A 140,175-nucleotide genomic window follows, 5' to 3' on the forward strand; every position below is an offset into this window, starting at 1 on the left:
AAGTGGGAAGACATCCTTGAGTATTTCAAATTGAGTCCACAGCAGAAGACAGTGCAAGTCTATATCTAATCATTTGTTGTATATACATACGCAGATATGTCTATGCTTTCAAGATGGTTTTAATGACACAGTGTAGACTATGGATTGAGTTGGATCAAATCATGAAACAGGTTTGAAATCAAGAGTTTCAGACTGAAGATTTAAAGTTTGGCTTAATGTTTCCTTCATTTGTTCACTACTCAGTGAAGAATTGAGCCATGAAAAGAATGAACACAAAAAAAGAGATGTTTCCTTGCTACCTGACTAATTCCTACAAAGAAGTTCCCTAAAACCCAATGGTTTCAGCAGCAAGCCATGCAGAATTCCCCAAAACAGAAGAGCCCAACAGCATGGGTCACTGGCTTTCACAGCAATTCCCCGGGAATATAAGAAACATCTTCTATATCTGAGAAACAGCTGCTGTACTTCTGCCTCCTGTTTCTCACTATACCAATGGCTATCTTCACGACCACCGACCTGGCTATAGCCCATCATAGGGAATGTAGCTTAGTATCCCCATCAAATAAGTGAATGAATGACTGGACTATTTGAGTGCAGGTTTACCGTTCAATGAAAGTAGAATGCCAAAGGATACAGGAGAAAGATGTGTCCAAACAAACGAAGTGGCTTTGTTTAAAGCTGAGGAGAATGGAAACTTAATGTGCAAGAGAAGGAACCTACAAAAGCAAGCCAGGCTCAAAAGGAAACTGTGGACATGGGTTTTCACAGACAGCCTAGAGCCATCTGGTGGAGAGTGCTGAAAGCAGCCAAGAATAATGAGAATCTGTGAAAATCTGCTCTGCAAATCACATTGCAAAAGTGGTGACTGGGAGATACTGTTTATCTTTACTTATGAAGAAATTGAAATTCAACAAAATCAAATGACTTCCTTTAGAAGAAAGAGTGAAGTGTAGTCAATATTAAATTGGTCGCCTCCAGGGCTGGAGAGATGGCTCAGCCGTTAAAGGCTAGGCTCACAACCAAAAATATAAATTGGTCACCTCCAGGTATGATTTAAATCCAATATGAACCAGAATGTGGAGAATTGATTTTGAAGAGCCTTAGCTATAAGATATTACTCCTAAACTTTTACCTTTTGCCTTTTCTTGAACCCAGGAATATTAAGATCCAGGTACATGTTTCGTTTTGTGATATGATCTCATGAAACCCAGTCTGACCTCAAAAATCACTATGCAGCTAAGAACCTTGAACTTCTTCTAATCCTCCTACATCAGCCTCCAAATTTCTAAGACTAAGTGCATGTACCACTATGCTAGTCTATGCAATGCTGGAGATAAAAAAAAAAAACAAGGCCTAATGCATGCTACAAACATAGTCCATGATCCCTGGGGCTTGGTTGGTGCTTCCAGAAACAAAGATGGAATTCCTACTATCTGTCACAGCCATGTTGCCCAGCCTACAGGCCATTTAATGGAAATGCTGTAGCCACACTCTTTCTTGAGCTACTGCTGCATTGCTAACACCACCCCTTTATCATTAATAGTAAGAATAAAATTTCAAATAAGCTGCTCTTTAGTCAAAGCATCAACAAGAGTGTTCTACGTCAACTGTATAAAAATTACACATATTTGCCTTATTCTAGTCTAATTTAGCAAGAGATGTGGATGTCACTAGGCTTGAAACTTGTAGAAAGGATTTGTTGAAGGCATGCTTTTATGCCAGTGTAAGTCTAAGCTAGCTCTTGACATAAGCAGAGCATTAAGGCTACTATACAGACAGAAGTATCTATTCCAGCAAAGGTACTCCTCTCCAAGTCCAATATCAAAGGTTAGACATGCATGACCAAAGGGCAGACAGACAGAGAGAAGTGAAAACACACAGGATTATCAGAAGAAACTGATGGCAGCCTGGTCTAGGCTGAAAAGGATCCTGCTTGAAAATGTTAAACAGCTTACAGAGCCACCAATCCCTGCAGCTGTGGGGGCAGGAATGGCCCTCAACGGCCCTGTAGATTTCTAGAGAACTATCTCTGCCAGCGCTCAGCCCACAGGCTCCTTGAGACTAACCATTACAGTGTTTTCTCAAGGAGCCAGCCTTCTATTTTGTCAAGCTATAAAGCCAATTCCAACACATACTACTAGTAACTTCTGTATGGTTACCAGAACCCATGAGCAAACACCTATCCAGACTCCCTTGCAGCTAGTGAAATGTGTCTGATCCAGTTAGCACAAAACATGAGAAGTACTTTCCTTTCTGAGAGGGGAAGGCCCATTACAGATATCCTACAAGTGTTCCTTTCTTAATTCTTTCACTGTCTCTGGGGATCTAGAACACGAAAGAGCCACAGATTTCAATTTTAAAAACCCTGAGCCCCTGGGTGAGCACATGAGACATCGACCCACCAGGACATCTCACATCAGACTCTGACATGAGTGGCATGTATGTGTTAAGAAAGCAAGAATGATTTGCTACAGCTGCTGTCACTCACTCTAAGGATACCACCACCCATGTAGCTCATTTACAAATTAAATGTTATAAAGCTACACAGAGAAACCCGGTCTCAAAAAACAAAAAGCAAAACAAAACAAAACAAAACAAATTAAATGTTATATAGACAGAGTCTGATTGGAAGAAGCTAGATTATATGGTACACCCTAGCTGCAAGGAAGCTGTTATGCTCACTGCCTCCCCAAACAGGCTGTTTTACAACTAACTATATTACAAAATATGTAAATTATAAATTTGGTAGTGATATAGACAAATGATGTTGGCATACCACTTTGGTGAAACAAAAAAAATCACTACAGCCATTTTGGAGAATAAAGTCGGACAACAAATAATTGTTTGGTTTTTTTTTTTTGTTTGTTTTGTTTTGTTTTTCGAGACAGGGTTTCTCTGTATTGTTTTGGAGACTGTCCTGAACTAGCTCTGTAGACCAGGCTGGCCTCGAACTCACAGAGATCCGCCTGCCTCTGCCTCCCAAGTGCTGGGATTAAAGGCGTGCGCCACCAACGCCCGGCTCCGGACAACAAATAATTAAAGATGCGCACTGAGACTAGACCCAGCAAGCCTGTGTCTAAACTTCTTGGCAATGGGGTATTTCACCCTAGTGTCTAAATGTCCAGAAGTGGCTCAAATCCATTTCACACACAGCCCATTGATCAGGACTGGTCAAGCCAGCTGCCTGACTGCAGGACAATAATATTCCCTCAAACCAGATCAAGACGTTTCTAGTATACTTTTTCAAAGAATTTCAATGTTGAGGACTTTTTCATATGACAGTCTCATTAAAAGACCTCCTCATAATGCAGAAACTTGTCATCAAAGGGTTGTAACACTTTTTAGTAAGACAGAAGCCAGAGCTAAATTAGGAAAGGTATCGAGTAAATTGTAGAAAGATCAAAGTGATTCATCCCTTTCACAGCATTCAGACTCGGATGTCAGTGGTGACATCCATCCACCTCTTATACCTAATATAAAATCATTTCTCAACAACTCTTGATCAACAGTAATGTGGCTTGTTGTTTGTTTACTATGATCCATCCCAGACAGATATCTTTATATCTGCATGTTGGAAAGCGGCCAACAAGGTAAATAGTCATACAGATGTAATCACCCAGACTGCCCAGATTCAGGCAAGCCTGCACTTTGAATCCACACAATCTCCTGCACAACCAAAGCTACTGCTGGGAGGGATAGATAGCTCAGTGGTTAAGAACAGTTGCTCTTCTAGAGGACCTGGGTTCAGTTCCCAGCACCCATTTCACATGGCTCCCAACAACCTAAAACTCAAGTTCCATGGGACCTGATGCCCTCTTCTGGCCTCTGCAGGCACCTACACAAATGTGGTACGTATAAACTCATGCAGGCACACACATATACATAAAAAAAAAAGAAATTTCTTTAAAGGGGCTAGTGCTTACACCTCAACTACAATGCAAATTAAGACCATCCTTCACATTATGTATCATCCTGGAGCATCTAGCTTAGTACTTGGTACCCATACAAGTGTTAAAAGTTTGTTAAAGGAACATGTCAGTGACTCCATGTAGACAACTATATGCACACTGTTGCTATCTGGCCTGCAAATGAAATTCCAGGATAAACGTGGAGCCATCAAGTCACTCCCAGAGATAGATAGTTGTATATGTACAAGGAATTCTTGTCAAAATGCCAAGGGGAGGTGGAGGAGGAGGATGGAAAGTGTCCCAGCTGGCACGGCTCTATACATCCTACTGCCAAAGGAAGTGAGGAGGCAGAAACACATCCCCGAGCCAACTCGGTGAATTCAGAAGCTGGGATGTTTCACTCCATCTCTCTCTGCATAAATAACTGAGGCACAGCATCCATTCTATTCACGTTCCTGTTCCGACACCTTTAATAAACCGGACAGAGGAGACCAGGAGTTCTGATGAGCTCCTCTGGCATAGAGAAAGGAAGAAACTGTTCTACCAAATAGTTCCTCTCCTGTCTTAGAAATTGAGGAATAAACCCGTGCAATGATGGGATCAGAAACCTTCTCGAATGAAGCACAATCTACATCTCTGGTATGAAGTAAAACCATCTTGATCTTTGGAGGAAGCCAGCCTTGAAAAACCTTTTCACCAAATGCTGAGAAAGGGTTACAGCTCAGCGAATGGTGTGCTAGATGGTGTCTAACCTGGGGGAATGACGTCTAGAAAACAGTGTTGCCAGAACAAAACAGGCAGAAAGGACTGGGGTCAAATGAGTTCAATTCAGACGACCCTTCCTCAGAGTTTGAGGCTACTTTTCTTCTGCCTTCTTCTCACGCCCACGCCATCCAGTTTGCTACTTTTAGGTCATCCTTCTGGATTTTATAGACTGAATACCTATTCATTCTCCTTCAAATAAAAGTCAACTGAAAGCAATTCATTATTATTATAGTTACCGCCTGTTGGGGTCTGGATCTGAACTGTCCCCCAGTGGCAGCAAGTAGGGGCTTTGCAGGAATGCCTGCATCATAAAGACTCTGACTTCAGGGCTGGAGAGATAGCTCAGAGGTTAAGAACACTGGCTGCTCTTCCAAAGGTCCTGAGTTCAAATACCAGCAACCACATAGTGGCTTATAACCATCTATAATGAGATCTGGTACCCTCTTCTGACCTGCAGGGATAGATACAGGTAAGATACTGTATACATAATAAATCTTCAAAAAAAAGACTCTGACTTCATCCACGGATTAATCTATTGATGAGGTCATCAGCATATGGTATGTTGGCATATTCTCGGAATTTAGGAAAGGGGCCTTGCTGAAGGGAGGATGAGGCCACCTCTTGTCTCCAGCCCTTCCTCTCTGCTTCCGGACACCATAAGGCAAGCAACTACTTCACCCCCACAATCTGACCACGATGATTTTATGATTCACCCCAGGTCCCATACCACAGAGCCAGTATCACCTGAAACCATGGGCCAGGATGACCTTTCCTCCTTCAATGAAGCCAAGCCAGTAAAATACATACACAGGTGAAACACACCCACCCACCGCCAAACAGCAGGCCATAGCCCTGGCTGCCATCCCTTCCTTCATTCCCCTCACTACCTGTGGAACATTGCTAGCTCTTTTTAACCCATCAACTAGGGCTCCAAGATGTTAAATAAAGTAGGAGAATTCATAAAGCCAAGGAGGCAAGAAGCTAAATACACTCGATTGTGTGACAACTAAAACATTTTAGGTGTACAGATAAATAAAAAGGAAAAAGAGCTAAGCTGTTTTCACTATGCCAGGTACCCAGTTCAATCTCGTTAAGGGCCTGAGAAATTGCCTACTGCTGTTCACATGCATATCTGGTTTCCTAAAACGAGTCTGTGTCTTTTGTGACATCCACTAAAAAGATGGGATAGTGGTGCCCGAATTTATTTTTTCCTTAATAACCTTGAGGGTGGTAGCAGAAGACACAGCACCAGCCAAAGCATACAACGGCTGAGGTCAGGAGCTTAGGGCTAGGGTTCTTACTTACTCCCAGAGGATCCATGTTCAGTTCCCAGCACCCACATTAGGCAGCTCACATCTGCCTGTACCTCCCATTCTGGAAGATCTGATGCCCCTGGCCTCCACAGGCACCTGCATGACACATGGTGCACATAAACTCTAATAGGTACACACACACAAATAAAATAAATAAATATTTTTAAAGAAATTAGGGGATTGCAAAATAGACCTCCTTACCTATGGCTTTTATTTTCCATAGTTTCTATTGCCTGTGGTTAACCATGGTCTAAAAATGTTAAGTGGAATTTTCTAGAAATAAACAGTTTATAAATTTTTAGGTAACTTTTATGACTGAAGCATATTGCTTTGTGGCATTATTTTAGCTAATAGATCCCAATGCCTAATTGGTAAACATCTATCACGTGTATAGTGCATATAACTATCAATGCCAGAAGCAATTTTAGTGAAGTATTGGGGCATATCCCCTTCAGCTGAGAGAAGACTATTGTAGTCTCTTTGCTTTTAAAAAATAATACAAGTTCTCTAAAGTAAACTGTTTAGGGCTCTAGTTTGTATAGTTTAGTAGTTCATTTGTTATTTGGGTATCGTGAGACAGTCTTGCTATATGAAGTGAAACTCATTATTTAGATCCTATGTGGCCTGGAACTCACTATATGGTTTATGGCAAGCCTCCCTCCTCTCTAGTGTTGGTTTTAATAGACCTGTGTGCCACACCAGTTCATTAAAATGTTTAAAGAAGAGAGACATTGAGAGAGGCTGAGTACTTTCCTAAGTTTCACTGAAGGAACCCCAGTAACAACAATGGTGCATGCACACACACGCCCGCACGCGCGCACACACGCACACACACCTGCTCTGAACACTTCTTTAAGTGTGTAGATCACCTAAGATGAACCTATCTCCCCATCACTGCCATAAATCCTAATGTCTCAAGATTCAAAGTTTAACAGCATTCAGCCAACGTTTGCCCTTCTTTGTCAGGAAAAGATCCCAGTTGACCCCTTTGAGTGAGCTTGTTAATCTCAGAAATAACCCTGTAACTGACTTTTGCAAAATGTCCACCTGGCTCTGACATGCTATCTACATACCAGAGCAAGTAAGGAATTTACTATGTGTGGCAAGTCTTGTCCTGCCTCTTTGGGTAACTAAAACATGTGACTGATTTCTGGAGCTTTAAGCTGAGCTGAGGACTCGTGTAGAATGATCCCCAGGAGTCACTTGTCCTCTCTAGCCTGAGCATGAGCTGTGACTGACATTGCACTCTCAGACCCTCCATCTCCCAGGAGTATTCATCTAACGTGGCATGGCTCTGGGACAGAATTAGCTGTTGGAACTTTCCAGTCTAGGAACTGCATTGGGCTGCGAGCCTTCTCTTGAATTTGATTAGCTTCTCAGACATCAATTTGCTCAAGGGCAGCAACTGGAAACAACAAGCAAGGTGTAATAAAAATTAACACGTGTAATAAAAATTAACTTTTCCACAGTGCAAGAAGCTGGCAGTCCAAGATCAGGAGGTCTCAGGGTTGATATTTCCTAAGAGTCCTCCCCTTGACCTGCAGATGGCTGGGTCACCTTCTCTTCATGTTCTCACCTGGAAGTTTCTGTGTGAGTGCTGAACTTCTGGAGTCACTTTCTCTTCTATGGGACACCAGCAATTCCTTTAGCACCCTGCCTGCATTTGACTTGAATAGTCTTGATACAGATAACAGGTGTGTGTGCACCTGCAGTCCCAGACACTCAGGCAATGTCCCTGGAGTTCTAGAGTTCAAGGCCATACTGAGTAATGTAGCAATGACCCAATTTTAAACGGGGGAAGGGGGAGTAGCTGTAGGGAAAGGAGAGTAGCACCATTTCAAAGAAACACACCCTGAGCAGAGCCAAAGAAACACACTTTGGCCCCGCAACCAGAACTAAAGAAATGCACCCTGACCCTGAAACCAGTGCCAAAAGAACACACTTTGTCCCTGGAATCAGAGGCAGTGAAAGAAATGCACCCTGGCCCTAAAATTGGAGCCAAAAGGCTAAAAAGGACCAGAGAAAGAAACACACTTGGGCTCTGGAACCAGAGCCAAATCTGACCCTAATCCTGTGCAGAAAACTAACCAATCCTCAAGCAGAGCTCTAGCCAATCTGAGCTCAGCACTAAAATCTGACCAATCCCCACCCTGGAAGCCCTATATAAACCCTGTGTCTGTTCAGCTTCCGGCTGTTCTCTGCCACTCTGGCAAAGGGCAGCCACTCTCCTGGAGTCTTCCTTCCAATAAACCCCTTCAATGAGCTTTGGGTGAAGATCTTTTGCAGTGGTGGCGACGGAGCAGAGGCGACCCTGGGCAGAGCAGATCGAGCAGGGCTGTAACACTTTGGCCTGGGAAACCTTTTCTGCTCTCCGGGAGCAGAGCTGAACTGTAGCAACCTCACCCGGGAAACCTCCTGCCCAGCAAAACTGCTACACTGGGTGAACATGCCCAGCTGGAAGACCCTGTCCTGCCGGAGCAGAGCAGATACACTGGGGAAGCCTTTCCCTGAGGCAGGGCTGTAAGCTGCTAAGCTTACTGCAACCTGTGGTAGTCCTTGACTCCCGAGCTCCAGGATACCTTTCCACCTGAGCTGTGTAACACTCAGTATTCTGTGGTTCCCGAGCTCCAGGATACCTGCCCCATCCCGATCCACCCAAAATGCCCACAGTAGCCAGTCAGTCAGTCAGTGGTACCACACACCTTTAATCCCAGCACTTAGGAGGCAGAGGCAGAAACAGATGGGTCTCTATAAGTTAGTTCTAGGCCAGCCTGTTCTACAGAGAGAGTTCCAGGATCACCAGGGATACACAGAGAAACCCTGTCTCAACAACAAAGTGTCTCTCCCAAGGCTGGAGGGATGGCTCAGCAGTTAAGAGCACTAGCTATTCTTCCAGAGGATGCAGATTCAATTCCCAGCACCCACATGGCAGCTCATGACTGTAACTCCAGTTCCTGGGCTTCCGACACCCTCATACAGACATACATGCAGGCAAAACACAAATGATCACAAAATTAAAAAAGAAAAAGGAGAGTAGCACCATTTCCAATATTATCACTTGCAAATTAGGTCTCTAATATATCAATTTGGGTAAGACTTGAATTATAAAAGTCCCGAGGATAGGACTTCATAGTAGAGCGCCCCTGCCCCGAGCATGTGAGAAACCCTGAGCTCAACCTCCAGCCCTGAAAAACAAGATTATTCTCCTTCTAGAGCAGCCTCCTCATTCATGCAGTCCACAGCCTTCTACCTGGCGAGTTCCCACTCCTGCTTCAGACTTCAGCTCCCAGGACGCCTCTCCTGGAGAGCCTTCACTCGTTCCAATGCCTTCCCTCTGTCCGACTCTCTCTCCATGCTGGGCGCTCAAAGGAAGTTGGAAAAATGCCAGGTCTGTGTGGCACTGCCAAGTTACAGGTGGGGTAGTAGAAGCTAGAAAAGCCTGTCCTTCCTTCCCAACACGGCATAGTGACTGCCTGTTGTTGGAAGTGACCCTACTCGGACCCCTTAGGGGACCGGGTGGGAAGACACAGCACCAATGACTCAGGCACCAGGAGTCAGTGAGTAGCAGAGCTTGCTACAAACTCGTTTATAAAGGAAGTCAGGCCGGCCTTTATACTCCCTTCTAAGGTCCTATTGGCTCAGACGGCTGACTCGGCTGCATGTCCTTTCCTTACTGGTGTCTCAGTGTCAGGTGTCTCCCGGGCTTTGAGGCAGATTTGGCTGCTTGGCTCAGGGAGGAAGTGCCTGCTGCGCATGCGCATGCTCATCCTGGCCGGCCTGAGCACCAGAAGCGGGGCAATTGTGGCTTGGGCAGGCTCACCCTAGTTTCTCCTACAGCCTGTCATCATGGAGCCCAAACACATCCTAAACCCAAATCCTCAGATTATTTTTCTAGGAACTTGTCATGAGTTTTCATGTGGCATGATGAGGAACAATGTATGATGGGGACTTAAGGACACTCACTCTGTGTCCTGTGTCTCATTTTAATGTTCCCCTGTGAACCTGTGCTAGGGTCCTGCCGTGCCAGGTAGCTGTTCCCACTAGTTTAACAGACCGTTTCAACTCCCTTCTCCCTCACCAACTCTACTGCATGGGTTAGAAAGACTACCCATTCCTTTCCTTGGTTGTCAAAGTTCCAGCCAATCCGCCTTGTAGAATCCTCAACATTCTTGTGGTTGCTCTTCTGGGACCTTCAAATTCACTCACTGTAGCTGCTTTAGGGAAACAAGTCTCAAGTTTCTACTGTAAGTGTGTGTGTGTGGTGTGGGTGGTGTGCTATGTACGTGTGTGTATGTGCTGTGGTGTGTATGTGTGTGTGTGCCTGCGTGTGTGGGTGTGTGTGTGTGGGTGTGGGTGTGGGTGTGTGGTGTGGGTGGTGTGCTATGTACATGTGTGTGTGTATGTGCTGTGGTGTGTATGTGTGTGTGCCTGTGTGTGCCTGTGTGTGCCTGCGTGTGTGTGTGTGTGTGTGTGTGTGTGTGTGTGTGGTGTGGGTGGTGTGCTATGTATGTGTGTGTGGTGTGTGTGTGGTGTGTGTATGTGCTGTGGTGTGTGTGTGTGTGTGTGGTGTATGTGGTGTGTGTGGTATGTATATGGTATGTATATGGTGTGTATATGGGTGTACATGGTGTGTGGTTGCCGTAGTCATGGTGTCTCTTCACAGTGATAGAACACAGGTGAAGGCAACACACTCTAAGAAAGTAAATATATATGTTGAATTTCTACATACTAACTATGAACAATCTGAAAGGAAATTAAGAAAACAATTCAATTTACAATAGTATCCAAAACAGTAAAGCACCTAAGAATAAACGTTTGCAAAGAATGCCAAAGCTGTAAACATCAAAACTGATGAAGCATGCTGAAAATTCTAAAGAAATCCTAATGAATGGGAAAAAAATATCATGTTATCACAAACTGGTACCTTAATGGTACTCCCCAAATCTACCTAAAGGTTCAATACAAGCCCTATCAAAATCCAAGTGCCTTTTGTAACAGATAAACTGAGTGAAAGATTCCTATGGTGAATCTTCACAGGATCCAGAACAACCTAAATTTATTGAAAATGAGGAAAGCAGTAGAATAACCCACACTTTCCAATCTCAACACTTAGTACGAAGCCACAGTAATCAAGAGTGTAACATGGCATAAAGACAAATGCTGATCAGGCTGAAGAGATGCCTCCATTTTTAAGAATGTCTGCTGTAGCCAGGCGGTGGTGGCGCACGCCTTTAATCCCAGCACTCGGGAGGCAGAGGCAGGCGGATATCTGTGAGTTCGAGGCCAGGCTGGACCGACAGCCTCCAAAACAATACAGAGAAACCCTGTCTCGAAAAACCAAAAAAAGAATGTCTGCTGTACAATCACAAGGACCTGAGTTCTCGTCCCAGCACCCACATACCAAGCCAGGCATATTCTCACTGTACCTATGCTTCACTGCTAGAGAGGTGGGGACGGATATAGGGAGGGCTGGTCCCTGGGACTTGCTGGCTGCCAGTTTAGCCAAAAAACACAACCTGAAGATTCAGAGAGAACCAGCCTCAAAGAAATAAAGCATAGTATTAGGTCAGTGGTCCTCAACCTTCCTAATGCTGGGATACTTTAACACATTAACACAATTCCCCATGTGGTGGTGACCCCCAACCATAAAATTATTTTCATTGCTACTTCATAACTGTAATCTTGCTACCGTTATGAATTGCAATGCATACATCTGATCTGCAACCCCTGTGAAAAGGGTCATTAGACCCCAAATGGGTCATGACCCTTGAGAACCATTGTGCTCACTCATACATATTAATATACACATACAACACACACACACACACACACACACACACACACACACACGAAGCAGACCTACAGATCAGTGAAACATAATTGACTTAAGACCTTAGACCCAAGATCAATCGGCCTTGCCCGTTACACAGTTACCCCTAAGCCCATATGTTGATCTGGATCTCACCATCTCGTTCCTTTATTTCCAGCGTTACTTTTGCTTGTTGACCTCACTGAGGAAGAATCTGGAAGAGAGACATGCTGATTGCCATCCAAAAGCTCTGACAAGTTGGGAGGCATCTCCCTCTCCTTGTCCTCTGAGTCAACGGTTAGGCACTCTGTCAATGACAGAGCATTAACAGAAATGAAATTCTGCCCCGCCAAGAAGCTGGAGGAGATGAGGTTCAAAGCTCGTATGAAGTGCTACACAATGGAATCATGCCTTGACAGGTCCAAGCCCAAGCGTCCCCCCTAGCCAGCTTAAGTGCCACTGATTTTCTAATTCACCTGCATCATAAACCTAAGCAGGAGAGATGATCTCCAAAGGAGAGAGGATTCAAAGAGTCCATTGGGATCTGAGGCTTATGTGTGGGAGGGCTCACCTCCAGAGAACCACTGCTGTCATCAGTGAATCATACCGTCACACTCCAGGAGAAAGGGAAAGGAATTGGACTACATTCCAGCTGCGATGTCACAAGGTAATGCATCAACCTTCCCCCCCACCACCACCCCAAGGCAGCAGCTGTGTTTGGCAGGGGGAAGCTTCCTCTAATTAGGACTTGCTCCCTGTGGGCTGTCCTGCAGGACCTTTCTTTTTCTCCATAGTTATTAATCAGCTATCCGGTATTAACAAGATCAGATCTGGAAGTATGCAAATCCTGTCTCTTCCCTTCCTCCTAATCATTCAGCAGGCCAAGCTAGCTCACTAATGAGGGTCTCAGTGACTGGCTAACAAGTTCTCCCCGTTCCTGTCCTTAATGATCACTTGAGAAACGGGATTCTTCCATTACAGAGGCACTGGCCATTGGAAATGCTGAAACCATAGCTTTTCTGCGGCTTTCTGGCAAAATCTTATCTAAGTTAGGCAATGTTAAAAATGAGTAATTGATCATCTGTCATACTGAAGAAATGCCCAGCTAGTGTGGACTTCACATGAGAACAAATTCAACATCTGGAGATTTCCTTCTCTGAAGACTAAGTTCCTATCAGTGTTTCTAGTATGAACAATTCTGCCTTCTGGGGAGTCTAGCAGGAAGGAGTCTAGCAGGAAGGAGGAAGGGGCAGGGAGGAAAAAGATAATAGGGTGCTAAAATATGTGATATATTTTTTCCTTTTTTTTTTACTGAAAATACGTTTCTTCATACAATATATTCTGGTCATAGTTTCTTCTCCCTCATCTCCTCCAAAATCCTCCTCACCTCCCACCCATCCAACTCCATGACTTCTTTCTCTCTTTTTAGAAAACAAACAGGCAAATAAAAATTCAAATAAAACAAAACAAACAAAAAATATATACAGAGAAGCATGCACAAGTCCACACACACAAACCCCATAAAAACACAAAATCCGACACCATAATATGTAAGCATAAGACCAGCAAGACATAAAATGCCCAAACAAAGCATTATGAGGTATCTTCAAAATATCTCCAAAGATGCCATTGAGTTCACTTCCTGTTGTCCATCTACTGCTGGGCAAGGGTCTGTCCTTAAGTGAGACTCTGTTGGAGAAAACTAATTTTTCCAATGCAAGAGTTTGTCAATTAGAGGTAACTACTGAACTAGGAATGGGGGCTCCCATCCAGGTTCTCTCTGTGTGCTGGAACCCCGGCTGGCTTAGACCTGTGCATGCCACCTCGGTCTCTGTGAATTCATACGTGCATCAGTTCTGTTGTATCTGGAAGACACTGTTTCCCTGGTATCACCCATCCCCACTGGCTCTTACAATCTTTCCACCTCCTCTTCTGCAGAGCTCCCTGAGCACTGAGGGAAGGGTTTGATGGAGACATCCCATTTAAGATTGAGTGTTCCAAGGTCTCTCACTCTCCACACATTGTCGAGTTATGGATCTCTGTATTAACACCTATCTCCTGTAGGAGGAAGTTCTTCTGGTGATGGCTGAATGAGACTCATCTATGGGTACAGGACAATGTCATGAGAAGCCTTTTTCTTGGTACCTTCTTTTAGTCAAGCAGTAGTACTTGGTTTTCCCCTAGGTCCATGACCTATCTGGTCTCAGTTTCTGGACCTGTTAAAGCGACTTACCCTTTTCTCCCTAGACCTCAATACGTTTATAAAACATATTTAATATCTCTTGTGTATGTATGACATTAGTCTCAGCATCATAAACCAGTTCTGGTGATCCAAAATTTAGGGTCTGCTGCCTCTGCAGGGGACATAACATCACACATTTAAAACAAGCGATTTATTATTGTGGTTATAACCCTAACTGTAAAGACAACACAATAAGCAATATTACCAATCTGTTTATTGTGATGCTTTGGGAGTGCCTGGGTTTGAATGAAGTGTCCCTCATACTCAGTGAGGATACACTACTTATACTTTATTAAATGCTGTGGTTTTGAAAAACCATAGAAGTTGTTTCTCCCAATCATGTCATCATCCTGTCTACCTAAACAGAGTATGTAGTCAACTATTGTATAAAAGGAAAGTGATATATGATCAGTTGGCCATTCATTCGTTCATTCAAGATATATTTGCCAAATGCCTACCATCAGACAAGAACCATTTGAGTAATATAACTATAGAACAATACAGACAAAAATAAACAATTAAACACTCTGCCCTTATGCATCTTATATGCCAGTACAATGAAGCAGGAATAACAATAACAGAGTGAACTATATAATGTTCATAGGTAATGTTATGAGAAAAATGCAATAGGGTGAGAGCTGGAATTTTTAATAGAATGTTTTATTCATTCCTTGGCAATTTTATACATGTAAACAATGCATCTTTATCATATGCCTTCCCTAACTCCCCCCACCCACCCCTCCTGGGAATCTATACCTCCTTCTTACCCTCCTCAGATACTACCATATCACCCCCACTTCCTCTAGGAACCCTGAACTCTCCCTCCCACACACCCCAGGCACTCCCAAGACGTCCTCTGCCCTGCTTCATAGCCTACTGACTGGTCATGTTGACTCGATCTTGTGCTGGTAACCATAGCTGCAGTGAGTACAATGGTCTTGCCATGTCCCAAAAGCAGCGTTTCACACCTCTCCTCCCCATCCTCCTCTCATACATCCTTTCTGCCCCTCTTCCCTGATGCCCCCTGAGCTTTGGAGGGCTGATGCCCCATTTAGCACGGAACGCTTGGTGAGCTACCTGTGGACCGAGCTGGGGAAAGATGGGGAAGGTTTATGCTGCAGCACAGTATGGCCTGCCCTAATTCATGCAAGTTGTCAGAGGATACCTCAATGAAGTGGCCAATGATGGCTTAAATGTAAGCAGAGGATACCTCAATGAAGTGGCCAATGATGGCTTAAAGGTAAGCAGAGGATACCTCAATGAAGTGGCCAATGATGGCTTAAAGGTAAGCAGAGGATACCTCAATGAAGTGGCCAATGATGGCTTAAAGGTAAGCAGAGGATACCTCAATGAAGTGGCCAATGATGGCTTAAAGGTAAGCAGAGGATACCTCAATGAAGTGGCCAATGATGGCTTAAATGTAAGCAGAGGATACCTCAATGAAGTGGCCAATGATGGCTTAAATGTAAGCAGAGGATACCTCAATGAAGTGGCCAATGATGGCTTAAAGGTAAGCAGAGGATACCTCAATGAAGTGGCCAATGATGGCTTAAATGTAAGCAGAGGATACCTCAATGAAGTGGCCAATGATGGCTTAAAGGTAAGCAGAGGATACCTCAATGAAGTGGCCAATGATGGCTTAAATGTAAGCAGCAGCAGCAGAAGAGTGGAGAAGGCCCCCAAATCCAGGTGATATTTGGGATAATTGGGTCCCATAAGGCTGAAAATGTCACCAGGGCGTAGGGAGACGGCTCAGTCCATACAGCACTTATTTCACAGCATGAAGACCTGAGTCCAGATCCTCAGAACCCTGTAAAAGTCAAACACAACTATGCCCACCTTTAATCCCAGCGCTGGGGAAGTAGAGACAGGAGGAGCCCTGGACTTGACTGCCAGCTCATCTAGCCAAATAGATAAGCCCCAGATGCAGAGAGACCCGGCCTCAAAATCTAAAGGGGAAAGCAATTGAGGATAACACTCAACGCCAGCCTCTGGCCTCCAGAAGCAGGTACATATCACAAACACACATGAACATGCACACACACATACAATGTTGAACCCATTAACATATCAAAGGACTTTTATATAAAAGTAACTCTAGAAGAAATAACTTATTTTTCATAACAGCCTGGGGAAAAAATAATCTACCTAGTAGATCTACAACTGCATAACCTGATCTATATTCAAGTTTAAGAGGTAAATAAATAAATGTAGTTAAAGTGATTGCTTTGTCCTGCTGCAGGGTGGGCTCCTGCAGCAGTAATGGATCACTGCTGCCCTCTAGTGACACAGCAAACATGAATTTAGAAACCAGAAGGACAGTCTGAGTGGTCATCTCTGGTGGGCTCCCTGTAACAAGACAATCCGAGAAGATGCAAACGATGGGACTCACACTGGGTTTGGAAGATCTAGCACCTGAGGAAGCAAAGTTCCCACTAAGGAACACTGTCACTGTGAACTGCAAACCATCTGTTGTCCTGGAGCCAGTTTGAGTTTTCCATGCTACTAAACACACAGATGAAGAAAGGATCTGTGGCATTGGCCAGGGTAATTCATCCTAATTGCTCTGGGGGAATTAGAGCTGCGTGTTCTCAGTCATAACAAAGACAATAACATCTCCCTGGAGAGTCCTTCGGGTCTATGTATAACCAACCTAGTATCTGCTCTCTTTTATTACAAGGGCCCTGCCGGTTTCTCTGCACCTGCCCATACCTTTTTAGCAAATAGTTCCTTAATTAAATCCTCAAAATTATTCTGCTTTTAGCTGGGTGTGGTGGTAATGCCTTTAATCCCAGGACTCAACAGTAGAGAAAAGCAGATCAATCAGCTTGAGGACAGCCTGGTCTACAGAGCACCAGGACTACACAGAGAAACCCTGTCTTGGAAAACAAAATTATTCTGTTTGACTGTGTCATCTATTTCTTGCTGCAACCCTATTTGATATTTCAGATACTAGAGGTACACACAGCCTTGTACTAAATAGAAAAAAGAAATCCTCCTCTCATGTAACAATTGAATGAGAAGCACTAAAATTAAACAAGGAAAACTAGGAAGAGAACTATCTGGGAAGGTGACCTGACAACGGTAGGAGACCTTACTAAATGTGACACTCTGGCTGACACTACAGCCTGCAACTGTTACAGAGCCTTCTCTAACTGGGGGCCCATGTGGGGTCAATTAGTACACGAGGGTAGCAGTCAGTAAGGAATAGGTTGCCTTCAAAGTGCTACCAAGCACTGTGCCTTTTCTTTTTAGGGTGGTATGCAAAAGAGCTGTGTGCCTGTCTCGGGAAGCAACAGCCAGTGCTGTAACACAGCACAGCATAGCATCACATGTCTCCCCTCGCAGCTGTCTGCACTCTGTCTGCAGACTTGCTCCTGTCCTAGTGTTACAACTTCAGTCTCTAGAAGTGGAGGGAGGTTGGGACGGTCCTAGAGAACGGGATTGTTCACAATGTATCCTCTGCGATGGATCCATAGTTCCACACACTCCATACCACTGGACTCCTAGAAATTCTGCTTGGTCGAAGGCCCCCGAATTTTTGTTGGATTTATTTCTCACCCTCTCACATACAAAGGACCTACCAATAAACCTGAAACATTCTGTGCAATAATCTTTTTGTCTTTGCCAAGGCACCTTCTGATTGGATTAGTAAAAATGGCCAATAGCTAGGCAGGAAGAGGTTAGGCGGGACTTCTGGGCCAAGAGAGAGGAGAGGAAATAAATCAAGGTGCAGAGAGACAACAGGACACGGAGAGGAAACAGGAAGTACAAGATGGGAGAGGTTAAAACATAGATATAAATGTGTTAAGTTATAAGAACTAAGCCGGGCATTGGTGGCGCACGCCTTTAATCCCAGCACTAGGGAGGCAGAGGCAGGCGGATCTCTGAGTTTGAGACCACCCTGGTCTACAAGAGATAGTTCCAGGACAGCCTCCAAAGCCACAAAGAAACAATACCTTGAAAAACTAAAAAAAAAAAAAAAAAAAAAAGTTATAACTAGTGGGACAAGCCTAAGCAATAGGCCAAGCTTTCAGATTTAATAATACTACGTCTCCGTGTCATTTTTTTTAGCATGTGAAGTACTGTTCACCTGGTGCAATCAGCTTGATGTCATCAGCGTTGGGAACTGGCTTGAAGTCTGGAGGAGAGGTGTTCACAAAGTGTGACTAGCAGCACCATGACAGGGGCTGAGGTAAGAAAGTGAAGGTGTGCTGCTCACCTTGCCAGCTGCCAGCTGCCTCTGGAGGTTTGTGCAAACGGTTTGAGGGACAGCCTTTGCCAGTGACATAGTTCCGCGTCAGGCACTTGAAGTGTTAATTTACTGAAGCAATGAAACCACACCTGCAATTGGAGTCACCACCTGAGTAAGCTTATGACTGATACTATCAAAGATCTGCTTTCTACACAAGCCAAATGGTGAATTAAGTGAGGATGTGGGCTGAATGCCAACTTTCTATTTTACCGTCTTCAAGCCTTTGGTGGTGTCACTCATCTCTGCAATCCCTCCAGAAATGGGGTGTTGCTTTCATCTTAATATATGGTCTTACATTTGTGGTGGCCCTAAGTAAGTCTGAGATAGACACGAGCAGGGTCACGCTCCTTCTGATGGTGCTGGGAAAGGATCCGCCCCAGCCCTATCTCTAAGCTCCTGGTAGCTTGCTGATACCTTAGTTTGTGACAGCCTAATCCCAATCTTTGTATGATTTTCTCTCTGCGTGTGCATTTGTGTCTATTTCTCTTTCTTTTCTTTTCTTTTGGTTTTTTGAGGCAGGGTTTCTCTGTATTATTTTAGAGGCTGTCCTGGAACTCGCTCAGTAGAGTGGGCTGGTCTCGAACTCACAGAGACCCGCCTGCCTCTGCCTCCCGAGTGCTGAGATTAAAGGCGTGCGCCACCACCGCCCAGCCTCAGCAATCCTCTAAACATCTAGCTGTTTCTTTCCTCAGGGTTCACGTCACCTTAGTCAACAGCTATCGATCCTTCTGGAGACAAACTGGAAAAATGCTTAGCAGAATAGCAGGCTCCTTCCTCAAGCAGATCATTGTGGTTTTCATATGCAGTATTAAAGGACTGTCCCAGTCCAGCAGTGTTCAGAGGTGGGTGATTGGCTTATAAGGGTTCTGACCTCATCAGTAAATTAACCCCTGATGATCCGTGGTAAGAAAACACTGCTGAGAGGGGACAGGAAACAAGAAGTTGGGCCGCTGTAAAAGAGAGACTGAAATGTTCTCTTTAGTCCCTAGCTTCAGCCAAACTGTAAACACCATTTGCTTTGCCAGTTCCTGTCTCCATTTTCTGGTCAAGCAGCAACAGACTGGAGATTTTTGCAAAACCACTGTATCAAGGAAGCACAACTTCTGCATGGAGTCACTCCTCTAAGTAGAAGGGAGAAAAAAATAAAGGCGCATATGTACTTGTGCCGCTTGAGTACAAAGAGCAAGAACACCTCCTGGTTTTTAAATTTATTGTCTTATTGATGCAAGGCTGAAACAGACTGTTACAAGGACATCCGATGGCGTAAGACTCCACAGAGAACGGCATGCTTTTGCTACTGAAGACTGCTGTGAAGCATCCGGATGGTTCCCCCTGAAAACTCAAACTAGTGCTGTCAAGCCTTTCTGTGAGCACAGTCACTTCCTACCCTCTCGTGCAAAAGGACAGAGCCACTACCAGATGCTCACCACCGCAGGAGGGGCCTGAGATCTGTTGGTCAAGTGTCTGGAACACAAATCAGTGTGATTAGTGGTCCAGTGCTGAGCTTAAGTGTTTGAAGAACAGCAAACACCAAATGTTTTAATACCAAATAGAGGATTACTGTTTCTATGAGGGAATGACTCAGCAACTGAAGCTGCCTCAGCTCAAGCTGGCTGTGCTCAGTCTGGGGGTGGGGGGCACCTACATTCTTAATGCTCCTTCTGGCATCACAGGCTTTAGAAACATGCAGAGCAATTTCAGCACCCCACAGTAGCCATAACTTTGAACTGCACGTTACACTAACATACAAAATGTAAATATTTAGTCACATATCAACTCTTGAGCACAAACAACACGACATGAAAAGCTATACAAGGACAAAACACACAACTTTCGGATATCCCCATTATCCAGATGTTAAAGAGATGGTGATGACAAATCAGAAGCTTTGCATCCAACATTTGCCTCCAACTTTCTATTTTACCGTCTTCGGGTGCCACCGTATCCTAGGATGAGAAAAATACAGTCTATATTAGTTTTTCAAATTATGTGAAAATTGCTTATAACATTGCACAAGCTGTACATGTGTCTTGTTAGGAAACAAGACAGCAAGCTATGAGGGAAGGCTACAATGCACCAGGAGGTGGAGCAGGGTATTATGGGACAGGGCAGATCTCCCTAGTCATCAAGTCTCAGAACCTCACACATACGTGCTATCAGGAAACCACAGAAGAGCTCCAATGTAAGCTAACATGCAAGCAATATGCCAACATGCAAATAATAACCATAAATATGCAATATCTAAGCTTAAAAATACAGAGAGGGCAATGCACCATAGCCATGTCCTGCTGACCTCTCACAACTCAAACTCAGGGATAAAAGAAGAAATGGAGGAGGCATGAATTTTTAATGTTTTTAATGTGTGGCTTGAATACCACCTACCCATCACCCCATAACAAACAAGCTATCTACAGCTTACAACATCGCTGAGCTTATCTGTTAAGTGTATGGAGTAAATGTACCTCTGTTGCTGAAGTACAGCTGCCCCTCCATATCTGTGGTTTCCACATCCATGGACTCAACCAACTAAAGTTTGAATATATATATTTTTAAAGATGCACCTGTAGTACACACATACATACCATTTTCCTTGTCATGCCCTAAACATCACAGTGTAACAACCACATACATGATGTGTACACTGCCTGAGGACCATAGGTGATTCAGAGATGATGTAGAACACCTAGGAGGGTGTGTTGCACTAATGATATGCAAATACTATGCCATCATTGTGTAGGGAACTAAGCATCCACAGGTTTTGTTATGCCTGGGGATCCTGGAAGCAATACGACCACCATCTCCATATGCAGGAATGGCTGCATCTGAGAGTACACTTGTTGGGCCCTAGGGATGTCTAGGTTCAAGTTTAGTAGGTGAAGTAACTATGGCATTTACATCCAAACCAGCACTAAGAATTCTACTCTTAAATTCTAAACAATTCATATATGCTTCTACCAACTGCATGAATTACTCTTTGCTCTGTGTCTTCCTTCTGAAGAAAGTCAAGCAATCCCGGGAGATCTGCAAATGCCTGTTTCCCACCACCTCCAGCAGACAGCGGGGTCTCTTGTTTTTTTACATTGCATCTTTGCTCTCTAAGAAACGTCCTCTGCACTCTTTAAAACAAATATTATAATCACATTGTTGACATTTTTAAAAGTCTAACTCAATGTTTTTGAAATTCTCTTGAATTTGAAAGGCCAGAATTCTTCAAGCATTGAAGGCTCTGCTGTAGAGATTAAAGGGTTCTGGAGTTAAAGATGTATAGACACTAACATCCAGGAAGCCTTAATTTTCAAGCCACTTCTAGGAAATATTTAAAGTGGGAAGAATGAATTTGAATTTGGTTTCAGTCTTAGATAACTGTGTTACTAACATGTTTGGTGGGCACACTAAATGAAGTCATGACTGCTCACACAGGTGAGCACAAGGAATGAAGACATGACACACACACACACACACACACAGGTGAGCACACTCAATAGTCATGACACACAGGTGAGCACACTCAATAGTCATGACACACAGGTGAGCTCACTCAATAGTCATGACACACACACACAGGTGAGCACACTCAATAGTCATGACACACACACACACAGGTGAGCACACTCAATAGTCATGACACACACACACAGGTGAGCTCACTCAATAGTCATGACACTCACACACAGGTGAGCTCACTCAATAGTCATGACACACACAGGTGAGCTCACTCAATAGTCACGCTGCTCACACACTGCTGAGCTCCTTCTGCACTCCCCTGTACTCATCAGCACGTCTGTATTACCTGATGCTGTTCTGGTTCTTGAGTCTGCATTCGAGCTTGAGGATGCAGAATAGCTCCCTGTGCCCCCACCCAGTGGTGAGTAGGCACGACTATTCCAGGTGCCAGAGTGGGAAGGCGGGTAAGACGGGTAGTACCATGAATCTGAGAAGGGGGTCGCCGCCCTTAAAGACACAAAAGAGAGTTAGGCTTCTGTTTTCTAACCACAGTTACTTCCCTGTTCCTGAGATATCAGAAAAATGTCATCTTTATCCAGTCTTTTTTGCCATGCACCAATTTTGCGTCTACTTCTGGCGGTTACAGCAACTGCTGTGGGGAAAGAAAGTGGCAGGAAGTAAACAGGCCTTCTTCCTGAATTCCCAACCAAGGTCCGAGCTCAGAGAACCCTGAAACTCAAGACATCCCAAGGCCAGACCAAGCTCTGGTCCAAGCCCCCTCTATCACTTTCCAGACTGCCAATGGTCCCTCCCACTGCTGGGCCTCCTCTGCCTCCTTCGCATATGCTCAGATGTCAGGCAGATAGGCTCTCTCTCTCCTGTCTCTTAGGATAGCATAGGAAGGAAGACAATAAAGGGAAATAATACGAATAATATTGACCAAAGCAAACCACAAGCCCTATGCCTTCTCCTCTATGCAAAAACCGTATTTAACAGGGCAAGAGCACCATCATTTCTCCCTTACGAAACCAAATTCAAAGCATGTAATGCCTTGTAAGCAAAGCAAAGGCACCCTGGAGGAACTACGGGCAACGTGCTGAGTGCAAAGCTTACCTATTGCTGCCGAACAAATATCCTAACAGTCCTCCAGCACCCAGGCCAGTCCAGAACCCCGGGCCCGAACTGTCACAGCCTTGTCCTGCGAAAGCACTCCCAAAGCCAGTGTTCTGTGGTCCTTAAAATAAAGTACACATAATTAGACTAAGTGCCTTCATAGACACACGATGTTTCATTATTCAATCTGTACAGTACTACTTACTAGCAATGTTCGGCCCTCAACCTGTGAACAAGCTGAATTCAAAGGGGGTATTTATAAAAGACTGGCTTATAAGTCAGGAACACATTCCCACAGGCAGAGAGACTGAGAAGGAGAGCTTTAGGATTTGCAAGGATGGTCTTCCTGCAGGATTATCTATCTGCTCACATTCATCTTCCAGACGATAACCCCCCTTTCACATTCTTCCTTTCTATGCTGTGAAGCTCTGTAAGAACTCAGGTAAGTGCTCTTAACTACTGAGCCACCTCTCCAGCCCTCCATATCCTTTTATTATAAAATGACTCTTTGAGTCCTCTGCTCAATTGTAGATTATTACACTCATTTATTTGAGGGAGTACACAGCACCACAGCATGCAGGTACAGAGGTCAAACGACAACCAGCAAGTGACAATTCTCTCCTTCCAGAACCTGGTCCTGAAGATCAAACTCACGTCACCAGGCTCAGAAGCAAGCACCTTACTCATGGAGCATCTAACCAAATCCCTCTGCCCAGTCTTAGTAGTTTGTCTTTTCTTGGATTTATGGATGTCTTTGTAGTCTAGACACAAGTCTTTTGTCAGCAGTATGTTTTATAAATTCTTGTCTTTTTGGTTGTGAGCCTCGCTATTAACAGGTCATCTCTCCAGCCCATGCTTTACAAATTCCTTACCCAAATCTGCGGCCTGCCCTTTTCATTTATTAGCAATGTTTTCTGATAAACATATATTCTCAACCTAAGTAAAGTCTAGTGTACCTATCTTTCCTTTTATATTAGAAGCTTTTATGCTATCAGTCTTTATCTAGCCATGTAATGGTGCATACCTTTAATCGCAGCACTTGGGGGGCAGAGGCAGGCGGATTGCTATGAGTTCAAGGCCAGCCAGTAACCATAATACACCATTAGAAGCGGAGCAGCAGTCAGTGGCCTGGCTCAGCTGGAAAAGGTGTTGTGCAACTGTGACAATTTGAGTTCAACCCCCACATAAAACCCAGTAAAGGTGGAAGGGAATGATCGTCTATGGTTACCCTCTGACCTCCACATCCACACCAGAGTACAGTCACCCCTCCACACACACACACACACACACACACACACACACACACACACACACACACACACACAAAATGCACATGCACAATAATATGCATTTTTTCATTTTTCTTTAGAAAAAAGAAAGGCTGGAAAGGTAGCTCAATTACTAACACCCCCTGCTGCTCTTCCAGAGGACCCAATTAGCCTTTCCTTCAGAAACATGCACAAGACTCATCTGCTCACATGCCACCCAAGTACTGCCCTTGAGCAGGGAAACATACCTGTGAACTCAGACTTAAAGCCAGGCGGGGGCACTCCTCCAGCATTGCTAAACCTCTGATAGCGCTGGGAATATGGAGGATACTCGGAATACGGTGGAGGAGAAGCCTGGCCGTCACTGAGGAACAATTTATAAACCACAAAGGCAAGAGCAAGCAGTACCCCGATGGTAACCAGCCCACCAACGCCACAGGAATCCGAGGAGTACAACTTGTGATAATAATCAGAGAAGCTCTGGTGTTTTGCAGACTCCTTCAGTTTCTTCAGTCCCAGGTCTGTGTAATCCAAGTGATACTCCAAGCCGCAGGAACCCCTGAGGACATACTGGTCTTCTGAGGACTCGTAGCCTTCACAGCTCACCACCGTTTTTCCAAATTTGTATGCAATATCCAAATCGGTCTTACATTCCCACTGTGAAAGAAAGAGAAGCAGGCTCTAAGAACCAAAAGATTATTTCCCTTCAATATGTATCACAGCTGTCACACAACATTTGCAAAATGGAGCAAAAGAATGATCCACTAAATCCAAGACAGTATGTATGGAAGAAACACGCTTCTAAGACAGTGGTTCTACTAGCAGCCTACTTAAGCTGGATAGGGGTATAGGAGCATTCACTTTGTGATTTTTCCTTATTCCCAGATATACATTACATATTCTTCTGTACAAGTTAGGTATTCCATATTTTAGAAGCCTGAGGCAAATTTTCAAATGGTCACCTGCTTGCCACCGTTGTCAAAGGTACGTCCTCTACGTACGTTACATTCTCTAGATAGTAAAATCAAAGAATCAGCATTGGGGAAGACGCCCTAATTGGTTATCCAATACCAAGTGGTCAGCTCTAAAGATATACATGCTTGCAAAACTGAGTAGACTCAGCACATTGTGTTTACATATTAACTATGTACATTATATATTATCATATATATGAATTAAAAAGAGGCCATGAATTTAAGGGGTGTGTGAGAGGAGTTAGAGAAAGGGAAGGGGGAAATAATGCAAATCCAGAAATATAAATTTTTAAATCAGCATCCAACATATAAGCTCTAACAGCTGCATACAGCAGATCACCTTTTGCGAAACAAAACTTTCCATACACATTTTGTAAAAATCATGGACTGACTTTACAGGGTCTAATCCTACATAATCTTCTTTAGCTTTTTAAAGATGTACTTAGAAAACTACAAAAAGAATCCATATTAGCTTAAATTTTACCCGGGAGAGAGCAGACAGACAGAGAGGAAGCAGGTATTCTCAGCCAGACACGATGGCCAAGATACATGTCAGCGATGTGGAGTCATGAGATAGGAGGCTCAATTGCAAGGCCAGCCTAGGCTGCACACCAAGTTCCAGACCGGCCAGGGAACACAGTAAGATCTCACCTCAAAAGCAACAGAGACTGGAGTGTAGCTCCAACATCCAGGGTTTGAGCTCCAACACCAAACTAAGCAAACAAGCAAGTTAAGTTTGAAGTCTTTAATTTTTGCTGAATAGACAAACTGCTTCCCTCGAAATGTTAGAGATACAAACTAGGACAGATCCTACCACCTTTCTGTAAGGTTTTGTTCAAATCATGTTTCTCTTTCAACTTCAGCTACACTATTTTACTGTATATAAAACAGCCTTGCTGAGGGGTGATTCACAGAAGACTCTCACACCAGTATGTTTAGTAAGTTCATGCACTTGTACAACCTTTACTATACTAACAGCTTTAAAATCTAATGATCACCCCCAAGGAAACCTCACCCATGCAGCAGCAGTCCTACTTCTCCTTTCCAGAGTCACACCCCAACTGAGCTGGTTTCCTCCCCCTGTTGGAGCATCTCCTGTAAGGAGAATCAGACATGTAGTCTCTGTAACTGTCTTTGCTTCAGTGTAACACTCTGGTCCTCTTAATGGCTGAAAAACACTTCACCTTATGAATAGACTACACTGTATAATTTATTAGTTTTAGCTTTGGGGCTTTTCTGTTTCAGCTATCTGAATATTCCTGCAAATATTTGTATAGTTTTTGGGAAGAAATATGCCTTCATTTCTCTAAAGATATATTCCCAGGAGTGAATGATTGGGACATATTTCTTTTTTCTATTTATTATTATTACTACTATCTCTTCTGCCTTGTTTTGTTTTAGGGGGAGGGTTGAGGCAGTTCTGGCTGTCCTGGAGCTTACTATGTAGACCAGGCTGGCCATGACTCAGAGCTGCACCTTTGCCTCCTGAGCACTGGGACTAAAGGTGTGCACCACCACACCCAGCTCTGGGGCATCTTTCTTGATGAATTCTTTAAAGCCCAGATATTGTTTATTTATATAACATACAATTTCTCTCTTTGTTGTTGTTATTACTATACTATGTATTAATCTTATCTAGGAAAAGATGTCTGGATTTGCTGGCTTAAGTAAACAGAACAAGCTGCATCTACAACAGTATATACCAGAGCAGTTTCTGAGTATGGAATTTCAATTTAAATCACTGCTAATAAACATGAGCCAACACGAGGCTCCACTTCACGCCTTCCCTTCTAATACAGCACCTGTACCTCCTCCACTTCGTTGGTATGTGCACAATCCAAGTATTTATTTTCTCTCTCCAACTAGATGAGTGTCTTGCTTTCCTAGTCATGTGGCATATGACACATTTAATATATGCTTAAAGGACTCTACACAACATTAGCACCCACATCCCCACCATGTAATAGTAATTTAGAATAGATGTGAGAAGGCTACATTAGCCAGGAGATTCTAATTAAGTAATAATGGGGAGAGGGAGACTGGGAAACCAGTATCACCAGCAAACAGGAGCTTGGGTCAAACATGCTGGCACACGCCTTTAATCCCAGCACTTGGGAGGGAGAAGCAGGGAGATCACTGTGAGTTTGAGGCCAGCCTGGTCTACAGAGCCAGTTCCAGGCCACCAGGCCCATACAGTGAGACCCTCTCTCAAAAAGAAAATAACAGAACTCCAAACTACATAGGCCATACATAAAGGCTTTATCAAGCAAGAATACTAGTTTTTCCAAAATACTGATGTCTCAGTAAACAGTTTATTGGATTAAAGTTTGCTGTAAATCAATCTCCACCGAGATAAAACCTTGGAGGGAGGGTCATTAAGACATGGACTATTGTTCTAACTAGAGGTGTCACTCCATCCTGCAGGGATGCTCATTAAATTCTGAATGGAAACAGCTAGGCCTCTTCTTGTGAAGTGTATATAAGCAGTGACGACTGCTAAGAGATACTCTCCCACCAGCCCGGCTGCCTGTAGGTTGTGTGTTGAACTCCAGGCTGCCCGCCTTCATGAGCTGTGGCCCATGCTGGGGTGGCTTCAGATGATGCAGCTGTCTTTGAGTCATTTCTGCTCCTGCTAAGGAACCCATCACCCAAACCCCTGTAGGAAAAGTGTCACACAACAGAACTCCATGGAATTCAAGCTGCAGTATAAGCTGTCACCTGTACATCGTAGCCGTCCCAGCCTTTGTTCTGGCACTGAATCACTTTGGGGGTGTAGGCATCGCAACCGGCTGTGCCTCCAACACACTTCAACTGTGGAATAGGGTCCAGTCTCCTGGAGGCGGTGTAGCGGTCATAGTGAAGGGTTAGAGCTTTCACATCCCGAAGTAGTATTCTGTCTGAAATAAGAACGCACATCAGAGTGAGGACCTCAGGCTAACACTGAAGAGCAGTGTCCAAGGCGTGGCTTGTGAGGTAAGAAAGGGCTCAAAGTCATCCTGACAGCATCCAGGCCTTTCACACAAAACTCAGATGACCACACATTTAAACCTCTGTCATTTTAAGCCAGATGTTGCTTCATCATGAGTGCTACACAATTTCTGCTAACCAGAAAAGTAGAATATAAAACTACTGTATAATATTCATAATTAAAAATGGCAAAAATACACAAAAAGGTTTCTAAAATACAGTCAATGATTAAATGTCTACCCACTGGTAAAGGTGCAATCTCTTCATTCTTTAGTTTTATTTTTTACGTTCATTCATTGTGTGGGCAGTTGTGCACGTGTACAGGGCAACAAATGTGCACATGCCTTGGTATGTGTGAGGGTCAGGACACAACTCTAGGGTCACGCTCTCCTTCCACTACATAGGTTCTGATATGTAACTCAAACCCAGCACACTCAGCAGCACTGAGTCTTTATGCACTGAGCCATCTTGCCAGCATTATTATTATTATTAATTAGTATTATTACATAGGGTTACATGAACCCATTTCCAAGCGCTTAAATAATGTACTTTGAGCATGTTCCCCCACATCCAACCCCCTTCCTGCCTCTCCCCCATCCCTTCAGTGCCCTTTATTCCCCAGACAGTTACAAATCCACTTTCAATGACCAGTACACATGTTTCTTTACTGTCTAGGACCCTCACATGAATGAAAATCCATGCAGTAAGTCTGGATTATCTCCAGTTATATCCACTGTCCTGCAAAAGACAGAGCTTTATGGCTCCAAAAACTTGCACTGTGCATATAAACCTTTTTCCTTACCCATTCATCTGTTGCTAGACACCCAGGTCAGCTCCATGACTTAGTTATTGTAAACTGATGCACAGGCCTCTTATGTGCTGGGTTGGTTTGGAGTACTGGGGGTAAATACCAAGAAGTAGTAGAACCGGACAGGTGGTGCACTCAGGAGGCAGAGGCAGGAGGATCTCTGTGAGTTTGAGAACAGCCTGGTCTACAGATCAAGCTCCAGGACAGCCAAGGCTACCTAGAGAAACCTGTCTCGAAAAATATCAAAAAAGAAGCAGTAGAGTTGGATTTGTTTTAACTGTTGTTGGGTTTTTGTTTTGTTTTGAAGCAGTTCCATACTTCTGTTCTGACAGTGTACCCTGTACTATGTAGCATGCGCAAAAGAAGGCCTTGTGTATCAAACTTAACAAATGGCAAAAACATTTTGCTCAAAATGGAAACTGCAGTGTTCAGCTTTACACAAACCTTGAGAAAAGATAAGTTCCTACATACTAATGTTTACACACATTCTTGCTAACATATGCACTTTCTAGTGAGAAAACATATCAGGAATAATCAATCAAATTCAGAATTCAGATGAGTATCTGAGGAGGAAGGAAAACACTGGCTTTGGATGTTCCACTATCAGTATGTAGCGTGTGGAGCTCAGACAGTCTCAGAGCAACAGGGGCCCTAGGCCCCTCTCCCATAGATGGTGACTGGCATCTGCTTTACCTCAGAACTCAGAGAGTTGGGAAGTTGCAGGCACTTGATCAGAAGAGGGCACAATCTCAAGCCCCATAATATTGATCAGAAAACAAGACGAGATGTTTTGGAAGGAGGCTGGACCAGAAGACCACAAACCTGCCTGTCTAAAGTACCAGTCCATAGGAAAATGACAGCAAGAAGTTCTCACCATTGGAGACTTTAAACCACTGTCTTGGCCAAATCAGCACACCAGTCATTCTGACATTTCTCTGTGCAGGTATCCTTTTACGCAAAAATATATAGTTTTAAAATGCTTTTCTTAAAAAATGCTTTTCATTCACTAATTTCTTTAGTCTACTACAGAGTAAGGGTTATGCTTGCCCATAGTTGCATCCTAATGTACCTTTTCCTTCCCCAGCCCCATTCTCTCTGTGTAGCCCTGGCTGTCTGGAACTAGCTCTGTAGACCAGGCTGGCCTCAAACTCAAAGATCCACCTGCCTCTGCCTCCCAAGTGCTGGGATTAAAGGAGTGCACCACCACCACCCGACTCACCTTTTCTTTTTAAAAGCCAATCCTACTTTCTCCAACTCCCCTTTTCTGTGATAACCACGATTACCAGACTGAAAAATACCCTCTTTATATAAATCACAAAACTCTCAAAAGATAAAAAATAAAGGCAGTGCAATCAACTTCTGAAATACTATTATTTAGTATTTAGTATAGTATTTATAATATAAATTATACTGTATTTTAAAAACAAATAGTGGGTCAAATCTTGAAAACTACAGAAATGAGAAATCGTGATACCCAGTGAGTATCAAAAATTTGCTCATTGCTAAAGTGGTAACCAATGATTTCCCTACTTTAAGAAGTTATTAAAGGTTAAAATTTAACATGCAGCCTGATTTCCCAACAGGAATAATAGTCATACACAGCCCCAGCTGTTAAGGGAAAGCTGCACTTCATGCTTTATAATGCTAGCTAATAATTAAGACTGACAGAATTAGAAAATTTTTCACTTTCGTTTTCTAGCCCTTAGGAGACAGATTCAGACAAGGAGTAATTAGTGGTAAAACTCTGGTACAGTGCCAAAATCGTTACATGAATTGCTCTCCTATCCGAGAGAGGAAAGAGTAACTTCACAAGAAAGATAAGGCCCCTTTAACGCGGAGATTAGCCAGAATGTAGAAAGCAGAATAAACTAATGACTCTCTCTGATACAACCCCCAAGACGATTTACTATCACTCCAATGCTTATCCTTGGCTAAAAAGGAGTTTGAGGCCAGCCTAATCTACATAAGGCTTTGTCTCAAAAAATTAAAAGGAAAAAAAAAAGAAAGAAAAACCTATAGAGACCTCATCTCAAGTAAATAAATGAGTTCATTCCAATTCCAAAGGTGCAACTCAGGGATGGTTTTGATCAAACAGCTTCAGCAAATTTCTGGAGTTAACATTTCAAAAATCCTTATTGACGAATGTTTGACTTAAACCTAATCAAAAGCTTTCACGTCATTCTTCATGCATTTTCATTACATCGAGTTAATAAGCCCAGCTGCAAACACAACGCTTGAGCTAACAACAAAAATAAGGAAAAACAATGGTCTTTAATAATGGAAGTAACATAACTATGGTGCAGCTAGAAGAAAATCCACCTACAGCCACATAAACTTAATTCAATGTGGGATAAAGATCTAAAATCCAAACACTTCAGAAGTCCAGGCAGGAGCTAGCCTGAACTACATACGAAAGTGTCTCCCAAAAAAGAAAAAAAATCTAAAATTTACAAGAACTATATTAAAGTTTGCTATTCTAAATCCAAATTACTACCTCATACATTAAAAATTAAAACAATGAAAATGTTCCATGATTTTAAAGGTTACACTATACATAAGCTAAGAAGAATAACATGAATTTATCACAGGAGGATTGAATGATGCAAAGAACACTGAACTAAATTGATATCACCAACTTAATATGACTTTGGCCAAGGCAATAAATTTGTCTGTTGGTAAGTTTTATCACCTGTCTTTAAATTTATTACAAATCTTAGATATAACTTATTAAAATTGCCCGGCAGAATATTTGATGCACAGGAGGTGACTGAATATGAGAAACAGTAGCAAGACTATTTTAAGAAATATACACACAGGAGTGTAATGACCATAGTCCCCAGAGCAGCATTCTCTAGAGAGCCTTGAGGTCTATCAAGAAAATGCTCGCTTATACCCACCCACTTGTTACACCAGGCAAATCCCCTGAGCTCCAGACTCATAATCTTTTCTCGGGTGTCAGGCTTAAGAAAAATGAAACCAAGGCCCCTGAACTCAGTTCTCCCCACACTTCCCAGCATCTCAGAAAACTGACTGACTTTTGCACCATCCTTATCTTCTTTTCCTCTTTTTTTTTAAGGCAAGGTTTCTGTGTATAGCCCTGGCTATCCTAAAACTTGCTCTGTAGACTAGGCTGGCCTCAAACTTAGAAATCCACCGGCCTCTGTCTCCCTGTGCTGGGATTAAAGGTGTTTGCCACCACCCCCCCAAAGGTGTGTGCCACCACCCCCAGCACCCCCATCCTTCTCTCCCCCACTGATAGATACCCCATCAGAATATCCAACTTCAAAACAGCTGAGATAACCTTTGGAACCTACCAGACACCTGGCACTTCCATCCCACCCATGTTTCAGTCTGTTTTCCAAAGGATAACCCACATGAACTTCTGAACATTTAAATCATGGGTTGAGAGAAAGAGCACTGACTGCTCTTCTAAAGGTCCTGAGTTCAATTCCCAGCAACCACATGTTGGTTCACAACCACGTATGATGAGATCTGGTGCCCTCTTCTGGCCTGCAGGCATACATGGAGGCAGAAGGCCTTCTCTTTTAAAAGAAAATATAAATCATATCATTTAAATCCTCCCTCCCTTTGGGTTCCTCAAAAATGTCACTTTAACGGTGACTTCTTCCCTGATCGACATACTTTCTTTCTTTTTTTTTTTTACATACATTCTTTTAAGTGGCCACTTCTACCTGCAAACCCCACCCACATTGTTTTACCACTGTCCATAACTCATTTCAACACAGGGCAAGCTATTTAAATGTTTACAGTCTACTCCTCCTCAACACATGTAAACTCCTTGGAAAAAGACACCGACCTTCAGCTATACTCTCAGCATTCAAAGGCACAGGTAGCTTGGAGGAAATAGCAAGGAAAAAAATTGAAAAATTTTAAGTAATCTTAGAATGGTGTTTCCCCCCTCCCTCCCCAGACATATTACTGAGTGCTCCATATTACCTAAAAACAAAGTAAACAATAAATAAATTGGGGAGTTGCTTAACCGAGTCTTAATAATTGATATTCCAACTAGATAGCTTCATTTATTTTCCTAAACATCTCAAAATGAAGTTGACACCAATCGAGTTAACACTGCAAAATATTGTTGTGCTTCCTGTTCCAGAACAATAAGTTTTACAGCAAAATTAGACTAAGAACAACCAGGAAGTGGTTCACCATTAATTTAAATGTGGTTGGTTTTTTCGTGTTTTTTTTTTCTTCTAATTCCCCTGAGTCTACATCTATAAACTTCCCCAGGTTTTAAATGAATTTTACAGGTCCTCTTATTTTCACACAACCTTCTAGGATTATTTAAGCAAAGTGTACAGGTATTTTATAACCACCGTGACTTAACTCTTGACAACAAAGCATCCTTCTCAAATTAGAGGTTACTCAGTGTGAAACTGCACTGTCTGAATTCAGCACGCTCGAGGAAAGTATGTCACAAAACTAAACCTGTTGCTTACATTCAAAACCCAAGCATGCTCTGCCATTGCTTTGTTTTCCACGGCTGACAGCTTTCCTCTCCAACCCAAAAATGTCATTTTATGTGATGGATAGTTTATTTCTATACTTATATAGATATAGCATCCCCTCCCTAGTAATCAATTCTCATATATCATCACCTAAAAGTTAAGAAAATGCACTAACTAGAAAAGACAGCGGGAATCCTGTTTACAAAACCCATACAATCCAGAATTCCCAAGTTTGTGGTCCTGGCCCCTAAGCATGACTCAGAGACAGCAGGTGGCATGGTAACAACGAGCCATAGCAACAGGCAGCCATGACAACAGTGGGCGATGATGACATCGAACAGCCATGATAACAAGATGCGCAGGCGAGGATTAAACTTGTCACCAGGACTCAGGGATGCGGCCTAGAGTCCGAGTAACAAATAATCTTGGAGTCCAGGGACCTGGAGATGGGAACTTTAAAAAAACAGGATCGTGCGCCCCGCCCACTCCTAAGGGTCCTCACCGGGAGGAAAACAAAAAAATCAAAGGAGCCAAAAAGGGTACAGAAAAGCAAAGGAGCCAGGGGAGGGCAGACGAGAGGAAACTGATCAGAAGGCGGCGATGAAGGGGATGGGCACCCATCCGCAGGGCGGCACTCACCAGGGTCGTTCCAGCACAGCGCAGGGCCAGCCACCAGCAGGAACGACAGCAGGCGCAACAGCGGGCAGCGCGCGGCTCCCGGGCGGCCGACAGCGGCCACGGCCATGGCGCTGGGTGAAGACGGCGCTCGGCGGCCCGAGACCCGCTGCGGAACTGCTCCCGCCGCTGCGCAGCGACCCCGGGAACCCGCTACCGAGAGCAAAGCGACTGACTGCGGCTCAGCGCGACGGCTCTACGACCTGCGCCACTCTGACGTCACTACCGCTGCGGCACGCAGGCATCCGTGATTGGCCGCGTCCTGCCCCGCCCCTAGGGCTCCGCCTCATTGGGGGCGGGACCGGACAGGGAGCTGTCGCGTGGGCGTGGCCTAGGCTCAGACCGCTTCAAAGAGTGTTGTGTCTGGCTGGAGAGAATGTTCCGGAAGGTTCCTAGTGCGAAGCTGCGCAGTTAGTTTAAGAGGCTTAAAAACTTTCTAGACGGGAAATCAAGGAAGTTGTTTGTTCATACGTATATCCAAAATCTCAGTAACCGTTCCAAAGGGCGTTATTTCGCCGGCTGAGGAACCTAACACCGTCCTGCTTAGGACTGGTGTTCTAGTACTCTGTCCTAAATAGGAATCAGGTGAAAGGTACCAAGGGAACCTTTGAACTAAAACGTGAAAGCCTTTAGAATGAGCAAGAAGCCAAGAGGAGGCAATGCTGAATGGATAGATAACCACCGATGCAAAACGTTTCTCTGCTATTTGAATCCTGCAGGTCTGAGTTTTTTGGATGCGTTCGTTCATTCAATAAATATAAGTTGAATGCCTAATATAATAAAATATAACATGAAATAAAACAGCCACTGTTTTAGCCATGGGAAATAACAAGGACCTTGTATTCAAGAAATTTAGTACAGGACAAGCTGAAAATTATAGGTAATGGTAAATTTGTTACCAAAATGTTACAAGATAATAAGCACCAGGAGGCAAATTCTGGAAGGGTAGACCTCGGAAATGACTTTGAAGCTTGAGATGTGAACGATAAGAACTCACCTAAAAGAAGAAGAAGAAAAAAAAAAGCAGGGGTCTGACCTAGCCTGGGGCACGGTGGATTACTCCCCATCCACCCCCACCCGACTCTGGCTATGTTTGTGGGAGCAGTCAATCATCCCCTCGGCCTTTTTAGGTTGAGCGTTTAACACTTCTCAGTACCGACCAGGAGGGTACTGCACTGTAGATAGATACCACGGAGAATTTGTAGGTTGTAAATAGGAGGCATGAGATAGGCAAGCAAGGCCAGTGAGGCAAAGTAAGTTTCTGGGATTAGAACAACATGGGACGCTTTGAATGGAACCCAGCAGCCTTAAAGCAGAGCAAAGAGAATAGAGAATTCGGTCCTTGATTGGTCGGAATATTATAATCACAGCCATACAGAAGAAAAGCAGGGCAGCGTATAAAAGTGAAAGGAGAGAACTCATAAAGTTGTCCTCTGACCTCTGCACGGTATGCCTCTCCCTACCTACAGAGAGAGAGAGAGAGAGAGAGAGAGAGAGAGAGAGAGAGAGAGAGAGAGAGAGAGAGAGAGAGAGAGAGAGAGAGAGAGAGAGAGAGAGAGAGAGAGAGAGAGAGAGAGAGAGAGAGAGAGAGAGAGAGAGAGAGAGAGAGAGAGAGAGAGAGAGAGAGAGAGAGAGAGAGAGAGAGAGAGAGAGAGAGAGAGAGAGAGAGAGAGAGAGAGAGGAGAGAATAAAAAGTATAAAGGAAGAAAGCAAAAAGAGAAGCAGCAGCAATATGGTAGGTGGGTGAGAAAATGGTCAATAACAGTCACTGTTGCTGGAAAATGGAAGCAAGAGTAAAAGTGGCTTTGGGGTTTTGCAATGTAGAATCACCTAATTACTTTTACAAGAAAACTTCTGCTATCTGAGGCCCCATTATGTGCCATTTCCAGTTCTAGACTGTGATTTTAAAACATGAAAATGTGCCCTAATTTATACTCTAGTGGGAAACGAGCCAAATAAATAATGGGTGCCCTGAAGAAGAAAGTAGCTGATGTGATGGGCATTGCCGTAATAAAGAGAATTGTTAGATCAGATCCTCTCAGAAGCCAAGTGGAGCTGGGATCTAAAAATGAGGCTACTTGGGGGGGGGCTTTCCTCCTCTCTATTGGCACAGTGGAGAACCTTCTGTGGCCTAATGTGTTCTGGAAGAATTTGTCTATACAGCCAAGAGTTATCAATTGAACACCACTCTGCTGTCCTAAACATCATTTCAATTCTGATACATCTGCTGGGAGGTGGGGTCAGATCTCATCGGTTCAGGGCTAAGTATATACAGCTACCCCATAAGTCAGGTGCCAGTCTCAAATCCCACGCAGTGACAGGCAATTCTCACCCACCAGCTGTAATTAACCATTTCTCTGACACACACATACTCAAAGAAGTTTATCTGGACCGTGCATCGGAATAAAATGAAGGAAAACTATATGGGGGGTCATGGGTAGGAAGAATAAATAAACCAGCATTAATCAACTGACCAAAAGGACCTTGTGGTACATAGGAGTTCACTATACTACTGTTGGTACTTTTCATATACAGCATTTGAATTTTTCTACAATAAAAGTTGTTTAAACAAGGACTAAAAAGCTTTGTCTGGGTTGGTCTGTAAGAATTAGAATGCCCAGCTAATAGTGATGAAAAAAGGTAATAGATATCTTTTAAAGAATTGTTTATGAATACATGTGAATGCTTTCTTACATGTATGTTTCACACATATATGTGCCTGGTGTCCTCAGAGGCCAAAAGATGGATCTCCTGCAACTGGAGTTACAAATGGTTGGAAGCCACTGTGTGGGTGTCGGGGACCAGATCCTTTGCAAGAGCAGCAAGAGCTCTTAACCATTGAGGCATCTTGTCCAGTCCCAGTCAAACATATCCTAAAGTATTAGATGCACAACAGTTGCCCAATAAAGAAGTATTTCCTCTTACCCATCCCTGAGGATTAATTTCAGAGGTTAAGTCATGAAAGAATTCACTACTATGTGTTATGTTTAAAGAACACTTAAATACGTAACATTAGCAAACATAAAGGATTTGCCTGGAAAACTGCAAATAACTCCCTTTGGGAACAATGATTTTCAAGTCATAGTTTGCATGGCAATTGTTCAAGATGCATATTAACATTTTAGGTTTCTGGGCTTAGTCTACAAAAGTTTCTAATTCAGATCACATAAAGTAGGACCCACAAGTTTAAAAAGCATCCTGAAGAATTTTGTTATAGGTGATCTTTGAATACAACATTGAAAACACCATTTTTAAGGTCTCAAGTTTCCAGTCCCTAAGCAATATCATGAAACCAAATGAGTCATTTGAGTGATGAATGGTGACTTGTTGGTTTGTTTTTTGTTTTTGTTTTTTGTTTAGTCCACTGGTTTTTGTTCCTTAGACATTATCAGGATACCCAAATAGGCCTTTAAGTGATTATTGCAGTGTGTTTTGTTTCGTTTGCATTTTTGCAAACCGAATTCCCTGGGAAAGTTAAAGGGGGGCAATGCCCTTTAATTCAGTGACTATGGGAGCAAAAGTATATAGAAGCCTCTGACCAGATAAGCAATCTGACTTTCCCTTTGATGTCATTAAAGATATCTAATGCTCAGTACATTTGTATTCCAAATAAATTAGGGAATACAATTAAAGTGCAGGAGCTTCTGGAGGATACCTCATGAAGTACTTTCTAAATGCATTTCCTCAGGGCCAAGCTACAAGCCTTCAAGGTGAATCTATTACTTTCCAACCACAGTCATCACCACTGACCAGCAACATACACACAACCATTCCTGCTTTTGAAGATGGAATGCCACAGAACAAAAGGAGAGCAGGTGTAGTGGTGACATTTGAAATGGAATCATTGACTTCTCCACAATTTTGTGTCTGGAGTTCACAATGCCAGAAATATAGATGAGCACCTTTGGGTCTTGTGTGGAAATGTCAGAATTTTATCGAATAATATAAATTCACCAAGTTTAGCAATTTCTTTTTAAAAATGATTAATTTAGTGTTTTTACTGCAGGTGTGTCTGTGTGAGGGTGTCAGATCTTATGGAATTGGAGTTACAGACAGTTTGAACCACCATATAGGTTCTGGGAATTGAACATAGTTCCTCAGGAAGAGTAGCCAGTGCTCTTAACCACTCAGCCATCTCTCCACCCCAAGTTTACTGATTGTAGTGGTAGAAATTTGCCATAAAATCTGCCTACCTTGTTGTCTTGGGCTAGGTGAATTCAAGTTCCTTATTCCAGTCTTAAGTACTAAGGTTAACTCAAATACACTGCATCATACAGCCATACACTTACATGTCTCTTTACATTCACATGGGTTACAGCATGAACACTTGTTAAAGAGACTGAAGCAGCGCTCACGGGGTTTCAGGAGTGAACCAAGTTTGAATTGCTAAGACATAGCACCAGACCAGTGCTGGTGGCAGTCGGGTTCCAGCAAGAAGCTGCAGAAAATCAGCCTCGGTGTGAACAAGACCACTGGATCCAGAGCAGGAAATGGAGTATCAGGTCCCAACCAATTACTAGACAGCCAGTGGAGTAGGCTGGGTCAACAGCGGGGGACAGTCAGGAAGTCCTTGGTCCTTGACATGCACACCAGGCCTATGATAGTTGTCTAGAGCATCGCAGTGTTAAGTATCCAACATTTTATGGGGTTCAGGCAAGAGTATACTCTTTTCACAATCTTTTCTGTCCCATAAACTCCTAGACCTGGTTTCCCTGATATGACTTTAATATGCCCTGCCTCCTAGTTTCAATTCTCCCCGATAAATTTATAGGATGACCCCCTTTCTGTCTGTGCAGATACAAGTTCCAGAAGTTCCTAGATAGGGACTACACAAATCTGACCAACCCATTGGCTCCTCTCTCCAACTTTCCAAGCTCCCTACTCCATTTGTAGACAAGGTACACCCCCCACACACACACACACTCCACACCAAGACACACACAAACCAACCAACCTCATGTGTCCATTAATAGAACGCAGTCAGACCAAAGCAAATGACTACCCTTTTCTTTTCATAGGTATTCCTAGGATAAAGTTTTCCTCTGCCTTCTTAATTAGCTTCAGTGACTGAGGCTGGCATGGTAAGCAGCCCTCAGGTGGGTTTAAAGGGGAAAGAGTATTTCACTGGCCTAGCAGGGCTCCAAAGAAGGGAAAACCCAATCGCTAGATCTGGGAGCCAAAGGGCATTTTAACGAAAGGCAACACTAAATGAAAGAAGTGTGGGCTTTCAGAGGGAAACTAACAAAGGCTATTTTTGTAACATTTCTGCAGACTCCAATCGGTGCTGCCTATAGAGACAGCTGTCTCTTCCTCCGAAATGAAAATATTTACAAGTGGGAAAATTTGTGTTGCAAATATCTTTTTATGTCACACGGGGAAGTTCCTGTTACCTTTGCAAGGAGGATCTTATGCTCTTATTTTGTATAGAAAAGACAGCAGACAATTCCTTCCTGTGTCCTTTTATATTGATTTCAGCTAAAGAAACCTTTATGCCACAGGGGTATATTTTGGAGTGGAGATTCTTCTACTAGCGATTATCTTCGTTGCACTTTTACTCTTTTTTTTTTTTTTTTTGAGTACTCTCCCTTTTTAGTCTGCAAACAACCCGATGGCAGAAACTACATCTGGTTTTGCTCATCCCAAAGCCTACTCCGGTTCCCCATGATATGTGCGGGAAGCTTACAAACATATATTGGATCTCTGCAGGGCGCTCCCGCCCCCATCCCTTTTGTCACAGAGAAGAGAGCGATCCTCACAGACTCCCAAGAGGATAATGCATCTTTACTATCCCCGTCCATAGCTTGGCCCGCTGGGGAGTGGGGAGAGTTCTCATCTGTGTAGGAACCCAGGGAGAGCAGCCGAGACCACCCACTGCCCGAGTCACAGACTGGCTGGTGGAGGGAGAGATGGGCTCGCCGTGCAGAACCTGAAGTGATCCCGCAAAGACACCGCCTGCGTGCGTCTTCACGAGCTCCCCACGCGCCCTTCCCGAGACCGCGGGGGCTTCGGGGTGGGGGCGCCATCCCTCCCGGTCGGATGGGAACCGCAGGCCGGGCCCCCCGCACGCCGCAGCCGGCCCCGCAGCGCCGGAGGAAGGCGGGCCCCGAACCGGCCCCGCGCGCCCCCCACGCCCCCGCGCGAGCGCGAGCCTCAGGCGGAAGTGCTGCGTCGTGCACTTCCGGGTGTTGTCTGGCCGCCGTCGCGCGTCTCGGGTCTCCCGGCCACCGCCCGGGTCGTGGAGGCAGGAGCGACGTCACCGCCATGGCGGGCATCAAAGGTGGGCCTGGGGCGCGGGGCCGGGGGCTGCGGGGGGGGAAGGGGGAAGGAGGACGGCGTGGGGGCGACCCCGCCTCGGCTCCTCGAGCCGTCGCGCTCCGCCCCTGGACCAGAGCCGGGCAGCCCGGCCACCGAAGCGTTGTGAGCGAGTTTGCACCCAGAGACATTAGAGGGCTGCCATCGGGAGGGATGCCCGGCCCCGCACTTCAGTCGGGGTAGTTTCCCACCCGAGGCACGAGCGCGGTCCTCTCCGAAGCCTGGCTCCTGCATCCGCTCCCGGGTCCCGGTGCACCATCTTTCCCTTGCCTCTAAATCGGATGCATCTCGGTATTCGGTGTTTTACGTACGGTGCAGCAGAGCCCGGATGCTAACCAGAAGTGCTCCTGGCTTCCTTACCACCCACAGTTGCACGTTGACACTTTTTTAAGTTGTGATTTTTGTTTTGTTTTAAAGATAAGGTAGCTAACACCTTGATAAAAGATTACTTGTGTGTTGCATTCTCGGGAGAGACGCAATGTTGCTCGGTAGTCTTGCCCCTGGGGTTAGAAGGAAAGTTTTCGGTTTACTTATCGGCGGATCACTTTGATTTCTTGACCTGCTTTGTAGAAGAGACAGCCAAGCAGGAAATAAACAGTTGGATAGTTATGCCTCCCACCTCGCTGGAAAGGGCGACTTCGGTTGAGCTTTTTCCCAGGGTCACATTTTTTTTCCTGGCGTCTTGTTTATTCACGGTGCCTGAAAAACGTTTCGTTTCCCATATAAGAACCCTGTCATCTGAGCAACTGGGATACTTTCAGATCTCTTTTTGAACTATAATAGGCCCTTTCAAATCCTAATGTGAACGGAAGTTACTGTAAAATGCTGCAGTTTTTAGGATGTTGCCCGTGTCCCTTTCCTATTTCTTCGGTATCATTAATGGGAGAGTCTTAACAAGAAAATGGCTTTATGATTCTCCAAATGTGGGTAATGTTAACCTAGTGACAATGACTCTAACGGAATTTTACTTACTTTTTAAGGACTTCAGAGGGTTTTAAAAGTTATGATTGTTCGTCAAGATTTTCTTCCTGTTGGCTTTTATATTGCCTTTATATCGAGAAGTGTAGCCGTAGAGATCATTATGTATTTTTTAATCGGGTTGCCTGTTACTTTGTGATAAATTATATTCTCTGCTAATTCCCAGACTGGGGAACTTGACCCCACACCTATGTCTGTGTAGTCACAGAGCCGGCATCATCTTGTCTCTAGAGAATTTTTGCTAGGTAATTGGGCTGTTCCATCCCTGGCCTGGAGGCTTTGGGAGTAGAAACCACACTCCTGTTTCATCTTTCAAATGTTGCATCACTCAATTACTGTGTGAATTCTTACCGTACTGGTGTGTCACTTAAGACACACATAAAGTAAGCCACCTAGTTGCCAGTGTCGTAAGTCTGAAGAAACGTGCCTGGTTTGGGGGGCGCTCTGGACAGCTTTCATCTGCAATGACTTAAGAGATGAGGTGTCACACGCAGTTGCTTCTGAGCACCTTCTACATATTGAATCTGTTGAATGCATAGAAATATGGCCCTAGGGTATCGCGATTCCCCAGACAGTTCCACAGGGCTTGATTTTTCACATGTGAGTGTTCAAAAGGAATTGGATCTTGTATAGATAAATGCATCGGTAATTTTATGGGCTGGAGAGATGGCTCAGTAGTTAAGAGTGCTTACTGCTCTAACAGAAAAGTCAAATTCAGATCCTAGCACCCCCACACACACCCAATAGCTCACAAAAAGCCTGTAACTCCAACTTAGTAGGCACCTCACTGACACAATACAAACACATACACACACACTAAAATATTTTAATTTTTTAATTTAATTTAAAATATTTTCAAATAATTTTTTACAGTATCTGTAGTAGAAGCTTATATTTTAAATGCTTTTTCAGTGCCAAAACCTTATCTTTTGGTCTTTTGGTTCCTTGATTTTTTTTTAAGTCCTAAACATTAACTTTTGTATATTTGGGTTTTTTTTTTTTTGAGACATTATGTAGTCCAGGCTAACCTGGAACCCACAGTCAACACTGCAGGTTACTAGGGTCATGGGCTTGTGCCACCACACTTAGCTTCTCGTTGACTCTTTTGTTTTCATTAAACTGAGCTTTATTTTAGTTGGGTGTGTGTGTATGATATGTTTGTTTGTTTGTTTCAATATAGAGCTTCTCTGTGAAGCCCTGGCTGTTTTGGAACTCTCGGTAGACCAGGCTAGCCTCAGACTCAGGGATCTACCTGCCTCTGCCTCTGGAGTTCTGGGATTTAAAGTGTCTGCCACCATGCCCAGCCCTGTTTTTATTTTTATTTTTATTTATTTATTTTTTTAATTTTAGATTTTTCGAGACAGGGTTTCTCTGCGGCTTTGGAGGCTGTCCTGGAACCAGCTCTTATAGACCAGGCTGGTCTCTGCCTCCCGAGTGCTGGGATTAAAGGCGTGCGCCACCAACGCCCGGCTTTATTTTTATTTTTTAAGGGATAAAATTTGCACATTTGGCATCTCTTGGTGGTAAGCACCTCTCCTGCTGGGTTTGGAAGACACACACACACACACACAACCAGCATCACCATCGCCACCAAAAAAAAAAAAAAAAACCACACACAACAAAAAAACAAATAAAATCTTAAGCCAGGTATGGCAGTCCATGTTTAGCACTCAGTAGGGTGAGGCAGGAGGAGGAGGTGTTCAGGGGAGCCTGTGCTACATGGCCAGTCCTGGGCCAGTGTGGCCTACACCTCAAGATGCTGTAAGGAAAGGAAAAGGTATAGTTCCTGTGCTCAGAACCAAAGTTAGAGCCCAGAAATGCACCCCCAGAAACCACTGTTACTTGTGTCTTACAATGTGAAACTTTGGTAAGTCTGATATTTTGTTTCCCACGTTGAAATAAATTAGAAGTGGATGAAAGTCTTGCCTGCAGTCAACAACTGCCCCCCATAGGAGACTGGGGAACCACTATAAGGAATTCAGTGTCTCCTGTACAGATGCACAGTGTGAACTTAGCTGTTTGTTGGCTGCATTTCAGAGCGCAGAGGTGTTTTTCTTCGGAATGTCTTTTGTAGTATCTTCGGTGTTTAGGGACTCGCTTGCCTTTTCCATACAGTCCTTCTCGTCTGTAGAAAGAAGAGCTGAGTTAGATTAGTTATGGAGGTAACATGTCAATGGTTAAGTAGAGGTCAGAACACAGTGCTGTTGGGATCCTCCCCCTCACATGTCCTGGGTTCTGGGGCTGCATTCACTCCATAGTCGTTATTGGGTGTTAAAGTTGGAGCATGAGCATCAGAAACGGAAGAGGAACAATTGGGAAGGCGAATGGGAATCCATTTGGGTTGCAGCTGTGATGACTAAGCCAGGACTCACATGTGCCTCTTACTCCTTGACTCTGTCCAGTTGTTGCCTCCTCAATGACGCCTTGTGAGGTCATCTGCATCCCCCACCCCCACCCCTTAGCCTACCTGCTTGTATTCACCACTGGCCTTTTTTTTTCATCTTCAGCTTCTTCCAGAATTCATACTCACTGAACAAACAGAGTGTTCAGTGTCCCTTTTCTCATTAATTCCATTGTTGTTTATCGAGCGCCCACTGTACACCAGCTACTACCCAAAATCCTGAGGATACAGAGATAAATAAAATGGGAATTCATCCTTAAAGGGTTCCCATTTTTGCAAGAGACTATAAGTAATGCCCATGGACACGTAATCCTGTTCAGGGGACAACTCAATTAAGAAAGTGAAAATACAGAGGTGAGTAGGCTCAGCAGCCATAAAATTGATGCATACTCATTGCTTGCTTGTTTGTTGATTTATTGATTTTTGAGGTAGGGTTTCAAGTAGCCCAGGCGGGGCCTAAACTCTAACTCAGCATATAATCAAAGCTGGCCATAAACTCCTGGTCCTCCCTGCTTCCACTTCCCAAGTGCTGGGATTACCGGCGAGCACCACCACACTCGTTCATTATCTTACGGGCTAGCCAGATGCCTCCTCGGCATCTGCACACACAGATAGCATAGCAAATGAAATGGGATGATTTTAAAAGCCTGCCTGATTCTCCCACTAGACTGTGTATGCCACGAAAGTACAAGCTTTGTTTTCCCTCTCATTGTTGTGCCTTCAGTGGCAGGGACCATGTGGCCCAAATTGAATGCTCAGTGTGTTTGTCGTATGCATAAATGTTATGTATTCACGCAGCAGTCCTTGGGGGTTGAATCCAGAACCTCGTGTACGCCGGGCAAGCACTGTACCACTGAGCCAGACCCTAGCCCCTCCGTGAGTCAGTAAGTCATAAACACAGTAGCAGAGTTGGCATAGCTCCGAGGAAGAGATGCTTGAGAGGAGAGCTGAAGGGAAAGCAGAAGAGAGAGAGTGGGGTGGGAACACAGGCTCTAGGGGCTGAAGGGAGCTGTATGCGTGACGTCATTCACTTCCTGAATGAATGAAAACTCTTGAGGTGGGATGCCAAGCACGCACAGAGGCATTGCAGGTGAAGGAGCCGCTGGCCTCCAAAATAGGAAGGAGCGGTACAAGAAACCAGGAGGACATTACTACCTGTGTGGTGTGTCAGGGACTGTAGACGGGGTCACAAGGGACAGAAGGGAAGACAGTGTTCTCCTGTAGCTACTGCATTCCCTGTAAACCCGGGATGCTCTGTTTGCTGTTTAAAACACTAACGTTTCCTTGACTTTCCCCCACTGTCGCTGGGAATATAAAGTATAGTGATGTTAAACTAAGTACACTGTGTTCATGGTGACCTGAATCACGTTGTAGTCAGCATTCCAGCTGACACCCAGTTGGCCAAGACAGTGTTAACGGCCATCTTGTCAGTAGTATTACGGGGTGTCTGACCCCTCACCACTAATTTTTGTATGTATGCTGTAGTTTTCTACTTGGCAAATCTTAGATTTCCACTTACCTTTTGGATTTTAAATTTTTCTGTGAAGGTTAGAGAGTACCAGTTTTTAAAAAGTTACTTTCTGGGCCTGTGAAATGATTTAACATGTAACCCCCAAAAGCCCCAGAATGGTGGAAGGAGAGAACAGCTCCTTTAAGTCACCCTCTGACCTCCACTAGGACACACAATAAATAAATCTAAAAAAAGAAATTAATAAATCTTACCAAGTCATTTTCTTAGCTGTTGGAGATGTAGAAATGTAGGCTATGAGCCGGGTGTTGGTGGCACACACCTTTAATCCCAACACTCAGTTGGCAAAGGCAGGTGGATCTCTGTGAGTTCGAGGCCAGCCTGGTCTACAGAGCACGTTCCAGGACAGCATCCAAAGCAATACAGAGAAACACTGTCTCGAAAAACAAAAACAAAAAATTTAAAAAAAAAATTGCAGGCTATGTAGAAATAAATAGATCACTTTTCTCTTGGTTGAAATCTCGGTTGTTGGTTATATATACCAAAGCTGTTTCACGTTAATGAATAGCAGCCATGTGTGGGAGCTTCAGAGGTACGTCTGACTCTAGAGCACGTCCTCTCCCTGTGGTAAGGCTGTGGGGCCATGTCCACATCAGGCTGTACTGTTACCCTACAGATTTCCTGGGATTTGGGAACTCCGGACCAAAATAACTATGCTTCTGTAACCTGTTTAAAGACTAACAAAATTGGGCCTGGAGAGATGGTTCTGCAGTTAGGAGCACTGATTACTCTTCCAGAGGACCTGGGTTCAATTCCTAGCACCCACATGGAGTTACATGTCTGTAACTCCAGTTCCAGGGAATCCAACACCCTTACAAATGAACATGCAAACAACACACATTTAAAAATGCACATAAAATGAAAATTATTTTAAAAACTTAAAGTTAGAGGAGTTTCTTTGTTTTTTGTTTTTGTTTTTTTTTTTTCAGATAGGGTTTCTCTGTATTGTTTTGGAGGCTGTCCTGGAACTCACTCTGTAGACCAGGCTGGCCTCAAACTCACAGAGATCCACCTGCTTCTGCCTTCCGAGTGCTGGGATTAAAGGTATGCGACACCAACACCCAGCCAAGTTAGGTATTTTTTAAAGACTAACAAAATTGACCGATTACACTAATTAACTATAGGCAGGTTGTTACAATGAAGTCTATGTAGTAAATCTCTGGCATTTCCTTAAAAAAAATAACAAGGTAGGCATGGTGGCATATACCTTTAATCCCAACACTTGAGAGGCAGAGGCAGATGGATCTCTGTGAGTTCGAGGCCAGCCTGATCAACATAACAAAGTCTGTGAGGACTACACAGTGAGACCCTATCTAAAAATAATTAAAATGAAAAATGCACGTCATCATAAATTACACACACCCTTGGACAGCCTTTCTGTCGGTTTCATGCTTTTGCATATCTATTTTAGTGAGGCTTTCCCTCCCTCTCCCTCCTGCCTTCCCTTTGTGTGTACTCTTGTGGTTCTCTTTTGGGGAGGCTTCTCCCCCCCGGCCCGCCCCCCCCCGGCCCCCGACCCCCGTCCCCATCCCTTGCTCCCCTCCCTTCCCTTTGTATCTTTGGGATTCTGTTTTGATGAGGCTTTTATGCCCCTTCTCCCTTCCCTCCTTCCTCCCTTCCCTGTTGTTTGTGATGCCTGTGGAGGTCAGAGGACACCTTTATAGACTTGGTTTTCCCCTTTCACTTCTATGTGGAGTCCGGGAATTGACCTAGGGTTATCAGTCTCCTGTAGCAAGTGTGTCGCTCACATGTGGATTAAGTAGAATGTTTGTGCTGGGGGTGGGATGGGTGGAAGGACATTAACTCTGTGTGCCTTAATAGTCCTGAGCTATGGAACTGTTAGTTGGGGTGTATGCTATGTGTTAGCACTAGGTCTTAGCACTAGGTCTAAACTGATGTACAGGTTAGAGTTTTTGGAAGCAAATATATTTCAGCTTGTGGATTTCCTCCAATTTGGGAATATTCAAATGGGGGACAAGGTGCTTGTTAGAGACAGGTTTTCACTATGTACTCCTGATTGTCCAGGAACTCACTATGTAGACCAGAGTTTCACCTGCCCCTACCTCCCTAGAGCCAGGATTAAAGGCCTGTGTCAGCTGGCCTGCCTGGCATTCCAGAGTCAGAGCCTTTCTAAGGGTTGGGGAGGAATCTCAACCTGCAACACTTTTGTTTTGAGGATGCTGTAGAGGCTTGTTCTGAGACTATAATTGGCTGTTTGAAGACGGTTCACATTTTGTTTTGGTTTTTGAGATCGGTTCTTACTCTGTAACTCAAGTGGACCTTCTTAGCTTGTAGTAATCCTTCTGCCTCAGTCCCTTGAGTGCTGAGATGACCAAGTATGAGCCACTCCTGCACTATGGGATGGTTCACTGTTAACAGCTGGGATTTCGAGGGGAGCTGGAGTGTGTTTCACTTCTGCGAGTCATATAGCGCCCCGACTGGCATGGGCATGAAGGAAGGTAGCACTCGTGTGGCTTAACTGACTGAGCTCTCTGGGGCTTCTGTTTGTTTTGCAGCTCTAATTAGCTTGTCATTTGGAGGAGCAATTGGCCTGATGTTTTTGATGCTTGGATGCGCCCTTCCAATATACAAGTATGTGATTGTCTTTTTCCCTCTTTGAATATTTAAAGTTTTTAACATCTTTGTTTTCTACAAGTAATGCAGGAAAATGTTCATTTACCAAAAAACCCTTTTCTAAAAATCGTCGCTTAAAGTTTATTTGTAAAGATACTAGAATGCCAAGGCAGAGAGATTTTGGCTCTGACCTGTTTCTGTAATGGTCTGGTGACAGCAACTCAGTCCTACTGGCCATCAATAATACTCCAACAAAATCTAACACATCTTATTACAGAAAGTATGATAGGCAACTTGTGAACACAACTAACTAAAGACACAATGTAGGTGATTTCTTTCCCCAGAACAGAAAGAACTTTCTATTGAGACATTGTCTCATTACGTAGCCCGGACTGGCCTCACTCACAATCTGTCTGCCTCAGCCTCCCAAGTTCACCATGCCCAGTTCAGAAAACTTTTAAAGTTTTAAAGATACAAAGGAGTAGAAGTGAACCCCATACACAAGGAGAGGATTGTGTCGCTGGTAAGCACATGAAAACATACTAAATCCCACTCAACACTCCCTGAAATCTACCGGGGAAGATCAAGGAAGTGGGCAGACAGGCACTGCTAAGTGCCAGGGGGACTGAGTCGGGCAGGGGTTTAGGAAGTGAGTAGCTGCCGTTTCTTGGAACTAGTTTGCCTGTATCTTGTAGTTCATGGAACTGGCCCTCTCCTTCTTAGAAACCCTCATACAAATCCACTAGCAAATGCTTGCAGAGATACCTGTAGTTAGGTTAGAATGTTGCTCTTCACATTCTGTAATAGCAGAAATGGAAAACTGGTGACATCCCAAATGTCCATCCAAAGCTAAATTATGGTGAGAGAAATAGTGTAGTGGACAAAGCACTTGCAGCAGAAAAGTGAGGCCTGAGTTCAACTCCCCAGGACCCAGGTAATAGCTGAGTGTGGTAGCACATGTCTGTATAGCACTGTAGTCCCAGTGTTCCTCTGATGAGATGGACAGTGAGGACAGGAGAATCTGAAAGGTTTGCAGGCCAGGATAACCTGATATACACACCAGCAAACAGCCTGTCTCAAACAGTGCAGTAGGTAAGAATTGACACCCAAGACTGTTCTCTGACATCCATCCACACACTGTGGCGCGTGCGCACATGTACACACACACACACACACACACACACAGAGCTAAAATATAAAGGCTGAAGACACAGTTCAGTTAGTAAAATGCCTGTGTGTAAGCATGAGGACTGCTTGCCAAACCCCAAACCCAGGTGCAACAGGTGAGTATGGTGTTCCGTATTTGTAAGCCCAGTGATAGGAGGTGGAGACAGCCTCGCCTATTTGGCAAACCCCAGCCAGTGAGAGACCCTGTGTCAGATAAAAGTGGACAGTGCCTGAGGAGGAACAATGCCCAAGGTTGTTTCTTGACCGTCTTACCAGTACCCATGCACACACATACACATACTTAGCGCACCATACAAACATACACATACCAAAGACCAGATTGAATTATTGTGGGTTCTTGAATGACAATATTAATTAGCCTTAAGGAGTGAGGAAGGATTGTAATGCTGTTGTATAGAGTTCTGCCTTGGTTAGATTTGTGTGGATTGTGGAAGGTCCACAAAAGGCTTCTTAGAAAGTTAAAAAAAAAAGGGGGGGGGTTAGAAAGCTTCTGGTTTTAACTATTTTTGTATTTCTATATTGTTTGAATTTTTTCTTAAACATATATTCCATTTAAAAAGGTTTTGCTCTCTTGCGGCGCTTAGGAAAAGACTAAGAAAAACAAAACGGGCTGGAGAGATGGCTCCGTGCTTAAGAGCCCTGGCTGCTCTTCCAGAGGTCCCAGGTTCAGTTCCCAGCACCCTCATGGTGCCTCACAACCGTCTGTAACTCCAGCTCCAGGGCTGTAACAGCTTCTCCTGGCCTCTTTGAATAATTCATGCACGTGAAGCACATACATTCATGCAAAACATTCCCACAGAAATAAATCCTTTTCACGACAGGAAAATATAACAGGTAGCTCCAGCAAATGTCCACTATGTATGTGTTTAAACTTTTCAATTTTAAAGACCGTTTGTTTCTTGTAATTTTCTAATATACTGTTAAAATGTGACAAAGAGGTGGAGAGAGCTGTCTCCTTCACAAAGCTTCCCCTAGTGCGGTTGCCAAAGCCAGAAATGAGATCAGTGCAGCATGGCTAACAACGAACTAAAAACTGTGTTTTCCAGCACTATTTTCAGTTAGTGTCCTATATTTTGGTTTCTATTAAGGGAAGCATGGTATTTTAACATTATGATAAAGCAGGATGTCAAAGGCATGGATCTTTAATTTTTAAAGTTTTGTGTAAATATTCTTATTTTCAACATGCCTCCTTATTAAGTTAAAGTAATTTTTTAAACTTTGGTCATTATTTCATAAATCATTTTGTCAGTAGACCTTGTAAATATTATATTTACATAATTCAATACAGGGATAAATTGACTCTAAAATTCTCCTATGAGCTTGTGGCTTTGTTTTCAGCTGTATCTTGTTTGACACCTCGCAATTTTCCTTTGGTCTTTAAGCAGACACGGATTTAATATGTGGGAAAATGACCTAGCTGACCAAAACTGCATTAACTTCTTTTTTTCTTTTCTAGCCAATACTGGCCCTTGTTTGTTCTGTTTTTTTATGTCCTTTCGCCCATCCCATACTGCATAGCAAGAAGACTAGTGGATGACACGGATGCCATGAGCAATGCTTGTAAGGAGCTCGCCATATTCCTCACGACCGGCATTGTTGTCTCAGCGTTTGGACTCCCTGTTGTGTTTGCCAGAGCACATCTGGTAAGTTGCCATGTTGTGTGAATTTTTTTTATCAGACTGTTCATTTTTTTCTGAAAAGTTTTGTCACATAAAAGAGAGACCTGAGACATTGGGATGTAGTGGACAGATGGAAACCTCAGCTTTGTTTGTTCTTTGTTGGGGTGAAACTGTTGGAGGGTAAGGCTTGGGTCTGCAACAGAAAGGGCACCCATGGCCTGCCCTGTGAGACCTGAGCAGTGGTCGTCAACCTTCCTAACATGTCCTCATGTTGTGGTGACCCCCAACCCTAAAATTGTTTCGTTGCTACTGCATAACTGTAATTTTTCTACTGTTATGAATCATAAATATCTGGCATGCAGGATATTTGATATTCAACCTATTTGAAAGGGTTGTTAGACAACTTCCAAGGAGTCGCTACCCCCAGGTTGAGAACCACTGGCCTGAAGGCTACACATGAGAAGGTTGTTCTCTGCGGCTGGGAAAGGAAGAAAGAGCAGTCACACCGCAGCTCTGAAAGGGTGGAGACTAGCCACACTTCAAGTGATTGAGGCAGTTATGCCCTCAGCCCGTTTCAGAGGAAGCAGAGTACGTGCTTAGGGTTCCGTCTTCACCTTAACAAGATTTTTAGGCTCACTGAGAAAGAGTAACTTTCTTTGTAAGCATTAACCGAAGAATTCCATGTGGCCCTAGGGATCCACCTCAGGGGCAAGGTGCGTCCTAGGCTCACAGGGCGCTGGGGTGGACCCTCAGAAATGCAGGCAGCGCCAAACAAAACTCTGATGCTCATTATTGAAGTTAAGGTTGTTCCGGAATAATTACCAGCCCCTCACTCTCTACTTTTCAGTCAGTCGATGACAAATAAAAACACTATGGGAATGTTGTACTGTGAAGTCATTACAAGCCACATTGCTTACGATCAGCATCGGCCAGTGCAAGAGCGTTGGTTTGCTCCTCGTGGCCGTCACTTGGCACACCTGCTGACTGTTGCTTTCTTCCTGCCGCAGATTGAGTGGGGAGCGTGCGCACTGGTTCTCACAGGAAACACAGTCATCTTTGCAACTATCCTGGGCTTCTTCTTGGTCTTTGGGAGCAACGATGACTTCAGCTGGCAGCAGTGGTGAAAGCAGCTGCTGAGCTGTCGCCACATGGACTTCTGTCGTCTGCTGGCCGCCCATGCGCAGCAGACGGGGACCGTGATGCTGAGTTGTGTAGCGAGCTCCTTCGGGTGTCCCAACCACTCCCTTCTCACTATTGTACGCCTACTGTTTCCACGGGGACTTGATGAGGATTAAAAGGATTTTTCTCTTCTGGAAAAGCTTGACTGGTTTCCCACGTCTCTAGACTGCTTTCTGTGGTGTCCTGCTGAATCTAAAATACTCACCTGTTTTCCCTGGTCAGTTGTTTTTAAATCAGTATGCAATGTTAAACATTTAAAAAATGTAATGACCATTTGCATTGGTTTAGAAATTCAGAACTTCTGGCTGTATTATGGGCTAAAGTACATATTTTCTCTAAAAATCATTTAACCTCCATTATAATATATATATATGTATGTAAGTTTTTTCAGTCAGGATGATATCATTCCCAGGTGAATGCAAACATTCAGATTGTTGACATACCTTATACACTATTTACTCAGTGCAAAATAGCCGCATTTATACCTCAGGGGGGGGCCAAGTCATACTGCCCATGCCCTCTATAAGGGTTACTGGTTTTACTAGTGGACAGGTGTTCTGTGAACTGAAAATTATTTTATGGAATTGCTACAGAAGAGTGCTCTTCTCTTCGATTGTTAGAATTTATGTTAAACTTTAAGGTACAAGTGAAAAAACACATCTGGGGATACAGTTTATATTTGTGTTTGTTGCCATCAAAGCAAGTGAGAAGAAGCGAGGCTGAAATCCCCGGTTTGAGTGCCGCTTCCATTTCTAAGTGATGAGTCTGAGCTTCGTTGGCCTCCTGTGGTTCAGAGGGTGCCGCAGACAAGCATGGGACAGTTATGTGTTTGCATTGTAGATAATCAAAACTTTTCCCCTGCTTCCTCATTTTAACTTATTTTGTACATTGTATATATTAAGTCAGAGAACTTTTCAAATATAGTTTAATAGCATTTAGAAATGTTTGACTACTAGGAAAAACTGATTGCTATGCCATACATTCAGAGTGCCCCTCCCCCTCGAGGCCTTGACTCGATTCACAAGTGACTTGTTAGTCTTGCAGGTAATCCAGGGACAGAGATTTGTAGGACTTGGACTATGATAGGAGCGGTCTCCTGGGATTAGAGCGTGTGTATTTCAAAACCACTTGAGACAGGCTTCCTGGTGCCTCCTGATTGAGGTGTGGTTTCATCATGACAGATCTGCTGTTGTAAAGGTAGTTGTTGTATGAATTAATTCAGAGCTGTATCACAGCTTCAAACTCAAACTCGACCACAAACTTTCCCAAGTGGCCAGGCTTGACCAAACCGTAGCAGTTATTCGAATCTCCAATTCTCAGTCCTTAATTCAAGAGCTGGTTATGAAAAATGTTCACATTGATCCAACAGTATTTTGTGAAGACATTTGTATGTTTCTTCAGTCTGCTTATATAAAAAGAAGTGTTCTGCCTTTAGCTGAAAATGAGTAACCATGACAACTGTCTTTTGTTGTTTTCTAGAGTTCTATTTCTCAACAACAACAGCAACAAAATGGGAACATAGATGACATTTGTTCAGCTTTTTACTAAAGATGCCTAAAGCTGCAGTGTTTCTTTTGTTTTGTGTGACCTGACCAATGTTTGATTTCCTGTGGCTGTGAGGTGGGAAGCCATGTGAAACATACCGTGCTGTCTGTGGGTTAGACCAGACGGGGCTCACTGAGGGATGCTGGTGGAGGGGGTGGTGTGTACACGTGTCAGAACTCTGCCTTCGTCAGGATGGAGCGGAGGCTCCCTCTCAGGTCCTTCCCCATTTTCCGTCCCTTCACACGTGCAGTGTGTGCGCTCGGCCATAGACTCCTTTCTAAAGCTGCATATGCTTTCTGGGTCTGACGAGGACACTGGCTTGACAGTCCCCACCGATGGTTTCTAGGCTACTTGCTTAAAAGTTTTCGTGAAGATGCACCAAGACATGGCCATTCTGCTGTGGAGAGAGAAAGGAAACTTTTGATGATGAAACAATAAAGATTTTAAATATCCATTGTAGCTTGTGGATGTTTTCATAGTTAAAGCTCAGTCTCGTGAGTTTAATAATATGACACGTGCCCATGGCCTCCACACTTGAGAAGCTGAGGATGAACAGTCCAAGGCTACATGGGGCTAGGTGGGACCTTGTCTAAGAAAAAAATCAAAAATAGTAGTGCGCTAGGAAGCAAGCGCGCTGGCCGATCAAATGGAAAGTGAAACCGTAGTAACAATGGTGCCACAAGGCCCTGTGACCTTGAGTGGTGATAAATGAGCTGCCACTGTGCCGTATTTACATTGAGTACTTGAAGACATGAGTGCAGGTTAGCTCTGGTCTGTGCATTATACCCCAGGGCACTGTGCAATGGCTATAATCGGCTAGAAGATCAAATTCCTGTCTCTTCCATACAAGCTCCTGTTGTCCTCCGGTGAAGATAGGCACTCCTGTTAGAAGAACTGTGGGCTGAGGGTGTGGCTCTCCACTTACCCAACCAGGATAAACTAAATCCTATACCTTTTCAATATACTTGGGCTTTCTTGTAGTATTTTGCTTTTTCATTGGTTAATAGGGACTATAGGGGAGGCTCAGTGAGTCAAGCCACTAACAACCTGAGTTTAGTCCCAGGGACGCACATGAAGCAAGGAGTGAACCAACTCCTCCAAGTGGCCCTCTGACCTCCACACACTCGCCATGACACACATTGACCCACACGTGTTTGCACACGCATTCATTTCTTTAAGTTACAAACCAGCAAGATAACTCAGTAAAGCCTGACAACCTGAGTTCAATAACAAAACCAAGGTGGAAGGAGCGAGCTGGGCCCTGGGGAGATGGCTCCAAGGTTAAGAGTGTTTGTTGCTCTTGCAGAGGACTGAGTCTGGTTCCCAACACCCACTTGACGGCTCCTAACCGCTAACCGTTCATACCATCCATAACAGTTCCAGGGATCTGAATCCCTCGTCTCACCTCTGTAGGAACAGCATGCAAACATCGTGCATACATAAATGTAGACAGAGCACTCATACATATAAATCTTTTGGGGGGGGCGGTTGAGACAGGGTTTCTCTGTGGCTTTGGAGGCTGTCCTGGAACTTGCTTTGTAGACCAGGCTGGCCTTGAGATCTGCCTGTCTCTGCCTCCCAAGTGCTGAGATTAAAATGTGCGCCACCTCACACACACACACACACATACACACACATACACACCCGGCTACATATAAATCTTTTTAAAATATTTTAAAGGTAGAGAACTGACTCCCTCAAGTTGACCTCTCATCTCCAGATGTTTGCTGTTAAAAATATAACCCCACATCCACTAATAATAAAATTTTAAATTTTTTTTCTGTTTTTAAATGACTATAACCTGAATTTGGGGGAGAGATTGTGTTTCTGCTCCCTTACAATTGACACTAGCACTCCTTAATTTAGTTGGTTTCTGATTTGCTCATGTGTACTAGGTTAGGAAGAGTGGAACACTGTTGGGGAAAATGGGATTATCAAATGCTCTGAATGGATTGGGTAACACTTGTGAACATCACGATGCAACACCATGGCCTGGGCATCTCTCACCTCCTGTACAAGTTAATTGCTTTATGAACAGTGTCCTTGCTGCGGACATAGTTCTTAACTGTCCAGATAATCTCTGATGGTGAGTGATAAGAGCTAGTTGCAGAACACCAGCAGAAACCTGCAATTAAGCTCCCTACACTTTAAGGTAGGGGCTGTTCTATGCTTGATTCTCAAGACCTGATTTCTCAGGAAGTATCTCCTCGCCATTTAGTTCATCATTACAAAGTGTGTAGGGCTGAAGGTTTGGGTTTTTTTTCAATTACGTTTAGTGTGTGTGTGTGTGTGTGAGAGAGAGAGAGAGAGAGAGAGAGAGAGAGAGAGAGAGAGAGAGAGAGAGAGAGAGAGAGAGAGCTTGTATGTACCATGACATCTAGAGAACAACTTGGCAAGGGTTGGTTCTTTCCCTTCACCAGGAGGGGGCCTGGACATTGAACTTGGATCATCAGGCTTGGTATCAGGCACTCTCACCAGCTTGCTGGCCATGGAGTTTATAATTACTTTAATTTGTCTCAAGATTATTTTAATTTCGTTTACTTGTGTGTCCCAGGGGTGAGGGGAAGTGTGTGTGCATGTGTGTGGGCACCTACTGAGGCCAGGAGAAGGTGTGGGATTCTCTGGAGCTGGGGTCCCCAGGGGATAGTGAGTCACCTAATGTGGGACCTGGGAATTGAACTGGGTCCTCTTCAAGAACAGGCTTCATCTTAGCCACTGATCCATCTGCCCAGACCTCTAAAGTAATTTTTTACTTTGGTTTGTTTTTTGTTTGTTGTCCTGGGACTCAGACCCGTAAGCCTTGAGCTTGCTAAACAAGCACTCTGCCATTGAGGTAAGTCCCAAGCCCACTGAGATTTATCTTTACAAGAAAATAACTACCCTGTTTTGCTTCCAGTTTCCTGAAGATAATTTGGTAACTATCCTTGGGTTTAGAACCACATGTTATAGTTTAAAAAAAAAAATGAGACGAGGGGGGAGAGAGGGGAGGGAAAGAAGGAGGGGGAGAGAGAGAGAGAGAGAGAGAGAGAGAGAGAGAGAGAGAGAGTCAGATATTGCTAAACTTTAAATTTCTGTAAAATAAAATTTTAAAAAATGGTTTCCGAGCCGGGCGGTGGTGGCGCACATCTTTAATCCCAGTACTCGGGAGGCAGAGGCAGGCGGATCTCTGTGACTTCGAAGCCAGGCTGGACCGATAGCCTCCAAAAAACAATACAGAGAAACCCTGTCTCGTAAAAGCCAAAAAATAAAAAAAATAAAATGATTTCCATGAGACATGAGAGGTTGGGACCATAAAATATTCTTTCTTTTTGAGTTAAAACTGTTTTCTTGTTTGTGTTCATTTGCAGTACTGACAAGTGAGAGGTTAATTTTCAACCTCAGGCCCATAGTTACCAGGGTTTGTTTAGTTCAGAGTCAAATGGGATAACATAGGAAAGAATAAGCCCGCGTGCTCCCATGTACTTGTTGTTCTAAGATTTATTCATTTTTACTTTATGTGTATGACTGTCTTGCTTGCGTGTATCTGAGTATACCACATGTATGCAGTGCCAGTGGGGGCCAAAAGAGAGGGTTGGATTACCTGAAACCAGAGTTACAGATGGTTGTGAACTCCCTATGTGGGTGTTGGGAACCTGGGTCCTCTTCAAGAGCAATGAGTATCCTTTTTTGTTTGCTCATTTGTTACCTTTTGAGACAGGGTCTCTGTGTAGCCCTGGCCATCCTGGAAATCTCCATGTAGAATCTGCCTCACGAGTACTGGACTTAGCAGCATACGCCACCAAGCCAGGCCTGCAGGAAGTACTCTCAACTGGACAGCCATCTCTCCAGCCCTCCATGCAATTGTTAATAGCATTGTTATTTAATAATGGAGCTGCAATGTACTTGGCATTTAATACAGAAGCATGTTTCTCTTGGCAGATGGCCATTGCATAATGTCATGTAAATGTAGCTGTGGCATAAAAATAAGCGTAGATTTATGAACTGCCCCCCTCCTTCCAAGTGGAACAGATGTTTTCCTGAGAGCTAGGTTTACTTCAAAGATTTGAGGCCATTTTTTAAACCGTCCACAGTTAAAATAGCTTCCTGGGATTAACTGAAGACAGGCAGACTGACGCAGCTCTGAGAGGCTCGGTCAGTGGAGTGCTTACTGTGTGTTCATGGACCAGGGTGGACACCCAAGCCCCACATAGAAAGCCAGGTGAGCCAATGAGTGCCTGTAATCCCAAAAGGCCAATCCCTGGCACACACCGGCCAGCCAGCCTAGTCAAAACTGAGTTCCAGGCTCATTGAGAGATTCTTATCTCAAAAACTAGAGGGATAGGACAATTGAGGAAGAACCTGACATACCTGTGACCTCTATGTGGCCTAACACCCACACACCAACATGCACTCACAAAAGTGTACACATAGCAGGCATTCATGCAGCACATCCTTGAGGTCTAGTTAACCAGTAGAGCTGTGAAAGCTAAGGACACTGGTCTCCCATCAGGAGAGGGATATGATATTGAACCAAGCATCCTATTAGAAGTGACATTTGTCATCAACATGAAAGGAAGGGTAGTTCTTTTCAATTATGTTGCTCAGAATAGTAATTTCAAAGTAGTCTTATTAAAACTTGAAGTGTGGCATTGTAAATGTCTGTAGTTCCAGGGCTGGGAAAACTCTTGAAGGTAGATTGCAAGTTTGAGGACAGCCTGAGCTCCAGAGACCCTCAAGAAAACTAAGCAAATAAATACATAAATTGAAGCACATAGTCCCCCATTTACCTAATATCTATTTTGGGGTGAGATAAGACACCCCAAAATAGGTTAAAGGATGCTAGCGCCTGCCTGTGTACAGAGAGAAATATGGAGACTCCCAGAAGAGAGGATTTGAGAAGCCGTGATGATGGTAGGGTGGTGTTTAATTCCAGGCTCTGCCAGCAGGCATGCAGGACTGTGTGTGTTTCTTTTAGTGTGTACTAGGATGAATTATCACTAGCAACCCGGACATGGAGGTGACACTTGTAATCCCAGGGCTCAGAAAATGGAAGCAGGAGGATGAAGATTTGAGTCTAGACTGGGTTGCATAGTGAGATGCTTTCTCATAACAGTCAAAAGGTGTAAAGAAAAAGTGAGTTGACTTAAAACCAATTTAAAGAAAAGTTAGGCTGGAGAGATGACTCAAGAACTTGCAGTGTGAGCATCGGGACCTGAGTTCAATCACCTGCCCCCACATAAAAGCAGGGAACAGCAGCTCTGGGAGGCAGAGAGGGGCAAGTGGGTTCCTGGGCTTGCTGGCCAGCCAATCTAGTTGGATCCCTGAGCTCAAGGTTCAGTGAGGGACCATCCCCAAAAATAAGACGGAGAACAACTTAGGATGGTTCCCAATGCTCACACATGTAGCTGTGAACACACACACACTAATACATGGTTTTTTTCTTTTTTAAAGAAAAAGAGTAATTATGTGTGGTCCAGGTGTCCTCAGAGGTAGCATTGCTTCCTGGCTAAGTTGGAGGTTCTGATGCTGAGTGTGGATATGTGTTTACACATCAGGAATGGTTTGTTAGGGTGAGCCAGGGGAAGGAAGGACGAGTGCCTTATAGCTCTCCAGAGACTGTGTTTGCCTCCTGCAGTCTGTCTCTTCCTACATAAGCAGTTACCGTGTGAGTGTTAGGTGGTATCCTGGTTTGATTTCTGTTGCTGTGATAAAAACAAACACTTCCCAAAAACAGCCTGGGGAGGAAAGTGGTTACTTCACCTTACCTGAGAGAGGCTGTGGTTAGAATTCAAAGAAGGAACATGGAGGCAGGAACTGGAGCTGAGACCATGGAGAGTGCTACATCCGGGCTTGGTTTCCATGACTTCTTCAGCCTGCTTTCTTCTACAGCTCAGGACCACAGACACGTCCACTCCATCAATCTGGAGGCGAGAACTCCTCGGCTGAGGGTCGCCTTCCCAGATGACTCTGCTCTGAGTCAAAATGACAGAGCTAGTCAACACTAGGCTGGTGAGAAGAATGCTCGTTACACCCAGGTATCAAGTATTATAGATTATCAATCAATAAATGGATGCTTTCAGCCTTTATGGTAGATTTTAGGAGATTTCTTTCAACTTCTGTATTTGATGTTGTGGTGATTTGAATAAAAATGTTCCCCATAGGTCTGCAGGGAGTGACATTCTTAGAAGGTGTGGCCTTGTTGGAGTAGGTGTGGCTTTATTGGAGGAAGTGTGTCACTAGGGGTGGACTTTGGCATTTCAGAAGCTCAAGGCAGGCCCAGTGTCACTCTCTCTTCCTGCTGCCTGAAGATCCAGATGTAGAACTCTCCAGCACCATGTCTGCCTGCATGCCACCATGTTCTCCCCATGACAATAATAAACTAAACCTCTGAACCTGTAAGCCAGCCCCAATTAAATGTTTCCTTTATAGGAGTTGCCATGGTCATGGTGTCCCCTCACAGCATAGAACCCCTAACTAAGACAGCAGCTTCCAGCAAATGATACATTTTCTGGGTCAAGGACATGGAAGAGTATATAATTTAAGATTACAATCACTCATTATCTTAGGTTGTAAAAGTTGGTTACCCTGGGAAGTCCAAGGCAAATAAGGTCAGTTGTTACATTGTTTTCTTAAAGGCTGGCTTAACCAACAGTCTGAGTACACAGTAGGAGAGTCGACTTAAGTCTCCATGACCTCAAGATGTATTATTAACTCAGTTGTGAGGGTCAGTCTCTCAGAATGTTAAGAGATATTTTCAGAATCTGGATGGTCATATAAGCTAAAATTTTCAAACTTATGGCTAGAAATGAATTCGTGGGACAGAATAATATGGTGACATGCTTGAGTTTTGTCATTTTTGTTTTCTGTCTGATTCTCTGTTTTCTGGATGATTTGAGTATTTGTTTGGGGCAGGGTCCCACTATGTGGAGCCTCCCCGGCTAAGACTTGGGGTTTGCTTGCATAGGATTCCTGAGTACCAGGATTCCAGTCGTATGCCACCTTGCCTGACTTACTAGGGTTGAGTGTTACCTAGAGGTACATGTAGTGGAGTCCTGGTCCACATGATGGCAGTGGTGACAGCCAGCAAAACCTTTAAGGGATGGACCCCAGTGGGTCATGTCCCCCAAAGAGTTGAAGGTCATTTGGGGGGGATGCCTTAGTATTTTTCCCAAGAGGATTGCTAGGAAAAGCTAATGCTGGACCTGACTGCTCTCTGGTTTAATTGTGAGCCATTGTCCCTACTCCTGCTGTGATGTGATAGTATCCACCATCAGGACCTCAACAGAAGTCAAATAGGACCAACCAGTCTTAGACATTGAGCCTTTAAACCAAATAAACCTCCTTTTCTTCATAAGGTAGATTGTCTCTAACATTCCATAATAGCAATGAAAAGAAAAGTTGACTCATGCCAGATTGCTCTAAGTCACATTCGAAAGTCAACTAGGCCCACTGAACACTGGGCATTTAAATCTCCATGTGTATAATATCTTCATGTGGCTCAAAGTTGGAGGCTGCTTTGTTGTTTGTTGTTGTTGTTAATGTGGTGGTGAGGATTGAACCCAGGACCTCACACATGCTGGGCAAACACTCATTGAATTTAGCCCTCCACACACACCTTACATTTTATATACTGCTTTGCCTAAACTTCACTTCCACATCTAGAAAAGTAAGTCCAGGCCAGGTGCTTCTCTGGTTTATGCCTCAGTAGCAACAGAATAGCTTCTCATTGGTCGTGTCTTAGTTGCTGTTCTATTGCTGTGAAGAGACACCATGGCCATGGCAACTATTATAAAGGGAAGCATTGAATTGGGGCTGGCTTACAGTTTCAGAGGTGTAGTCAGTTATTGTCATGGTAGGAAGCATGGCAGCGTGCAGGCAGACATGGTGCTGGAGAAGGAGCTGAGAGTTCTACATCCTGATCCACAGGCAGGTGTGGAGAGCCTCGGCCTGGCGTGGGCTTTTGAAACCTCAGGCCCAACCCCCAGTGACACTCCCTAAACATTTCAATATGAACCTGGGGGGGGGGCATCTTATTCAAACCACCACAGTAGGCAAGCACATTTCTGTGGCCAGCCATCAGGTTCACCCATCCAATACTTAAAAACTTTTATTATGAAATAATTGAAGTACATTAATCATCAGTGCATCCCCTGGCATTTTCTAAACTCCGTTTCATGGCTGGACGAGATGGGGGAAGGGGGGACGTAGAGTTCAGTTACATTTCTGTTTTCTCTTCCTTAATAGAAAAAGTAAAACACAGTACACCCCCGGGAAGATACTGTTGTAAGAACAACACAGCCGGCTGAGAAAGGAAAGGCTCCTGCCCTCCACGGCCAGCATGATGTAGGCAATGATGAGCTGGGTATGGGCCCAAGTGAGGGCTCTGTAGAGCAGCCGCAGCGGCCAGGAGCTGATAGATTCATTGGCAAAAGTGTGAATCAGATAATCGGCTTCCACCATTACAGACCAGCACAGGAAGCCAAACACCTGCCCCGGATGGAGCCCGTGCCACCAGGCGGAGAAGGCAAAAGTCTGCAGCACGGGCCAGCGCCGGCTCTTCTGGAAGATGAGCCGCCTGAGCCACCGAGCTGTGCTTCGGTTCCACTGCCGGGCGAACACGGAGATCCTGTGGGTAGTTTCCAGTGTCCACATGTCCACGTCGGGGATGTATCCCTCCTCCCCAGACCCGTGGCCAGCCTCGGACCCAAAGCCCGCCGCGTGGAGGAGACAGTCGTCCAGGATCCAGTGGGAGTAGTAGGTGAGTTTGAAGAGCCCGGCTGTGGACCACACCATGTAGATGCACTCCAGCTGCTGGCAGTGGTCCAGCCCGGCTCCTGCGCTCGCCACCCTCCTCAGCGCCACCTGGAGGCACTCCAGCCCCACAATCTGCAGACCCCTCCAGCCCAGAGCCCAGAGAGACAGACCGGGGTGCAAAGAGCTCGGTCTTTCAACACAAGCCCGGAATCTCTGAAAGGAACACAGGGGGCCTCCCAGGAGGGCAGGGAAAAAGAGCAAGTAGCTGACGTAGGGCAGAGCCTCACTCGGGCACCCCGACAATGAACTCCTGTCCCGGGTGCCGCCGGACGCTGCCTCCACTTTCCCCTCACGGATGTCCAGCGAGAGCGACGTGACTCTCTGCGTCAAGAGCATGAGGGAAGAAAGGGCGATGTAGAATCTGAAAGATTTAAATAAATGCATACATGAAGCCGAGCCGGATTTAGTCCGCTCTCTCCTGTCCCGTCCTGCCCGTGGATCTCATAGCAAGTCGTAATCCACAAAGGCTCTTAAGATTCTTTCAGAACCACACATTATTCCACGGCAGAAAGACTAATCGTTGGTTAGAAATGAAAAAAAAAATGATGAGGAATACTGTGGGAAAATATTGATGATAATTTTTTTTGAGACTGGGTTTCCACTTATAGCTCTGGCTGAGCTGGAACTCACACGGCTACTCCCGACTGCCTTCCAAATGCTGGGATTAAAAGCTCTGTGCCGCCAAGTATGGCTGGTTATTGTATATACAATATATCTAAATTTTTATATGTACGGATGTGTTGCCTTCATGTAAACCTGTGTAATACTTACATGCCTGAGGAGGCAGAAAGTGACTTCAGATCCCCTGGAACTGGAATTATGGATGGTTGTGAGCTATCATGTGGGTGCTGGGAATCGAACCTGGGTCTATTGTAAGAGCAGCCAGTGCTCTTAACCACTGAGGCATCTCCTCCTGGCTACAATATTTTAGAATGACTTATACAGGGCCAGACAGATGGTTCATCGGTTAAGACACTTAGGTCTGAAATCCTGAGTTCAAGATCCAGGACCCACATTTTTTTTCAATATACGTTTTAATTTAAATTAGAAACATGCTTGCTTCACATGACCATCCCAGCACTCTCTCCCACCCCTCCTCCCTTGCCCCTCTACCAGCTCCCACCCAGCCCCCCACCCAATCCCTACACCATTCCCCAGAGAGGGTGAGGCCCTCCATGGGGGATCTCCAGAATCTGTCACTTCATCTGGGGAGGGCCTAGGCCTTCCCCCATGTGTCCAGGCTGAGAGAGCATCCCTCCATGTGGAATGGGCTCCCAAACTTCATTCGTATGCCATGGTAAACACTGCTCTACTACCCTAGGCCCCAGAGATTGCCGAGGCCTCCTCACTGACACCACATTCAGGGGGGTCTGGATCAGTCCCATGCTGGCCTCCCAGCCATCAGCAAGACCCACATTTAAAAAAGAAGAAGAAGAAGAAAACTGCCTCTCAAAAGTTTCCTTCTGATCCAGACAGTAGTGGTGGCACATGCCTTTAATCCCACTACTCAGGAGGCAGAGGCTGGTGCTTTGTGAGTTCAAGGCCAGCCTGATCTACAGAGCAAGGTCCAGGACAGCCAGAACTGTTACACAGAGAAACCAACCTAGTCTCAAAACAAAAACAAACAAACAAACAAAAAGGGCCAGGCAGTAGTGGCACACACTGGGAGGCAGAGGCAGGCGGATCTCTGTGAGTTTGAGACCAGCCTGGTCTACAAGAACTAGTTCTAGGACAGCCTCCAAAGCCACAGAGAAACCCTGTCTCGAAAACCCTCCCCCCAAAAAGAATGTCTTGTAAATATTAGGGTCAGAGCCAGTATGTGATACATACTTGTAATTACCACACTCAAGGGGTTGAGTCAGGAGAATAGTAACTGGAGGCTTGTCAGTACTATAGAGTAAGTTCTAGAACATTCCATATATTAAAAATAAAATAAAATCAAGAAGAAATTTAAGACTGGAGACATGGAGGAAATTTGATACAAAAGAAACAAAAATTAGTAGTGGAAAGATTACAGGAAACTGAAGTTTTTAAATATAAGTCAGGCCCTGGCTGTAATATTCTGGTAACAGGAGATATACGCTGAAAAATACATCAGGTGAGTGTGGCTCTCAAGCAACTGAGGTTTGTTTTTTACCTATATCTGAACTCTCATCAAGACACCATCAGAGATTCTGCTAATGAGATGGCTGGGGACAGCCAGAGAAAATGACAATGACCACTGTCGAGTCAGGGAAACAGCAATGTCCCCAGCCATGGCTATGTCTGTCTGAGAATCTGACTTGAAGACATCAGATCCTCCTGCCTGACTTGTCCTGAAAGCGAGGTCACTTCCAAATACCGACTCTCCTTCTGTTATTGCAGGCTGTGTCCCCCAAATTCACATCCTGACGTCTCAACCCCTGGCGACCCTGAGTGTGAGTTAAAGAAGTGATTAAAGTGACATCATGTGAGCAGACACTCATCACACTCATCCAACATGACTAGAGAATTCGGATGCACACAGTCACATGTGTATGTGAACACACACACACGCATACACACACATGCGTGTGCACACACACACACACACACACACACACACAGGATGACCATGTGACAGCCCAGGAGAAGGTGGTCGTCTACGCCGAGGTGAGAAGGCTCAGAGGCAGCCACTGCCTCTACACCACCCTTACGCTTCCAGCCCCGAGTTCTGTTGTGTGTATCACCACGTCAGTGGGCTTTGCTACCGCAGCTCTGGCTAGCCAGCACATATTGTCATTTCGCATCTGCCCCAGCCTTCCTCCCATCCACTCAGAGCCTGTTCAACTTGCCCTTCTGGCCTGTCAGGTCCTGGCTTCCTACTGCAGTCCTGATTCATCATATTCCAGACAACAATCCCTCCCACTTACCATCTAGTCTTTCCCAGTCACAAGCCCTAAGTCAGTCTCTGTCCCCCAACCTAACCCCCACCCATGTGTGTGTGTGTGTCTCTGTGTATCTCTGTCTGTCTGTGTCTATGTGTGTCTCTGTGTGTCTATGTCTATCTGTGTCTCTGTGTGTCTATGTCTGTCTGTGTCTCTGTGCATCTTTTGTGTGTGTGTGTCTATGTCTGTGTCTATGTGTATGTCTGTATGTTGTTCTGTCTCTGTGTGTGTCTGTGTGTGTTGTATCACATGTGGAGGCCAAGAGAGAACACGGGATGGAGTCCCTGCTACTGTCTACCTTATTCCCTTGTACACTGAGTCTCTCACTGAACCTGGAGTGAGGCTGGCTGTCATTGAGCCCCAGTGACACTCCTGTCACCACCCCCCCACATACACACAGAGCTGGGTTTGCAAGTGCACACACAATCAGGCCTAGCTTTTTCCATGAGTTCTTGAGGTTTGAACTCAGGTCCTCAGATTTGCACAGCAAGCACTCTTGCCCACTGAGCCATCTCTTTAGCCCGCAACTCTGAAGTCTTGGTGAACATTGTCTTAATTTTTTTTGGCTTGTTGTTTTTGAGACAAGGTCGTATGTATCCCAGGATGGTCTTCGATTTGCTATATAACTGAGGATGGCCTTGAACTCTTGATCCTCCTGCCTCTGCCACCTTTGTGCTGGGGTTACAGGCAGGCGTCACCATATTTTTTAAAGGTACAGTGGGAGTGGCAAATCCAGTGAGCTAAGAGGAGATTAAAATCAGTGACCTGCTCAGGGTAGTCATAGCCTGTATTCCCTGAGTGGCACAGACCTATGCCAGCTGACAGCCTTGGGGCACCAGGAACACTAGGAGCAGACAAAGATACTCACTCCCCTACGCTTGTCACCTCCCCTGGCTCATGACACGTGTCTAGTCTGTAACTAGCTCTTGGCTTTTGTTCTTTGTTGCTTTCTAGATTGGGTGGATATCCTCCTTGGGGGTGGAGGGAGCGATGAAACAGCTGAGTCTGAAGAAAGACAACACACAGAGGCAGCCAGGGCCCCCGTGATTCGGCTGTGCCAAAACTGCCAAGGCTGAGATGAGCAAACCGTCATCACTGCCAGGCACAAGGACAGTTACAGCGAGTACCAGATACCAGGCATCCGGACAGCAACATGGAACAGCTCTGTGTAGTCACAGAAGTGCATTGATTATCTCTAATACCACAGCCCCCCCCCCAAGAAAGCTATTACCAGCTCCGTTATTCCTTTTCTAGGAAAAGAGGTTGCGCCTAGGGAGAAGCTAAATAGCTTAAGAGCACACTCCCCGGAAGTGCGAGGGTTAGAGTCAGCTTGGTACCAGCAAACGGGGGCCTTTACCGGACAGACGCTGGCTCTTGTAGGTAGTATTCGGTGTAGTGAAGACCCAGGTGGCACAGGGTCTGCCAGCCCATCTGAAAGGAAAAGGTCAGCCCGTGGACCTCCTGTGGACCACGTGAGGAGACCAGAGCCACAGCGCAGAGAGCGGGGGTGATGATGAGCAAGGCGTAGGGACCCATGGCAGCCAAGGCCAGGACACCTCCTCCAGCCAGGAGAAAGAGGTACCTGGAAGAAAAGAGACAACAAAGATGACACTGAGGACACTGTGGCGATGAATTCCATTCTCATCATCCCAGGGAATCTAATACAACATGTAGAGAAGCTGTGTTGTTGCCATGGTGAATCTTCCACTCTGAAGGAAATGGAGCCAGATCCCTTGTAAACTGTTGCCTCGGGAGACAAATTCTGCTTCTTCCCGTGGTGACCCTGGTGGCTCTTGCATGCCTGGCATACGAGTTGCTGTAACCACTAAGAGCCTGTGGTGGTTTGAATGGGAACGGCCCCATAGGCTCATGTTGGAATGCTCGGTCCCAAGTTAGTGGAACTGTTTAGGAAGGGTTAGGAGGTGTGGCTTTGTTGGAGTAGGTGTAGATTTATTGGAGGAGGTGTCTTTTGAGGTTTCAGAAGCCCATGTCATGCCCAGTCTCTCTCTCTCTCTCTCTCTCTCTCTCTCTCTCTCTCTCTCTCTCTCTCTCTCTCTCTCTCTCTCTCTCCCTCCCTCCTTCCTTCCCTCTCTCCCTCTTCCTGCCTGTAAGATGTAAGCTCTCAGTCCCCTGCCTGCCTGCCTGCCTGCCACCAAGCTTCCTGCCATGATGACAATAGACTAACCCTTTGAGACTGTGCAAGCCCCCAATTCAAAGACTTGCCTTGGTCATGGTATCACTTCCAAGCAATGGAACAGTGACCAAGACAGTCCAGACACCTTGACAATGGGACTTCTCAGGATCTAAATGAGAATCTGGGCAGTGGTGTCTCAAGCCTTTAATCCCAATACTTGGGAGGCAGAGGCAGGTAGATCTCTGTGCGTTCGAGGCCAGCCTGGTCTACAAATCAAGTTCCAGGACAGGCTCCAAAGCTACACAGAGAAACCCTGTCTTGAAAACCCAAATAAATAATAAATAAATGAAATCTACCTGAGAAGCAATGCGAACAAGTGTGGAAGAACTAGCAAGTGTCCCATCCCCAAAGCAAAGAGCCTCCCTTCCTCAGAGTGTGCATCACCCAGTGCTTTTCAAAGAGCTGGAGAGAGGAGACACAATGCCTCTCTCAGACAAGTATTTAAACACATAAGCAGCAAATCTTTATGCCAAAACACACCTCCTCCAATAAGCCCTTAACCTGCTCCAACAAAGCCACGCCTCCTTCATCCTCACTACTGTGCCTTGGCTCTTAGGAGCTCATCGTTTGTTGGGTTTTTTTTTAAAGATGTATTTATTTATTGTGTGTACAGTGCTCTGCCTGCATATATGCCTGCAGGCCAGAAGGGGGCACCAGATCTCACGATAGATAGTTGTGAGCCACCATGTGGTTGCTGGGAATTGAACTCAAGGCCTCTGGAAAAGCAGTCAGTGCTCTTAACCTCTGAACCATCTCTCCCGACCCTGGGTTTTTTGTTTGCTTTTTAAGTGTTTATGGTTTATTAATCTCCTTGTGAAAAATCCACAGTTACTCCAGATCGGGTCATTGCAGAATCTCCTTCATTTCTTCTCTGCTGCAGAAGACTGGTCGTTTCTCTCTTTCTTCACCCCATTCCCACCTTCCTTCCGCCACTGCCTTGCAGTCTTCTTCATCTCATGCAATTCATGGCTTCCTTCCTCGTTGTGCAATCCAAGAAACCATAAATTATCTTGCTACTGCCGAAATGAGAGCTGACCCAAATAAAAGTTGCCTTGCTGGGCATGGTGTCCCACGCCTGCAATCCCAGCACTCAAGGGACTAAGGCAGGAGAATTACAAACTCTAAGGCCAGTCTGGGCTTTATAGCAAATTCCAGACTTGCCCTGGACTATACAGTGAGACATTGTTTCAAAAAGAAAGGAAAAAAAATAAAAAGCAGCCATCTGGCCATCTTTGTACGTCTGGCCAGTTTTCCCCAGTTTTCTTTCTTAGTACCACTGCCTTCCTAGTGTGAAGATTCATTGCCACTGAAAAGTCATGTGGTCAATACGTCTCCCATGATGGTGAACGGTGTTCAGACAGCCAGGGAAGCAAAGCACAGCTGTCGCCTTCAGCATTGTAAAGTGCCTACATGGAAGCAACAGTGTGTGCCCCGGTGCTCAGGAGCCTCAAGGGGGGAAGATGCCCAAGGGCTGGAAGAAGCCATAGTGTGTGGACTTGGTTCTTCTTTCTGTGTTCTACGGAAGGTTTTTCTTTCAATTTTGACAAATTAATAAAGCCGGAGGAAAGCATCAGAATACCTGCAATGTGGGCTACCCCAGGCACAGTGAGGTAGGCATCAGAATACCTGTAATGTGGGCTACCCCAGGCACAGTGAGGAAGGCACCAGAATACCTGCAATGTGGGCTACCCCAGGCACAGTGAGGTAGGCATCAGAATACCTGTAATGTGGGCTACCCCGGGCACAGTGAGGTAGACATCAGAATACCTGTAATGTGGGCTACCCCAGGCACAGTGAGGAAGGCATCAGAATACCTGTAATGTGGGCTACCCCAGGCACAGTGAGGAAGGCGAACAAGGCTTGCATTTCTCTACTACTCAGATCCCAGAAACACGATCATCATAGGGTGTGGGTACAGCGCCTCACACATGTTAACCAGTTTCTTTTCTGGGACACCAGCAGATGCCTCAGTGTGAGCAACTCCATTACATAAATGTTCCAGACCATTCCTGGGCCCTTTTTTTAAGCCTATGCTTGGGGTGACTCATCCCATGTCACCCCAATTAACACTATGGCCTAAGCCTTCACTTGCTCTGTGTGATGGTTTTAATGAGATTGACTCCCATGGGCACATATAAACACCAAATACCTATACATGTGTACAGTGTAGGGTGTATAATTTATTGTGTGCTTTTGATTTCATTTCTAGGGCTTCTGCTAGTAATGAGCAGTACTGAGGAGGCTGAGATCATACAATCGTGAGTTCAAGGCCAGCCTGAGGTATATACAGTGAGACCCTATCTCAGAACCAAACAAGTAAACAAATGTGAGGGTTAGGTATGTTGTAGATGGAGTTTCTTTCCTGCTTGGGCCCACAGCCCCTTAGTCCCAAACAAATACACAGAGGCTTATATTAATTATAAACTGTTTGGTCTATGGCTTAGGCTTCTTACTGGCTAGTGCTCTCTTAATTACTAATCCATAACTATTAATCTGTATTTCCCCACATGGCCTTATCTTTCCAGAGAATGCACAGGTGTCCGACCTTCCCAGTGGCTACATGGCATCTCCCTTGCAACTCACTCTTTGTTCCTCTTCCCAGAGTTCTCCTCGTCTTTTAGCCCACTTCCTGCCTGGCTACTGACCAATCAGCATTTATTCATCAACCAGTAAGAGAAATTTATATTCACAGCATACAGGAGGACACCCCTGTCGGGATGTGACTCTGATAGAGCCCTTGATAGCATGTCCAAGGCTCTGGGTTCTGTTCCTAACAGGGAAGTGAACTTGACTGCAAGGCAGGAGACAGACATTTTTTACATTTCACAGGTAAGGAAAGGGTCCTCAGGAAGTTTATTCACATGCACAAGGACCCATTGAGACTCAATAGTCTTGGGGCTGGAGAAATGGCTCAGTGGTTAAGAGTACTTAATGCTCTTGTTGTGGACCTGGCTTTGATTCAAAGCATCCATGCTGGGTGGATCCCAACCATCTGCAACTCCAGCTACAGGGGATCTAATGCCCTCTGATGACTTCCATCAGCTCTTGCACATACATGACGCACATACACACACTCAGACACACACACAAATAAAAAAAACCTCAACAGGACGTGTGAGCAATCTTGGCTTTTGAGTAACTGCGTGGGGGTTAACCCTTGCTGTTATACTCACTTCCCTTTAGTGTTTTATGAGTCTTTGTGTGTGAAAGCTTCTTTTTAACTGTCTCCCCTCCCCACCCAAGCTGGGTGGTGGGGGGGTGGGGGGGTGCACACCTTTAATCCCAGCACTAAGGAGGCAGAGGCAGGCGGATCTCTAAGTTTAAGATCACCTGATCTACAGAGTGTGTTCCAGGACAGTCAGGCCACACAGAGAATCCCTGTCTCAAAAAACAACAACAACAAAAAGAAAATCTGTTTCTCTATCATCATCTCTCAGAAACAAGGGTAAGGGCCACCTACCAGCTGTGAACACAGGATAACATACCCTAATTTAGTCAAACTCAGTAACTGCAAATATTAAATGCAACTAGATTTTACTTAAGATGATCCACTAGGTCTAAGAGGTGGTGCTTAGCAGTAAAGTTCGTTTTCAGCGTATGAAAAGCCCTGGGTCATACTCTGAACACACGGACACACACACACACACACACACACACACACACACACACACACACACACACAGCTCCACTAAACAAAAAACTTTGTTTCCTAAATAGGAGGTGGTTTGGGCAATAGACTGTTGATTTTCCAGAAGGATCCTCCACGAAGCCTTCTTCAAAACCGGGTGTGCTTTTAATATACTGACTGTCACAAAGAAAATGTATAACCAAGTTATCAGATCTTTAATGATGCCAATTTTAGATCAAATTGAGATAGAATCCACCAAGATTTGTTTTAACTTATTTCTCAAAAACAAACAAACAAAACAACCAAAGGCAAATTTTAAAACTCATACTTTGTTAGAGTATAGATATAACACACCAGCAATATTTTCCATACAGCTTAATTTCATGGTAGGCAAAATCCTACAAAACTAAGACTGCTGAAGACTAACCAGGATCTGTGGTCAGCACAGAGTATACATTTCAGGATTTCCAGTATCATCTCAATATCTACCCATTTCACATGAACCTATCTATCCATTTTCGAGTCAATGCAACAAAGTTAGTTTCTGAATCAGTTTTACTCTAATACAGAGGTTCTCGACCTGTGGGTTGTCACCCTCTTGAAGGGATCAAATATCAGATATCCTGCATATCAGTTATTTACATTGCAATTCACAAAAGTAGCAAAATTACAGTTATGAAGTAGCAGCTAAATAATTTTTTGGATGGGGGTCACCACAACATGAGGGATTATATTTAAGGGTTGCAGCAGCAGGAAGGTTGAGAACCATTGCTATCCTATAGACAATCATTATCAAGTTGTGATCAGCGGCAAGGGCACTGCCCACAACACATGCAAAAAGTACAAGCTGAGAGTAGCTAGTGTGTGGCCTTCTATGCACAGAACACTCTGGACTTTCCATCTCTAGATGGAAAAGCAATGTTAGCCATCCAGCCTACCTGGCCCGGGTGGAAAAGGAATCCATGATGCAGAGATAATTAAACAGAAGGGCAAAGGGGAAGGCAGCCCCTTGATAAAGGGATACGGGATGGAGGCAGAAGAGTTGGAGCCAATCCATAGCGAACCCGGAGCACACTTCCTTCCTAGAGCTCTGCACTGGTGCCCTCCTGCAAGGGAAGTCACAGCCAGGCTCTCCCCGGCCTTTTTATGTCATGCAGAAAGGCCTGCACAAGCTCTGGAGATAAGCAGTGTAAAGGTTGGCTTCCTGATAACGGACCCCAGCTATGGGAACCAAATGACACTGTGGTATTCTCTCACCTCACTGTGTTTGCTGAAAAGTCGCTCTCAGGGCTTGTACCCTGCAGGCGACATGGCAGGCTATTTGCCTTTCCAGCCATTACACTGACATATATTTTCTTCACTAAGTTAATGAAAAAACAAAAAAAACTACTGTTGTGGACAAAGAGGCCTGGACTACGGGCAAAAGGAAGGCAGATCCACAAGACAAAAAAACCAAAACAAGATTCCTCTTTTCAACTTCCTCTCCTACGGTGCCTTTCTCCCATAGCAACACCACCTCCAACATGTACCTGTTCCTTGATTAGTTCATTTTCTGCCCATCGTGAGCAAAAGGAGGGCTCTACAAGGGACAGGACACTGTTTCATTTATTGCCATATGTCCAGCATGCAGAACAGGGATCAAACCTATTTTCTATTCATTAACCATTTATTGAAGTTAAGGTTTGGGGGACGAAAAAGTGTGGGGAGGAGCTATTTGAAGAGAGTCTTTTGTTTGAAGGATGGGTAAAGCTGAGGAGATAGATGTCCTTAAAGCAAGATAGGAGTGAGAGGCCATCTGTCTGTCTGCTGAGCCCAGAGCATTGCAAGACAACACAGCATCATGTAATAAAACACCAGTCACCCTTCTGTTCTGATTACTTTCCCCCATAGGCACTCATTAGGCTGAACTTATTTCTTTTACTGTTGTGGTGGTTAGAAAGAAAAGGAAGTGGCACTATTAGGGGGTGTGGCCTTGTCTTGTTGGTCTATGGAGATGGCTTAGCAATTAAGAGCACTGGGCCATTTTCCAAAGGAGCCAGGGTCTATTCTCTGTGTCCGCATGGTGGCTCACAACTATCTGTAACTCTAGTTCTCAGGGGATCTGATGCCCTCTTTTGGCTTCTGAGGTCGCCAGGCATGCATACGGTGCACATACTCCTAAGCAGGCAAGGCACCTACACACATAGTAAAGATGATGAAGTCAACCGAAAAATGACAAACCGAACAAGGCACCTACATACGTAGTAAAAATGATAATACAACTCGTCAACTGAAAAATAATAAACCACACAACAAAACAACATCAGACACATAACTCCCAATACAATGACATACTATGAAACCAGACAACAAAACTTCTCCCAAAGTTGTTAATCCTCTTGTTCCATGTGACTCTGGGAATGAACTCAGGCTTTCGTTCATGCTAGGCAAACAGTGTACCAACTAAGCCAAATCTCTGGCCTCCATTAAGGCATTTCTTGGTGTGATTAGAATCCAGTACCTAATTATGTTTAGGAAACAGATTCTCCCAGGGTGAGCCTGATTCAATCAGTTGAAGGTCTTCAGGGCAACACCGAAGTTTCCCTGAAAAAGAAATTCCACCTGTGGCGGCAGCTTGGACTTTCAAATGAAAAGTCCCAGCTTGATCTACGGATTTTCATCTTGCACAGCAGGTCCCCAACAAACTAATTCCTTGTAAAAACCCTCGTGATTCATATTTCCCGCTGGTTGTTTCTCAGAATGAATGCTGACTGTGCCACCTGGGATTTAAAGAATTAGAACAGTAGTTCTTGACCTGTGGGCTGCCACCCCTTTGGGAGGTTCAATGACAGGGATCACCTAAGGCCATCGGAAAACACAGACACTCACAATACAGTTCATAAAAGTAGCAAAATTGCAGTTATGAAGTAGCAATGACAATGATTTTATGGTAGGGAGTCACCGCGACATGAGCAACTGCATTAAAGGGTCACAGCATTAGGAAGGTTTGAGAACCACTGGATTAGAAGATGCCAGAAGTGCGGGAATAGCAGTAGCTAGAGGTGGAGAGTCAGCTTGGTTTCTTGAAAGTGTGAGAAAGAAGCTTGAGACGACCGTGTCTCAGAGAAAAAGCCGCATGTATGCATGCACGCATACATACATACACACATACATACAGATACATACATACATGGAACGGGAGGTTTAAAAACTGGATTTGATGTTCAAAAGAGAATTTTAACAAGAAAAGCTGTGTGGCTAGGGTTTGGGGAGGAGACCAGAGGTTAAAGGTAGAGCGAGCTAAGGATAAGGGACAGGGCGGCTGGGGTTAGATCAGAGTTGGCCAAGTGGAAGAATGATTTCCCGGGAGACAGGCCCGCAGGCTCTCATCTGTGCCAGCACCCCCGCAAAAGCAAGTCATCCGCGGTGCGCAAGCGCGAGCCGGTGTCTCAGGCCCCGCCCCTGCCGGCCGAGCCAGGCTCTGCAATCGGATGTAGAGATCATCGCTGTAGCCAGGCAGCAGGGTCGATCTCGGCTCTTCCCGAGACCCGGGCCTGACGATGGCGGAGAAAACTCAAAAGAGGTGCGTGTGCTGCTCGGCCGGAGCTTGCTCTCCCTCTCCGAAGGGGCGGAACCTGTGTCTGGTCGCACTGGGGAGAGGGAGGGACCGAGACGGTGTTTAGGTGGCTGGCTCCAGGATCCCACACCTGGCGTCCGCGGGGTGGGGGCGGGGAGGGTTTGGTCCTTGACCCCACCCCCACCCCACCCCAGCCCTGCTGTGCATTCTCCGGCGGGGATACAGGGACTGGGGCGAGCGAGACGCCGCCAGCCGTGGCCGCTCCATCGGCCCTGCCTCTTGTCCGGAAGAGGGAGGCCTGGAAGAAGTCACTGGAGCAGTCGCCCTCTGCCCAGCCACTGAGAACGGGGACTGTCGGTGGGAAGAGACTGTGTGGGTGACAGAGAAGCATACTGAACGACACGCGCAGCTGCAGCAGTGTTGAGCACCCTCTTGTGTCAGACTTTTTTTTGTACTTTTTAAAAGCTTTCCTGTTTTTGGAGACAGGTTCGCAGTATGTAGCCCTGGCATTTTTGGAAGTCTCTTAGGTAGACCAGGCTGGCCTTAAACTCGCAGGGATTCGTTTGCCTCTACCTCCTTTGTGCTGGAGTTAATGTGTTGAGCCACTAGACGTATGGTTATTTTTCAAGGTTTGTGTTCGTGCGCAGGTATGAGCATATGAGTGCAGGTGTCCCCGTGGCCAGAAGAGGGCGTGGGACCCCCTTGGAGGCGGAGTTACAGGAGGTGTTACTATAATGAATCTTTCCCTATCTCGGCAGCCAACTCCCAATCACGATTGAAGACTTATTATTAATTATGAAAGGTCGGCCCATAGCCTAGGCTTGTTTGTGCCTAGCTCGTATAACTTAAATTAACCCATATCTATTAGTTTACTTTTCTGCCTCGTGGCTTTATTTCCTTTGTGATGCTCATGTTGCTTGTTCATGTCTTCGTCCCAGCGACCCCTCTGCCTCAGAAATCCTGCGTAGCTGTTGGCCTCTCCGCTTGTTTGTTTGTTTTTTAAGACAGGGTTTTTTAGTAGCTATGGAGCCAGTCCTGGAACTCTGTAGACCAAGGCTGGTCTTGCCATTCAGCTTTTTATTAAACCAATCCAAGTGACAAATCTTCACAGTGTACAAAAAGATTATTCCACATTTTAAAAAGACCAAGTTGTTTGACCAGAGCTTTAAACAGTGCTGTATTTTGCCACCGAAACCACTTAAGTGGAAAGCATCTCATATATGACACTTAAAAGTGGTGAGCTGGGTGTGGTGGCACACACCTTTCAACCCAGCACTCAGGAGGCAAAGGCAGGCGGATTTACAGATCTGGGTTCTAGGTCAGCCTGGTCTACATAGGGAGTACCCGTGCAGCCAGGGCAACATAAAGAGACTCTGTCTCAAAAACAAAGCAAAAACAGCAACAACGAAAAACACCACCACCAAATAATAAATAATGGTGGGCCATCCACAGAGAGCCGTTCAGTTATCACAGGACAAAGCTCTAGAGAGACAGAGTGATTCTGGGCAACTTTAGCTAACAGCTGGGAATACAGATGACAGAACAGTGATGCCCAGGAATGAACTTTGCTTCAAGAAATTTTTGGTTTGAATGACACTGTCCCCTGTAGATTCATGTGTTTCAATATTTGATCCCCAACTGGGGGTGCATTTAGGAAGGTTTAGAAGGTGTGGCCTTGTAGGAGAAATCGTGTCACTGGGTATAGTTGGGTTTTTTTTCTTCTACTCTTTGGGGGCTGCCACCTAAAATACACAGAGACTTATTCTTACTTATGAATGCCCGGCCTTAGCTTGGCTTGTTTTAGACAGCTCTTCTAACTTAAATTACCCCCTTTCTCTTTAATTGCATTTGCCTCTGGGCTTTTTACCTTTCTTTATTCTATATATCTTTCCCTCTTACTCCATGGCTGGTCCCTGGCATCCTCTTTTCATTTTTTTGCTCCTCACTCTTTCCTATATTTCTCCTCTTCTTTATTCTCTCTGACCTCCACACCCCGTTTACTTTCCTCTTCAGCCTGGCTATTGGCCATTTAGCTCTTTACTGGACCAGTCATACAGTTGTGAGCTGCCATGTGGGTGCTGGGAATTGAACCCAGGTCCTCTGGAAGAGCAATCAGTGCTCTTAACCGCTGAGCCATCTCTTCAGCCCAACCCCAATCCTGTGATGGACTCTTATCTCTTTAGAATCTTAAGCCAAAGTAAAATTTTTCTTCCATAAACTGCCCTGGTCAAGGTGTTTCATTTCTACAACAGAAAAGTATTCAGCGCACATTTTGCTTATTTATTGGTATGCGTTTTTACAAGTGTGGGGCTACACACACGCATAGTGTGTATGTGTTGGTCAGAGGACAGCTTGTGGGGAGTTGCTTCTCGCCGCCTACTGTGTGGGACCAGGGGACTGAACTCAGGTTGTCAGGCTTGGCAGTAAGTTCTCTAATCAGCTCCCCACCCCACTGAGCCATCTTGCTGGCCCCCACACACCTTCTATAACAACGTGTTTTAAAACTTAGTTTTATTAACTTGGGTTCCAAGTATTGAACTCAGGTTACCAGGCTTCCACAGCCATGTTTTACCAGAGGAGCCATCTGTCAGCCCGTGATAACTTAAACCTTACTCGGGATGAATGTTACCTTTGCCTTCCTACAGTGTGAAGATTGCTCCTGGAGCTGTTGTGTGTGTAGAAAGTGAAATCAGAGGAGATGTGACCATAGGTAAGAAAACTATAAATGTTGTTTCTCAAGACTTAATTAATGCCATCTAATTGATTTTAGTACTTCACCTTCTGTGGTGCCCAAGTTGCAGAGTCCCCAGAGACCACCAGGAAGACCCACCAAACTGCAAAAGCAAGGTTTAATGATTGTTCATCCAGTCATGACAGGGACCCCCACCCCCTGCAAGCTGACACAGCAGCCTCCAGAGGGAGTGAAGTTCCCTGTCTACTGCTGGGTTTTAAAGACAAAAGTTACAGGTTTACATCTGTAAGTACAGGTTGTTTTCTAATTGGTTGACATTTGGGAACAATCAGAAGACTTTCTCAAAGTCATATTTTGGCACGAAATACCTGTGTACCAATTATTTTCATTAGTCAGTGTTGAAAGGGAACATTCTGCAGTTTCTATGGCTTTGTCTTGTTATTTGCAGGTGGCCTGTTGTTCATAGATACCAATAGTTTTCAGAACCATATCCTGGAGACTACAAGGGAGGTTTTGGTCTCCCCTGGAGTTTCTTTTGTGACCAAACAGTTCCCAGGAACCATGTATCTAGGAGGCTGGGGCCAGGGTGGGGGAGATGGGGGGTGGAAGGGGATCTGGAGTTTGCATTCAGTTTTGGCCCTAGGTGTCTTTTCTGTAGCCTGTCATGGCTGCGAAAGCAGGGGCCAGGTGAGGGTCTGGTCCCTTTGTTTCTGAATCATTAGAAGTGAAGCCCTTGAGTTTAGTTTACCCCTTTCACTTTAAGTCCTGCCTTCTACGTCGGTTTCACTGGAGCTCTCCATTATTTGCTTTGTTTCATTTTTAAAGTTATTTACTTCTATTAAGTGTTTAATACTTACAAAACAATATGGTATTTGGAGGCCGTGTTTGAATTTCTGTGTGAGAGTTGCTGGGCACACCAACTGGCAGCTGGCAACAGCAGTCACCCAGGATGTCACTCCCGTTGCAAGGTACAAACTTCAGAATGGTGAGATGTCTGAGTCACCCCCAAGAAACACTTTCCAGGCTGTGAGATGCAGCTGAAGGAGGAATGGGAGGGACGGAGAGGTAACCGGGAAAGAGACCAGCACAGGTTTGCAGTCCTTCAGGCCACACCCTATCCGTTAGTCCCCACCCTCCACCAGCTTGGAAGCTGCAGCCAGGCCCCAGTGGAGGATGGATGCTGGATGTGCAGGGCTCTATCTGGGTGTGTCCCTGGTGTAGGCAGAGCTGCTCTGTGTCCTGGCAGTCATTCCCAAATAATCACAGAGACTTAATTTGCGGAAGGGCTGTTGCTCACCTGTGATGTGCCAAGCGCTGCCACCTCAGAGCCAGAGCAGTAAGCTGAACAGGCAAAAGAGCTCGCCTCTGTTCCTCATGTGCGGTGAAGTCTCTGAAACTGTTTCCTGTTAGTACCGTTAACTCTCACGGTATAGCCTTGCCATCACCGAGACCAAACCAGCCCAGCACATGGTGGGTAACTTAGTGCATGGCTGAGTCCCCAATACCAGCCAGTTCTTTTTGTAAAGTCTGTTTCCCAGACACTGGTCCCCTGTGCACTCATCAGTCACAGCTGCCTGTCACCCACACTGCCAAGTAGCATTTCTGGTCCCAAACAGCAACAGTTCTTGGTTTTGGGTCTCACTGTGTAGTCCAACTGGCCTTGAACTCAACAGAGACCAACCTGCCTCTGCTTCTGAGTGTGGGGTTAAAGACAGGCCTCGACAGACCCATCAATAGTTTCTTTAATGAGGAAAAATGCCATTTTTCTCTCTAATAAGTCAAAGCTTCCAGCCAGTTTCTGTGTCCTGTCACAGGGCACCAAGGAAGGCCGTGCCACTGTTGTAGGACTTTGTTTGAAACGTGGCCTCTTCACTGATTCTAAGCTGACAGAATTTGGAGGATGACCCTGATTCTTTTCTGGGCTCTTCACTTTCTGACTTCAGCACAAACGTCCTATGAGGAGAGCATGAGCCGGGACCCTCTGACATGCCCATCCATGTCTTTACTCACCACGGTCACAGTGTCTGTGGCGCTGTCATCATGACGCAGGGAGAACTCAGTAGCTCACAAGGTGTCTGTAATTAGAAGAAAAGGCAGACTAAGAAATAATTTACTAATAATGTGTGCAGCTAGCTGGACAGCTTCCCTTGTATGTCTACTATATGTGCACAGTGCTAGCTGAGGCCAGTTCTCCTGTAACTAGGGATGTCCATCTGGGGTTTGAGTAGCCTTGCGGGTGCTGAGCCATCTCTCCAGACCCAAAGACAGGGTTTAAATGTCCTTTCAATCTGACATTTGATCACTCACTAGTTGATAGTATGCAGTGAGAATATTAAACATGTAAGACAGTCTGCCATTACAGATTTTTAGTGATTATAGCATAAGAAGTTTTGAGACAGTCTTGCTATGTAGACCAGACTGGCCTGAACTCGTAAAGAGCCACCAGCCATCACCTCAGTGCTAGGAATAAAGGCATGTGCTAACACCTGCCCTTGAGTGGTTAAAAAAGAGTTTTATTAATGCTGTGAGAATGTTATACAATGTATTTTGATCATGTTCATACCTACTCCCTCAGAAGTGGTAAAAAAAATCTTTAGGGAAAAAAGGTAGAATGAGTTGTTGTTTATCAATAGTGAGTTGTGTATGTTATATGTGTATGTGTTAACTACACAGATATGGTAGCCTCAGACATGTGCTAAGCATGCCCTGAGCATGCTTACATTTATTTCAGAAACAATTCTGGTTGTTTGTGTTTGGTTGGTTTTGGGGGTTTTGTTGGTGGTGGTTTTGTTTTTTTTGTTTTTCAAGACAGGGTGTTAAGAGAAGCTTTTTCTTAGAGAAAAGCCTTCCCGCCAGCCTGGTTCTAGAGCCGCATCAGTCCGGAGAATAGTTCCAGGCTCCTACCCCATGGCATACATGTTGACTCTCTTGTGTTTCTCCTTCCCAGAATCCTCCTGGACTCCTAGTCCCACCTATCTAGATTCATATCGACTCAACAGTACTTTATTGACAAATGTACAGGACTTCCCCCATCAACAGGGTTTCTCTGTATAGCCTTGCTGTCCTAGAACTTACTCTGTAAATCAGAGCTGGCCTTGAACTCAGAGATCCTCCTGCCTCTGCCTCCTGAGTGCTGGGATTAAAGACATGTTCACCACTGCTTAGCAAACAATTCTGCTTTCTTCCTTCCTTCCTTTCTTTTTTTTTTGGGGGGGGGTGGTGTTCGAGGCAGGGTTTCTCTATGACTTTGGAGGCTGTCCTGGAACTAGCTCTTGTAGACCAGGCTGGTCTTGAACGCACAGAGATCTGCCTGCATCTGCCTTCCAAGTACTGGGATTAAAGGCAGGCTCCACTGCCCGATTCTGTTTTTAAAGCAAGGAAAAGATGTAAGACAGTGATGTAGTTATACAGTGTTGTGTCTCCCAGTTTCATCTCATATTTGTTATGAGTATTTCTTATCTTTCCCCCACCCCAGACTCAAGTCTTATGTTGCTTTAGTTGTGTGTGTAAATAAGGTTTCCAGAGTTTGTGCTTAGATAGCTATTTCTGTCATTGTTACATTATCTGGAGTCTTTTGTCAGCTATTCATTTTGATTGAAATAGCACCTCTGATTCAAACCCTCCTGAGGAACACAATTACAAAGTTTAATCAAAGCAGAGTTACCTGGTTCCAGCTCTCCCTCCAGGTCATAGTTGTCTTTTTTAAGCTTTTTGTTTTGTTTTTGCTCAGGTTACTGGTGTTAGTTACTGTATATCCTTTCTGTTATACTGTGGAGTTGGCGGTTTGGGCACTTGATAAACTGCTTACCAGAGAGTTCAGGAGCAGTAAACTGAACTGTGGTTCGGTTGATCCACTGTTGGGGTGCTCCGTGCACGGGCTGTCCATCTTTTTACATCTTTACTAGTTTGAAAAGCACAGGATTTTGTTTTTTGGGTTTTTTTGGCCATGTTTCAAGTTATTAGAACCTTAAATCTGATCTGCAGTTTTCTTTCTTTTTTTTTTTTTTTTTTTTTTTTGGTTTTTACGAGACAGGGTTTCTCTGTATTGTTTCGGAGGCTATCGGTCCAGCCTGGCCTCGAACGCACAAAGATCCGCCTGCCTCTGCCTCCCGAGTGCTGGGATTAAAGGCATGCGCCACCACCGCCCGGCTGATCTGCAGTTTTCTAGAAATTCAGTTATTTGCTGTATCAGTGAAATTGATTAAACGTGTGAAGCATGCATGCAACGTGTGTGTGTGTGTGTGTGTGTGTGTGTGTGTGTGTGTGTGTGTGTGTGTCAGTCAGGGTTACCTACAGCACCCTGTCTGAATGAGCAGGGAGGGTGGGTGGGTTGGTTTAGGGGTGGATCATGGAAGTCTAGCCCTTGTCAGGAGCTCTCTGGCTTACAGCTCTGGGGAAGTATACACACCCCTCCTGGAGGGTGCTCAGAACTAAGAGCCCTACTAATTCTCATAGCATCAAGCCTGTTTTGCACTAGACTGCTAAAATTATTTTCTGTAAATCCTCCTTTGAGAGCTGACCAGCATTCGAGGAAGGCTCCCCCCCCCCCCCGTGTAGTCCTGGTCCCGGTGCCTCTGAGGGTGGACTCCTGATGTGGGCATTAGAGGGGCAGACTGGGCACAGTAGGGACTGCCCCACTTAGTAAACTCTCTTCCCAGTGGCCTCAGTCAGACCCAAAGCCCCCCAGCTGGAGTCTTTTTCAGATTGCCAAGCGGTGGTCACCAGAGCTGGTTCATTTTCCCTGGGTTTATTTAAAACTCTTTATTGATATTTGAAAATGCACCCGGGGTTGCTGCCCGGGGCAAAGGTGAAGAGCCCTTTACCGAAAGAGGGAAAAGGAGACGGATGCAGGAATGTCTTCCTGGCCATGCTCCGGAAGCCTGGCCAGCCGTTTAGAAAAATAACTCATCCGCCAGTTAAGGCAGCTCCGACTCCAGACACATTTGTCCAAACAAGGAGATAAGCCAAAGAGGTTTTCAGCACAGTCAGTAAGAAAATACACAGACTGCCTCGAGAGGAGTAGCGCCAAGGTCCACCCCGGAGTTAAACGGGAAAAAGGGACTGCATGGTAATGGGGTTTTTTGGGGGGGGGGAGCTTTTAACTTGAAGACCCTTAAACATGGCTCTGAATCAGACCCGTTCTAGGTAAAACAGGAAAACCCGGAGGAGACTGCCTGCCAGGCAGCATACTGTGGCCAAGGCTGCCAGACCTCCCCTCTGCAGCCTGTAGAGTGAAACTGCAGACAACTGCCCTCCTTACTGTCCCCACACCACACCCTTAGCTGTCACGTGTGCTGCGTGCTAGCTTCCCCTGACATTTCCTTTCATGTCTTTCATCTCTCCATTCAAGCAGGATTGGTTTACCTCGGGTTCTTTCAGCCCGTGCCACAACCTGCAGTTGGACGGCGATGCCAGCAGGTGGCAGTAGTGTCAAAGACCTCACCTAAGCAGCCATGTGTGTTAGCTCCGTGGGAAAGTCCCTGAGATTTATAACCAGGTGTCTTCCAGTTACCTATTAGTAACTAATTGTGGCTAACAAATAATAATGGCAGTAACAAAACACCAGTTTAAACTGCTCAGACGCCAGGCCGTGGTGGTTGGTGCATGCCTTTAATCTAGGCACTCAGGAGACAAAGGCAGGAGGATCTCAGAGTTCAACATCAGTCTACATATGGTGTTTCAGGCCAGCAGTGTCTTCACCTGTTGGGCCTTCGTGTCGGCTCCCGAATGTCACCTTAAGAACTGTATGTCGGGTCCTGTGGTAACCCTTTCAAACACTGTTTCTTGCAGCCACATTTCCATCCAGTGAGATGACTTAAGGATCTCGTCCTTTTCTAGACGTGAAATGGGCCCTTGAGAGAGTACAGGCACACACATAGCCGTGAGTGATGGAGCCCAGAGTCTAGAGTTTCTAGACAAGGGTGGGCAGTGGCTGGGACTTCAATCACAAAGAACGGAAAATAGGCTGTGGCCCTATATTTTGAAGCAAAATAGAAATCCCATATTGTGTGAGCTATAACTCCCCATTGGCTCATACCACTGGAAGGTGTAGAACTTGTTATTTCAAAAAATCCAGTATTTCTGATAGCACTGTTGAGCACCTGGAGACTGTAAATGTCTAACCGACCATTATTGGGAGTGAGTTAGGGAAGTGGTAGTGTATTAATGAAATGTGAGGTGTTTTGTAGCTGTTAAAAGTTATTTGAATGCTTTCTTCCGAGTTTTATTTATTTTTAAACTCCTTAGTGATTTTGTATGTACTGCTGCTTCATACTAGACTATGCCTTGGGACTGTGTCCTGTTTTGGCCCTGCCCTCTCTATCAGTTCCGCACTGGGGTCCCTTCCAGATCTCTGGTCAAGTCAGTGTACTAGGTAATCCCAGTTTTCAAGACAGACTCAAAGAGGCAAAATAGCTTTTTGTGTCGTCCCCCCCCCGTGTGTGTGTGTGTGTGTGTGTGTGTGTGTGTGTGTGTGTGTGTAACAGGGAGGCAGATTTGGTGCTGGGGACCCACCCAGGCAGGTCCTTGTCCTACTGCCCACATCCTCACCAACTGAGCTGCACCCCTGGCCCCCATATGCTAGCTTGTTGTTGCCCTGTGATGTACAGCATCGTCGTGTCTTGCCTTTTATAAGCCAGTGGTGACTTTTTTTTTAATATTTATTTATTTATTTTATATTCAGTCTTCTACCTACATGTTGCCCACATACCAGAAGAGGGCACCAGATCTCATTGTGGATGCTTGTGAGTCACCATGTCATTGCTGAGAATTGAACTTGGGTCCTCTGCAAGAGCAGTCAGTGCTCTTAACCTCTGAGCCACCTCTCCATCCCCCCAGTGGTGACTTTTTATCTACAAATTAGCAGTTTGTTCCACAGAATCCTGGAAGCGTCACCTCTGCCCCCTTGACCTCCAAGTGAGTTACTTCTTGTGGAATAGAAATCACCCTGAGTAGCCTAGCAGTCAGGAGGCTGCGCAGAGTCCAGGCCAGCCAGGGTTACAGAGTGGAGCCTGCCTTGGGAGACGAAACAGACAGAAAACGAAAGCAGGGGGGGGGGGGGGGAAACAGCTTCGATGCTGAGATAAGAGCATGTGGGTGGGAGGCTGAAGGAAGATAGATACCTTTTTCCTTTTTATAGAAACCCTACCTAAGATACTCACGCTTTTATCAGGACAGTTCTTAAATTCCTCCCTCCCTCCCTGTCTTATGTGCAGTGTTCTGTGTACAGCTGCAGGCCACAAGGGGGCACCAGATCTCATTATAGGTGGTTGTGAGCCACCATGTGGTTGCTGGGAATTGAACTCCACCTCTGGAAGAGCAGCCAGTGCTCTTAACCTCTGAGCCATCTCTCCAGCCAGGAAGATATCTTTTCTTATCAGTGGTTTTATTATCGCCAAAACACACTAGACCTGAAGGCAAGCAGGCGCGCGCGCGTGTGTGTGTGTGTGTGTGTGTGTGTGTGTGTGTGTACACGTGTGTACGTGTGTACGTGTGTACAAGTGCCCGCTCACTTCCGTGAAGTTCTCCAGGGCGCCCTCCTTGTACCTTAGGTTGAGGCTGGAGGTGTCTCAGGTCTCCCAGCCTCAGTCTGAGTGGCCAGCATTCATCTCTAGCTCCCCTTGCCTCCATCCTCTTTATTTAGCACTTGTCCTGACTGTGTCCTGCCTACTTCTGCTTCTGCTTCCAGTGAGCATGCCTGGACTCAGATAACCTTGTGTTTCTAGACTTCTGTCCGCTCGTGGACACAGTGTTGTTGTTCTTGAGACAGGGTTTCTCTGTGTACCCTTGACTATCCTGGAACTAGCTCTGTAGACCAGGCTAGCCTAGAACTCAGAGACCTGCCTGCCTCGGGAGTTGCTGGGATTAAAGGTGAGCACCACCACCGCCTGGCCACGGACAGGATCTTAACCACATGGTAAAAGATGGAAGTTCTGTGTTAGAAGCAGAGTGTCTGACAGAAAGACATTAGTTTTATCACTGTCTGTGTGTCACACACTGTCTTCAGTGTCATCACGTCTGACCCTTCCCTCCCGTTACCCACACGTCCTGCTGACTTCACAGGAGAGCTGGAGGCTGACCCGCCTGGCTCTGCTGCGCGTGCCCTCCCACTCACTTTGGCTCTGGGCTTGGCTCTAACCGCTGCTCTAACCGCTGCTGATAACAGCTGGAGATAGTACTGGCAAGGCACCTAGCATGGTGCCTGGCACAGACTTGGAAAAGGTTCCTCCCAGCAGCCTCACCCACCTCCTTCACCTCCCGCCCTCCTGCTGGAAGCACAGCCCACCCTGATAATTTCTTCTCACCTGCTCCTTTCACAGGCCCTAGGACGGTGATCCACCCTAAAGCACGAATTATTGCGGAGGCCGGGCCCATAATTATCGGCGAAGGTAACCTAATAGAAGAGCAGGCCCTCATCATAAATGCGTGAGTAAGACTGCAGGTGCTCCGGACTGAGCGCCACGGGAACGTTTCCAGCACCGTCAGCTGCCCCGAGCCTTCTACAGCTTAGCTCAGAAAAGCTCTCTTTCCGAGCTAGAGGAGGGGGTTAAGAAACCCAGAGGAAAAAAAAGACCCCAGACCAGAAAACACTGCCCAATGTGAGAAAACCAGAGCTCCCAGTCCTGAGTCTGGTGGCCTCCCAGTGTGACACTTTTCATCCGTCATCAAACCTCTAATGGTTTCTTTCCTGAGCCATCCAGTATCTTCCTACCGTGCTGAAGATGGTTTTGGTTGGATTTCTTGTGATGTCCACCTGTGAATTAACTGTTTTTCCCATGTTCCACACCCAGAATTACATCCACAAAGTGTGGGATCCTTGTAGCAATTCATAAACTTTAAAGATAAAAATGTGATGTTAGACAATGTGTAATCTCTTGAACTGGGCTGCAATACCCAGTATATTTTCAAAAGTGTGTATAAATTTTTCTAGATAAAGACCTGGCAAGAAATCCACGCTTTTACCTAATTTGTAACAACAATGCATGGAATTTGTGTGGGAAAATGTTTAGCTGTGATAAAAAGACTCATTTGTCTGACACTTACACAGAACATGTGGGCGTTTCTTACCGTGTGAAGCCATCTCTCTCTCTCTCTCTCTCTCTCTCTCTCTCTCTCTCTCTCTCTCTCTCTCTCTCTCTCTCTCTCCTGCAGAGGCCAACTGTCAGAGATGAAGCTGTTGTCCTCTTTGAGGATATTGTCGCAGAGTTCACTACATACCCCCCTCCCAAAATAATTGTTTTATGTGGATATCTGTTTCCATCTCACAGTTTTAAATGGTTATAATGAATGGAAATTTTTCAAGTTAGGCCTGATTCTGCTTTAGCCGGCTAAAAGTATAGTTAGCATTTCATTTATTTATTTTTGCGGTGTCCTAGAGAAGGCTCTCTGAACTTAGGATTTAAGAAACATGGAAGACCAGAAATAGCTCAGTAGTTAAGATCACTTACTGTTCTTGAGGGCCTGAGTTCGATTCTCACCAGTGACATGGGTCAGCTCATACCCCCCAGTGGCTCTAGCTCCAGGGAATCTGATACCTCTTTGATTGGGGGTAGGGGGATGACAGCAGGTTTTCTCTGTAGCCCTGACTGTCCTGGAACCCACAGAGATCCACCTCCCTCTGCCTCCCGAGAGGGGGAATGAAAGGCGTGGGGGGCACCCTCTTCTGAGGTTGGTTTTCTACCTGTGATTTCTTATATTTCTGTAGCTCTTGTTTTCTCAGAACCTAGCCCTCCCCCAGCACAAAGAACTCACCTGGCTCAGGAGCTAGACATAGCTGTGCATTTAGGCTTGATGTAGGTAAAATGGAAACAGTTGATCCAAATTTCTGAAGCGGCATGGCAGCTCTTTACTGTGTCCCTGACCTTTAGTGATCTGTCTGTTCTTTTTACAGTCATCCAGATAATATCATCCCAGACACTGAAGATTCAGAACCCAAACCTATGATCATCGGCACCAATAATGTGTTTGAAGTTGGCTGTCGTATCCTTTGCAATAACCTACCACACATCATCCCCATGTAGAAACTGGTACATATATACACCAGGCAATCAGGACTTTAAACAGGCCCGTTTACAGTATGTTAAGAAATCTTTTCTAGGACCTGGAGAGATGGCTCAGTGCTTAAGAGCATTGACTGCTCTTTCAGAGGACCTGGGTTCAATTCCCTGCATTCCCATGGTAGCTCACAACTGTCTGTACTCCAGTTCTAGGGGATCTGATGTCCTCACTATACATGCAGGTAAAACACCAGTTCAAATAAAATAAAAATAAATCATTAAAAATTAAAAAACTCTTTTCTAGGAGAGAGGAAAGGGTTGGAGTGGGGGGAGATAGAGTAATAGAGATAGATGTATCTTTCTGGGGCTGGGCTGTGGGTAGAGCACATGGCCAGCATGTGTTTCATCTCCGTCACCACAGGAGAAACAAAGGCCTTCCTGTTTTGGCAAGTCCCTCAGTAAGGTAAATACTGACCCTAACACGTAGGCGCCCAAGCACTCATGCATGCACACCTGTAGAAATCTGAAAGTCATTTACTGATGACAGGTAACTGTGGTGAGGACATTAGACACGGAGAAGCTAATTCTAGCACCTGTCTGATGTCAGAGCCAGCAGAAAACTCAGAAGTCCAAAGCACTTACCACCAAGCCCGGCCACCTGAGTTCAGTCCCCTGGTTTCACGTGGTGGAAGGAGAGAACTCACTTCCTTAGTTTGTCCCCTGAACTAAACACATACACCCTGCACACATGTATGCTCAGACACAACTATACACATATATGAAGTAAATAAGTAAATGTAATAAAATATGGGTCATTTATTTTTATTTTATTTATTTATTTTTGGTTTTTCAAGACCGGGTTTCTCTGGCTTTGGAAGCTGTCCTGGAACTAGCTCTTATAGACCAGTCTCAAACTCGTAGAGATCCACCTGCCTCTGCCTCCCGAGTGCTGGGACTAAAAGTGTGCGCCACCACCGCCCGGCTGGTCATTTCTTTAGACCCGGAGATTTGTATTTGAGATGTAAGCTTTGCTATAGATTGGCCCTAAGCAAAGGATTGCAGCAAGGCTGAGTCTGTGCATCCCTCTCACACCTCAGTACAGTGAGGACATTCTGCACTCATGGGAAAAGGTATTGACTTAATTCAAGCTTACAGATTCCCAAGCCATGAAAATGGGAGACAATAATGTCATTGAGTCAAAAGGTGAGCTGTGTCTAGAGTTTTATTGTCAAAGTAATCGAATCCTTTCTCTTTGCTGTGTCCAGGGAAACAACCTAAGTCCAGGCAAGGTGGCATGCTTGGATGGGACCAGAATTATTGTCAGATTAATTCTTTGCCTCAAAAGAATCTAACCTAGTTATGTGGTTATCTGAGAACGTGGCTAACTACATTAAATTAAAAGGCCAGCTGTGTACAGTTAAGTTGGGGCTGGGTTACAGCTCTGTTGAAAGACTTGAGATGAACTTCCGCTAAATGTGTTGGCAGTGTTGTAGTCGATGCACATTCTTGTAGGATGAGAGAGACAGATGGCAGCTTTGCCATAAACTGCTCTTTTCAATTCCCGGATTGCTTTACCCTAACCAGTCAGACAAATGTCATCTACTTGTCAAAATTTGAGCCAGGCAGGGGATTATGTGAGGTCCCCGACCTTGCTGGGAACGAGCTCCCACAGCTCGTTCTTCGGTTCAGAGACAGCACTGTTCTAGAACATTGCCTTGCCTTTCTCGACCCTGACTGGTATGGAAGAGAATGCTGCTTCTCTGAATAACAACAGTATACCTTACGTTCATATGCTCAATAGTTTTAGTTTTCATATGGAGTGTTAGCGTGGTTGTTGGACTTTCTGTGTTTCTGAGTGTCAGGCGTGTGCTCAACACTGTGTGTTCATTACCTGTTGATCCTTTAAGGGAGCAGAGAAGGACAATAGAGTCCCTGCTCCGAGATCTTACGCTGACTTGCCCAGTGCTCCACAGGGACTCTAATAAATCCGCCCCGCACTCACACACTGCCTGTTTCTGTGCTGTCTGTGATCACTGTACCTAAGCATTGTCTTTCGCCTTCTTCTTAAGACCTCTTTTCGTTTTTACACCTAAGCCATAGAGGGAAAGGGTAAACGGTGAGAAATGTCAATACTCACTTTCTGTCTTAAGTTGTGATTCTGTCGTCACCGCAGCACACGTCGGCAGAAACGTAATCTTGACCAGTGGTTGCATCATCGGGGCTTGCTGCAATCTAAACACTTTTGAAGTTATCCCTGAGAACACAGTGATCTATGGTGGAGACTGCCTACGAAGGGTGCAGACGGAGCGGCCACAGGTACTAGAACCTCTCTTTAAAAGGAGTTAGTTCCTCCAGGGCCGCTAGCTTTCCCAGAGTTGCATATGATTGCCTCAATGGGGCTGTGGGTGTGACTCAGCAGAATGCCAGCCCTGTTTCTATCCCCAAAGGCAAATGAATAAAACTTCAGAGAAACAGTCCCCAAATTTGGATTTATTTGCAGTTCAATCATGATTCTTTAGATTAAAACCAAATATATAAAAAGTGTGTGTGTGTGTGTGTGTGTGTGGGAGAGAGAGAGGGAGAGAGAGAGGGAGAGGGAGGATCTTGAATTGTTATTAATTCACTTCTAAAATACAAATCTTCAAGATGAGGAATGGCCCTACAAATGTCACACTGGGTTTCTAACTTAGTTTATGGATTATAAACACAGTTTATGAATAAAGAAAGTATATTTAGATATTTCCCAGGCTCACAAGAAGTCATCCCCTCTTAATAACCCAGATTGAGAATAATGCTAGATGTGCAGACTGAAGTTTTCAAGCTCATGTCTTGGCATGCTCAGGGTAGATTTCTTGAGCTTCCTTTTCTTCCCCCAAAAGAAAATCTTTTCAAGACATTTGATACATGACCTTTCTTAGCCATATTTTTAATCATAAATTAATACCAGTTCTTTGTAGAATATTCCACTTTTCCATTCTCAAAGTTTAATATAGCCTCTGCCAGTCTGGAACTTACAGCCAAGGATGACCTTGAACTTCTGTCCTTCGGACTCCAACTCCTGGGCTGGGATTGCTGGCATGTACCACTGTGCCCCACTTGTGTGGTGCTGAGAAGCAGACTCGGGTTTCATGCATGCTGAGCTGCTGCTCACCACTGACTGATCACCTCCTCATCCCCACCGGCCTCTCTTCTTTTGTGGGCAGCAGCAGCTGGTGTTCCATAGGCTAACGGGGAAACTAAGTCTTTAAATCATCTGTTTGTCGCCAGGCGTTGGTGGCGCACGCTTTAATCCCAGCACTCAGGAGACAGAGGCAGGTGGATCTCTGTGAGTTCAAGGCCAGCCTGGTCTACAGAGCGAGTTCCAGGACAGGCTCCAAAACAATACAGAGAAACCTTGCCTCGAAAAAACCAAAAAAGAAAAAAAAAAGTGTCTGTTTGTGTAATAGCAAAAGTGACTAAAGGGGAAGAATAAGCTGTAACTGCAGAAAGTGGGTCAGAGTGAAGAGAGCAAGAGCAGCGGGGTCTAATGTCATAGGTGAGCAGCTGTCTCCCCAGCGTCACCAACCAGCGTGACAGTCACACAGTGGAATCCCCGCTTTTCACAACCCTCAAGTGAGTTACAGTCAGGAGATGGACAGTGCTGGGCACTGGAGAGCAGAGCTCAGCTGAGGGCATCACAGAGCTTGTAGGAAGCACTCTTAATGTTTAGAAACCAGACAAAAATCTGTAAACAGAAATTCAAAAATGTCTTCCTATAGGTTTTTGCTTGCAAAATTGTTTGGCTTTATGATGACGACATTACCACTACAGATTTAAGAAAGCAAACGGGTAAAGAAAAATAAATGTGTGAAAATAATTTTGAACTCCACGAGCAACTAGCATTTCTACCTGTATTGTTGCCCTTGCTCTCTGCCATCCTGCCATCCTGTCTTCTCATCTTTGCAGCCCCAGACGCTACAGCTGGACTTCTTGATGAAAATCTTGCCCAATTACCACCACCTAAAAAAGACCACAAAGGGAGGCTCAACCCCAGTTAAGAACTAAGAAGTCGTCAAGATGGTGATCAGCTGTGGTGACTTTTGAAAGGGCCCAGTGTTTTAACAACATGTTCACTATATATTGGAAACAGTTATGGGGAGAGGTGGGTCCCATGGTAACTGCCTTTATAATTTATATGGAGTGTATTGTTTCTCTGTCCTTGTGGTAATTTATAGACTCAGTTTGTCTTTTGTGATACAAAATATTAGCCATGCATTTAGTATGAAAAAGACTATCCATGATGACATGTCATGTTGTGTTTATATTCTCATGTAACCATAACTAAATAGAAGTTTGGCTACTTGCATTAATCTTACCAAATAGCTGCCTCAATGTTTATTGCTAGTGTTTATGATACATCAAAGCTGAGGTTTTTCCCTTTACCTCTTGTGTATTTATAGCTGTTGAAAAATGGTACCCGGTGTTGGTGGCGCACGCCTTTAATCCCAGCACTCGGGAGGCAGAGGCAGGTGGATCTCTGTGAGCTCCAGGCCAGCCTGGTCTACAGAGTGAGTTCCAGGACAGCCTCTAAAACAATACAGAGAAACCCTGTCTCGAAAAACACCAAAAAAAAAAAAAAAAAAAGGTGACGACGCACTTGGGAGGCAGAAGCAGGCAGATCTCTTTGAGTTTGAGACTAACCTGGTCTACAAGAGCTAGTTCCAGGATAGCCTCCAAGGCCACAAGGAAACCCTGTCTCAAAAAAAAAAAAAAAAAAAAAGAAAATGGAGGTGAGGGACCGGAGAATGGCTCAGTGGTTAGAAGCACTGGCTGCTCTTCCAGAGGACCTGGGTTTGACTCCCACCACCCACATGGTAGGTCACACCCATCTGTAACTCCAGTTCCAGGGGATCTGATACCATCTGCTAACCTCTGAGAGACCAGGCATGCAAGGGGAACACATACATACATGTAGGCAACACACACATAAAAAGTGAACAAAGCTAAGAAGATTGTGACACATGTTAGGGCTGGAAGATGGGTCAGCTATTAAAGTTGAGGTTCACGACGTAAGATGCGAGTGAGGTTTCAGTAGCAGCTGAGCGTAGACCTCACTGGTTTAAACGAGACTATATGTGTTTATTCTCTCAGTCAGTCATCAGGAAGAGAAGCCTCAAGAACATGCAGAAGGAATCATCTCTGACTCAATTGTCAAGCAAATGACCACTTAGCTTAGTGTACTCCTGAGTTTCTGAGGACAATAAAACTAAGATTGGGGGCTGGAGAGATGACTCAATGTGTAAAAGCAACAGGCACTTGCCACCAAGCCTGGTGACCTGAGTTCCATCCCCAGAGCTCACACAGTAGGAGGGAACTGTCTCCCACAGACTATCCTCTAACCTACAGACACACACACACACACACACACACACACACACACAGAAAATAAATGTAGAGCTATGACTACATGAAGTTATTTTGACATGCTACTAATCACTAACTGTTATAATATTGCTTACCTAACTACATGAAGGGTGGACACTTAAGGACTGTGGGTTGAACCTAAGGCCTCATATATGTTCAGTACACCTTCTATCACTGAGCCACACCTACATCTACAACCCTTCATAGTTTAGTAATCCAATACAGTAGTGCATGCAATTAATAGAACACAAGTATTCAGCTTGTGAATGACATTAATACCAAGATACTAAGTTACAAGGTTAATGCCAGGCAGTGGTGGCAGGCACCTTTAATCCCAACACTCTGGAGACAGAGTCAGGTGAATCTCTGTGAGTTCACCGCCAGCTTGGTCTGCAGAGAAAGTTCCAGGACAGAGACACAGAGAAATCCTGTCTCAAAAAGAAAGAAGGAAAGAAAGAGAAAAAGAAAGAGGAAAGAAAGGAGGGAGGGGGGAAGGAGCCATTCTATAACTTAGAGTTCTCTTGTTTCAGAGGACCAGCTGTGGCTTGAGAGAGGCAGAACATACCTCAGATGTAGGCACTTTTTTTAAAAGCATTAATTGCAGGCTTAGCTGGACCACCATCTAGTTTCAGGTGCAGCTGTGAATTTCATTGCAGAAAAAGGAGGAGCTCTGGCCGGGAACGGCATTTGGTCTGCACATAGAATCTTCTGAGGAAGCTGTCTGGCTTACACATTTATCTCATGCGAGTTTAGTTTCTGTGGATTTGTGTTTTCCAGCCTCCGAATATCCTGGTTAAGTAGCGTTGACTCTGCAGGATGAACCAAAGGCCAGACATTATGCTGCTCCCTCCTCTCTGGAGCTAGGCTACCAGCCTTCCGGTGGCATGTCCCCACCGAGTCACCACACTATGGTAGACAGTAAGCTCCATGGTAGACTAAGCCGACCTACGTACCCTGGCTGAGGTAGCAACCAGCCAGGGAAGAAAGCAACTGTTTCTTTCCCTGCGTCTTGATGCAGTTGGCACTAGCTCTTGAGTCGGGAATGGATTTCACCAGGTGAAGTGTCAAGTCTGGAAAATGCTTACACCATACATCATGTGCACATTGCACCAGTTGCCTGTCTCATAAATTGCCCCAAAACAGTAGCATCAAACAGCATGCGTATTGTTACTGCCTAGTTTCTGAGGAGCCAGACTCTGGGTGGCTGGGCTGGGTTTCACTTCTGTCATCAGCCACAGCTCGGATCATCAGAAGGTGGGTGAGCTGTAGGAACCGCTCCAGGATGATGGTCATGGTTGTCAGTGGGAAGCCTCAGTTCATTGTCACCTAAGAGCACTCGAGTGTCCTCATGACACAGTGCTGTCTTCCTTTAAAACTGTCTGATCTAGACTCTCCCCGAAGGTCTCTGCACTGTAGGAAGGTGAGTGTGGAAGGCAGTTTCTTATTAATTTAATGTCATGGTGTCAAAGCCCTGTCATGGGGTGTTTTCTAATAGAAAGCATGCAATACCAAGTATCTTGATTCAGTTTACCTCTGACACTGTTTGGAATTGGCCCAGACTCTACAGACTGGAGACTGTCTCTGTCTTGTTTGCTAGCTGCAAGTGGACAAAACTGTCCATACTGCTGCCCAATAAGGTAGAAATATGGAGTTCCTATGATCACCCCTCTTTAATAATTATCTAAAAAGACCCATGGGACTCAGAGGTGTAGTGGCTAGTTTTATGTCAACACAAGCCAGAGTGATCTAAAAGGAGGGAACCTCCATTGAGAAAACACCTCCATAAGATCCCATTACGGGGCATTTTTAAAATTAATGATGGATGGAGGGAGGCCCCGGCCCATGGCGGATGATGCCATCCCTGTGCTGGTGGTCCTGGGTTCTATAAGGTTGAGCAAGCCAGTAAGCAGCACCCCTCCATGGCCTCCATGTCACTTCCTGCCACCAGGCTCCTGCCCTGTTTGAGTTCCTGTCCGGATTTCAATGATGGAAGTGTAAGCCAAATAAATTCTTCCTCCCCAGGTTGCTTTAGGTCGTGATGTTTCATCATAACAATAGAAACCCTAACTAGGACAAGAGCTACCCTCACTGTTGCAGACAGTGGAGAGGTGAGCGGGGTAGGAGGTGGAGACGAGATGGCCTAGGGCTTCGTTTCATTGGGGACACCATTCTCCCTGTGTGTGGCCTAGGGCTTCATTTCATGGGAGACACCATTCTCCCTGTGTGGCAGTGTCGCCAACTGGCCGCTCGGTGAATGTCACCTGAGGGTTTTTTACCCACTCTCCAGCTGCTCTACCCTCCTTGTGGGGGTGGGGCCCAAGCAATTATTCTCATCACTTGGACTCAGCATACATGAGATGGTAAGTTCCAGAAGTTTGTGGAAATCAACACCAGGAACCGAGACAAAGACCAAATATTTTTGTCTTAACGTTTAGAAATGCCCCTAAACATAACATAAATCTCATTAGGCATCAGTTTAACTTGTCTAGGCCTAATAGGAATAATTATTAACAAAGCCTTGAAGGACAATATTCAGTGGGAGAATGCTGAAAATACTAAACTACTCCTACCACTAATAAACACATTTAGTCAACTCTGACTTTAAAAATTGTGTTTATTAAACTTGCATGGAGGAGCTAGAGAAATGATTCAGCAGTTAAGAAATCGAAGTGTGACTTGAATTCAGTCCCCAGGACCCATGTCAGGCAACTCACAGCCACCTCTTACTCAGACTCGAGGACCTGGCACCTCCAGCCTCCAATGGGACCTGTACTCCCGTGCACAGTCCCTGCTCCTCCATACACAAAACTAAATATAAAAATAATCTGTACCAGGTGTGGTGGCACATGCCTTTAATCTCAGCACTGGGGAGGTAGCGGTAGGCTAGCCTGGGTTCCAGGATAGCCACAGAAACCCTATCTCAAAACAAACAAACTTTGCATGTGCATGGGGCTTACTACACACATGGAAGTTCGTTCACTACAAAGTGACTCCCTCAATTCTTCCAATCAGATAATACCACCTGTGTTTTGCAGATATGGAAACCTGTATGTGTTGCGTTTGGAAGTCTCATCCAGCCTTCTAAAATCTTTTTAGTGAGCTCCCTAGGTGCTACATAGGGAAAGGGGATTGAATTGAACTTTTTCAGTCAATAAAGTTCTTCATCTGTGTGAGAACAAAAACAGGGAAATTTTAAGAAGGAAAGGCTGTTTGGTCTTCCTGCTGAATGTGAGAAGACTTAACCAAATGGGCCCTTGTTCGTGAGGCTCCTGCCAGTCTGCCCAGAACTCTAAGCGGGGCCAGCATCACATAACTGCTGCCACTGCGCATTTGTGTTTTGCTTCTTTTTTGTTTTGTTTTGTTTTGTTTTGTTTTTTCGAGACAGGGTTTCTCTGTGGCTTTGGAGGCTGTCCTGGAACTCACTTTGTAGACCAGGCTGACCTCGAACTCACAGAGATCCGCCTGCCTCTGCCTCCCAAGTGCTGGGATTAAAGGCGTGCGCCACCAACGCCCGGCTTGTGTTTTTTGCTGATTAGAGTAATATAGTTTCTCTTACAGTGGTTTAGGAGGTGGGAAGTCCTCATTTCACAGCCTGCCTGGACACCACCTCTTCTCATTCTGAGGGCTCCTTCTTAGCATGCAGTCCAAGTGTTAACAAACTGAAGGTTTCAGAGTTCACTCTGAAAGCTTTTTAGTCCCTGCCTCAGACCGTCATCTGCTTTATCAAACAGACACCGGCAGCGCAGTGGCCGCCTCTTCCTGATGCTCGTAGATGCTCGAGAGCTTGTGAAGACTTTTGTCACCTGTAGTAATGACACTTCAGACTTTATTGAACATAAACTAAGAGCAGCTTCTTTCTGGCTTCTTGAAAGTGTTAATATATTGTTGGGCCCCAGTCTCCACAGATCTCTGTGCGTTGCTTGTCAGCTGATAGCCACAGGTGCATCCTGTTCTTTAGTCCTGGCTTATAACCCTGGCCTTGCCCACCTGACATCAATATCTAGAACGAGGAAAACACAGACTCTTACACTTGGGGTTTCTCCACTGTGCTGTAAGTCTGTATATAAAGCTGCCCCCCCCTGCCCCTTGCAAATGACACACACGCATTCTCTTAGCACAAATGGTCAGAACATCTCTTTTATCTAAATCTCCAGGCTTTTTGCCTGATACGTTAGATTTGCTCATGGTGTGGGCGCCACAATAAATGCTTTAGGGAGTTAGCAGAGATCAGTCACAGGAGGTACCAGTCACACTGTCCTATGTTTGGGGAAGTGTAGTCTAGTCCCTCCAGAGATCTGACTATGAGACCTGAGACTTGGTTTGACCAGATCCTCACGGTGAACATCCCTTCTGAAGCTTTCCACATCTCTCACCTTTGTGTGATTTGAGTGGCGCTCCATCCTGAAGTTAGGTTTTCTTCTTGCTTTTGTTTCTTGGTTGTCATTTACTCTCTTGATCTGTTTCAAGACAGGATTTCCCTGTGGGTGACTTAAAAGTTGTAATCCTCCTGCCCCCACTTCTGGCGTGTAAGGGTTACGGGTGTGCACCGCCAGGCTTCGCTGAGATTTCCCACTGGTGAAGTCAGCTGAACTTTCTTTCGCTCTCTGTGTGCCTTAGACCTTTGATCTGCTTTTGCTCCAAGGCCCTGTGCATTTTCACAACTGGTAGCTTGCCTGCTCAGTGGTGGGCTAATCCTGGATCTGTGCTGTCCAAAAACTAATTATATTTGTTCCCAACCTCGTTTATCCAAGTTGTACTTTGAAATGACATAACTTAATTCAATATCACCCAAACCAAACAAAAGAGTTGTAATCTTTATGAAAACAAGTTGAATGTTTAGGAGGTGATAAAGACTTAATTTTTAAAAAACGTAGAATTACATGTGGACAAAACAATCCTGACAGTTTGGGCAGAAGGAGGAAAACCGAATTCTACAAGGATTTTCCTCACACTGTGCAAGTATCTGAAGTCCTCATGCCAGTGAGCTTTAGCTTGATATCTGTCCTAACAGGTGTCTTAACAGTCCAGTTGGCAGCCTGCTGTCAAAGAGAAGGGTTATGCCTGACGCCAGACAAATGATGGAGGAACTGAATGACTTACATTTGATTTTACATTAAGAATAAAACGTTGATGAGCTACATTATAATTTTATGAATTCCACACGTTAAAGGATGATGCTGGCCAACTTCAGATTCTGACTACACAGGAAAGTAAGGCTCCCACTGCTGTGTGCCAGCATGGAACACAGCTGTGAACTGCCTGGCCCTGGGCGTGTCCTTGGTGCCTGTGTGCACTTCAGAAGAGTATCCTCTGCTGGTTATGGAGGAACAAGTCTGTAACCCCAGCACATGGAGGAGGCTGAGACAGGAGGATCCCAAGATTGAGGCCAGCCTGGGCAAATAGTGAGATAAGGATGGAAAGACAGAAAACATACAGATGCTTCAAGACCTGGCTGAGCCTAACCAAGTATGTAAAAGTGATAATACATGTTCCCATTGTTTAAACTAGGATGAGAGGGGCTGCCTTACTGTTACAAAATAACAAAACCTATTGTTTGCTGTCTGGTTCTGCTGCCCTAATGAGCGCACCCTGTCCTGCTCCTTCAGCTGTTGCAAGGTGGTGAGCCAAGGGTGGACCAGATGTATATACGAAGGAAAGCAAGTTTGTTTGTTTGTTTTAAACAGGAAATGGCGAAGGCTTTCAGATTTGGCAATAAAGACATGGACAAGTAAAGGGGGGAAGTTAGGAAGCAATATAACTAGACTAGATATTAAAGACGAACTTGGCTTCTGTGAAGAGCCTATCCATATCAGCGCCTAAGGTGTCATAAAGCGTTAGTGTCCCAGCTTTGAACTCAAATACGAGCTCAGTTCATCACCTATACCAATCTATAGGGATTCTGAAAAGCAACATTTCCTGTTCCGGTCACAGTCAGAGAGGCAGGAAAGCCTGTGGTGTATCCCTCACATGTGCGCTATGCTCAAAAGAACTCAGACTAAAAAAGGAGATAGGCAGAGTGGAAGCTCTAAGGCTGGGTCCCTCCCCAGAGACAACCGTGAAACTGATGAAGACCAAATTCACCTCAGGATGCTGGAACCAAGAGGAGCACAGCACAAGCGGCAGGTGCGTGTGAAGGGGGAGGCTGCTGATCTGTAAGGTAAGAGACTGTGGTAGGGAGACTCACAGAGACTATGGTACGGAGGCTCACAGAGACTGTGGTACGGAAACTCGCTCCCAGCTCCGTTCTCAGCACGGCCACCCCTACGGGAATCGTGGCCCTCAGTCTTGCCGTAGGTGGCTGGGACTAGAGCAGGCAAGACTATGTCATCCACAAGAGGTTGGGGCCATGAGTTTTGTTTAGCTGCAACAAAATGGACCTCTTTAAACTCACTGGCCGTGTCTTTTCTCTGGTGACAGCTATAAGAAGATTTAAGGCCACAAAACACAGATTGTTTTTTCCACTTTGAAGCCAAACAGTAAAGGATGTATTTGTCGGGACAGTAGCTGGCCAGGTAGACAACAGAACAGGCCTCTTGGTGATAACACGCAACAGGACTGTATATTTGTTAAAATAGTAATAGTAATAATAATAGCTTGGAATGGTCACTAAACAAGCAGGTGGCAACAACCCTCGAGGAGCAAAAGTCATCAGTAAGGGATAGAGTGGGGTGGGGGATAGGGAGTGCAGGGGTGGGGGGTTGGTTGTGGCAGGAGTCTGACTCCAGTTACCATGTCCTAGCACTCAGCCTACCCAGGGCCTAACACATAAATGCAAAGTCTTAAGGAAATGAAGACAAAAACTGCCAAGCAAGAATTCTAATTTGGGAGGCTGGAGAGGACCTGAATGTGGTTCAGATTAGACAGCTCACTGTGGTAATTATTTTAAGGTGTGTTACTTTTGTTTATTCTGTGGAACGTTTGTTTAATAATGTGAAGATGTGTGACTTTTGTTTATGCTGCATCTGTTTAACTCTGTGAAGCTGTGATTCTTTGCCTGTCTACAACACCTATGGTCTAATAAAGAGCTGAATGACCAATAGCGAGGCAGGAGCCAGGATAGACAGGGCTGGCAGGCAGAGAGGACAAATAGAAGGAGAGGAAACCAGGGACCAGTCACCCAGCTCTACCCCAAGACATGGAGGAGTAAGAAGGAAAGAAAGGTGTACAGGAATCGAAAAGGAAAAAGCCCAGAGGCAAAAGATAGACAGGTTAATTTAGAGATAAGAAAAGCTGGCTAGAAACCAGTCAAGCTAAGGCCGGGCACTAAGAATAAACCTCTGCGGGTGATTACTTGGGAGCTTGGTGTCAGGCCCCCCCCCCAAAAAAGCCAAGAGTAAAAAAGCAAAAACATAAAGCAGCTCACACAGGGAGGGTAACTCCATCCCCAGGATTCACGCCGCTAGCCTATGAGGGCACAAATATCTGTAAGCAGACAAACACAGGTATACATAATTGTGGGGTTTTATTTTTTTGGTTTGGGTTTTTTCTTTGTGGGGGGGGTTTCAAGACAGGGTTTCTCTGTGGCTTTAGAGGCTGTCCTGGAACTAGCTCTTGTAAACCAGGCTGGCCTCGAACTCAGAGATCCACCTGCCTCTGCCTCCTGAGTGCTGGGACTAAAGGTGTGCACCACCACCTCCCAACTATTGTGGGGGTTTTGTTTGGTGGTGGTTATTATTTTGGTTTTGTATTAGGTAGCTCTGGTTGCCCTGGAACCAATATGTGGACCAGGCTGGCCTTGAACGCAGACACACACACACACACACACACACACACACACACACACACACGTTAGAAAGGAAGATGATGTACACAATCTAAATGGGAATTACAATGAGACAATGAGAGTAACAGGCATGTTTGAATGTACAATAAGACTCAAAACACTAATTATTAGCTTGGCAGTGGTGGCACATGCTTTTAATACCAGCTTGTGGGAGGCAGAAGCAGGTGGATCTCCATGAGTTTGCAGCCAGCCTGGTATACAGAGTGAGTTCCAGGACAGCCAGGGTTACTCAGAGAGAGAAACCCTGTCTTGAAAACAGGCGGATGGATAGATAGATAGATAGATAGATAGATAGATAGATAGATAGATAGATAGATAGATAGATAGATAGATTGATTGTTTGGAACACATGGTTGCTACCTTTCTAAGTTCAACTTTTGACAAGGCCAGACAAACAGCTTCATTTCAGCCTTCTAGAATTTCAATGTGAATGGCACTGTGTTTGTCAGCTTTCTGGTACTGTGACAAAAACAAAATACCTGAGAACATCAACTTAAAAAGGAGAAAAGAGAGCTGTTGGGGAGGGGGACAGGCCCTGGCAGTGGCACCAGGATCTATCCCAGGTGCATGAGCTGGCTTTTTGGAGCCCACTCCCTATGGTGGGACACTTTGCTCAAGCTTGATGGGATCAGGGGGAGACTTGGTCCTGCCTCAACTGGTATGCCAGACTTCGTTGACTCCCCAAGGAAGATCTTACCCCCTATGAGGAATGGATGGGGGGTGAGGGGGAGAGATGTTAGGGGCAGGAGAAGGGGAGGGAGGGGGAACTGGGACTGGTATGTAAAATGAAAAATACATTTTAAAAATAAAATTTAAGAATAGTTTAAAAAAAAAGGAGAAGTCAGGCAGTGGTGGCACACACCTTTATTCCTGGTGCTTGGGAGGCAGAGGCAGGTGAATCTCTGTGAGTTCAAAGCCAGCCTGGTCTACAGAGCAAGTTCCAAGACAGTCAAGCCTACACAAACAAACGCTGACTCTGACCAGGCATTGGTGGTTCACGCCTTTAGTCCCAGCACTCTCGATGCACAGGTAGGTGAATCTCTGTGAGTTCGAGGCCAGCCTGGTCTACAGAGTGAGTGCCACGATAGGCTCCAAAGCTACACAGAGAAACCCTGGAGAGAGAGAGAGAGAGAGAGAGAGAGAGAGAGAGAGAGAGAGTGTGTCAGCCTCTCTCTCTCTCTTACACACACACACACACACACACACACACACACACACACACACACACACATATTGCCCCCAAAAAGAAAATAGCTACTATAGCTACTTTGGGTCATAGTTGCAGCCAGTGGTTCCTTGGTTCTGTTACCTTCAGGTTTGTGGCAAAACAGTATGAAGTGCTTGGCTAAACAAACTGTTCACCTCATGGGAACCTGAAAGGAGACAGAATGATCTTGGATTTGAAAAGAAAAGTTATGTGTTAAATGCCTCTTTACTTTTTCCTGGGGGGGGGGGGTCGACAGAATCTGCATTTTTCCCAAGCCACTAGTGGCATCTTGTAATAGCAACTACTCAGGAGGCAGAGGAAGGAGAATAGTCTTCAGGATGGGCCTGGGCTATAGAGTATGCGTGGTCAAATCTAGCCTGGGCTACCTAGACTCTGTCTGCAAACAAAAAGTAAAAGTGGGCTGGGAATATTGCTCAGTGATTACCTAGCATGTAAGTGGCTATGGGGTCAACACACACACACACACACACACACACACACACACACACACACACACACACACACGGGGAGGGTGGAAAAGGAAGGAGCAGGCAGGCCAGCATGTGGGCCTACCAGCATTGGTTCTAATCCACCCAATATATGCATCTTTCTTAGATTTACTTCTGATTTTACTCATATCCGTCTCTACAATCTACCCCATGCTTATCGGAATGCACATTTAATCAGAAAAAAAAGCATTAGTACTATAACAGGTGTTCAGCTATGAGGTGATCATGAAAAATGGAAAAAGTGACAAAGTCACAGTTAAATCCTCCAACCCCTTCCTCACTCCCATATTCCGACATTCAAAGCCTTCAGGGGAAATGGCTCAGCGGATGGGTAAAGTGCTTGCCGGGCAAGCATCAGGCCGGGGCTCAGATCCTCCAGCACCCATGGAAATGCTAGGGGATGTGGTGGTTCACCTAGAATCCCTGTGCTCTGGAGGAAGCCGGCTAGCTAGACCCTCAAGCTCTGGGTGCGAGTCAGAGACAATGCCTCCTGGGAGACACTGTATATCAATAAATATGTGACTCACACAGGCACTTCACAAAAATTGATAGATGTGGTAGAAGCTGCGTGTGTCCATGTGAGATAGAACTGTAATGGACATGGTCCTGCAAGTGATGTCACTGTGGGTAAATGAACCCTTGGTAATCGTGTCACCAAACCTGGCCCGGTTTTGCCTGCTTCATAGTATGAAAACAGGTATGGTGAAAGAGAATTTACCCATTAGGTGCCCTAGTGCGAAGGTAGTAGAACGTGTCTTAAACTTATCTCCTCAAAGATGAGTTTTGAGGGGTATTTATGAACAGCTGTAGGGAGGTTAAGAAGATACCAGTTTTTTGAGCATGTGTGATCCCACTTTATCAGCTGCTACCATCATGACCGCAGGGTAAAGCTGTTCTCTGTACTCCGGACTTTGTTGAGTTTTGAAGTCGACTCACATCAAGCAACTGAAAGTAACGGGGGAGAGTTCTGTCTCGATGCAGGCTCAATGCAGGCTTTCCTTTGGTTTAACTCCATTCTACACAATTACTTGTTTCTTTAATAAACCCAAATATTCACTCACACATGGTAGGTTTTAGAAGTGCTTAACCATGAAGATAGCAAGATCTTAAATGGCTGCCAGCATGCTGGATTCTTCTGTTCTCAAGATGAGGGCTTTGCTTCTAAGGTCATGACCTTCATCAGTCAGCCCTGCACCCAATCTTTCAGTGGAGCAGCAGATTCTTCGTAAGATTTCTTCCCCCACCTCTGTGAATGTCTCTAGTGTGATATCAAAGTGATTGATGCTCAGAAAAACCTACACAGAGCCCAAAGCAGCCAAGAGAGGTGTTGGCTCATTGGTCCAGATGCCCTGATGTCAGGGATGAGGAGAGGATTAGAGCATCCGCTTTGATTTACCTTCTGACTCACATGGCATAGGACCCTGGAGGTCAAGGCCTCCTTAGAGCCTTGAATTATGAGCCAATAGCCAGACAAAGGGAATCTGGATGTTTTAAGGTTGGTACATAGCAGTAGAATGGTCCCAGATGTAACCAAAGCTTGTGTAACGTGCCCCAGCATCCCCGATGCTAACTAACACACCCACTCTCGCCCTCCCTGTCCTCTTCACTCTCATGTAGCTGCTTCACTGGGTTTTCCTTGCAGCTTTCCTCAGCCTGACCAATCACTGAGCAGCTTCCAGCTTCTAGTCAACTCCCTCCTTCACTTCCTACCTCAAATCCCACTGCTGCCCCTCCTAGGGTGTGCCCTAAGGGCTGTGTTCCTTGGCTTGCTGTCCTGGGGGATTTTTTACCTCTGTCTGTGGCTTCAAAAGCTCCTACCTGTCTGTCTCCTGACGTCCGGCTGTCTGCGGGTCTACCCAACAGTCAGTCTCGATGTCCTGCTTGTTGTTGTGTCTGAATGTCCTAGACGTGCCCAAGCCGGGAGTGTCTAGAGTGTGAGTCCCAATCCTCACAGCAGGCAGTGGTTATCATCAATGTTATTACTGCAGATCTTAGAAAAATCCAGCAGGGCCAGGAGGGGGTGGTGTATGCCTTTAATCCCAGCACTCAGGAGGCAGAGGCAGGTGGATGGATCTCTGAGTTCAAGGCCAGCCCGGTTTACACAGAGAAACCCTACCTCAAAAAACAAAACAAAAACAAAAAAGGAAGGAAAGGAAGACTCAGCAGGACTCTCTACCTCAACACCTAGGACTATTTTTTTCTTTTTTGTATATCACCCGTCACTTTTCCTCTTTGTCTCATGCCAAATCTTTAGACAACTGATTTTTTTGTTTATTTTGTTTTTCGAGACAGGGTTTCTCTGTATTGTTTTGGAGGCTGTCCTGGAACTCTCTCTGTAGACCAGGCTGGACTTGAACTCACAGAGATCTGCCTGCCTCTGCCTCCCGAGTGCTGGGATTAAAGGCGTGCGCCACCAACGCCCGGCTCTTTTTTAACTAGCCTAATGTGATACTTGAAGCATGACTATCTCTCAGGTATCCCAGAATCCTATATGACAGGCAAACACTAACAAACTTCCTTTCACACCCCCTCTTCTCTGGCCCCCTCTCCAGCTCACCCCTGCAACCGAAGTCTCTCTTGAAGACGTCCCCTTTCTCCTCATAATTATCCCCTGTGTCAATCACTTCTTTTGTTGTTGCCACTGTGGAAAGATACCTGAAAAATAACCTAGGAGGGAGTGCTTATTTTGTCTGGTGGTTTCAGCCCCTGGGGAGCTGAACTCATTGCTTTGGGCTTGAGATGAATTGGAATATTCTGTCATTGGGGACATATGGCAGAAGTTGCTCAGCTCACACTGGCTGAGAATCAGAGAGAGTGTATGTATGCCTGCTACTGTGGGCTCCCTGTAGAGAGAAGCCTTCCCACCAGCCTGGTTCCAGAGCCGCATCTGTCCCAAATGAACACACAGGAGGCTATATTAATTATGAAGCTGTTGGTCTTGCTTGTTTCTTACTGGCTAGCTCTGACTTAAGTATTTACCCCATAATTGTTAATCTAAGTATTTCTCTTATTGGAGAAAGGGTCCGGACCTGTTACTGCTATGGTGGCTACATGATGTCTGCCTGTGTCTCTCTTTCCCAGAATCCTCCTCAACTCCTAGTCCCACCTATCTTGTTTCCCTATTGGCCAACAGTGCTTTATTGACATATACACAGGACTCCCCCATAAGCTCCCCCTTGTTATCCCTGTCCCAGCATGTCAGATGTTGCTACCCTGAACTGGGCAGGTTTCTCCCTTAGCCACACCTCTCTGGAAATGCCCTCACAGACACACCTAGAGGTGTGCTTTACTAGTCAACTAATCTTTCTCCAGACAACCAAGCAACTAAAATAACCACACTATTCCCTGTTCTCTGTGTAATCATCCTCCTACAAAACAAAATACTGGGTGGTGGCATACGCCTTTAATCTCAGCACTAGAGGCAGAGGCAGGCCGATTTCTGAGTTGAAGGCAGCCTGGTCTATAGAGTGAGTTTCAGGACAGCCAGGGCTACACAGAGAAACCCTGTCCCGGAAATATCAACAGATGTAGCATGCCTAAACACACCTGACCACGCTGGGAAAGCACATTCTGATGTGTGGTGCCCCAAGGTATCATGGGCAGTGTGCTCTTCTTCACCAGCTTTCTCTTGGCTGGCTGTGCCCAAATGCAAGATTTCCTACACACCTAAGTGCCCTTTCCCCAGCACGCCCTCCTCAGATCCTCACCATCTTCTCCTCAGTCTGGAAACCCTTGACTTAGCCTGCCCAACACCGTTAACCCTTTAAAACAGTGCAGACACAGCTGCCAGTCCCCACTGGACACAGCTCTCTCTTTACCTCGGAGCCCCCTGGCAAGTGGACTTCACTCTCAGGACAGCACTAGGTGACTATTTTACTCAGTCCACTACCAATTGCGCCCCCTAGTGTCATATTGATCAAGTCTTGAGCTGCTCGCCTTTTGGTTTTCTGCTCATCAAAAAAAAAAAAAAAAAAAAGCGTAGACAGTGCAGGAATTTGCTTAACAGTTCCTTTACACTTTACGACCCTCTGTCACCACCTCAGACACGACATAAACCAGAATTTAATACGATGGGCGTTTATTGAAACGATGTCTGGAAACTTAGCTTGTAGGGGGTGGTTCTTTCTGTGGAAGCCTACAACTGAGGTGACAGGAAGCCCCCTGTGAGGCCTGGCAAGGAGGGGTGAGGTAAGGGTAGGAAAGAGGAGGAATTATTTTATTTATTTCCATTAAAAAAGAAAATTAACCACTGCTGTAAGCAAAGCCCTCTTGCTGCCTGACTGCTTTTGGAGTGGGCCTGGAGGCTGGACAGAGTAAACCTCAGGGACAAGGGAAGCCCCCAGCACAGAACACCTGGAGGCAGAGTGCTGGGTGCATAGGACGTGGCCTGTGCAGCTGCTACTTATTAATAAAAGGGGTGAACTATGCCAGGCGGTGGTAGTGCACGCCTTTAATCCCAGCACTTGGAAGGCAGAGGCAGGCGGATCTCTGTGAGTTCGAGGCCAGCCTGGACCGACAGTCTCCAAAACAATACAGAGAAACCCTGTCTCGTAAAAACAAAAACAAAAACAAAAAAAGGGGGTGAACTAAACTCAAAGGCAGCCCCCTGCTTTAGCAGCCATGACAGGCTACAGAAAAGACATGTAGGCCTTTGACAGAAGGAAACTCCAGATCCTCTGGCCTCCGGGAGCCTAGGGCCAAAACTGAACACAAAGAAACTCCAGACTCTGCCCCCCTCCACACAGCCTCCTAGATACTTGGTTCCTGGGAACTGTTTGGTCACAAAAGAAACTCCAGGGTAGACCAAAACCTCCCCTGTAGTCTCCAGGATATAGTTCTGAAAACTATTGGTGTCTACGAACAACAGGCCACCTGCAAGTAACAAGACAAAGCCATAGAAACCATAGAATGTTCCCTCTCAGCGCTGGCCAATGAAAATAATTGGTACATAGGTAATTCATGCCAAAATATGACTTTGAGAAATTCCCCTAATTGTTCCCAAATGTCAACCAATCAGAAAACAACCTGTACCTACCGATGTAATCCTGTAACTTTTAACTTTAAAACCTAGCAGTAGACAGGGAACTTCACTCCCTCTGGAGGCTGCTATGTCAGCTTGCTAGATGGGGTCCCTGTTATGGTTGGATGAACACTAAAACCTTGCTTTTGCATTTTGCTGGGTCTGTCTTCCTGGTGGTCTCTGGGGGTCTTTGCAGCTTGGGCACAACAATTAATATAATTATCACTATTGCTGAGGGTCTTTAGAAATATGAAATGATGAAAAGATTCTTTTGTTTTTCCCTTTGGTTTTTCTTTTTTTTTTCTGGTTTTTTCGAGACAGGGTTTCTCTGTGGCTTTGAGGCTGTCCTGGAACTCACTTGGTAGTCCAGGCTGGTCTCGAACTCACAGAGATCCACCTGCCTCTGCCTCCCGAGTGCTGGGATTAAAGGCGTGCGCCACCAACGCCCGGCTTCCCTTTGGTTTTTCAAGACAGGGTTTCTCTGTATTGTTTTGAAGGCTGTCCTGAAACTCACTCTGTAGACCAGGCTGGCCTCAAACTCACAGAGATCTGCCTGCCTCTCCCTCCTGAGTGCTGGAATTAAAGGCGTGCACCACCAACTCCCGGCTTGAAAAGATTCTTAATTAGAGCAGGATGGTATTAAAATATTGGTAGGTTTGAGAATTCAGAGAGGTACTATGGGAGAAATCTCATCATGTAAGTAGAGACTTTTTTTCAAGGCAGGGTCTCCCTGTGTATCCCTGGCTGTCCTGGAACTCGCTCTATAGACCAGACTGGCCTCCAACTCAGAGATCTACCAGCCTCTGCCTCCTTAGTGCTGGGAGTGCTACACAGAGAAACCCTGTCCTGGGGAGGGGGATTGTTAGATGGGGTCTGGGAATCTATGTCAGTGCTACATTGTCTGCCAACAAGTTCAAGGCTGTGGGTTTGATCCCAAGCACTGTGAAAAGAAAACAGAGCACCTCCATCAAACCAACCAGCTAACAGAGCAGAAAACAAACTGTATCTTGGGACACAGGTCAGAGGTGCTACTCTGGTGAAACAAGACAGGTAAGAGGAGGTGTCTGGGCTCAGCCTCCTGTGTGAGCAGGAGACAGAAGATGCCAGCTCACCAGCAAGGAGGTTTAGCTCTCAGACCTATCCAGATTCTCCATGGCAGTAAGTCCCCGCCTACGTCTGCAACCAGCACAGGAAATCCAGGCAACACCTGTAGATGTATAAAAACTGTAAACTACACTTTGAAAATTGCTAAGAGTAGATTTAAGTATGCTCACCACACACTAAAAAAAAAAAAAGCAGCCAGGCATTGGTGGCTCACGCCTTTACTCCCAGCACTTGGGAGGCAGAGGCAGGTATCTCTGTGAGTTCCAGGCCAGCCTGGTCTACAGAACGAGTTCTAAGACAACCTCCAAAGCAATACAGAGAAACCCTGTCTCGAAAAACCAAAAAACAAAACAAAATAAAACAAAAAAAAACCCCATTCGTTTGGGTGCTAATCAGGTTGGCATCATTATTTCACAAAGTATGTGTGTGCATATCAAAATAGCACTCTGTTCATGGATACATACAATTTCTACTCGCCGATTAAAACAAGATGAGGTCAAGCATTGGAGTCTTAACTGTAGTGAGGTGGTGTTTGCAGCTACGGGGCTACAACACTTCACAATGATCCAACAGAAGGGCTAAGGATATAAACGAAGACAAAGACAGTTGCTCACTCTTACAAGGAGAATGGCGTTTATTTTAACAAGAGTGGAGCCTTATATACCAGTGGCTGGCATGGTGGAAAAACACCAAGGTCAAAAGCCTACATTCCCAGGGCCCTCCAGCAAAGGGTGGACCCAAAACAGGAATTAGCATTTAGACAATAAGGATGGACAGAAAACAAGAACTTGCATGCAGGCCTTACTGGAAGGAGGGGACAAGAAGTGTTTTGCTAGAAGCTTCTAGTCACTAGCTGGTCAACAGACCCCCCCCCAGGGGAAGGGTGCAACACTTAACAAGTGAAACTAAGGCTCAAAGAGATCAGACCACTTGCCAAAGGAAGCAAAGCTGGCAGGTGACCTGATCACAGCATTCGCCAGTATTTGCAGATGCCTTGTACTGCCTTGGTTACTTCCCTGAGCTAACTGTTCTTCCTGGGAACAACTGCAATCCATCCTCTCTTCCCCTGATGTTCCTCTTTGTCTCTAGAAAGACACACGGCCCCTTTGAGCTCTCTGGGAAGTGCAGAGCTTTCTTAGAGATAGGCGGACTAATGGTGATCTCGGATGGGGACACCCAGTACTCTACATTCTCCAGCTCCCTGGCTCTGGTGCCGACTGCCCGGTTCCATGTGTACAATCTGGTCTCATGGCCTCCTGCATTCATTCCTTTGACTATCCAGATACTTTGGAGGCTTTCTTCAAGCCGCTCGCTGATCCCAAATTCCTGAGCTACTATGACAGAGAAAGGATGCGAAACAGGAAACCGTTAGAGCGAGGCTTGTAGACCAGAGAGAGCCCATCACTTCATGGTCCAGGGACTGTAGCGACTGAAGGAGCTAGGAAGAGGTGTAGTAGAAGTTACTGTGACAGCTGGAAGATGTCACTCAACCCTTGAGTCTAGAAGGATGAGTAGACGTTTCTCAGTGGTAACTAAAAATCTGCTTTCTCTATTGTACGGACAAAAAACTCCAAAAACATCTGAGATGACCAACACACTGACCAAGACTGTCCTTGTTTTGGAATACCCTTTTTAGACCAGTGCCTTGAGTTTTCATGGAACCTACAAATTTAGTTTCAGTGTAACATCTTCCAAAGCAATTAGAGACACCTTACCCAGAGACTGACACTGGAGACTTATTAGATCTAAAATAAGACCTGATTATAAATGGCCTGCTAAAAAAAAAAAATCAATAAACTCTCCTTAATCCCCGCCTCCAGTGGGGAAAAAAAGAGGCCCTCCACGTCTTCCCTAAAAAAGTCAGTATTTACACAAAGGTTTGCGGTGCCAGATTGAGAATGCCAAGATGCCCTGGGCTCCGAGCAGCTGCCCTCATGCTCGGAGCCTCGCATGACTTATTTGGCGTTAGCTAATCTCTGCTCCAGGCTTGCTTACATTTTTGGGTTACCCTTTGCGCCTGGAATGCATCTCCGTGTTCTCATTAGAGCTGTCTCCCCAGCCCGGGGCCTGCACTCTTTTGTTGCTGTTACTTACTGTACTGCCATTTGTAATCTTGACCGGGCGAGCACCAAGCCAGGCCCTGGTGTGTTCCCCATCAATCTGACACTTTCCCTTCCTGCCAAGCCACATGGAGGCTGAGCCGCCTCCTTCTCTCCCCTGTCCCCGCAGCTATACCTTGTTGTAGCCTTTCCTGTGGTGTTTACAGTAATATTAAGATGATGGTGGTGATGTTGGTGATGATGATGAACCTGAGTGTGGACAGGACAGCAAAGCTTTCCATCCAGACCATCGTGTTCTAGAGACTCCGGTATGATGGACTGTCCGCTGATGCGGAAATGCCTTTGCTGCCACTCACCGGTAAAGCAGGCTTTCTATGGACCCCTGTGTGGTGCTCTTGAACCCCTATTCTCCAGTAATGACTCTCTTTTCAGAAAATGACAATGTGCTTCCTCTTAAAATTCCTCACTTTTTAAAAATTGTTCTAACTATAAAATATCTTGTTCTAAAGTTATCAGAAAAGACTCTGAATTCTTGAGAGACGTTTGGTGGTATAGTACTCACCTAAGAATTTATTTCATTGAGTTTCATTCGTTACAAGAGTAATACAACCTTTGATATGATAAGATGGAAAACTTCTCTATGGTAAATGGAGGCATACCTTACAAAATATCAATACCATCATTAATCAATACCATCAAGGTCAGCCCTCACTTCTACATACATCCAGACTGACCCAGGTGGCAGCTCATGCCTTTTAATTATAGAACTCAGGAGGTAGAGGCAGGCAGATCTCTGAGTTCTGAGTTCAAGTACAACATGGTCTATGTGTGAGTTCCAGGGCAGGGCTCCACTGAGGAAACCCTGTCTCGAAAAACCAAAACACGTAGCCGGGCGTTAGTGACACACACCTTTAATCCCAGCACTCGGGAGGCAGAGGCAGGCAGATCTCTGTGAGTTCGAGGCCAGCCTGGTCTACTAGAGCTAGTTCCAGGACAGCCTCCAAAACAATACATAGAAACCCTGTCTCAAAAAACCAAAAAAGAAAAAGAAAGAAAAACCAAAACACAACATCAAGGTCATCAAAACCAAGAGAAATCTGAGAAAACCCTTTAGAGGGTATGCTCACTAAGCAAGCTGTGCAGTGCTACATGCCAAAATGGAAAACATTAGATGATGTTCTGAAAATCCCCATAAAAAGCAGGGAAGAGTGCACATGCTTGTAACCCCAGCACTCGGGAAGCAGAGGCAGGACTGCAAATCCAAGGCCAGCCTGGGCTACATGCTAACACCCAGTCTTAAAGAAACAAAAAGGGCTTGGGAAATGTTTGCCTAGTATGAATGAAGCCCTGGATTCCATCCCCATAAACTATAAAAACAATATAAGTTCAACCAGGAAATAAAATTTCAAACCCCACTGTGAAAGTATGTACACAGGTCAGTACTAATATACCAGTACCGGTTCATTTGTTGTGCTGAACACAGAATTTAGCACTCGTGCAAACGGAATACTGGGTTTGAGAGCTCTCTCAATTGTTACAGCTGTTTTGTAGATCAAATTTCAAAAGTTTATTTCTTAAAAGCATGGCATTATCAGTGGGAGGGGAAAGTGTAGGCAATCTAGAAGCTTCTAGAAGCGGAGGTGACAGGTCCTCTATTTCCATCTCCCTACCTCACAGGCCTTGTTTTTTAGGGACTATTTGAACTCATGTTGCAAAAACAACTTTTCATTTTGGCTTTTTTGCGTTTATTTGTTTGTCTAATGTTACAACATATGCCCTTTCTGGTGCTTTTAAAAATTCTTCTCAAAGGCCATTTTATAAGTTGAGTATTGTTTGTTGCACTGTTTTCTTGCCAAAATAAACTGTGAGCCATGCCTACATTTCTGAGAGGTTTGTTCTAATTATCTACATTTTAGAATACTTCCTTCTGCAAACAGCCACCCCTGATTTCTCCAGGCAACAGGGAAGTCGGCAGAATCTTCCATGGTGATCTCTGTGGTCACCACAAAATTCATTTCATCAAATGTAATTCAGGAGAGTTTGAGTTTAAAAGATTTCCTTCCCTTGTCTTTGTTCCTCATGGTAAAGACATTTGTCGCCCTGTTGGCCTATCCTGGATACTGGCATCACTGATGTCTAAAACCAGGAATGTCTGAATGTTGATGTAGATTGAGTTGTGTCCTGGAGCCTCGTTCCTGTGTATGGTCTGGTCTTTGGACTAACATGACCTTCTTCCAAAACCGGGTCTCTGTGGATGTAATTTGGCAACATGAAATCGCACTTAACTAAGGAGGACCCTGAGTCCAGTGGCTGATATCATTCATTTGCTGGTCTTCAGTGTGCCCCGAAGGTTTAGTCCTTGGCTTGGTTCTATCAGGAAGTTTAAAAGGTGGGACTTTGTAGAAGCCCTTCAAGTCACTGGGACCATGGCTTTAAATGGAACCGTGGGACCTTGTCCCTTACTTTTCTGAGTCCTAGCCCTAAGGCAAAATATTTTGCCCCACTATATACCAAGTTGTGAAGTAGTTACTCAACACAAACACAAAAGCTATGGGACCAATCAGCCTTGGATGGAATCTTTCAGAACCATGTCCCAAAACAACCTCCTCCCATTTATAAGTTGTTTGTCCTGGGCTGTTTTCTGTTTTCGTTTTGCTTACCATAACAGAGAGCTGACTCACGCACACCATGTAAAGGTGCAGAGACATGCACAGAATCCAGTGTGGAGCCGAGGCAGGGACTGGGGCCATAGATCTACAGGCTGCAGGACACCTGGGATCGCCAGTCTCCCCAGGCGCCAGGAAAGAGCAGGAAACAGAGTGTCGTCACCCCCCCCACAACCCTACAAATGAACTGCCTGCCAACATGCTCATTTTCCACATCCAAACTCCAGAACTGTGAGCTAGGAAGTTTCTGTTGTTTTAAACCACCCAGCTTCTGATGTTTTATTACAACAGCCGTGGGAAATGAAATGCAATGGCCTCGGATGACTCCTGTTAGAGCCGAGCTCTGGGAAAAGAAAAAAGAGAAAAACGAAAAAGCTTTGGTTCTGCCGGCCAGGGTCAGTGACAGGGGATTCTCAGTGACCCTGTGGGCGGAGTGCTGTGCAAAGAGCCCGGCCAACTACAGGTGTTTGGTGTCAGTTCCCCGCTCGGCCATTTCTTCTGGTTGGACAGAGGCAAAATGATCACTTCCTTCCCTTTCATCCATGTCCATGCTATTTCTAGAAATTCTGAGCTGTCACTTACCAGGATACGTCTTCAAGACGCAAAATCTCTGGGCTGAGGAGACACCGGTTTCAAAGCGTTGACTGTGACAGGATGAATTACTTCATCACTTGATTTACTTGTAAGTCATTTGTAGTTAATTTTCTCTGGAAGCACCCACATACAATTACTGTTGTATTTTTTTCTGAAGTGAAAATGTATTTCTTTTTTGACAAACACATTGTCTAAAAGAAGGGTTACACACACACACACACACACACACACACACACACACACCCTGCCTGCCTTTGTGGATGGATTCCCCTCAGAAGTGAGGAGCGAGATTGATGAGGAGAAGATGTTAGAAAGTAGCTTTCACCGGGTGTTGGTGGCGCACGCCTTTAATCCCAGCACTCGGGAGGCAGAGGCAGGTGGATCTCTCTGAGTTCGAGGCCAGCCTGGTCTACAGATCGAGTTCCAGGACAGCCTCCAAAACAATACAGAGAAACCCTGTCTCAAAAAAAAAAAAAAAAAAAAAAAAAAAAAAAGGAAAAAGAAAGTAGCTGTCAAAGGGCTCGGTGGTGCACATACTGAATCCTAGGACTCAGGAAGTGGAGGCAGGAGGATCTTTGTGAGTTCAAGGTTACCCTTGTCTACATAGATGAGCCAGAGCTCCATAGTGAGACCGTCAAAAGAAAGGAAGAAGGAAGGAAGGAAGGAAGGAAGGAAGGAAGGAAGGAAGGAAAAGCAAGCAAGCCAAGTATAGTGGTGCACACCTTTAATCCAAGCACGTGGGAGGCAGAGGCATGTGGATCTATGTGAGTTCCAGGACAGACAGAGCTACATAGTGAGACTCTGTCTCAGGGAAAGAAGGAAGGAAGGAATGGAGGGAGGAAGGAAGGAGAGGGAAGGGAAGAAAGAGAGAAAAGGAAATAACCTTCCAGTGTATTGACCTGGGGCCTCTCAGGTCCAAGGCACAGTTGTTTCTAAGGGGCTGTTTATAACACACCATAGGGTCTGCAGGTGAGTGTGTCAAGGGATATATTCCTTTTGTGGTATAGAGAGTAGAGTCCTAAATGAGTTTAATGATTTTTTTTATTGTAACTCTCGAGTCTGGATAGCAAGGGGAAACATTTCTCGGACTTTCCTTGGACTTCAGTAAATGTGAAGTAAAGCTGTGAACAGAGAAACATCCGTGGTCCACCATAAAAAGGCAGACCGCACCTGCATCTTCAGTGGCATCGTCAGTGTCTTCTGAAGATCCAAGTGGTGACTTTCTGCATCAGTGTCCAATAGTACAACCTTAAGATGTACAGCCTCACACAGCAGTATTCATAAGCATCTGAGTTTCTCCGGGGAGGGAACTCATGAGTAGTGGGTTGGCAAGATGATTCTGACTTGCACCCTCTCAGGAGACTGTGTGTGATGCATCTACCACATCTGGAGGATCTGCTCCCTCCCAAGATGGCTCACTCACATGACTGGCAGCTGATGCTGACAGGAAGGCATCTCCACAGGACTGGCTTCCGAAACAACCCAGCCAAGAACAAGCATGGCGGTTGATTAAATGTCATGAATTGTGTGTCTGCAGCATCCTACTGGTCACACTGCTAGGTTCTACTAAGTATGGGAGGAACACACACACACACACACACACACACACACACACACACACGACAAAAGCAGGAGGTGAGGATCCCTACACACACACACACACACACACACACACACACACACACACACACACACACACACGCGCGCGTGCGCGCGCGCGACAAAAGCAGGAGGTGAGGATCCCTGGGTACCATCCATAGGATGAAGGCATGCTTGTAGCTTTAGCATCACATCCTTGACTGATTGCCAGACAACAAACTCTGGGACTGGGAGCATCTACAACCCTAGTATCAAGTCCAGAAAGCGAAGCATTCAAAATGCTTTGCTTCACGGGGACTAGAAAAGTTGACCCAAGAGGTCAGAAAACCCTGACAAACCCAGCTCAGCACTTTCCCCCTACTCCTTAGCCCTGTCTTATTTATATACCGTGATAAGCACAAATCTTAGGCCGTCGGTGTGGTTTTTTTTTAAGATTTATTTATTATGTATACAGCATATATGCCTGCAGGTCAGACAGGGCACCAGATCTCATTATAGATGGTTGTGAGCCACCATGTGGTTGCTGGGAATTGAACTCAGGACCTCTGGAAGAGCAGTCGGTGCTCTTAACCTCTGAGCCATCTCTCCAGCCCCGTCGGTGTGGTTTTGAATCAAGCTTTATCACCAGGAAATCCAAATCCCCATAGGAACTATAGGAAGTGCCCAGTCAACCCCCCAAACCCATGCACATATTCATTTACACACTGAAGCAGCCACTGTCCCACTAGCTCAGTATTGTAGGCTTTAACATGTACTAGGGATTTAAGTAAATGGAATCATACAGTATTTGCCTGTTGTCTTTTTTCTTTTTAAATCTATATACCGATTCATCCATGTTTCCATACACCAATAGCTTGCTTCTCTTTTTTTAAATTTTTATTTATTATGTATACAGAGTTCTGCCTGCATGAATGCTTAGATGCCAGAAGAGGGCACCAGATCTCATTATAGATGGTTCTGAGCCACCACGGCTGGGAATTGAACTCAGGACCTCTGGAAGGGCAGCCAGTGTTCTCAACCTCTGAGCCATCTCTCCAGCCCTCTTAGTTTATTTTTGAAAACAATCAATCCCAAATAAGAATTTCCGCAGCCGGGCGTTGGTGGCGCATGCCTTTAATCCCAGCACTCGGGAGGCAGAGGCAGGCAGATCTCTGTAAGTTCAAGACCAGCCTGGACTACCAAGCGAGTTCCAGGACAGCCTCCAAAGCCACAGAGAAACCCTGTCTCGAAAAACCAAAAAAAAAAAAAGAAGAAGAAGAAGAAGAATTTCCGCATAGTTCCATGAACACTAGTAGCTCCCTGATTAGGTCTAGCAATTATTCACCTTCTGCCACAACTTAGGCTTCTATTCTTTCAGTATCTCTTTTTACTGAACCACTTGAAACTTGCAGATACCAAGAGATACTTCATCCCTAAATACTTCAGCATGGACGCTTGTAAACAAGGATGTGGCATGACCACAAAGTCATTATAATGTTCATAAGATATTTGACATCTAGACAACTACACTGACAGGGAGCCCAGGTTCATGTTCCCTAGCAACAGTCTCTACAGGAGGGCAGGTACATATCCTAGGAATGTGATGGGGTCTGAGAATGTAGGTTCAGTTGCTCTGACCTTGACAGCTCCTCATCCTGGTCTCCTTCATACACACCCCTTCCTCTCCTCTCTGGGAATCATTGCTTCCCATATCTAGAAGCCTGACATCATGGGTAGTTGACAGCAACACCTCTGCTTCCTTCTCCAGGTGCCAGAGTCAAAGAAGCAGAAAACACCAGGTACTCAGTGTGCAAAGAGAGAGGAAGTCCCAATGACTGGACATCAGTAAAATCCCACAAGGCTTTCGCAAGCCCTCCATCTCCAGGCATGAACCCTGCTGAGTAGTTCAGGCTAGACTTGAGCTATATAGCCCAGCCTGTCTTCAAAGCTACCATCTTCTTGCCTCAGCCTTCTGAGCACTAGGTTACATAGTTCAAGTCTAGCCTGAGCTACTTATTGAAACCATCTCTAAGTCAGTCAACAAAGTAAATAAGTAACCAGGCCCCACTGCCCTAGTTAAAGTTCCTACTGCTGTGATGAAACACCAGTAAGCAAGTTGGGGAGGGGAGGAGAGTCTTTAGTTTACACTTCCACATTGCAGTCCATCACTGAAGGAAGTCAGGGCAGGAACTCACAGAGGGCAGGAACCTGGAGGCAGGAGCTGATGCCGAGGCCATGGAGGAGTGCCACTTACTGGCTTGCTTCACATGGCTTGCTCAGATGTTGCTCAAGATGTGTCACATTGTTTATGCTGTGGAACATCTGTTTAGTGATGCAAAGTTGTGTTGCATTCTTTTATGGTGCATTTGTTTAACTCTGTGAAGCTGTGTTTCTTTACCTGTCTAAAACACCTGATTGGTTTCATAAAGAGCTGAATGGCCAATCGAGATGCAGGAGAAAGGATTGGCAGGGCTGCCGGGCAGAGAAGAAAAAGAGAAGAGGGAGGATTGAGAAAAAGGAAAAGGAGGGAAGGATGGCAGGCGCCAGCCACTCAGTCACACAGCCAGACACAGAGTAAGAAGTAAAAAAAAGACAGAAATAGAGAAAGGTAAACACCCAGGGGCAAAAGGTAGACAGGGTAAATTAAGAAAAACTGGCTAGAAACAAACCAAGATAAGACTGGGCATTCATAAGAAAGAATAAATCTCCGTGTGGTTATTTGGGAGCTGGGTGGCAGTTCCCCAAAAGGAGAGAGAGAGAGAGAGAGAGAGAGAGAGAGAGAGAGAGAGAGAGAGAGAGAGAGAGAAGAGAGAGACCCAACTACACTCAGTCTGCTTTCTTTAAGAACCCAGGACCACCAGCCCAGGGATGGCAGCACCCATAATGGGCTGGATCCTTCCTTATCAATCACTAATGAAAAAAATACCTTAGAGGCTTACCTATAGCTGGACCTTATGGAGGCATTATCTTGATTGAGGTACCCTCCTTAGATGACTCCAGCTTGTGTCAAGTTAACATAAGACTATGCAGCACATACATACCTGTTCTGTCTCTGTGTACGTCTGTGCATCATGTGTGTCCAGTGCCTGGAAAGGCAGGAAGAGGGTGTCAGGCATCTTGAGAAACTATGTGGGTGCTGGGTATTGAACACAGGTCCTTTGAAAGAGCAGCTAGTTCTCTTAACGTCTGAGCATATCTCCCCAGCCTCTCTGAGAGTTATCAGGCTGGATTTCAGAAACATCTTTTTTTTTTTTCCCTAAAAACTGAAAATTAAGAGCCCAGCCACTGTCCTTTGATGCCATCTCATCTGGGCAGGTTCTGACTCTGTGGCATGCTTTGAGAGGGGTTTTGGACAGAAGTTTTTGTTTATTTTTAGGGGGCTGGGTGTTTCGGTTTCTTTCTGTCTTGTTTTATATTTATTTCTTTGCTTCCTTTATAATCAAACAGACTTAACAACACCATCATGGCTAACTCCGCTGATAGAAATGAGAAAAACCACAAGCTGTGGAAATAGATAAGGGAACAAGAAGAGAGGAAGGATGGGAGAGGCTTATTACAGCTTATCACGATCAAAGGACAGAAGCACATCTGTAAAAAGCAAAAACCAGGCCCTGAACCTCAATCCACCCCTAAAACAAAGCCAGGCCCTGAGCCTCCCCTCACCCAGCCCTCCGAGAGCTCTGCAGCACCACCTCAGTGGCCAGCCCAGAGCATGTGTTATTGTTATTCCCCGGTGTTGTTGTTTCATGAGGCCTAGAATGTTTAGCAGCTGTTTCCTGGACCTCTTAAAAAAATGAAGACATTTTGTCTGAACAGTTTGACTGATTCAAGCTGCAGAATTCCAAATGGCCAGCAGGTGTCAACCAACTAACACGATCTTTTCCCCCCTACTTTTAAAGCAAAAATCAACAAACAAAAAAACAAAAAGAAAACCCCACCAAGTTCTATGGAACCTAGATGGGAACAATGGACGTCCTCATTCACCAGCCCTTCACAGGCTGCTCAGAGTTGTCCTAATATGTCCTTTCCCCCCTCCCTTCTTTCCTTTGCTTCCTCATAAAGGGCCTTCCTCATAAATCCCCCTTAAGCACTCACTCTGCTTCCAAGACATGATAGTACCATCACTCACTTTTTGGGGGGGGGGCGGTATTTCAAGACAGGGTTTATCTGTGAAACAATCCTGGCTATCCCGGAACTCGTGGACCAGGCTGGCCTGGAACTCACAGAGATCAACCTGCCTCTGCCTCCCAAGTGCTGGGATTAAAGGCATGTGCCGCCTGGCTGCTACCGCTCACTTCTGAGAGCCTTCTTTCCTTCTAATTCAGCACCCGTTATCGAAGATTCATCGAACACTTGTTGTTATAGTTTTGGGAGTATGGAGATAGAAAGGGAAGCCGTAATTTCATCTCTGCCCTGGAGAACTGTCTGCTCCTTGGCCCAGAGAGGGCTGAGTCGCTAGAGTGAAGCATTGGTTACATTGCTATGATCGCAACTGCTGGCTTCAAGAAGGTACAGCTGATCTATTTCTCAAGCAAGAGGCTGGGGCTGAGTGGTCCAGGCTGCTGGCGCTGTTGAACTCCTCTGGGTCACTTAGGGACGTGGCTCTCTCCCATCCCGTTGCATCACAGTTCCTAGGATGTTGTCCTTAGATCCATGGTCAAAGCTAGGTCATGACCACTGCTACGTTCAGTCCAGAAAAAGAGGAAGAGAAAAAGCAGACAGCAAAACTATTTCCTTTTAAGCAATAAGCATAGATGTCACGCTTATCTCTCATATCCACATTCTAGGGCGGGGCCCTAGTCATATGTTTGGCCTTATCTAGCCACAAGGAAGTCTGGGAAATGTAGTCATTTGTTAGGTTGTGATATGCCTAAGGTATTAATATGGAACAGCTAGTAATCTTATCAGAAAGGGCTCTCTCTCTCTCTCTCTCTCTCTCTCTCTCTCTCTCTCTGACTCACAAAACAACTTCGTGTCTTCTGATACTGCTACCAATCGTAACTTCACTGTCACAGTTTAGAAATTCCAGTTGGAAGGAACTGGGGGTGAATCGAGTAACCTCCAGAAGTTTACTGTACACATCGCTTTACTAAGGAGACGTATGCTCCTGCCTCTCAGGTGGCACGTATCACCATGACAACTAAGATGATTAATTCCCAGTAAAATGAAACTTGGACTGGAGATTACTCTCTGCGCATGAGAATGTGACATTCGAGTTGGCTCTTTGAAGCATGATTAGAAGCTAGTCAGGTGGAAAAAGAGGAAGAACATTCCAGGGTGCGAACAGTCTGTGCAGTGCTCCTGGAGGGTCAAGCGCGTTCATTATGGAGAGCGAGTGTGGGTAGGGAGGCAGGCAGGAAATGGAAGAAAGTGAGGAGTCAGACTATGCCAGATCCGCATTCCAAGACGAAGAGTTAGCTTTTGCCTTGCTGGGTGGGTGCTTCGGACGCTTTCCCCTTGGTTGTTTGGCTTCTCTCTCTCTCTCTCTCTCTCTCTCTCTCTCTCTCTCTCTCTCTCTCTCTCTCTCTCTCTCTCTCTCTCTCTCTCTCTCTCCCTGCACATGTATGAATGTTCAGGTACACTCTACCAGAGATCGTGTCTTCCTCTATTGTCCTTTACCTGATCTTTTGAGACAGAGTCTTTCTCGAAACCTGGAGCTGCCCTCACCATTTGTGAGCTCTGAGGATCCGGCTGTCTGAGCCAGCAGTTCTCAGCCTGTGGGTCACAACCCCGATGGGGGCCGGATATCAGATATGCTGCGTATCAGATATTTACATTATGATTCATAGCTAGCAAAATTACAGCTATGAAGTAGCAATGAAAATATTGTTATGGTTGGGGGTTACCATAGCATTAGGAACTACTGTATCAAGGGTCGCAGCACTGGGAAGGTTGAGAACCACTTTGCCTGCAGTCACTGGGGTTAGAGGTGCTCACTTGTGGGTCCCACTCCTGTGTGGATGTTGGGGATTCAAATTTAGGTCTGCGTACTTGTGTGGGGGATCTGCTCACCCACTGAGCCTTCTCACTAGCTTCCCATATTTCCATTCTAAGAACCATTCTCTTATCTCAAGACCTTGGCACTTTAGGGATTGCTTATGTGTCTGACCCTGCTGAATCGCTCCCAGCTGGCTGGCATCACTGAGGATGACCCGGGAAAGAATCATGAGATCATTGCCCTCGGGAATGTGACAGTGGGAGCGTAGCCACCAGTCATTGCTAACCCAAACCACCACGGGCAGCTTAAAAGCCAAATTGGTCAGGGGTGGCTTTTTAAGGACCAAAGGCCGAGGCAGGTGTGCAGAGAGACCGGGAGTGAGTCATAGAGGCCTCCCTGGAGCCCATCCCAGTCTCCATTTCCAGGATGCAGTTCCTTCCTGAGGCTGAGCTGTTTTCCACTCCAGTGCTCCTCCTTATCATTCTCTGTGGTTTCAGTTCCCATAGCCAATCGTGACCCGAAAACATTAAAAATATTAAACGGAACATTCCAGAAGCAATTTACAATTTTTATTAAGATTTTTTTCATTTATTTTACATACCGACTACAGCTCCCTCCTCGTCCTTTATTCCCTTCCCCTCTCACATCTACCCCCTTCCCTATCCACCCCTCCATCTCCATTCAGAAAGGCAACGGCCTCCCATGGGCTTGAACAAAGCAGGCAAATCAACTTGAGAAAGGACGGAGCTCCTCATCTTGCATATGGGGGTAGGAAGATGTCTTGGAAGGTCACTATGCCTGCTGTGCAAACCTGAAGGCCTGAGTGTGGGTCCCCAACACACACACACACACACACACACACACACCTCAAGAACAAAAACAAAAACAAACAAACAAACAAAAAACACTAGTGTGGTAGGCCGAAGGGATGGTTCAGCAGTTAAAAGTACTGGCTATTCTTTTTTTTTTTTTTTTTTTTTTTTTTTTTTTGGTTTTTCGAGGAAGGGTTTCTCTGTGGTTTTGGAGGCTGTCCTGGAACTCACTCGGTAGACCAGGCCGGTCTCGAACTCACAGAGATCCGCCTGCCTCTGCCTCCCAAGTGCTGGATTAAAGGTGTGTGCCACCAACACCCAGCTTTTTTGTTTGTTTGTTTTTTATTTTCCTTAGAGGCTTTCAAAGAGTCCGTGATATGCCAGTGATACACCATATGGTCTGCCTCAATTTGACAGGTAATACAGAAATGTGACTTTAAAAAAAAAGTCATAGTTGACCAAACATAGTTTACAGAATCAGCTTAGTTAGAGTGCTATAGTTAGCGTGTCCACCAAATGTCCAGCTGTTAGAATCGTGTGTCCACCAAATGTCCCCGTGTTAGATCTCAGTTCCTCAGCAGTAGTGTTGAGAGGAGGGGCCTGGTGGGAGTGTCGGGACCATGACTCTGCCGAGGGCTTTCTTGGGGAATGGCTCAGCTATGGTGAGCGTTATGCCCACTCCCCTCTCTCTCATGGGTGCCCGCTTGTCCCTCAAGCTTCCACAGGAAGCATCACAAGGCTCTAGCCAGATAGGATGGTGGGCTTTCCAGCCTCCAGAAGCGTGAAACTAAAGGAACCTCTTTCATCTATAAGAGACGCAGACTGGAGTAGTCTGTCATAGAAATAGAAAATAGACTCGGACAGAAAGTAGGTTGTAAAAGGGAGGGGTGTTGCGGTTGTTTTCCTGACCTGCCAGGTCTCGCCCCGCTTCAGCCCCAAATGAATATACAGAGTATTATATTAATTATTAAACTGCTTGCTGGTGACTAGGGCTTCTTGTTGGCTAGCTCTGTCTTAATTATTAACCCATTTCTATAAATCTATGTATTTCCACGTGATCTTGACTTACCGGAGAATGCCCAGACCTGTTACTCCTATGGTAGCTAGATGTCTCTTCTGGAGGACTCTCTCTGCCTGCCTTTCCCAGAATTCTCCTTGTCCCACCTGTCTTCCTGTCTCTGTGACCAAACTGCTTTATTCATCAGCCAATAAGAGAAACATGTATGCAGAAGGACATCCCCATCAGAGGGGTGTTGTAACAATACCACAGAATATAGAATTATCTTAGGAACTGAGTATTGGCAAGAAGTTGCCAGATTTTGGCGTGATCAGATTTAAAAGGCCTAGAATGTTCTAAATGGAGTATCAGGGAGATGATCTGTGAGGGCTCATAAGACAAAAAGACTAGGAAAGTCTGTAATTTCTTAGAGAGTATCTAAATTGTCACCACCATTGATAGAAGAATGGGACAGCAATGGTCATGTTGACGTGCCTGAACTTGCTCAAGGAGTCATTCGTATCTGCTGGGCTGCTTGGAACTGAAATGTCCAAGGCTTGGTGGGATGGCTGAAGACTAGGAACTCTCTCTGTCAACAACATACAATCCAAACATCTTTATTTGACACCTGGATTCCAAGAGGGTCAGTTCCAACATGCAAGTGCCCATCAAACCTCTGCTGTGTCACAGCTACACCTCATTTGTCAGAGTCAAACAGCCAAGCCTGGAGGGTTCTGTGGGAGGAGATTACCCAGGGGCATGAATACCAGCCAATATCAGTAGAATGATTTACTGGGAGCCAGGTGTAACATTACACATTACCACTTGTATTGACGCATAATTACTATGGTCACCCCTCTTTATGGTTGAGGAATCCTAGGTCCAAGAGCTCTAGGAATTTGCCCAAGGTCCTCAGCAACAAAGTGATGGAACATTCCAGTCTTCCTCTTCCCTGCCCCCTTCCACCAAATTCTGTTTTCTGTTTTTTACAATCTCCTCCTGAAAAGGATGCAACTCTAGAGAGAATTCCAACCAACAGTTTTCTGTTTTTTAAAGATTTATTATATTTATGAGTATCTGTATGTGCCTAAAAAAGTTTGTGTAGTATGTGCCTGCAGGTACCCATGGAGGCCATTAGAGGGCACTGGAGACCCTGGAACTGGAGTTACAGGGGTTAACTGCCCAAGGTAGCAGCTGGAAAGAGCCCAGATCCTCAGAAAGTGCTCTTAACCACTAAACCATCACTCCAGCCCTCCGTATTTTGATTTTGATGGGAAGCACAATAGGCTTTACTTGTTTTTTGCTGTTGCTGTTTACTTGTTCCAAATAAGATGTAATAGACAGGTCCCATCGGGCTGAGGAGCTATTAGCTGTTCCCCGTTTATGATGAGTCCTTCTTGATCTGGGTCTATATTATCTTGCATATTGAATAAAACACAGCAGGCTCTCAACAAATATTTGTTGAGTGAATGAATGAAATGTGGTCAAGAAGGCCAATCATGAGTCCCAAGGAGAGCCAATGAATAGCTAGGGAGTGAAGCTTCAACGGGACACAGGACAGGCATGAATCACGTTACTATTTGAAGAACAAAGGAGAATTCATGAAGGCAGATGTTTTGGCTACACAAATAAGTCAAACTTTGTGACCTTAATAATAAAAACTAAAACCAATTGATTTATGCCTTTAAGTAGATTTTTAATTTAGAAATTTCTAATTAATTTCAGTCTACTTACCTTGTTTTTATTTGTTTGTTTGCTTTGTTTTTTTCCCAATTTTTTTAAATTAACAATGTCACTGCTCTGCAGAGAGGAGTCACACCCCACACCACTGTCTTTTAATCTCTATCCACTTTTTCTTTTAGTAATGACTTCAAGAATTTAATTATTTTTTCCTACAATTAAATATAGTCTGTATTTCTGGGCGGTAGTGGCATACATCTTTAATCCCAGCACTCAGGAGGCAGAGGCACAGGAATCTCTGTGAGTTTAAGGTCAGCCTGGTCTACAAAGTTACACAGAGAAACCCTGACCTCTGGTCCTTGACTCGGGAGGAAAAAAAAGTAACCTGTCCCAAAGGAAGTTTGTTGAAAACCACAGCAACTGGCAGGTTTTGTCTTAGATATTCACCTATAGAGGATTTAGACACGGGTGATGCCAAGTACAGTGAGGGGTGAGAGTGAAACAAAAAATGAAATTAACTAAAAATTCATGAAGAATTGCACAGCCTGTGCATGTCTAGACATTTGAGAATGGTAGAGCTAAATAGTGCTGACAAAATTGCCTACAAAATGAAAAATGAACCTTCAACAGAAAAGGAAAAAATTTTTGAGGGGGGGTGGTTAGGGCTTTCCAAAAATAACACATCTTAAGTGGCGACTTAATATCCATTAAAAGACGGAGAAAGATGAGAAGTGTGTTTAGTTAGAATCATTAGCTTTTCTTGTTCTTTCAAAGTTACAGAAATCACAGGAAATATTATAAAGTTCATGGCATGAGCACTAATTCATAAATGAGTGTTACAACACACTTCATTTTCCCAGTTTCTCAGAGCAAAGGAGGCAAAGGCTGCGCCAACTCTCCTGGGCACCAGAGCAGGCAGGCAGGCAGTGATCAAGGCTGCAGAGCCAGCCCGGTTGTCCTGGGCACCATTGGAGGCTGGTGATGACTGGAGGCTCCAGAGCCAGCCTGGTTCTCCTGGGCATCAGAGCAGATTGGTGATGACAGAGAGGCTCCCGGAGCCAGCCTGGTTCCAGCTTTGACTTACCTTCTTACAGGTGGCAGGGACTTCGTCCCTGGAGAAACTGTGGACAGATAGACCAGCCGGCTGATACAATGGGGGAGACTCAGTCCCAAGAAGCTGGCACAAATTTCAGAGTCATTCCAGTCTGCATCTTAGTCCAGAAGAATGTAGTACAGTTCCTGGCAGGGGCTTCATCAGAAGGGCAGATCTATCCGGTAGCTGCCCTGTGGTAGGTGCAGTTCAGAAGTGAAGCTTCTATCTGCATGTGTCACTTCCACTGGGCAGATAAGGCAAGTGTCAACGACTCTGTTATAGGGAAACACAAGCTAGGTCTAAAATCCACTGTGTGAGTGTGCGCGCGCGCGTGTGCATTCGTGACTCTGTGTGTGTGTGTGTGTGTGTGTGTGTGTGTGTGTGTGTGTGTGTGTGTGCTCATACCACGTGAATGCTTGTTGCCTTCAGAGGTCAGAAGAGGTCATCAGATCTTCTGGAACTGGAGTTAGAGATAGTTGAAAACCACCATGCAGGTGCTGAGACTCAAACTCAGGTTCTCCGAAGGAGCAACAAGTGCTGTTAACCGCTGAGCCATCTCTCCAGCTCCCAAATTTACACCTTTATTCTTTACATCGGAATTAAACCCCACTGCGTTGTGTGTATTCACACCTTATACTGGTTTCCATATTGGCTACACTAATAAGCCTTCTCACCCACGGTCTCATAGTGCTTTCTGACTCCATCTTCAACATGCAGACCTCACACAAATATTGTGTGGGAATTCACTATTTGTTATTTAGCTGCGGGATCCCCAAGGATTGAGGTCAGTGTTTTTGTCATTGTGGCATCTCTGTTGCCTAACACAGAGTACTTGGGAACATTTGTTAGATTAGTAAATGGAAAGATGGATGAGTCTTTGGTTCCCAAAGATCACAGCTTGTAACTGAGGCTGGTCAGCAAATATTTGCAAGCCAATACTTGAAATTATTAATTAATTGCAATATTGATTCCACTAGTATTACTGACTATTGGTTACATGCTGAGTTTCTCTTCTAGGTGAGTTAAGAAGTCTGTGGGAGGGGAGAAGTTGAACTGAGAAACGGCTAATTCAATGGATCACATTGTCTGGGAAGACAAGCTCACCTCAGTTGGGTGTCCATGCACAGGTATCCATACACAAACCTTAGCGGATGCAAACTTCTACATTTGAATTACATCACAAGGATGTCCTGGCATGCACAAGCAGCTCTACTCTTGGGTGGGAAGTATTTGCAGTGGGCATGGGTCAGATAACAAAGTAAGAGCATCAAGGGGGAGTTGCCTCAGAGAGGTGGGCAGGGCCAGATCACAATGACTGTGACTGTTCCTAACCCACTCCTGGCATTTACGGGCTTTGTAGAAACCCCTACAGTGAAGGGGAGAAGAAATCCACCTGACCTTCCTTGTGCTCTTTAACTTGGTCCCCCAGACTTCAAGGAGATAGCCATCTTCCTAGTTCCTGGCCATAGAAGAAGGACCCTGAGGACATGTGTGTCACATCACCACTCCTTATATGTGGTAGGAGACCACCTAAACTGTACGTCTGGATTTCTGGCTAGTGTATAGCTGCTTCTTCTCTTGAACATGCCCAACTAGGGCAAGAAGGAGGTGACAGATCTCTCTGTTGTCCCCAAAGCAGGTGGTCTTCTTTCCAAGGAGGTCTATTCTGTCTGCCTCACCCTTGCGTGTGTTTCAGGCCCTCATGTAAACAGACCTTGGGTGGTCTCACATCCTGTCCCTTCAGCCATGCCTGAACATGTCTGCGTTCCCACGGATACCCTGGTTAGACACTCACCCTATCATGCTCACAATCTGTGTAAACACAGCTACACCACATGCAGGGAATTATCAAAGTGTTTGTATATATGGGTGACATTCCACATCACACCGAGCTAAAATTATAGGAGCGTGGTTTTGAGTCTGTATGTGAGAGTTTCTGCTCAAGTTCATGTTCAAATGATTGGGTTGTGGGAAAAGAACAATGTTACTTCATGTTGCTGTAAATGTGAAGAAAGAGCCCATTTGTGTGTTGTTACAGCTAACTATAATTTTAGATTAATTGAGGGGTGAAGGAATTTTCCATTGAGGCTTTGACCCTCTACTTGAAAGTCTATTGCCTAACAATATTTCTATTCCTTTTTTGCATATGGCTTTCGTCATTTATGTGTTTGCTTGTTGTTATATTTCAACACAGATACTTGAACATTCGGTATTTGGGACACTGGTCAGGTGCCTATGAAGTAAGGACCCATGCCTCCTCTTCCACTGGAATCCATGCTCGACCCTTTTAGCTCAGAGACCCTGGCTCCAGTGCCACCAAGGCTCTGCAGAAAAAGAATCACTCTTGAACCTGGCTCAAGATTCAGGTAGAAGAAATGAAGGTAGGTCATAGAAGCTTTAGGCCCGTTTGATCCTTATATGAGTAACTAAAACCCTGTGGCAGTACTTGGAAGGTTACCACAGGAGACTGAGGAACTCAAAGTCACTCTCAGCTACATAGTAAGTTCAAGGCCAGCCTCTTGGCATGAGACCCTGGCTCAAAATAAAAGGGGGGAGTTGTAAGTGCTTGCTCAGCATGTGCAGGGTCTTGGTTTCATCCCTAGTACTGTAAACAAACAAACAAATACATAATTCATTATAAAAGAAACCGTATAATAAAAGGGCTGGGGAGACAGATCAGTCAGCAAAATGTTTGTCATGCAAGCATCAAGAACCTGAGTTTGATGCCCAGAATCCCTGTTAAAAAAGCACAAACATGTAATCCTAGCACTGGGAAAACAGCCATCCCTGTGGCTCACTGGCCAGCCAGCCTCACCTACTTGACAAGTTTTACTGAGAAACCAGGAGTTCAAAGTCATCCTCTGCCCCAGCTGGCTCCTGACCCATCTGGGCTCCTCCGTGAGACAAACCAAGGTGGATAAGTACCTGAGGAATGACCCCTGAGATGGACCTATGACCTCCGTGTGCAAGCACACACATGTGCACACACATGTGCACACACACACACACACACACACGATGACCTCTTAGGCAAGAGAATCTCTAGCCAAATGCTTTGGAGATGTTGTGTCCGCAGGCACATGCTATCAAACTGGAACTCTAAGCAAAACGGCAAGCCATCTTGACACCAGCTTACCTCTCTCTCTCTCTCTCTCTCTCTCTCTCTCTCTCTCTCTCTCTCTCTCTCTCTCTCTCTCTCTGTCTTCCATTCTTGGCTCTCTTAGTGCCCTCCCTTGTCCATCTCTCTTCTCTTCACTTGCTCCCCCCCCCAAGACACAGTTCAGTCTGTTGGCCATGTTTAGTCCATTCCTTTCTCTCTCTGCTCCGAAGTCTTCCAGATGCCCCTGACTGTACTCTCCCTCATGTCTACAATGAAAACCTCCTCCTCAACCATACCCTGGAGTGGTCATGTCTTCATTTCGTTCACCGGTAACAGGTACTGCCTCTAATTAACTGTGCGGTCTCCCTCCCTCTGGCTCTCTCTATTGCACGTATGATAGATAGAGCAGCTCTTCCCTCTGCCCACACCGAGTGCTCTGCCTCACAACAGGCTCAAACAATGGATCCAAAGGATTATGGCCTGAAGCTTTTGAACTCAGAAGCCAGAACACATCTTCCCTTTAAGTTGATCTTGTCACAGTGATAAGTAACTGCCTAACGGAGTGCTTGAACCTTGTACTTATTGAAATATGTATTAACATTGGTAACACTATGGGTCAGGTTCCATTTCCCACCTGACTGTTCTCTCAGTGTGTACAAGCCACTTGGGGTTGGGAAAGTTCTCTACTCCTGGCTTATTATCTAATGCCAAGAAAATCTCATTTCTGATATTGCTTTTGTTTAAATAATGTGACATAGTTTTGAGAAAATCTCACATAACTTTCATTTAATCCTAACTTATGACTCAAACAATCTCTGCTTGTTTAAAAGCAATTGGGGAGAGGGCTAAAAATAGTATATAAAGTTTCCTTGGATCTATGATGACCCTGCCTTGTCACTATTGACAAACAATAACACTCTAGAAAAGAAGGTGAATGGGTCAAGTCGAGTGTGGTGCTCGGCAGAGTTTTGAGAGACTCAAAAAAATGGTGGCGTCTGCTGTTTGCAGGGAGCAGGGCTTTCCTTGCAGTAACTTAGCGTCAGGAGCGCACAGCGGGAGGTAGCTCCGAGGGCGGTTTGCTGCCAGCTCCACGCTGCTTCTGATACTATGAGATTCTCACCCTATCCCCGTAGGATTTCTGTGTTATTGGCGGGGCTCTATTCTAGGATTTTCAAATTGTCTAAGTTTATCAATGCATCCTCAACTTTGCTTAGCTACAACCAGACAAGGCTTTGAGGGCACTGGGATCAAAGGAAAGAAGCCGCGGCTGCATCGGGGCGTCAGCAGCTAGAGTCCCAAGCACTGCCTGGAAATGTTACCTGGGAGAAGTCATGGAAAGCAGAAGGCAGGGCAGAGAGCCAAGCCAAGCTTCCGATTCGATGCTCGCCCATTAGGAGAAGCAGTTGTGTGCGGACTGGGATTCAGCGCACCTTGTGAACCAAGGTCTTAGGGATGGCGCTGGTCACCCTAGAGGCATGAGTGATGTGTCCACACAGCAGACAGAAGAAAGGACTAAACTTCATAGCTATTGCTCATGAAACATCTTTATTAAAACAAATAAAAGTTTTAGCTGAAGATCTAACTCAGTGGTGGAGAACTTACCGTGTGGGGAGCCCTGGGTTCTATCCCCAACACTAGGAGGGAAAAAAAAACATCTATCTCAGCACTAAGTCGAGCAACTATGACCTCATCCAGCTTCAAGACCTTACCTCCAGGAGGCTGGTCAGACAGCTCATCCGTTAGGGGCAACTGCTGGCTCCATCCCTGAGCTTCAACCCTGGAACTCATAAAAAGGTTGCTGGACAGAACAACTCATTAAAGTTCACACACACACACACACACACACACACACACACACACACACACACACAGAGAGACAGAGAGAGAGACAGAGAGAGATTGATTTTAAGACTGCACATCTAAATACTATCACCCATTCCATTGCAAAACATGCAAACCACAGCTGTGTGTGATTTAAACTTTTTTTTTTTGTTTTTTTTGGTTTTGTTTTTCGAGACAGGGTTTCTCTGTGGCTTTGGAGGCTGTCCTGGAACTCGCTTGGTAGTCCAGGCTGGTCTCGAACTCACAGAGATCCGCCTGCCTCTGCCTCCCGAGTGCTGGGATTAAAGGCGTGCGCCACCAACGCCCAGCTGATTTAAACTTTTCTAGTAACCCAGGGCCAGAGAGATGGCTCAGTTGTTAAGAGTATTTACTCCTCTTCCAAAGGATCTGAATTCTTTTCCCAATCAATGTGGGGCTACTTGTAACCTCAGCTCCAGGGAGACTCTGACTTCCTTTTCTGACCTCCAGGGACACACACACACACACACACACACACACACACACACACACTTTAAAAAGGTTTTTCCTAGTAGTCATAAATTTTAGTTAGTAGGAAGCTCAGCTGTGGGAATTGGTGGAACTTGGTGTTGATTATCGAATGAGTTGCTGACTTGATCCCTTCCACAGGAACAAGGGTGGATTGTACACTGAGCACCAGGGTAACCAGATAGAGTCAAAGCCTTAGTCACCCCTTGGATTCTTTGAACCACCAGGCCTGCTGAAGTTTGTCTGCTACCTACAGGCTGTGGTTAGAACCATGGACCCAAAGTCACTTCTGAATCCACAGCAATATAGACTCCAGGTCCTGAAGTAGCCCCTAGAACCTCAAAAGTTGGGACCCTAACCCTACATCTACAATGATGTCAGAGACCACTAGAACCAAATCTCCAGTCTCATGGGGGACCCTGGGAACGCTGGAGCAGTTTGGGCCCTGAACTGACCTCTGAGGGCACTAGGTTGGAGACCTGGTTGCACAGCATTGTCTGGTACCAAGAATCCAAAGTCCTGGTTACCTTGTGCTCTCTGTCCTGCTGGAACCAGAAGATTGGTGACCTGACACTCTAGTCCTACAGGGGACAAAGTCAAGACAGTAATACAAAAACAACAACAAACAAGCAAACATTTGGGGGGGGAGGCAAAATAAGAGACATGAATATTTCCAAGAAGTCTGGTATACATTCAAGAGGCCAAACCTTAGAATTCACAGTGTAAAAGAAGGATCATAGGTCAAATGAAATGAAATAGATGATCTCAAGTTTCCAGAAAGAAGTAGGCATTCAAACACAAGAGGTATATAGAGCTCCAAATGGACATGACCAGTGGAGAAACTCTCCGTGGCACATTATAGTCAAGATGTCCAAAACAAAAAGTGAAGAAATCACCCTGAAAGGAAGCAGCATTTGAAACTCACATAGATAAGGCAGGAATGTCAGAATTAAGCCAGACTATTCATCAGCAACCGCCAACGCCAGAGGAACACAGTGTAATTTTTGACGCTCCAAAAGTAAACAGCTGTGAACCACGAAGGCTATACCCTGTAAGACCATCTTTCAAAACTGATAGAGAAATAAAGGTGTTTCAAAACTAACACAAATTAAGGGAAGCCCTGACACCCATGCTAGCCCTCCAGAAGGTTCTAAGAGGAATATTTTACAGGGAAATGAGGAAAGACAACTCTCCCATGTGCATACATGACACATACACTCTAAGAAAGCAAATGATAAACAAGCTAGTCTCCGGCAAGAAACAGCCGTGCCCACCATAACAACCCAGCAAAGCCTCAAAACTAATACAGGAGAAGGAAGAGAAATCCCAACAATCTAGCAAAACAGAGAATCAGCTAACAAATAGATAGGAAACAGCAAACCCCTTTCTATAAAAGCCTTTAAGGTAAATGGCCTCAACCCACCACTGAAAAGATACAGCTCAATAAACTGGATCAAAACCTAAAAACTAACCCTGGCGGCGGCGGCGCACGCCTTTAATCCCAGCACTCGAGAGGCAGAGGCAGGCAGATCTCTGTGAGTTCCAGGCCAACCTGGTCTTCAAAGAGAGTTCCAGAGCAGCCTTCAAAAACAAAACAAAACAAAACAAAAAAACAAAACCTAAGAACTAGCCATATGCTATCTTCAAGAAACACATAGCAAAGATATCCAAAGACTTACTATCAAGTGACTAAATGACAGCAAACAAACCACCAAGCAAATGGAAAACTTGAACAGATGTAGTTATCCTTATATCAAAGTAAACTTCAAACCAAAACTAATTAAAAGTGTTTAAAAGGGATACTGCATATTAATAAAAAGGAACAATTCATTAAGAAGATGTGAAAGTTGTAAACATTTGTGTACCAAATACTGGAACCCCTAATTTCATTGCAGCAGCAATAACATAGACAGAAATAAAGATCACATGGGCCCTGGCACAATAATAGTGGGGGAACTTCAATTCTCTACTTTTTGTTTGTTTGTTGAGACTGGGCTTCTCTGTGAACCCCTGATTCTCCTGGAACTCACTCTGTAGACCAGGCTGGCCTCGAACTCACAGAGATCCACCTGCCTCTGCCTCCTGAGTGCTGGGATTAAAGGCTGGCACCACCACCCAGCTAGTTCTCTAGTCTCATATTTTGATAGGTACTCAAAACTAAAAGGAATTTCAGAGATAGGATATACTCTTTATGGATGAACTGGAGTTAAAAATATACACTAGACATCCCATTCAACAGATGGGGAATACACACATTCTCCCAAGGAACACATGGAACCTTCTCCAAAATTGGTCATACCATATGACACAAATCAAGACTCAACAAATACAAAAGAATAGAAGATAATTCCTGTGTCCCCATCAGACCATAACAGAATAAAACAAGAAATCAACAGGAAGAGAAATTGCAGAAACCACAAACATACTTGGAGACTAAGCAGCATATTTTTGAATGGACAGTGGGTCATCCAAGAAATCATAGAGGAAATTTAAAAATCTTAGAGACAAATGATATTGAAAACACATCCTATCATAACCTCTGGGATGCAGCAAAGGCAGAGCTAAAAGGAAGTGTATAGTTGTAAGTACTCATGCTAAAAATAGGAGAGCTGGATGAGGTGGCACATGCCTTTAATCCCAGCGCTCTGGAAACAGAAGCAGAGGAATCTCCATGAGTTCAAGACCAGCTTGGTCTACATAAGGAGTTCCAGACCAGTCAAAACTACTATATATAAAAAAAAAAGACAAGCAAACAAAAAAAATCATCCTGAGAGATATTAAGTAAATAACCCAATGATGTATCTCAAGGTGTTGAACAACAGCAATCAGGAATCCCAAACACAGTAGACAGCATAATGATGATAATAATAATAATAATAATAAAGATTAGGGAAGATATAGACCAAAGATCTCAACGTAAAACCAGATACACTGAATCTGATAAAAGAGAATGCGGGGTATAGCTTTGAATTCATTGGCACAGAAAGACTTTCTGAACAGAACACTGATAGAACAGGCACTAAGATCAACAATTAATAAATGGAACTGAAAATTCTCTGTAAGGCAAAGGACACCATCATTCTGACCAAGTGATAGTCTAAAGAATGGGGGAAGACTTTTACCAACTACACATTCAATAAAGGGCAAAATATATAATATATCTGAATATATACTATGTAATCAAATATATAACAACATGTCCAAAATATATAGAACTCAAAAAACTGGACATCAAGAAAACAAATGACCTAATTTAAAAGATGAGGTACAGATCTCAACAAAGAATTCTCAAAAGAGCAAACTCAAATGGCTGAGGAACGCTTAAATGTTCAACATTCTTAGTCATCAGGGAAACGCAAATCAAAACCACTTTGAGATTTCATCTTATACCAGTCAGAATGGCCATGGTCAATAAAACAAATGACTGCTCTTGCTTGTGAGGGTGTAGGGTAAGGAGAACACTCATCCACTGCTGGTGGGAGTAAAAATTTGTACAGCCACTGTGTAAATCAGTGTGGCAGTTTCTCCAGAAGCTGAGACTAGATCTACCTCAGAATCTAGCTATACCCCTCTTGGCATCCACCCAAAGAACTCTTTCTCCCTACTACAGCTAAACTTGCTCAACCACGTTCATTGCTGCTCTATTCATAATAGCCAGAAATTGGAAACAGCCCCGATGCCTATCAACATATGAATGGATAAAGAAAATATGGTAGATTTACTGGAAAAAAAAAAGAAATCATGAAATTCACAGATAAAAGGATGGAGCTAGAAAAACAGGTCATAATAAGTGAGGTAACTCAGATCCCAAAAGGCAAATATGGTGTGTATTCACTTATTTGTGAGTGTTAGCTGGTATAGAATAAGGGAGTGGGGTGGGAGAGAAAGGATCTTCCTAGGAAGGGGAATGAGAAAAGATAGTTATGAGTGGATAGTGGGGATTGATTTGGGAGGACCAAATTAGGATGGAATAGATGGGTGAGGGAGGAAATAGCGGAGGAACAGCTAAAACTAAGGGACGTTTGAGATGCTATCTGCAAACCTGATACAGTAGAAGGAGAGAATTGACTCCTGTAAGTTGTCCTCTGACCTCTACATATGGGCTGTGGCACTTGCAACACACACAGAGATAAATAAGATGTAAGAAGTAATGAAGTTTCAATGGAATAGCCTGCTGTTGTTTTAATGGGCCTGCCTTTGTTTTCAGTATATGTTCCTTGTTCTATATATTAGTGTTTTAGCAGCAATGTGACAAGGTGGTCTTGGATGTTTGGTGTTCTAAGTGTGTGTAGACATACCTGGATTAACATCTCTCCTTCTGACTCTGGAATGTTTTCTGTTATGATTTTTCCTTGTTTTGTTTTATGACAAGGTTTCTCTGTGTACCTTTAGCTGTCCTGGAACTTGCTCTGTAAACCAGGCTGTAAGCTTGCTCTGTAAACTCAGAGAGTCTCCTGCCTCAAGGGCATACATACATCACTACCATCCAGCTCTGGTAAGATTCTTTAGAAAATCTTTCCATGCCTTTAGAACAAGATTCTTCCCCTTGGTCTATGGCCATAACTCATCTTTTGGACTTCTCAGTGTTGAGTATATCTTGAAATTCTCACTGGTATAATAGTGTTTTATCTTTGTTCTTGTTGGATTGTCCTGTTTCTTCCACCCTGTCTTCAAGTTCAGGTATCTGGAACTCTCTTTGGTTGATTCTACTCCTGAGACTTTCCATGGAGTTTTTATTTGATTTACTGGTTTGTTTGTTAGTTTTTATTTCTAGAATTTCACAGTGGTTTTTCTTCAGCATTTCTGTGTCATTGTTGGATTTTTTTTCCACACCATTCATTGCCTCCATCTTTCATCACCTGTCTGTGCCTTTGAATATGTTCATAATTTTCATTATTTTGAGTTCTCTGATTGGGATTTCATCCAGCTCACTCTTATTTATTTACTTATTTATTTAGTTTTGGTTTTTTTTGAGACAGGGTTTCTCTGTGGCTTTGGAGGCTGTCCTGGAGCTAGCTCTTGTAGACCAGGCTGGCCTCAGACTCACAGAGATCCGCCTGCCTCTGCCTCCCGAGTGTGGGATTAAAGGCGTGCGCCACCAGTGCCCAGCTTCCAACTCACCCTTATTAGTTGCCATCACCACAAGGTTAATAACTTTCACAGGAGTTATGTTGTCATGGATTTTCAAGTCTCTTATGCATCTAGTGTTATTTCATGTTTAGGTTATTTCTTTTTAATCAGCCATATTCTTTCCGTTGGAGTATGTGCAGAGTTCTAGTGGGACTTAGGTGTGGCAGAGTTGAGTGTGTAGTTCAGTAAACTCTTCCTCCATTCTAAAGAGTACCTGTGTAACCTCTATACTATTCCCCAAGCTGGATCTTTTTTTTTTTTTTTTAGATGGAAGATAAGTTTGTATTTATGTACAGAAAACTTAGCAGTGAGTGTACATTTAACCCAGTTTAGTGGCGAGTTCTTTGGCCTTTGCCTTTTCCAGCTTGGCAATTCGAGCCACAGATTTAGGACCCAGGACATTGCCTCCCCAGTGGCGGCGGATCTCATCGTATCTATCGTTGTAATTGGTCCTAATAGCTTCCACCAGCTTAGCCAGAGCACCTTTGTCTTCTGAGTTAACCTGTGTGAAGGCAACGGTGGTACATGTCTTCCTGTGGACCAGCCGTCCCAGCCTGGCCTTCCCCTTGATGATGCAGTAGGGGACGCCCATCTTCCGACACAGGGCCGGCAGAAAGACCACCAGCTCAATGGGGTCTACATCGTGGGCGATCACCACCAGCTGAGCCTTCTTGTTCTCCACCAAAGTGGTGACTGTGTTGACTCCCGCTCGCAGGACAGGTGGCCTCTTAGTGGGGACGTCCCCTTTGCCAGCAGCCTTCTTCTCAGCACGAGCCAGCAGCCTCTGCTTCTTCTCCTGCTTTGTCTCTGGCCTGTACTTGTGGGCGAGCTTAAGCAGCTGGGTAGCTGTTTGCCGGTCCAGGGCCTGGGTGAACTGGTTAATGGCGGGGGGGGGCACTTTGAGCCGCTTGTAGAGGATGGCCCTTTGCCGCTGCAGCCGGATGTAACGGGGCCACTTGACGAAGCGTGTGAGGTCCCTTTTGGGCTGGATGTCCTGCCCGATGCCGAAGTTCTTGGGCCGCTTCTCAAACAGAGGGTTCACCACCTTCTTGGCCTCCTGTTTCTTGACGACGGCGGGGGCCGGGGCCACCTTCTTCCCCTTGGCCTTCTTTCCCTTGGGCATCTTGCTCGGCTGGTGAAAAGAGAGCCCCAAGCTGGATCTTAACTGAAGAGCAACCTCAGCTTCTGGGTGTTACAGGGATGCAAATGGCCTAGTAGCCAATTAAGATCAGTGGCCCCTTTTCACTTGGGTAACTGCGGGAGGCTAAGGTTAGTAGAGAGTGTCCCTGGATCTCAGCTAATGAGATTGGACTTGGGAGGGAAGACTGTGGATGACAACGAGGACAAGCGGACAAGCGTTAGATCAGCTGTGAAGAGGGGGGCGTGGGAGTCGGTGAAGCCGCCTGGCAGGGAAGGTTTGGGGACTGTTAGGGCCCACAGTTTTAGAGACTATTAAGCCTATGATGGGTACTGTAAAGACATAAAAAGAAGAGATGGCTAATGAGGAGAGAGGAAGAGACTCTGGAATAATGGAGGTGTGGGTGAAGAGCACAGTGTCCTGTAGTTCATTGGGTGGAGAAACAGAAACAGTAGCCGTAAAATCCAGCTAGAAATCTACAAACAAGTGAGCCTACCGAGAGACATAAGCACAAGAGTGGAGATTAAATAATAGTAAGCTAGGGCTGGAGAGAGGGCTCAGCTGTTAAAGGCTAGGCTCACAACCAAATAATAATAACAGTAAGCTGAGGTAAGAATACCTATGCACCAGTTGCTGGCACAGCTTCATTGAGTTGAAAGGTCAAGTTCTCAGGTCCTTCTGGCTCTCGAAGGCTCTACATCAGTGGTTCTCAACCTTCCTAATGCTTCGAAGCCCTTAATACACGTTGAGGTGACCCCCAACCATAGAATTACTTTCGTTGCTACCTCATAACTATAATTTTGCTACTGATATGAATCTTAATCCAAATACCTGATGTATCGTAAGATATCTGATACTCGACCCCTGTGAAAGGGTTGTTCGACCCCCAAAGGGGTTGCAACCCACAGGCTGAGAACCGCTGTTGTACACGATGCTGTCTGCTTTTCATTTTGAAGACGGCAAACTGGAGGCCACCTGAGAAATATTTCACTGGAGACCGTAACTGCTTTGTCCCTGCCCTCCCCACCCTTTGTGATATGGGGTGTAAAACAAGACAGCTAATCCTGCTGAAGCAGACAGTAAGGTACCCGAGAGCCCCCACAACTTTCTCACTCTCTGTCCACAGATAATTAACTGCACCCACTGCCGAGTCCTTCAAGATAATAGGATATTCCATGCAGTGAACTGAACACACCTGGCACTGATGAGCCTCTTTATTGAAACACCCTCTAAATAACTTTAAATTCTGATAGAGAAATAGTAAAGAGAAACGAAAAGTGTGAAGGTTTTCAAATTGTGTATTCTCCTGGGAGCCTTTTAGTTATTTTATGATTTTTAAAAAATTACGGGCCTCTGTGTGTGTGTCTGTGAGGTGTGCACATGTATATATTCATGTATCTGTGGAGACCAGTAGTTGAGATTAGGTTCCTTCTTCTTTTTTTTTTTTTTTTTTTTTTTTCCTCTGTGGCTTTGGAAGCTGTCCTGGAACTCGCTCTGGAGACCAGGTTGGCCTCGAACTCACAGAGATCCGCCTGCCTTTGCCTCCCGAGTGCTGGGATTAAAGACATGCACCACCAACGCCCGGCTTGATTATGTTCCTTCTTGATCACCATCTACTTGATCTACTGAGCCAGGGTCCCTCAGTGAACCTAGAGCTTGCCCCATTTGGCTAGTCTAGCTGCCAATTTGCCCTGGGAATTTCCCCTCTGGTCACTATGACTTCCAAGGTTTGTTTTGTTTTGGGGGACAGGGTTTCTTTGCAGAGCTCTGGCTGTACTGTTACTGGCTCTATAGACCAGGCTAACGTTGACCTCACAGAGATTCACCGGTCTCCGTCTCCTGAAGTGCTGGGATTTAAGACACAAGTATGTCTAGCCGGGCGTTGGTGGTGCACGCCTTTAATCCCAGCACTCGGGAGGCAGAGGCAGGCGGATCTCTGTGAGTTCGAGGCCAGCTTGGTCTAAAAGAGCTAGTTCCAGGACAGCCTCCAAAAGCCTCGGAGAAACCCTGCCTCAAAAATCTAAAAGAAAAAAAAGACACAAGTATGTCACCACCACTGGCTTAGTTTATTTTTTAATCTTAAAAAAGTCTTCTTCCGGGGCTGGAGCAACAAATGGCTCAGTGGTTTAAGAGCATTGACTGCTCTTCCAGAAAACCTGGGTTCAAATCCCAACACCCACATGGCAGCTCACAACTGTCTGTAACTTCAGAATCGGACACCCTCACACAGGCATGATGCAGACATGCGCATAAAATGACAAAGATAAATAATTAAAATTTGTTTCCTAGAGAATTTAAATGGCTTTTTTCCTGCCTAAATCTAGAAGAAATGGCCGTTTTCTTTTAGTGGAGAATCTTTGAAGATGGGATTATCGTTCCGATGTTTATTTCCCTGTTCTGGAAGTGTGCTCAGGTCTTTCCTTTCTTTCAGCAGGCCCCCATGAAGACCACCTCTAATTCTTCCACAGGCACCCTGGACTCTGATGAAAAACAGGCAGCGTCCCCCCTTCCTTCCCAGCAAGTCCCATCTCTACTGCCTTGACTCGAATGCCAGACCTTGTCCCATGGCCCGCAGCCTGTGAGCACTGAGACAGTGTAGACTTCATATTTCCCATTCCACACCTCATGAAATCTAGCTCCCTCCCTCCACAAATTGTGTTTGCTTCTGCCTTAGTTAATTTTTCATTGCTGTGACAAAACACCATGACCAAGGCAACATATAAAAGAAAGCGTTTGATTTGGCAGCTCGAAGCTCCAGAGGGCGAGTCCAGGACCATTGTGGCAAGGATGCAGACAGCAAGCCGGCAGCCATGGTGCTGAAGCTGTAACTGAGAGTTTGCCTCTGATCCACAAGCACCAGGCAGAAAGCTAACTAGGAGTGATGTGAGCTTTTGAAACCTCAAAGCCCACCTCAGTGACACACCTCCTCCAACA

At 45.2% G+C, this 140,175-nt stretch overlaps 5 protein-coding genes and 1 long non-coding RNA gene across 11 annotated transcripts; 2 read left to right on the forward strand and 4 right to left on the reverse strand.

The window, feature by feature from the left end:
* Nucleotides 1-19,487: 19,487 nt before the first annotated feature.
* Nucleotides 19,488-34,219, reverse strand: Saraf (store-operated calcium entry associated regulatory factor). Its single transcript, XM_005066617.4, has 6 exons — nucleotides 33,978-34,219; nucleotides 27,810-27,988; nucleotides 24,366-24,774; nucleotides 22,850-22,970; nucleotides 22,083-22,243; nucleotides 19,488-20,238 (listed from the first exon to the last, which is right to left on the reverse strand). Exons 1-6 carry the CDS (start codon nucleotides 34,081-34,083, stop codon nucleotides 20,213-20,215), a joined length of 1,002 nt encoding a protein of 333 aa, XP_005066674.1. The 5' UTR covers nucleotides 34,084-34,219; the 3' UTR covers nucleotides 19,488-20,212.
* Nucleotides 34,220-40,145: 5,926 nt separating this feature from the next.
* On the forward strand, nucleotides 40,146-53,789 carry Leprotl1 (leptin receptor overlapping transcript like 1). Of its 2 annotated transcripts, none has more exons than XM_005066616.4 (4): nucleotides 40,146-40,290; nucleotides 47,749-47,824; nucleotides 50,451-50,637; nucleotides 51,621-53,789. In XM_005066616.4, exons 1-4 carry the CDS (start codon nucleotides 40,275-40,277, stop codon nucleotides 51,735-51,737), a joined length of 396 nt encoding a protein of 131 aa, XP_005066673.1. In that variant the 5' UTR covers nucleotides 40,146-40,274; the 3' UTR covers nucleotides 51,738-53,789. The 2 variants fall into 2 exon arrangements, with proteins under 2 accessions (XP_005066673.1, XP_021080826.1); XM_021225167.2 differs by lacking the exon at nucleotides 40,146-40,290 and adding an exon at nucleotides 47,440-47,568.
* On the reverse strand, nucleotides 42,937-43,672 carry LOC121134118. The gene is made up of 3 exons (XR_005871138.1): nucleotides 43,527-43,672; nucleotides 43,157-43,428; nucleotides 42,937-43,062 (listed from the first exon to the last, which is right to left on the reverse strand). It is a non-coding gene; the product is annotated as an uncharacterized LOC121134118 (long non-coding RNA).
* A 7,616-nt stretch (nucleotides 53,790-61,405) lies between the features above and the next one.
* Mboat4 (membrane bound O-acyltransferase domain containing 4) lies at nucleotides 61,406-71,972 on the reverse strand. Its single transcript, XM_005066615.3, has 3 exons — nucleotides 71,797-71,972; nucleotides 66,394-66,618; nucleotides 61,406-62,491 (listed from the first exon to the last, which is right to left on the reverse strand). Exons 1-3 carry the CDS (start codon nucleotides 71,913-71,915, stop codon nucleotides 61,528-61,530), a joined length of 1,308 nt encoding a protein of 435 aa, XP_005066672.1. The 5' UTR covers nucleotides 71,916-71,972; the 3' UTR covers nucleotides 61,406-61,527.
* Nucleotides 71,973-74,278: 2,306 nt separating this feature from the next.
* Nucleotides 74,279-91,455, forward strand: Dctn6 (dynactin subunit 6). Of its 5 annotated transcripts, XM_040731830.1 has the most exons (7): nucleotides 74,279-74,420; nucleotides 77,060-77,124; nucleotides 85,425-85,530; nucleotides 86,996-87,084; nucleotides 88,257-88,304; nucleotides 89,275-89,417; nucleotides 91,047-91,455. In XM_040731830.1, exons 1-7 carry the CDS (start codon nucleotides 74,398-74,400, stop codon nucleotides 91,143-91,145), a joined length of 573 nt encoding a protein of 190 aa, XP_040587764.1. In that variant the 5' UTR covers nucleotides 74,279-74,397; the 3' UTR covers nucleotides 91,146-91,455. The 5 variants fall into 5 exon arrangements, with proteins under 5 accessions (XP_040587764.1, XP_040587767.1, XP_040587768.1 ...); XM_040731833.1 differs by lacking the exon at nucleotides 77,060-77,124 and having other exon boundaries at nucleotides 74,401-74,420; XM_040731834.1 differs by lacking the exon at nucleotides 74,279-74,420 and having other exon boundaries at nucleotides 77,058-77,124; nucleotides 85,425-85,493.
* Nucleotides 91,456-136,371: 44,916 nt separating this feature from the next.
* LOC121134137 (60S ribosomal protein L7a-like) lies at nucleotides 136,372-137,243 on the reverse strand. Its single transcript, XM_040731862.1, has one exon. It carries the CDS (start codon nucleotides 137,224-137,226, stop codon nucleotides 136,423-136,425), a length of 804 nt encoding a protein of 267 aa, XP_040587796.1. The 5' UTR covers nucleotides 137,227-137,243; the 3' UTR covers nucleotides 136,372-136,422.
* Between the last annotated feature and the right edge of the window lie 2,932 nt (nucleotides 137,244-140,175).

The sequence above is a fragment of the Mesocricetus auratus genome, unplaced genomic scaffold (genome assembly GCF_017639785.1).
Source record: "Mesocricetus auratus isolate SY011 unplaced genomic scaffold, BCM_Maur_2.0 Super-Scaffold_100026, whole genome shotgun sequence".
NCBI classification, from domain to species: Eukaryota; Metazoa; Chordata; class Mammalia; order Rodentia; family Cricetidae; genus Mesocricetus; species Mesocricetus auratus.

Excerpts from the sequence above, each read along its gene's own strand:
- Saraf (XM_005066617.4), bottom strand. The coding sequence starts at position 34,083 with ATGGCCGTGGCCGCTGTCGGCCGCCCGGGAGCCGCGCGCTGCCCGCTG. Across the intron at positions 27,989-33,977 it reads GCTGTGCTGGAACGACCCTG|ACAGAATACTACTTCGGGAT; the intron begins GTGAGTGCCGCC and ends TTCTTATTTCAG. Across the intron at positions 20,239-22,082 it reads AAGAACCAGAACAGCATCAG|GATACGGTGGCACCCGAAGA; the intron begins GTAATACAGACG and ends TTCTCATCCTAG.
- Leprotl1 (XM_005066616.4), top strand. Across the intron at positions 47,825-50,450 it reads TGCGCCCTTCCAATATACAA|CCAATACTGGCCCTTGTTTG; the intron begins GTATGTGATTGT and ends TTTCTTTTCTAG. Across the intron at positions 50,638-51,620 it reads TGTTTGCCAGAGCACATCTG|ATTGAGTGGGGAGCGTGCGC; the intron begins GTAAGTTGCCAT and ends TTCCTGCCGCAG.
- Mboat4 (XM_005066615.3), bottom strand. The coding sequence starts at position 71,915 with ATGGATTGGCTCCAACTCTTCTGCCTCCATCCCGTATCCCTTTATCAA. Across the intron at positions 66,619-71,796 it reads TCCTTTTCCACCCGGGCCAG|GTACCTCTTTCTCCTGGCTG; the intron begins GTAGGCTGGATG and ends CTTTTCTTCCAG. Across the intron at positions 62,492-66,393 it reads CAAGAGCCAGCGTCTGTCCG|ATTCTACATCGCCCTTTCTT; the intron begins GTAAAGGCCCCC and ends TAAATCTTTCAG.
- Dctn6 (XM_040731830.1), top strand. The coding sequence starts at position 74,398 with ATGGCGGAGAAAACTCAAAAGAG. Across the intron at positions 88,305-89,274 it reads TAATGTCATTGAGTCAAAAG|CACACGTCGGCAGAAACGTA; the intron begins GTGAGCTGTGTC and ends TCGTCACCGCAG. Across the intron at positions 89,418-91,046 it reads TGCAGACGGAGCGGCCACAG|CCCCAGACGCTACAGCTGGA; the intron begins GTACTAGAACCT and ends TCATCTTTGCAG.
- LOC121134137 (XM_040731862.1), bottom strand. The coding sequence starts at position 137,226 with ATGCCCAAGGGAAAGAAGGCCAAGGGGAAGAAGGTGGCCCCGGCCCCC.